At 36.7% G+C, this 103,635-nt stretch overlaps 2 protein-coding genes across 3 annotated transcripts; both read left to right on the forward strand.

Moving 5' to 3' along the window:
• The first annotated feature begins 6,678 nt into the window (after positions 1–6,678).
• On the forward strand, positions 6,679–26,677 carry SPI1 (Spi-1 proto-oncogene). Of its 2 annotated transcripts, XM_064657880.1 has the most exons (6): positions 6,679–7,027; positions 13,555–13,648; positions 20,957–21,144; positions 24,369–24,476; positions 24,987–25,143; positions 25,821–26,677. In XM_064657880.1, exons 1-6 carry the CDS (start codon positions 6,983–6,985, stop codon positions 26,135–26,137), a joined length of 909 nt encoding a protein of 302 aa, XP_064513950.1. In that variant the 5' UTR covers positions 6,679–6,982; the 3' UTR covers positions 26,138–26,677. The 2 variants fall into 2 exon arrangements, with proteins under 2 accessions (XP_064513950.1, XP_064513949.1); XM_064657879.1 differs by lacking the exon at positions 24,369–24,476.
• Positions 26,678–37,236: 10,559 nt separating this feature from the next.
• MYBPC3 (myosin binding protein C3) lies at positions 37,237–98,248 on the forward strand. The gene is made up of 34 exons (XM_064657881.1): positions 37,237–37,386; positions 44,360–44,626; positions 47,007–47,102; positions 47,334–47,420; positions 47,553–47,701; positions 48,652–48,769; positions 50,161–50,209; positions 53,836–53,892; positions 54,316–54,318; positions 58,644–58,667; positions 59,241–59,407; positions 60,243–60,375; positions 60,609–60,611; positions 61,020–61,144; positions 61,749–61,854; positions 65,830–65,996; positions 66,380–66,545; positions 67,490–67,596; positions 67,916–67,945; positions 68,110–68,246; positions 69,749–69,826; positions 71,070–71,229; positions 73,267–73,371; positions 76,495–76,683; positions 79,723–79,857; positions 81,055–81,222; positions 82,490–82,578; positions 87,525–87,720; positions 92,189–92,328; positions 93,093–93,252; positions 93,825–93,961; positions 96,465–96,651; positions 97,596–97,638; positions 98,133–98,248. The coding sequence occupies exons 1-33, from the start codon at positions 37,362–37,364 to the stop codon at positions 97,604–97,606; spliced, it is 3,771 nt and encodes a 1,256-aa protein (XP_064513951.1). The 5' UTR covers positions 37,237–37,361; the 3' UTR covers positions 97,607–97,638; positions 98,133–98,248.
• Positions 98,249–103,635: the final 5,387 nt, after the last annotated feature.

Below are 103,635 nucleotides of genomic sequence, written 5' to 3' on the forward strand. Positions count from 1 at the left end.
TTTTAAAGGATTTGTATATAGGTGAGGTCTGTGACTGAAGAGACAAAAAACCTGAGTAAACCCAGGGGCATAGGAGTGGAAATAAGGTGACTGCAGAAAAGCTGAAGCTCTGTTTATCAGTAGAGCACATTTTGTCAGCACCTTTACCTGTATTTGTCTGTGCTGTACATAACTGCATGTAGTATTCCCAGTATAACTGTGTCTCAGCCCCTTGTGTTATCAGTCACAGAGGGTCACAGTGGTTACTAACAGACTCCCCGCAACAGAAAAAGCCATCAGGAAAGTCTGTCCCCTTCTCAGCTGGCAGGAATCCTGCAATCTGGGGACAGTCAGCTGAGTTATAAATACTCAGTCATGGCTATGTTTTGGTGTCTACTCCTCTGTCTCCTACCATCTCCTACTCAGAAAAGAACCATTTCCCTTTTCTTAATGACCACTGAAATCATTTCGGGAATTTCCAGCACATGGTGTACAGATTCTGATTCACTTTAAACGCAGAAAATGTTTAACTCCTTCTGGTAATTATTGTGAATTGATCCAGCCCTACAAATGAAGGTATCCCAAGTTCCTCTTTCCCTTTTTCCCTTTCAGCCCTACACAAGTACTTGGCATTCAAATCATTCTTCTCCTCTGCACCCCACTGTCACTGCAGTCATGAGACCTTAGCTCTCCACATGGTTAATTTGTTCAGATTTGTGAGTCTCTTTTCCTAAAACAGGAAAATAATTTCATTTTTCGCATTTTCTGAGATACATATATACCTCTTAGATTATTCTTCTGTGACATTCTTTAAAATGCTACCACTAATTCAATATGGTCAAAACTAAACCTCTCAGTTTTCCTTCCCTTCTACCTCCTTCTTTTAGCAAAGTTATTCTTTTTATTCCCACTGTGACTTGGGTGTTGTCTCTGACACTATGCCAATCTAACTCAAGCAGACTTTATCAAGGATGTGCAGCTTCCTCTTGCAGGACACCTGTAAGAACAAAATTTTTCACTTTCCTTTTGTTGCTTAAACTTTTGCCCACCCATGACCTGAACAATGACAGTCCGGTGTTCCTGGCTTCAAACTCTCTTTTCTTCTTTCTCTTCTTTCTTCATTGTAAGTGGGATCAAATTGCTGTTCAAATGGTTTCTTGTGTATTTCTCCACTATATTCCTCTCAATTACCACATCAAAAACAACTTCTGAAATCCTTTTAAGTCCCTTCACACAACTGTTCCTCACTAGTCTTTGTTTCTTCAACGTCTAATATAATGATGTCATGTAGTTGTTTAATGTTTGATGTAATACTTCTGGCACAACAACAACAACAAAAAAGTTAAATAGAGTTCAGTACAATACCTACTGAACTGTAGGTACAGAAAATTTCTTGCACTAGAAAAAAAAGATTGCAAAACTAGAAGACCAATTGCGACAGTCGTTGGAACAACATGAGGGAGGAAACAAAATATCAGCCCATTGGTTATTAGCAGAACAACTTTGCAAAAAACACAATACCAAAAATATAGAGAAAAACAACTGCAGTCAAACACCTTCGATGGGCTTGCAGTCTTTACCTGGCTGATGTGGTGTTTGTCAAAGTAGTAAGCAAACTTTGCTTCTAAAGAAGGGTATAGCTTAAGGCCAAGCTAGTTATCTCTAAACTGTTAATTTTTTCTCTCACAAGATTAGTGAAAGATTTCAGATTTTTACAAAACCCTGCAGATTTCAAGGTACCTGAAAAAAATCCACAGACAAGAAAGCAAAAACGAAAACTGAATAATCTAACTGCATGTGACGGTGTGAAAATGGTCTGAGGTTACAAAAGGCTGAAATGTAATTCAAACACAATTTTTCTAATTAGTAATTACTTCCGTAAGAAAAAGTTTCTTAGTAGTATAGATACTATACTACTGAGTGTGTCATACACACCTGTCCCAGCCATAAACAAAAAGCTGTGACCTAAGGCTTGCATACATGCTTATACAGCCAAATGTCTATGTGAGGATGTACAAAGAGCACTGGCTTGTAATAGTTTAGTTACTTTATCTATGCATTCCGTTCCAGGAACAAAGCCCTTGTGAAAGTAGTGGCAGAGAGCAAGGAGCACAGTTTATGTAGCCCACCAGCTACCTAAACATGTTTATTTGTGATTAGTGTTTTTCTCTTTAGAATTCTGAGAGATTACTAAGAGAAATAATCCTAATAAAATGCAAGTCTGGAAAGTACTATTTACATTAGGAGAGAAAGAGTCCTTCCTAGATACAGCTGAACTTTCAAGAAAGATCTCCAAACTCCATAAAGCAAAGATATTTCTGACACAGGTTGACAAAGGTCATTACAGACTCCGGAAATGAATCCTCTCTAATGGTGGATGTAGAACAGCAATTTAGTTCAGATCACAAGACCACTTCTAAAATTAATTTCCTGATCCTCCTCACTTACTACCTTTTACATCACACAGATGTATTAGAATGCACAAACTAGATTCTTTTCAGATGAAACTGAAGATATGACTCAGGTCTGCAGATGCAAATGGGAATTTAGTCCATGGCATCAGACTAGGATCAGTCTGAAGCATTACCTTGTCAGAGAAAATACAGGGTGTATTTCCTCCATCAGCAACAAGTATTTTTCTCTACAAATATGCTCTTATTGAGCCATATCACAGATGCATCTTACCCTTATAGCCTAACTTTTACTATTAAAATATCTGACTGGGAGGCAGGGGGGAGGAAGACAGAACCTCTCTCGGACTGTAGGTTCTCTTTGAAGGGATGTTAGACAATAATGCTTGCATCTTACTGGTGCTACTGACTGTAGGTAGTATGTACACTGGGCATAGTCTTCAAGAGTAGATGGTATTAAAGCACTCTCCCATGTTAATTGCTTGAAATGTTACAAAGGTTTTGTTTTGAGAGATTGGATGACAATGAAAGAGCAGGAATATGCATATTGAAAATCTGTTGCCCGCAGAATGCAGAAGATCATCAAAAACTGACATAAAATCTTCCAGCTATTTGAAAATGCCTTAAAACCCAAACGAGTTTTCCCAAATACAATGAACAACAAAATGCAGTTGAGATGGAAACAGATCTTAAAACCGCAAAAAATTGCCAAAGGGAGATTTTCTTCTTTGCTGAATTCTGTTTTATGGAGAGCTTAAAAGGTACTAATCAAATGGAAAAATAAGTGCTTTTCACTTCTGTAAGTGATTGCATATCATACATTCTTAGAATATACATGAAGCTTTCTGAATTAATACTGATTCAAACTCCCAGCAGAATGATTTTCTCCCAGTGAAAATCATTATCTTCATTCTGATATGGATTTAGTCTAGTCTGTGCTTGAAAACCTTTGTTGATATAGAGAAGTTAGTTAAGACTGATATTTTAATGACATTTTATGACATTTCCCGCCAGCAAAAGTCCTTGTACAGATGCCGTTACATAAAACTCAGAAACTTATGAAAGCTGAACTGTCAAAGGCACTTTTTTGCAAGTAGGAATTGCATCAACTCTGGGAAGGGATACCCACATAGTGAGAAAAAGTCTTTGTTCAAATACTGCCAGGGCAATAAACCTGAATGTATCACAAGGGAACATCAGTGAGTGATAATCTAGCACAGTGGAAATGGGATCATATATTTCAGTGGAGTCTATATTCAGATTGTTAAGGATGCTGAGGTGCAGGTCCCCATGAGAAAAAGTGGCAACAAATTCTTTTCAGCCAGTAATTTGCAGCAGCCATTTTCTGGCTCCTGCCCTCTATGGATACATGCAACAAAGATATTTCAACTCATGTCTTCAACACAGTAGCAGTATATGTAACAAACAGTCATATACAGAGGGCTTTCTTCTAGAGCTCCAGACCCCAGAGGTTCCACACTCAGAGATCCATGTCGTCTGAATGGATATTCAATGTTAAAGGATGGTATACAAGACCCTCAAGCCATATTATGTCCAGATAAAAACAAGTTCGATGGAAAACATAGCTCTGAGAAGAACATGGAACATACAAGGGAATCCCTTGCTTAGAGGTCTTGTCTTACTGTTACAAGAAAACTTAGTAGCAGAATCTGTGTAAACACCTATTTCTGATTTAAAGACTTCAGAATGAGTGATGTCTGTGGTTTTAGTAGGGAGAAAAATTACCTTCTAAGCACCAAACAAGGTTTGAGGTAACGGGACCTCTCTGTGATGTGGCTGCTAGTTGAAACCCTTTTGCTTTGGTAGTTTGTGGTTAGAAATAGTGTGAAGAATAAATGGCTAGAGGTAGGGAAAGAAATGTTTCAAAAAGCTGCACACAGTGAGGTGATGCTTAGAGGGAAAATTTTAAAATGAATGTTAAATGTTTTCAGAAATAATCTTTCAGAAACTTAATCTTTCAACTCAGCATGTTTTTCTCTAGTTCTCCAAATTTCCATCATGGAGAAGCATCCCTACCTTACTTCAAAAGCCTTTTTGAATATCAAAATACATTCTGTGAGTAGTAGTTCACACCATATGCCTCTGGAAATCAGTTCTCTACTACACAACTTTTTTGTAACTTCATCTGTTTTCTGCATATAAGTAATCTAATAATGTAACTGCAAGAATCTGGGGTAATGGTATTGTCTCTAGTAGGCCTTACTTTAGGGGTGAGAAGATTCTGTGATTACGAACAAGAATAAGACACCAGTTATAGGAAATAGTGAGAAACTAATCTGTGTTGAATTTTAGCAAGATTGTTATTAGTGATATTCCTATAGAAATAAGATAGATTAAACAAGCATTTTATCTCACTTTTAGCATTTCCATTTATGGAGATACTCTCCTTCCTAAGAAGCTTATTCAACTGCTAGACTTTCTGCTGGTCCTGAAACTTTATGGCATATTATTTAGTTCTAATTCACCATACAGAGAATCAATTTCATTATTTATGTTGATAATCTTGGTGCACTTATGATTACCGTATGTTTAAACCTGGTTGATAATGTTACAATCTAGCATTCCCTGAGTGCAGTGAGGCTGGTGCAAAATATATATCCTTATTAGGTAATTTCCTGTGCTAAGAGACAGTGCAGAAATATCCTGCAGCCTATGAAATATAGTTGCATTCCACTTTAATAGAAGCCTCTCTGTGTAAAACACTACATTTTTAAATCTTTCAGAAGCTGCTTAAGCTATCTTTCAGAGTGTCATGAATCAGATAGCATATCTTCTTTATTCTGAATAGCCTTTTTAATAGACACACAATTTCCACAGTTGCTTTTATCGCCTATTATTCAACTACCCACTGTAAGATGTGTGTGTGCTATTGTTCACTCCTGTCTCCTCTGTTCGCACTGAGTTTTATCATCTGAGCTATACTTTACTTCTCTCCCTTCTCCCCAGAAGGTTTGCTCACTTCCAGGCTGGTATCCAGGGGGAGACTTGAGAATCATCTCAGAAAGAGAACTGGACTGTTAAACAGCTTGGTTAATTATAGGTTATAATCAAGAATTCATGATATGAATAAAATAAGAATGAAATGCTTATGTATCACTTCATGCTGATGAAATTCAGTTTGGGTCTTAAAGAGTTAATCATGTTCTTGATGTTATCCCATTGCTAATATGGTTTGCTTGTTGAGTTCCTGAGGCTGGGGAACGAGAGGAACTTGTGAGCCGCCTGGTTTTACCACTGTATAGGGGAGGAAGTCTGTAGTGGCTGAAATTCCCCCTCACACATAGACCCAGGTGAGTGGTGAGCAGGCTGCTTTCAAGAGCAGAACCTGTGGCACATGGGCATAGATTGAAGGGGAACAACCCAGACAATGAAACTTCACTTTTCCAAGACATTAGTAGCTAACTGCGAAGTAAGAAGGCATATTGCAGAATGAGAGTGTTCTCCCCTTGTAGACAAGTCCCATTCCCTATACCCTGCCCCCTGGCCACTGCCAGCACCTCTGTAAGAAAGTCATTTGTTCACAGCAGCCAAATGCAAGTAGAACGTTGGGATGAAGAGTGTGGAGAACATCATGTGAGAAGAGCTAACACAATATCTCTGCAAGAAATTTCTGTACCTGACTCTTTAGACAGAAGTCTATAAATTTCATTCTCTACTTGCTGTTGAAGGCACTCAGGACCTGAGAGAAGTCAAGTCATTGTGTGGGACATGTAATACTTTCTCCTTTTCCCTATTCACTTTCTCCTTGCAGGAGTTAGAATCCACAAGAAACAAATAAGAAGACAAAGTGTCTTTCACTGAACCAATTACTCTCTTGCAAAGTTTATGACAAAAGTCTCATGAGCATAATTTCAGTGTTTTGTATAAACCTAAGACTGTATATTCGAAACTGCATACTCTTTTTTTCCTACCTGCTAACTATTGCCACGTAATTTCAACACAGGACTATTATTAAAGCAAGTCTATGCCACTGCACTGGCCTCACAGAAGTTGTCAGGACTGTGTCTTTATGATATACCATTAAACCAGAGAACAGCACCATTGTTATGGTTCATCTACAGCTAGAAGCACATAGTCTTCCACAGAGTGCTGCACCCATATGCTTGTTTATTGGTAGCAGGCCTGGGCTCTGGGTATCTGATTATACAGTAGCACCTGCCCATGGCAGATCTGGCCGAGCACAGACTTCCTGCTGCAGCACCACAGCTCCATAAATGAGAGAGATTTATGCAAACTGGCTAAAGTGTGATGTCACAGCGCTCTGATAGACCCAGGGACTATCTTCCTTCTACAGACATTTGATAAAATCAGGAACTTCACATACGACTTGGAAAGAAGGTCACCTCAGAACCTATTAGGGTAAACTATGAAAACTTGTTAGGGTCCTTCTCCTATCCTGAGATCCAGCACTGCAAAGGGACTTTACAGAGTCCGAGGATCTCAGCGGATCTCACTTTTTTCTTTTTTTCTTTCTTCTTTCCTTTTTTTTTTTTTAATGTGATTTTTTTCAAGTCAGTTATGCTGGATGTTTGAAAACTGAATTAAGAAAAATACACTCAGAAGTTGGCTGAATGTTGCAAGCTTGCAAAATGGAAGGATTTCCCCTTATTCCCCCTGTGAGTATATTGGGTTTATTACTAATACGGATCATTGGGCTCAGTAGAAAAAGGCAAAATAAACCAGGTATTATTATTTGAGAATATTTGTGTTTTGGTCTGTATTTGTAGTGTCAGGAAGTTTGGCTTAGGTCAGTCTATAAAACTAGTGACAACATGGCAGTGAAAGGGAAATTAACATTTCCTCCCCAAACTTGTATCTGAATTTGATCTGCATTTGTTTTCACAGATTAAATGTATGGTATTTTTGTACAGCACAAATATAGCAAGCCAGTAAATCTCTTTTCTTCAGTGTTGCCTATGTGATATAAAGCCAAGTCTTTCTTCAGATTGTAGTTATTAATTATCTGGAGTCTCTGACATAGTTTATGTATTTAACTGTCTACCACCCTGTGAAAGAAGACCTGTTGAATGCTTATTTTGTGTATTGCGGATTTTAGAACTCTGTGCTCTTTGAAATGATGGCATTTTAGTTTCTAACTTCATCTTGTCTTGAATTGAATTCTCTTGAATTCACTTATCCTGAAAAAGTAATTTGCAGAGGAGAGGAAAAAAACACTCAGTCCTTATTTGGGAGTTTCAATGTTTTCTCTAAGGTATAAATTTTTCTGTGTGCTTATGAGACTGTTTTATCCTTTTCTTAACTCTGAAGCATTGTTGAACTGCTCTAGTTTATCTTATGGTGAGTTTAAAAATTATTATTTATGAAGAACATAATGTCACTAACCTGTTTTTCAGAAACAAACCTTAATGGGAAATCTCTAAGTAGAATGGATAAAAGAGGCCCTAACTAGATTTCATTAGGTTTGTAGAAGCTGAGGAGGTGCCAGATCAGGTGGTTTACTTGTCTTTTTATGTGGTAGATGACTTACAGCAATTGCTATACATGTGTCAGAGCACAGAAAGAGACAATGCAGTTTTTTTAAGAAAAACTTGTATCGAGTTTTCTGTTTGTCTTGTCCCGTTTAATGAAGGCTAAAGTCATATTTCCTTATCTTCCATCCAGAACAACAGTCCTTTGAATTCCTGTCATATTCGGTATTTATGCTGACTGAAAATATTTTTCTTTTTGTGGGAGACCCTTTATTCTCTCAGTTTACCATCAGTGTCTCTGATATTCTCTTAATTTATCATCAGTGTCCCTGAAATCCCCTATCTACCCAAAGGACAAAAAGACTTTAAAAATAATTTCTCTTAAGTACGTGGAGTTGCCCAATGGACCTACTGTAAGTGCATCAGAATAAAAATCTGAAAAGAAACGGAAAAAATGAAAAAGTACGCAGAGATTTCTCAGTGTGTTGCTTGTTGGGCTTAAAAAAAAAAAAAAAAGCAACATAAATCTTGTCCTCAACCACCCCAGAAATAAACATCTCCATAAAGAAAAAAAGAAAAAAAAAAAAAGTAATTTTATGTCCTTTCATTCACTCATAGACAATTTTTCTAGACTCTTTTTTTCAGTATTTAGTTCCAGGGCATATATTAAATAAATGGATTGAAAATCTAACACAGTTTCACTCCTATTCTAACCTGTGTTGCAATTAATATTCTGTCTGAACTCCTTTTGGATGAAAAATACAACAGGCAGTAAAAATACAACTACACCTTACAGAAGCACTTGATAGGGCAATTTAAGTTTTATTTTTGTGAATAAAATGTCCAAAAATTAATAATTCTGTTGTTTGTACTTTGAAAATTGCTTTAAGTGTGCTTTGGGCGCTGCCAGCTAGAGACCTACATGTCTGTGTCTCCTGGGGCTTTTTCAAAGGGGAGACATAGACCTGTTTCTAGGCAAGGGTTTCTGCTGCAATACTTCCCTCCTCCACCCCTCCCTGTTCAGTTGAGGGTGGGTCTGTAACTGCCTTCCTCTTGACTATGCTAGGAAACTCTTACCCTTCACTTGGAAAATGGTTTAGGTTCATTATTTAAGTGGTTTAGGAGTATTCTGTCTTCATCTGAAAATTAGGAATTTTGTATGGGAAGTTCTGCAAACTGGCTCCATGTCTTCCAATGCATGAAGAACTAAGTTGTGCTATGAGTTAAAAAATTATTAAGTCAAACACATTGAGGGTCCCAGTGATACATGAATCTCTAAGTAGCCACCTTTGGCTACTTAGCTGTAGTCACAGCTTTGAATTAAGTATTTTTGCATGAGAGCAAAAATGCCCCACAGAAGTACTCTGTTCCACATAACTGCATTGCCAACACGGTCCAGTGAGGCTGGCCCAATGAGTAATCATGCTAATATTTTTACTCATCTTCTCTAAAATAGTTATACTGTAATTTGTTTCCAAGAAAATACAGTCAATCTTGGCCTTAAAACTTGGCAGCACATCACTGGAAACTGTGTGAAGTATTTCTGAATCACGTGCCACTGAATAGTTATATCAAGGTAACAAAAAAAAGATCATCATTTAATGAATTTACAATTGCCTGGAATCATCTAAAAAAGTCTTGGTGAATAACAAGAATTTTTAGACTGCTATTAAGTTCAATATATCTCTCTTAACCAATGCCAACCATGCTTTCTCTGAGTAGTTTTGTGGCTTTTCCCTAGAGTTTCAGGCAAAGATGGAAGATGAAGGCCACTCTTCATTTGTGACAGTCTGTGACAATTATGAGTTCCTAACAAAGCTTTCTGTCACTCTTCTACATGAAAACAACTGATAGCTTGTCATCAGTTATATATTACATTGTAACATAAGCCATTCTTTGCTTTTTGTCATGGGAAACAAAACAGTTCAGTGTCATGGAAGTGCTATCAGTAAGATGATGAAATGAGTGTGTGGGTGGGGACTTCCAGAGAAAGATGGGGCAAGTGGGTAAAGATTGGTAAAAGAGGCAACAGCAGTACATGGAGAAACCTCTTCTCTCTAACTAGAGAAAGAGTTTTTCATGAAACTTAAAAAAAAAAAAGAACAACAACCTCCTTTTAAAAAAAAAAACAGAAACAATTAAAAACAGATTATTGGAAATAGCTTTTCTAATGAATAGGAGAAAAAAATCCCACCTTCCCACAGGATAATCAGAGAGAATACATTCTATACTATCTCCTTACCACTATCTGATTAAGTTTTTGATAAACAAATTTTTAAATATTTAATATACCTCTTCCCCTGTTAGTTACTGTACTTTTGAAGATCAGACACCAAGATGAAAAATAGTGTCATTACAAGTCATTTGTGTGGACAGATTGGTCCAGGTTGCATGACTTAACAAGGATATACACATGCATATTTTATCAAATGGATCACTGCACAGAAAACTAATTCAAGGACAAAAATTCCAAGAATCCATACTAAAGACATTTTAAGCCCCAAACTTTCAAAACAGAGCTTATAGTACCCCAATGCCCTATATAAAAGCAGACTCTTAGATGCTGAGTATCTGCAACTCACTTTGCAGCCAGCTGGATCTGTAAATATTAAGTGAATCACTGTTTTAAGAGTCTATTTAGCACACCTTCCTTTAGCTCTAATCATTGAATACACATCTGAACTTGTAAAGTAGCTTTTGAATGGTAAAATACTTCATTCTCAGCTCAGACTGTGAGACATTATTGCCTGTTAATGTATATTGGTCTGAAATGGGGGAGTTGGAAAATCTTTAGGAAGAGATAACAAAGGAAAAATATAATCAGGAAAAGTCAAATATTATTTCCTGTGTCTAAAATGTGTATTTGTTATCTACTTTTGGACTGATGCTTGGCCTTCTCACCAAGCTATACTTCTGTAAAGATGTGAGTGACAGATACTTTGATGTAGCTGTGGAAATTTTAACAAATTAAGCCTAGATTGACAGGAAACTGATCCCTTAGGAAATTTGTTTACTTTTGGCTAAATAATTATCAGAGTTACAAACTTGGATGCATTTAGGTATGATTTTTTTTTTAATAATTTCTGTCAGTTTCTAGTATTTTAGTTGAAAAGAAACAAGGATTTTTCTTTCAAACTATATACCTTTATATGGCTTTTTTAACCTCCATTTTTCCCAACTAATATCATATGCATTATCCATTTGGATGTTGAGGTCTCCCCTTTCATACAATATGAATGCTTTCCTTTGAGTTATAACAAATTTACCATTCTGAATATGAAGGCACAAGTTTATATGTTTTTCAGGTTGGTGTTACTTAACAGGAAGTATATATTTATAGAAAGGAAATAGGGGAGTGGGTGAGCTAATTTGCAACGATAATGAAAAGTAGAAATTCCATTCAGAACTTTATCCTAAAGAGAGCAAACTACAGTCTCATTACTTTTTCTTGTCAGAGATCAGAATACACCAAAGGTCGAAGGAATGGAGATGAGTAAATACATATAACCATAGAGAGAACACCAAGAAAATACGTAGAGAAAAGCCAGAGGCATCAGAGAGAATGCACATTGTACTGACTTCTTTGACTAGCCCTCTGAAATTTGGAAAACAGCTTAGCATTAAATTTCTGTGTAGATGAAGGGCAATTCTATCAGAATCACATAGATTTGGAAATGGAGACTGCGTCTACGTCCTCTGGAGACTAGAAATGAGAAGAGTCTCTTCACTGGTATTCCTGCTGTGAACACAATTAAATGACAGTTTGCCCCTTTTCCTTAGTCTTTCCTTTAGATTGTCTTTATGGTGGGTTGTCATCTTCTCAAGATTGCCCCAAAGCAATTATCCACCAACAACAACTATATTTGGAGCTGACAGCTAGGCAATGGATTTTCTCCTGAGTCTTTGAATATTCCATGGATCTGATTCCCACTTAGTGTGTATTTTCTGGAAGCCATGAACTTTTAGACAATCTTACCAGTGCATTTTAATTATACATTAGTACAGCACATGACTGCTACTAAGGATTAACCAAGGTCTAAAGTAAATCCTGAAAGTTTGGGGTTTTGTTTGTTTATTTTTTGTTTGATCTGGTTTTGGTTTTCTTGTTTTGGTTTTGGGTTTTTTGGGGGGGCTTGGTATGTGTTCTAATATCTTAATCCTCAGAAAAAGACAATCTTTAAATTCCAAAATTCCAACAGAAAGCACTGAAGGAGTTAACCAGAAGAATTAAAGAAAAAAGTCTTTTCCTTTCGCTAGCAGCTTATCTACTACCTCCATCTGGATTTTAATGGCAGCTGCTACCTTAGGTTTCGTGTTCTCGAGTAGTCTAGAGAAGGAAGAAAAGAGAAGCTTGCCTGCATTTCTGTCATGCTGTAACCATAGCATAAGCTTACAAAATGCAGATGTTCCAAAAATGAGACAGATTCATGGAGGGAGATAAAGGATTTGAGATATACAGATAGGTATATCAACATATAAACACAAAAAATATGTCCACCATGTAAGTTATCATGTTGTTTTAAATATTTGTCCTATAAAGTTATTTATGCTGAAGTCATTAATAGAATTAAAATGTTTCTATTAATACCTACTAGAAATAATTTCCTTTCAAAAGAAAAACCAAGAAGGTGTTTGAGTTCTCCTTTGCTGTTGACACCACAAGAATTTGTTAAGATTGGAAGAAAATATTGTAACAAACTTAACTGGACTAAAGTCTAACAAAACCCCATGGAGTACATTGTCCTTTTCTAACTCCTCACTCTGGAAAAAAACAAGAAGGAACATTAAGTGAAGCAATGAAACTGTGCAAAACTAATAATAAACAGATGACCTTTATTGCAACAACATAAGATCCTAATCAATATTCATACTGGAATACTAGGCCTGGGGAGAAAGAGAAGTGGGAAAGTAACCCTATATCACCTGTTCTAAGGAGATAGAGAGAACTTTAACTCTACAGTTAAGCATCCAATAGGTCACAACTCAGTATTTGCCCCACATTTGGAGTTTTTAAGCCTTCTCTGCACATATCTAAGAGCCCTGTGTAGTTGATTGGAACTAGCAAACATTTAGAGTTTATTTTGGACAAAAATCAAGAAAGAAAATGGTTTTATGCCCTCTGTCAATGTTATTACCTGCATACAAACTGCCACCATTTAGTCAGACCCTAGAAATAATCAGAATTATGTGTTTAGGCAAGTTTCAGCGTTCTCTTTTGTGTGTAATAATAATAATAATAATAATAATAATAATAATAATAAAAATAACTATAATGACAACAATAACAACAATATCAACTATGACAATTATAATGATAATAATAACAATTAAAAAAATAATATAATGTTTGCTACTACCAAAGAAAATATTTCCCTGCCATGCTGTGCCTGATGTCCACAAGGGCTCTAAACAGTATTCTCAGGAGGCCCAGGTGTGGGATATTAAGGACTTGTGTATTACCACAGGACAAGTTCTACTACACAAACTGGGTGTCTTTTCTACTGGGATTACTCTTTTTCCTTTTTTTTTGTTTTCAAACCAGTGTTGGGTGTCATGCATTTTATTGCTGCTGATTCAAAAATACCTTGAAATCTCCCCTTTCTTTCCCTAGGCAATATAAAATGGGTTGACATCACCCCTTCACTAACTATGTGAATAATTTGGAAGAGATTTGTGTAAACTTATGGTTCTAAAAATTCCTCTTCTTTTTACAGCCCTCTGAAGATATGGTACCCTATGAGTCAGACCTCTACCGACAGCCCCATGACTATTACCAGTATCTCAACAGCGACGGAGAGAGCCATGGTGGTAAGTCAAAAAATATCTCCTTGGAGCAGAAAGGCTCACAGAAAACAGATTTAGGACATCCAAGGAAAGAATAAATTTTTGCAGTGATCTATAATGTATAGACACATATTTTCAAATCAGAAACCAATGTTATTTTATTCCACTTAATGGTTCTGTTCCAACCCAGCAACTGCAACAGGGTTTCTCTGAAGCAGAATTTTAGAAAGCACTCTATGATACAAAGAGCTTCCAGGAAGATAGGATCTCATGATCTCTATCCTTCATTGTCTTTGCTGTATTTTTACTTTCCTCTGCAGATCAAAAGCACTCATCTTGTTTCACAAGTCTTTGAGGACATGGATTTGCAATACTGTATTTCTCTTCTTGTGTTCCCATTTCCAATTCCTATCTGACTTAGGTCCTAGATAAACTTTTTTTGCCTTTATTTTAATTAGATTTCTTTGGTATTTGGCCTTTTTTACTCCCTATATTTCTTTCTTTCTTTTTATGTCTTTTGCATGCTGCCACACCTAACTTTAACTTTCACTCTTCCTCCAGCACACCCAAGTACTTCCTCTCTCTAAATCTATGTAAAACTTCCTTATAGCTGTTTGTATGTAAACACAGCTCAGTATAAAAATGCTGTATAATTGTTTATTACTTCAATTTGTGTACGTGATTTCAAAGCTTTGGTGTCTATATTTTGGTGTTTTCTGGGCACTGCACTGGTCTCTAAATCAATGCAGAGGTGAAGTCTTGTTTTGTGAATTTTGCCTCCTGTGAAATACAATGGTCCAGCAACACCACCCTGGAAATACCTGAGTCAATATTGACTCAGGAAGGAAAAGCACCGTTCTACTGTATTACTTGTCGCAGTCCCTGCAAATCCTGGAGTTTCCCTGAAAGACTCCCACTGATAGAGCAACTAGACCCATTTCTGTTTAATTTAACACATTAACTACTCACAGCATAGCACTGTTTTGCCTGTGGCAGCAGAAGCTATTTTAAGGAGCAGTGAGTTACAGTAGAGGATTGTTCTGAGCATTTAGCTGAAAAAGATACCTACCTAAATTTGTTCTCTACATTGTATTCAAGAAATGTCAATGGCATTCTTAACACCTGGAGACAAAGAATTAATTCAGTTTTTATAAGTTATCTCATGGCATCTGTTAGTCACACTAATCAAACCCAGCAAATTCCGCATGGAAATTCAGGGTTTTTACATTATACCCTGTAGCTGTTTACACACTCATAAAATGAGGATAACATTGATTATCTCAAAAGGCAATTGTGACAATTAAACAATAAATATAAAAGATGCCTTGTAGGAAAAAGCTCTGGGAAATAACTTTTCTGTCATTACATCTAGACTACCTCGAGCAGAAACATCCCTTTATTTTTCATAATTTTATCATCCCATCTGGTTTACTTCCCATTTTTCTGTTGGAAGGCTGTTCCTAAGGTACATTTCTCAGATCATTAACATGTTTTTACTCATCCTAATGAACACAACAAAAACTGAGTAGTTACCTATATGGGTTATAGTCTAAGCAGTACCTAAACACCCACTTTGAACAGAAATTTGTCTGTTCCCAAAGTTGTGTGCATTTGTCCAAAAGACCCAAAAAAACCCTGTTTAATGTCTTAAACTCTGACAGTAAGTGGTTATGGAAGAGGCAACTTGAGCCCAGCCTGAGCATTTCAATCAAATTTTTATTTATGAAAGCTACCATGTTGTAGTTGGTTGTGTCTAAATATCTAATGTGCCCTATGCTGTCCTGCATTTCTCACAGTCCAAAAAAGCCATGAACAACCAAAGAATACAGATGAAGACTGAAAACCATGAACTAATGCATTATTCTTCTTTCTTATAAACACTGAAAAAGTGAACTTTGGCTTTCATTTTGTTTACATGACAGAAGTAGTGGATCTTGAGAAGCACCATGCAGAAGAGCAGGAAAGGGACGCCACAAAATACTTTCAGAAACATGTACTAAGCATTCAGAGCAATGAGGATAAAAGCACGGTGATTGAAAAATGGAAGGGAAAAGGAATAAATAAAGTGCTGCAGTGACAGCAGTGAAAGAGACAGAACCTGATCAGATGGGGGGGGAAAGTAGAAAAAAGAACTGAGTTGTGAGAGAGGAGTTCAATTTGGGGGACAATGAGATGACTGGCAATGCATAGAAAATAATTTTGCAGGTCACTCAGTAGCACTATGGACCTCAATGTAAAACTACCAGTTAATGTAAATAGATTATACTAGACAGAATAATACTTCTGATTAGGCTGACAACGGACTGCTAAAGAAATAGAAAGTTTTCCGTAAGCGTCAGACCACCTCTTTCTCGCTGCTAGCAAATTAATTTTGTGAAAGGGAGATGGCAACATCTTAATCTGTAGATCTGTGCTACTTGCATTACTGTCACTTTTCTCAAACACAATGCTGAAGACAACCCTTACTCCATATTTACATGAAGAGGCATAAAAAGCACAAAAACAGTGTGCCACTAATATAATACATAGGAAATCTTTGCCAGTAAGTGAACAGTAGATTCAAAAATGCACCATAATATGTTCATCACCACAGGTATTGTGTGCAATTATTTTCTATACTGCAGTTTAGCTATTTTTTAAATACTGTAATAAACAGAGACACAGTCATGCAGGACAGAAGCTACTTCAAGTGATCATGTATTAGTCCATCACCCAAGCCTGGGCTTGTAAGTCTGTAAATGTAACACAGCATATTTTGTAACACTAATGCAATCTTAGTAATTACAAAATTTCACTGCTGCTTTGTCTCTAAGTTATTACTAAACATTATTGGTTTAGGAAAAATCACTTTTTGTATGAAGCTGAATGCTGACCCTTGTTCCTTTTGTTTCTAGCCTCATGGAACTTACTAGATCCCGTGATCTGGGGTTTTATTTTTGTCCCACCTCCTGGAGTAATATGATCATTTAAGAATCTCAGCTTTGATTTTGTTAGGATCCTGGCTCATGCAGAAGTGGAGGAAAGCCCAAACATGCGAATCTTAGTCTTAAATGCCATATGAAAGAGAGAAAGAATTCCAAACTTCACTAAAAAATCCCCTTCCCTCAAAGCCATTCTCATGATTTGTTGGGGTCTGACTCATAAGTATTTGAACATTTGGAATTATTAAAATAATGAAGTTTGTAAAGTGGGAGTTAATGAGATCCTAATGTTGTTATAGATAAGACTGGTGCCCTGCTTAGAAGCACAGCATTTCTCCCAAGAATGATTCTGTTCAAGACATTAATCAAGACATTAATTTTCCAGTGCCCTTCAATATTTTTCTCATTTCCTCCATGGGGTTTTTCCTTGACTTGTTTTTTCAGACGTTGGAACATGTAAGCTATGCAATATGGGACTGTGCAAGAAACCCTCTCCTAGTTCATCATGTATTGGAAAATCTGTACCACCCAGGACAGAACCAGCCAGAAACACTAGCCCAGCCCTCACAAGTACAGCAGTTACATGCCAGCAGTTGTCTCCTCAAACAAGGCAGAGCGCTGTGCTGACAGAGCTGTTACATTTCCGGTTCAATAGCTGGCTCATGAATTTCTGCATGATTTTGCACTGCGTAATGCCAATTTAGCCTGTTGCTCCACTTTTATTATAAATACCTTCCTTAAGCTTATTTCAAAGTCTAACTGTTGGTTCTAACATTATTCAGCTATTACAAGAGCTAAGCAAATTACAGTGATCAGAAGATAATGGAGAAAGTTCAGTCATGTTTTCTCACTCATGAAGTGAGAATCTACCTCTATAGTGAATATTAACACAATGCCTTTAGGTCCACTAATGCTTCCCAGCAGGCTAACATCCTCTCTGTCATGGGAGGGAGCTCAGAATCTGTGACTGTCCTTCCTCTAACCTTTCACTACATGCAAGACCAAAACAAACATGATCTCCATGTCTCTACAAAAGAGAATTTTTTTCACATCCTCTTTCACTTCACACGAAATGTCTCATAATGACTCCATTGTGTAGCTATAGCTTGGCTTTTAATGACATTTTCCTTTACCCAAAGAATAGACACTTTCCATTTCTATAATTTTTCTCTCCTGTCTTTTTTCTTCCTTCCACCTTCATGTTTTAGAGAAAACAACAGAGTTGCTATGTGTTACTGATGTGACACTAACAAAAAACACAGAAGTAAATAGTTGCTGATAACTCGAATATCAGCAGACACAGATATTTAGATGATTTGTTTTTTATATTTTCATGTGCAATAACTTCACCACAGAGGGGCTTGTGAAGACAGATCTGGAATTTCTTTTTTAATGTTACTAAACCAATGTTATTTTTCCTAAGCATCACTGGGAAATTATAAACAATTTAGGAAGAAGTAAGGACCTTTCCTCCTGTCATAAGTTGAATATTTGGACAAAATTATGTTGAATTAATTTCTGACAGATTTATTTTGTAATGTAATATTATTATGTGATCACTTTAAGTCCTAAATGCAGTGTTAATAGTACTGTTATATTACTGTATTTTTACAGTAGCACCGAAATCCATCATAAAGAAATTTAGTAATGAATAGGGTAAATAGTAAATAGTGATTAATCTTAGTATGCATAAATAGTGTTCCATAGGTTAATTTATTTGCCAAGGGAAAAGTTTAAAAAGTTCTGGAGCAGCGGTAACCCTGTCATAGACTTCAAAAAACTAAGAGGTGTCTTACAGTATAGAAACACGACTGACAATAAAAGAATATTTTAGAAGAATCCAAAGTAGGCCACTTGGAGCATGCACAGATACTCATGGCTATGCATGTTGGAAATGGTCCGTGTTCTCTCTTGACCACTATAGTTGCTGCTGGTAAGAAATTCCACAGCTGAAGATCTACCATTGACAGCCCCAGAGACCTTTCCCTGGGCTTTGTCATCCTAACAATTATGCATTGATCTCATTCTCTGTTATAGATTATCAAAGACAAGGGGTCTTTGGGAATATACATTGCCATCTGACAGAGCACTTTCCACACAGTGAGCAGAGCCAGATCATTTTAAGGAAGAAGATTTTAGATTACTCCTGCAATGTATTCTCAACACTTTAGTGTGCAGAGTAACATGGTATATGGGGCCTAAGTGGTTGGCTCTACTTAGAGAAATCTGTTGCAATTTAACACAGAAAAAACGCAAGTTAGTGTGGCTCAATCTTCCAACTAAATGGAAAAATTGCACACTGAAAGTGCCCAAAGCTTCCTATCAAGACACAGCCTTAGACAGTCTATGGATTCAAACTCACACACTGACATTTCCTGGGTTGGTGCAGATGTGGATGTAAAAAATATCTGGGTTCTTTGCACCCATAAAACCCAATTTTTTTACCAGAGAAACCAAAATTTTTCTCTAGCACTACAACATGAAGAAGTGCTACCGTGTACTGTAATTACCGTGCGGCTATAAAATTCATACGCAGCGCACAGAAAGTGCCACACAAAAAACCAAAGAAATTACAAAGTAATGCAGCAGCTCCCTGAATGCTTTTGTAAGCACCTTTCTATCCGTTTCTTATGCAGTGAGGTGATTTATCCATGAATCAGAAAAGCAGGAAGGAAAAAAAATAATCCCTGGTGTCTTAAGTTATCTGATAGAGCCTTCAAGTAAATTTCTACTGGTCTGAGCATAAAGGCAGCTAAAAGAATGCACAACTTTTTAGGTACAACTATTTTTGATACAAGCATATCACTGAGTTCCCTCTAAAGGAAGCCACATTTTAGTTACTCTCCTGCATTTCAAATCCTCAATGAGATTAGACTTAACTGTTTGAAGCATAAGTGGGGAAGGATGAGGAGATAGAAGCTGAAAGAAAGAATGAAACTGGTATTTCAGAAAAAATATTCATAGCATATTAGTGTCCAGATAATATCATACACAATAACATCATATTCCAGAATGAGACAATTGTTACTCTATAAATTCAGTACAACAACACTTAGAGCACTGTGTTCAGTTCTGTTATCAGAAGGATGTCAGCAGCTGGGAGGGAGCTTGAAGAAGTGCACAAGTAAGATTAGAGTAGTGAATGTACTGATTTGTATTGAAAGACAGAGGCCTAAATACATGTAACTGGGTTAAGTGATAATTAGAAGGAGATTGCAAGGGTTCATGACAGTACGTGACCTGAAAACATGTGAAGGGTAGGACAGAAATTATTTATAATAATACAAGAGAAGAAAACTTGGAATAGTAAGGAATAAATTACAACTGCTATACTGAATACAATAAAGACATTTCAGCCAGGCATAAATGATGCAAGGAAAGTTAAACTATGGAAGGTTAGTTTCTACTTCAGTCAGAGCAGAGGACATGATGCTGACATTGATTTTAAAAACAGGTTGCACATAAATGTGCGCACAATTAAGTATGCAGCTATTGTCTGTAAGAGAGAAATAGAATTTACAGTGCTCCACATTTCTTCTAGAAGATTTTAAATTTTGAGCAGCAAGTATGAAATTCTAAAAAACTTAAAGGCTTATGTTGAAGTAAAAACCCCAGAATCCAAAACTGAAAATTATATGGAATTTAGTTTCAAAGGTAAATGAATCAGGAAACAGGATGGTGGTTAAGTACTTCTTTATGGTTTTGAAAAAAAAATCCAAATTGTCACAGGAATTTCAAACATTCTGAAGAGATAAAAATGGTCGAGAAAAAGTCTGGATCAGAATTTAGCCACACTGTAAACAATGTGCACCAGACTGCCACAAAAGTTTATCCTTTTATTTTCTAGTATTGCTACTTAAAAATGTGTGATATAACAACGTGATAACAGGAAATATCTAAAAAAGTGCCTTTTCTGCAGCATTCCTGAAATTTTGCTAGCATAGTAAAATAAAGACTGAAGATAACTGCAGAACAATCTTTAAATTTTTTTCACCTCCTCATTTCCATGCATTGAGGAAGAGTATAATAAGAATATGACAGTATATAAATCAGTAGAATTTGTTGCGTCAAGAATGAAAATGTCTTGAAACTTGTTATGGTCTTTTCTTGAGAAAGTTGCCAACATTAATGTCTTTTGCATCTTGTGCTAGATTATCGTTGAAATCCATCTCATCATCTAAGAGTATTGTCCTAATTAAAGTGGCCTAAGTATTACTTTCCAGCCACAGGAACTGATGAGACTAGGAAAAGAAACTTTTCAGGGGTCTATACAGATTGCCACTGGAGACAGGTCAACAGGGATGGTGTGGAGAGAGCAGAAAGGACAGCAACAGGAGAAAGAATCAATGAAATCCAGGTAAATGCCAAATTTCTTAATCTTGTAATGACAATCTATTTTTACTTTCTTTAGATCATTACTGGGAATACCATCCACACCACATGCACAGTGAGTTTGAGACCTTTGGAGACAACCACTTCACAGAACTGCAGAGTGTGCAGCCTCCTCAGCTACAGCAGCTGTACAGGCACATGGAGATTGAACAAATGCATGTCTTGGATTCTGCAATCCCAACCACACACATCGGACTCAACCATCAGGTATGGTTACCAGCACTTACTCAGAATTTTGGATGACAATTAATGCCAAGGAAAATAATGCATTAGGGGATGCATGCTCTTATATGAAAGAGATTGCTGAAATTAATTGCACAAATTCTTCCTGTACTTGATGTAAGACTCTTCATTCTTGGGACAAATGTGGTTTAAGTATTCTTTTTACCTAGATAATGAGAAGTCATGTTCCTCAAACTGTCTAAAAAGATAATTGCATTTTGTGGAGGTGTTTGGAATTTCAAATTTTTGTTTAATTTGGAATGAAAATCAACTGTTTTGTAATTCTGCAGACGAACTGGACCTGAGAAGCTTTGCATCATCCTATCAAGGGTAGCTATGACTTCCAAGAAGTATTCTGAGCCTTGAAGCAGTAGAAAAGTTTTAAATATTTCCAAGCAATCCTGACAGTTTTACATGACTTGTGTTAGAAACGCTAACAAAGACAAGTCACTAGTAATTTTACCGCAGGCTAAGGACCCACTTGTACTTCTGCATGGGAGTAAATAAGTCACAAGCCAAAACACACTGCCCTGTCTTTGCTCGGATTTTACTTGAAGCCAGTCATTTCCCTGTATGAAAAAGATACATCATTATGCAGTAAAGATAGTCACCAAAGCACCAATGAATTCTCACTAATGCTGAAATTATAAGGGGTTCCATCATACTGCAAAGATATTGTGGGTGTTGAGATCACATTTAACTCTTGATCCTACAAGAATGTGCCCAAAGGCATTTCTGGGAGCATTAGAAAGCTGAGTGATCTTGTGCTAAGGAGTTTCCAAGGCTGGCAAGGTACACACAATGTCCTAAATACAAGACAGAGTAGAACTGAAGTCAGAGAAAAAAGCATTTGCTGATTACAGTTCTGCATATAAAGGTACCGTTGCTGAAACTTCATGAGGCAAACCGCATGCATGGAGTTGTCATTTGGGGTTTCTTTGTTCAAAGCAAGCTGAAATTGTATATAAATACTGTATTAATCAAAAGGAAAGAAGAGAAAAATGGAGTGAGCAAGTTAACACTGTCCACAGGAAACTGGCTGCAAGCCTTGAAAAAATCAGGAATAAAATATAAGATGTAGATCAAGCAAAGAATTAGGAACAGAAAATTACAAATATAAAAAATGCTTCATGGAACAGCAGTCTGTGGAAAGCTTCGAGTCATTTCAGTTGCTCGCTGCAACTGTTAATACCTAATGACCAACCATTATCTCTGGCCCAAGGGCAAAGGATGAAAATGAGTCCCTTTATGAATGTCTTTGGAAGCACAACAGAAAAACAAGAGGGGGTGCTTCTGCTTATCTCAATTCATTCTACTCAGCTATCATCTTTCATTTCAGGATGAAAGGCAGGGAACTAATTTTGTTACAACTTTCGATAAAGAGCACTGTGGTCTCTCTCTGCCCCACCCCACACAAAGCTGCAGATGTTAGGAGGTAGAATTCACCATTACCCTCCTTTTCCTTACCAGCTGGAGGCCTTTGGCTTTTTACTTTAGATTTTTTCCTGCAGTAGCTCATGCAAATGGTACTTGGCATGCTCTGAGTTTTACCCTCCAATGTGTCTCAGTCACAGTCCCAGGCAAAGAAACAGAAGCAGGAAGCAAGTTTTAATCCTCCACTGAATTTGCCAGTTACTAACTAAACCCAAGTTTGTCATGCAATATCAGAGTTAGAGTTTGTAAATAAAGGAATAACATTCAAATATATTTCTTCAATTTTCTGTTGATATCACATTGTTTTGTGAAATCAAATTTGAGGCTTAAGCTGCTCTTGAACAAGATTTCTTTAAAAAGTTTTGTTAGCCTGACAACAGGGGTCTTTTCTTACAAGAAAAGAATATTAATTCTGGAGGCAGAATGAAAGAAAAAGTTGAAAAAATGTGAGAAGAACTTTAGAAAGAGGAAAACCTCACACAGGTGCCACAGCCCCTGAGACAACAACAGAATATGGAAAGTAACTAATAGTTTCTTAAGTTTTCTCTCTCCAGAATTGTATTAGTAACCTGGCTCTTTCTAACACACTGGCATGTCCTTTGTGACTCTGTGTAACATAACTGTGTGATACTGTATTGGCCTATGTTGAGTTTCAAGTGAAAAGTAAGTGTAAGCAAAAATACAACAGTCGAGAAAAGTGGGGACAGCATGGGAAAAGCTTACTTAACTCGCCAGGCAGGCCTCTGCAACTACCTTTGCCTGTGAGACACTGTGCCCCTCCCTCCTCCACTACACTCTCCCACCATCCCACTCCATTCCCAGAAGGGCAGTTTCCTTACTCCCACACCACCTCCCAGAGCATTCCAGGTTTCCACAATCTTTTTATCTTCAGGGGCACCAATGCCTGTTCTCCTCCCCTGTAAGACACTGTCCCACCTTCTCATTCCCCTTCCCCCATGGCACTCTCTCTGTTCCTTCCCACCCCTGAAACTGCAGCTTTTTTAACTGTAAAAAGCTAAAGGTGACTCTGTGGTGAGGGCTGAAGTTTTGCTCTTGGGGATCTGGCAGGAAGCTTACACACACTCTTGCCCAATCCTGCCCTTCCTGCCCAATCCGCTCCAGCCAATCTGCCGACTCATTAACCGCCAGCTGCTGCACCCCAAAACCAGCCCTTTGCACACGCCTTATTGGGACATTTTAAGCTGGTGCAAAACTCATCTGAAAAGCACCACTCAGCAAAGTCCAACATGGGGTGGGTGGTGTGACTCATGAACACCCACTCCCCACTTCAGTGCCTGAAGTCCCAGGGGAAGGGTGCCAGGTTCAAGACACCCTTTCTCGGTGAAGGAAAAGAAAAGCAGTTCAAAAGAAGCTCACCTTCAAGGACTATTATCTGTCCCATTTCATTAAAACTACATTCTATATGCTGCTGGGTTTGGGGGATGTTGGCTGGTTTTTTGCAATGAAGGAATTGGGTTCTTACTCCCTGCCCCTCAGACTGATCTGTTTCTCATTATTAAATAAGAAGCTGCCACAATTCGTGACAACTAGTTGTGATCCCTAGCAAACCAGACTGCAACTGAGAATTTACAGAGCTGAGGTATATTCCACACTACTCCTAACAACACCTCTATATAAGGGCAAGAGAATTTAACACAAAAAAACTTGCTTGCTAGATTTGCAGATGAGAAATCCCCATTAATAGGGAATTTTCAGATAGCCACTCAGGAAAACAGAATGAGCCAAGATGGTGTATCCTTTATCTTAGTGTTAAGGCTATTCCCCTCCTCATGGGGGAAATTCAAGACAGAAAGATGACAGACCTGTGTAACCCCATCTCCAGATTTGGATGCAGTCCTGTAGGGATTCAGTGCTGTCAGAAGGTGCTATGCCTGAGAAAGGAAGAGGACAACAGAGCTAAAGCCAGCCATACTAAGGCAGAACTGTTCAGCTCTTTCAAATTTAAAAGAATAGCTCCAGAAGGACTGTGTTAGAAAAAAGTTGTTCTCAAAAGCAATTTTACTCTGGGGATAAGCAACAGGGATCAGAAAGGCATTAGGTAGAATGCAAGCTGTGGGGATGTGTAGGGGAAGAGGGGCAATATTACTTGCAAGGATATAACATATGGGAAAGTTCTGACTTTAATAACCTTATTCCTCCTTCCCTCTTTTAAAAGTTCTTCGTGGTACATGTGTGTTGACTGTTATCTGAAAGTGTTTCTTAATTGGATGGTAGTTATTATAAATGTCAACAACTAAGTCACTCATTATTACACTAAACACTCATATACCTCTTATTTTCTCCCCCCTTTTCTCTGTAATTCTCCTCATTACATTTAATTCTGATGCTCAACTATCACTGTCTCCTCCCTCTGCTACTCTGTTCTCCAAAAGGTGTCCTATTTGCCCCGGATGTGCCTACAGTACTCCTCTCCACCTCAGCCCAGTTCTGATGAGGAGGACATGGAGAGACAGAGTCCCCCATTGGAGGTATCAGATGGGGAGAATGATGGTGTGGACCCTGGGCCCGGAATTATGCATGGAGAAACAGGTCAGTGAAAACAGAGGGACTTTGTCAAGCCACGTGGTAAGCAGCTGTTATATTACCTTGCTGATAATTAATAAAACTGTAGAACTGCTGTGCTGGTGTTCTATCCCACTGCCATAGGTTTCCTTTCCCTGAGTCCTTGCACCCTTCTGTCTTCCTAATCTTTTACAGCCATAACTGTGTTTATATCTCATTTCTTCATGTACTCCCACTGCCTCCTTCTGCTTTGCTTATTCAGGCTTCCTGAATGGAAAGGGCTTTTGCCATTTCTACTCCAAAATCCATTAAGAGATGGGAAAACCAAGGCAAGAAGATCAAGCAAGAACTGATTTAAAAAAATATTTAGCTCTCTTCGCTCAGTACCTGAGAGTCACATTCTGTATAACCTACCAAAAATAGATTTAGATCAGTGTCAAAATAGCAATGTTTTTCAATTAGCTTCTAATTAGAAAATTAATTTCAGAACAAGGGTATGGCCTTTGGAATTACTTATTCTTGCTTTTTCTTCTTGGTACATCAATCCACACTATGTCCTCACAGTGTTACACTGTTTATTGTTATAAATGCTGCAAACTGAAGAAGTTACAAGCTAGCTGAAACAGTTATATACTTTCTGCTGTTTCACCAGGAACTGTACACAAATCATAATGCTCCACTGGGTTTCTTTGACTCTCACACAGGCAGCAAGAAAAAGATACGTCTGTATCAGTTCCTTCTGGACCTCCTTCGCAGTGGGGACATGAAGGACAGCATCTGGTGGGTGGACAAGGAAAAAGGTACTTTCCAGTTCTCCTCCAAACACAAAGAAGCATTGGCACATCGCTGGGGCATCCAGAAAGGCAACCGCAAGAAAATGACCTACCAGAAGATGGCACGGGCTTTGAGAAACTATGGCAAGACAGGGGAGGTCAAGAAAGTTAAGAAGAAGTTGACCTACCAGTTTAGTGGAGAGGTGATGGGAAGGGGGGTCACTGATAGGAAGCATTATCCTCACTGAGGCCATGGGACCCTAAGCAAGAAAAATATTAAGACCTCCTGGCTGGACACCAGCGGAGGAGATGGACACATCTTTCTCTTTGCTTCCTGTGCCCCCTTCTCTGCCTTTAAACAGCCTTTACCATCAGATGTTTCTGGTACGAATTCCCTTCTTCAGCATCTGAGAATCCTAACCATGACAGAATTCTTTGCTTCCGTCCTCCAAGTTGGACAGAGTTGGGAAATTTAAACAATGTACAAATATATTATTGTCAGGAAAGATTTTTTTTTTTTTTTGATTGTATTGTAACTAAAAAATACAGCCGATGAAGTTTTGCCTCCAAAGGTGGTGCTGTGTCACCCACAGTGACACCGCGATAGCTTTCAGCTTTCAAACTAGCATTAATACAGGCTCTGCCGCAGCTCTCAAGGCTAGAGAGAAGTTTGCAGATCTTGGAATGATACTCGTTCTTTTAAATAGTAATAACATGTACATATTTAATAAAATTAGATATAATGAAGTTCTGGTATTTGCATAATAAATGATTACTTCACAAACAAATCTTGCTCATTCAATTATGCAGGTATAGGTCCTCTGTGATGTCTGAATAAAAGGCACGCAGGGTTATAGGGTCTTTTCCATCTGTTGCTACTTTTTAATTTACCTAGAAACACCGTCAGTGCTGCCAAACTCAGTAAAAAATATAATAGGTGAGATACATTACTGTGAAAAAGACTACAGTACTGAAGTAAATTTAAATATACATATATATATATATATATATATATATATATATATATATATGTCACTATTTTTTCCGGTGCAAACAAAACCCTGCCAGTTGAATCATTTCTATTCATGTATACCAAGAATAGCATTTATAGCTCCGTCTGGTCTAACATAAGAATTAGCCATATTCTCCTGTGGTTTCAGTTATTTTCCTGCTCCTGTTGCTTCTTCTGGCTTTCCTCCACAGTGATATCTTGATTTTAGCTTATGAAACTTTCTTAGAATTAAGTTGCATTTAATCATGTCTTTGCAGAATTTTAATACAAAAGTGTTTCAAGATTTTAACTGTGGATTTTAGTCCCTACAGTAAAACAACTGATAGTAATTAATAACAACTTCATTGTATAGATTACAGTCAAAATGCAAAATAAAAGATAACTCAATACCTGAGATACCATGGTAAATTTACCCAGTACATCTAAACATAGAAATGAAATTCAAGGTCAATCAAAGCTAAGAAAATTATCATTTTAAATTTTAACATTATTTAACATATCTCAATTGTTTTCAAGCACCCAGAAATCAGGAAAACACCACAACTCTTCCAAAATGTATGAGGTGAAATGAGGCAGATCTAGAATGAAGAGAAGGGTTTTGTTTAACAATATTGATATGCAGTACATCATGCCAAATACGACAATTTGGAAGTCATAACTAAGTAACCTAACTAATTAGCTTGAAATTTTTCAGAGCTTGCTCCTCACTGAAACCAAAAATCGTTGGCAGTGATGAGCTTTTTACAGACCTGAGTTCTCAAAACTATATCTAAACATAGTCAGTGTTATCTACACTAACAATCTCACTGTGGAAGTGAAAAGTCTGGTGACAGCATTGGGCTAAATGTCTCCTTGGAGCCAAACAGGAAGAAGTTCCTGCTTAAAAAACATCACAATGTGCTACTTCCCAGTTCATGAACATGATAAATATGTCAGTCAACAAAAAAATTAACTGAGAGTTAAAAGCAAGTAAGGGCTTCAGAACTTTCTCTATCCAAGACAAGAATGACAAATAGAAATTACCTTTCATACTTATAAAAAATCTTGCAATTCAACTTTTAATTACTGGAGGATCATGTATACTCTCCTAGTCAAATATTTTTCATTCATCTAGGGTTAAGATAAGTCAAATCTATGAAACAAATTAAGAAGATATTTTGTTTCTAAAATTCCACTGGAAAAATTTACCTCCTATAAACCACATCTGCATCCATATTGCAATTTTAGGATGGAAGCTGAAGACACTGAAGGCAGCTCTCAGAAGACTAGAACAACACTCAGCACTGACATAATATGGGTTTCTTCAATGCTGAACTAGAAACTCAGGACTTTTCTGCTTGGTATTGATGATTCTCCACCACTGACTTGGAATTAGAAAGAAATAAAAGACATTTGCACTCATCAGACTTGCAGATATTCAAGAAAACTAGAGTAATAATTCCTCTCTTCATAAAAATATCTTTATCACAAACATAGCTTGAAAAGCAGAACTGATCCTTCTCTGACGCTATAATTTGGAGGAGAAGGATCATTTCCTCTTGCAGGAAAACTGTGGTAACTGGAAAGAGTCAAATAGTGAGTTAATTGTGGAGATGCTTAGGACATCACAAAAGCAATTTCAAGCTTATCAAAAGCTTTCTAAGATCAATGACAACTACTTTTCCATTTTCTTAGTAAGTCTTGCATAAAAACCAATTAGATGCTGGATAAATAATACAAAATTAAAATAAGCATTCAGACAGAAACAACAAGAACTTTTAAATGAGCTATTTGAGCACTGTGTATTAATATAAAATGTTAATTTAGAGCATCTACTTGTACTTGAATTAAAGAGTTTGCATTTCATACTGCTTTTGACCACAAGTAATGTATAAATGGAAGAATCTGAGAAAAATATTTCGAGGGGCAGTATTATTTATAATTAAAACTTTTTAAAAATTCTATTAATATACTTTAACAAGCAGGTTTAAAATTTTTGTTATTTCCAAAGTTGGAAACTTTTTCTCTTCCTCTTGTCAATGCTCTGAAATACTGTTTCTAAAAATATTTACTCCCCATCTGTTTCTGGTTAGATTTTTCATCTGTGGCATAAAGAGTGAATAATCATGTGTTGCAGCTGTGAAGGAGACCAAATGATGATGCATTTCTGCCAAAGTACTGTTTGTATCCCATACAATCCAACTATTCCGGATGACAGGCTGTCTAATCAAGCTTAATTATCACCGTTCAGTTCCACATGCAAGCAGAAGTTCTTTGGCTGTTTTAGACAAAATACTGTAATTAATGTGACAAAATCACAGGTTCTGCAAAATTCCAGAGGAGCAAGCATTCCATTTTCTCTGAAGGTGGTACTGTACCAGACTGGCAGACACGCTGGAAAAAGGTCAGTCAGGTCATTATCTGGAGAGATCACCCATGCTTAGCGTAAGTTCATTGGAACATTTTGCAGCCCACTGCTGTTGGAGATCATCAATCCTCTTTCAAAGAAAGTATTCATACTACAGCTGGACATTCAACTTATATATGACCTTTGTAGCCTGCTTTAAAAACCACCTTTATTAGCTGCTGAGTGGTTTCTAATCAATTTTTGTGGAGAGATTCATCAGAGAACTATTGCTGACCTAAATCCAAAATGCTGATTGTAAAATATTTTAGAGTCCTTCCAGCGACACATCAGAGGTGTAGGTGGTAGAAAAATTGCACTTACTATATTGAGGGATAATCTGCTTGTAATAATTTACAGTGATAGCATATATTTTTTAATTCTACTCAGTCAAAGAGAGTTTTAGACATTTCTAGATCTGAGCAATTACACACCTACATCAGAGAGAAATGCAGCGAAAAGGTGCTATTATTTGTTTTTATCTGACAGCCTACATTTATCAAATTCTTCAAACTTCCTGAAAAATACATATGTACATCCCTAATATATCTACTGGGGTTTTTTTGTCTCCTGCTTCATGAAACTGTATCTCTATAACCCCATTTCAAAATCCATACACTGACAGAGTCTTATAATCTGTATTTGTCTTCACTTGTTATTACAACAGGGCTTACAGTCTGTATTTTGCAGGTTTCTTTTCCTCAGTAAACCTGCCTCAGTAATTTTTTTCTCTTTGTATCACTTGATTTCTTCATCTTTCTTCCATTTCTTTTTTTTTTTCTCCCTCATTTGAATCTCTGCACAAAAAAATTCACTTCATAATCATTGAGCTTAGTTCAAACTATAGTGCCAACTTCATAACTAGTAGATATATCACATGACAGTTCAATTCAGTCTATTTATACCATTTCTCTAAATTTTGCTTGTACTCTAACTGCTCATTGTAAATTCATAGCAGAAACTTTATTACTGGTGACAATAAAATAAGCATTTTTTCTTTGAGAATGTCCAGAAGAGTATTTTCTCAATGGAAATCCCACTCTTGTGTATTTAAAATGAAAAGAATATGATGGCACAGACTGTGGGTACCAATTCCAAAATTTGCATTTATTTCTAATTTATTTTTTGTGGAACTTGCTATCTCACTACATTTCCTTGTTCTAAGCAATACTCAAATCAGATTTACATAATTTTGCATACCCACATACCTAAAACACTGAAAATGTACACTTGTAATAAAAAAGCTACTGTAATGAACCTACTGATATACTACAGGCAAGTAGACAAAGAGCTTTGCTCTTAAAACCAACTGTAACAGTTACTAAAACTTCACCAAGCTTTACCTTTCCTCTTTAACAAATTTGCATGTTGCAATTCAGTTGGCTTAGTTGAGCCTGTGGTATTAAGGAGGTCTGTATATAACCGAAATTATCAGAGTCCTATTCCAAGAGCTGGAGAATGTGAATTTCTTCCAAAGAACATGAAAACATCACTAGGTTGCAGATATTCTTTCTCATTTTCTCACTTATAACTCATCTGTGTCTGCCTTAGCCCAATGCCTCTCATGAGATGCAGGATCACAGAGCAACCTAGGTTGGAAGGGACCTTTGGAGGTCACATCATCCAACCCCCTACCCAAAGCAGCCCAATTAGATCAGGTTTCTCAGGGCAACTTTCTCTATATTCTGTGTTTCTTTCCATTCTCTCCACTCATACAGCCACATCCTCCTTCTTCATGGCTTTAGTTCCCCACAGTGTTACTTTTTACTATTGGGGAGCCAAAGCAGTACGTGAGAATGAGCAGAGCAGTCTATGGACAGGAGGAGAATGAGGATGTGGTAGAGCAGATAAGGTTTAGCAGGAGGTGGTGGAGGAGAAAGAAGGGAGGGAGGAGGTGCTGGGGAGACCAAGGTTATGCAAAGGATTGGGGAAGCGGCTTTGTGGTAGGAAGGAATGCAGTTTCTGTGCTTTAAGGGCTCCCTCTGAGCTTCTGTTTTAACTTCCCAGCAGTAAGCAGTAGTGCTCTTGATATGAGAAGCCCTTTGACGACTAGTGCCTTTGTGCAGAATGCTTTGATTCCTCTGCCTTATGCAAAGTTAAGAATGTTTGGGTGCTGAGCTGGGCATTTGTGTATACAAATCAGTTTGGGGTTTTTTAGATTTAACTAGCTAATATTCTGAGGTTTGAGTGTCTGCTTTCAGAAACATAATTCTAGATGTCTTCTTTAGACATTCCCTCTTCCAGTTTTTTCCAACTCGCCAACACTGTACTTTCCCTTCATCAGCCAGTCCAAACTATCCATTCTGAGCATTTTGTTCAGCTTTTCTCTATATCTACACTCAGCCACCAGATACCTCCATATTTAGTAGATCCCAGACCCTTTATCCTCAATGTCCATTTTGAACTTTTGCCCAGCCAGTCTTATTTCTTCCTGTCAGGCCCACTTTTCTCACTTGTGCCTCTGCTCAGCTTTTCTTTATGCTAATGGTTCTCAGTTCCAATGCATTTGTTCAGCCATTTATAGTTTTCCCATCTCGGATCCTCTTACAGTTTCTGTCTTATCACCTACTGAGTCCTAAGTCTCTTCCCTCCCCGCTGTTTCTATCCCAGCTCTCCATCTAATATTCTTGTCCTTTGAGGATCTATTTCAAACCCTTTCCATAACGTCTAGCCTCAATTTTTCTCCTGCCAATCCATGCCCTTCAATCACATATATTCATTTCCTTGTCCCACTCAACTCGGGGTGATCCCTTCTCTCTCTGAAGGTCCAATTATTTGCCCCCCACAAGCTGCCCCTTCCTTTTTGATGTACCTGAGGGAGATGTTGTTTGGAGCACAGGACATATATGCCATTTGCTCTTAGTTCAAGCGTATGGATTCAGTCCAAGTCCCACAGTAGCCCAGAGATAAATGCATACAAAGGTCTGCTGATACATTCACTGGACCAGACTGACAGAATCAAAACTTCTTCAGATGATAAAATCTTGAAAGTTCTCACTGAGCATATGCAGACTGCAGGTTTTTTCTATAGTCTAGAATATGGAGCAACTAAGGTTGGTTATCATAAAGCCAGTTAAAAGCACACCCCTGAAATGAAAGAAAGTTGCTGTCAAATGCCCAGAAAGAACTCAAATATGGAGTGCAAAGGGTAGGGATACAAAATGGTTGTGTAGAGGAAAGTTCATACAAGCAGAATCAGCACTCAAATTTCTTAAGTCTTTGTGAACTCAAGTTCTGTCACTAAGGCCAAGTGCCTTTGCACTATACACACCAGAGTTCTGTGATTCAAAAGCTCAAAGGAAACAGTCTTAAGTGAGCTTTAGGCTGGATATCAGGAACAGTTTCTTCACCCAGACGTTGGTTGGTCACTGGAACAGGCTCCCCAGGGAAGTGGTCACAGCACTAAGCCTGTCAGAGTTCAAGAAAGGTTTGAACAACATTCTCAGGCCCATAGTGTGACTCCTGGGATTGTCCTGTGAAGGGCCAGGAGTTGAACTTAATGATCCTTGTGGATCTCTTCCAGCTCAGGATATTCTATTATTTTATGGTTCTACGAGCAGTTGAGTGAATGAGTCCTGCTGGGCCTGTGCTCTGCACTGAGCCACCTCAGGTGTCCCACCATTAACACCAGCAAATCTGCAGTTGCTAGAGCTCAGAGTTAATTATGCTGCCTTGTCCTCAGAAACTGTTGAATCATGGAGGAGATGGTATTTTCACAAAACAAAACCAAACAAAGAGACAGAGAGACAAATGAACAGAGATAGAAACAAGAAATTAAATGACATGACAGAAATTACCAGCCCAAAGTAGAAAAGCAATATATAGATTTTGTTCCTGGATAGTTACATTTGAACAAAGTTGCAACAACCTAAATACATAACCTTTTAATAGGAAATTGGATAGTCTTATTAGAAGGAGATGTTGTTAACTTTGGTCATAAATAATCCTTGGGTTTCTTTGCATAAGCCATGCTGCAACTATCCAAAATCACACAGCCTGTCACTGCAGGCCACCTATTACTGTCATTTTTTAACTTGACTTTGAATTACGTGATGAAAGCCACTGTCTGAAGAGCAGAAGAATAATTTCAGACTTGTAAGATAATTCTAACAAGCAAGGACATCCTTTTCCCTCTCCCTCATTATTTTAGCACAGGCCCAGAGACATGTATTACATGTTGCTTCACTGTTCATGAACACCAGTTTCATTTGAATAGAGGATGGAACTTAACATACTTTCTAAAAAATTATCTTGTGTTGCAGTGCATTTGTAAATAGTTATCAAAATCTACTACACATCTATTTTGGGACAGTGTAGCCATTGCAATTATGTATTTCATTTGCATAGCAGTTCAGTTATTTCAAGTTGTGAAATAAATAAATAAATATAGAAAATGCCAGAAAAAGTTTACTATTTCAACAATGCTGCCACCTGGTAACCTTAAGTGTAATAGCAGAGAAAACATTCTTTTTGCCCTACCTTGAACATGGAGATATATTTAAAATGTTACTTTAAATAACATTTAAAATCACAAAAGCTGCAAAGTTATTACTAAAGAGGATCATTTCCCTGCATCAGAGTAAATTATTCTGTAAATACACAACTGTATTTTTTGTCCAAAAAAATTGGAGGAACTGTAACAAAAGTATAGAAAAAAAACAACATTCAGACACTGAATGGCAGATTCTGTTCTCTGTTTTGCCGGGAGATGAGGATCAGCACAAGGAGCACAGGTACCAACTTAAAAGAATAAGCGTATAAATTTACTGTAGTGCAAAACAGCAAAGAATTTCAAAAGAAGCAAAGAATTATAGAAGGATAAGCTTAGTAATGCACCTATTAATTACTACTAAGAGTATCTATAGTGATTAAGAAAGATACATCACTAGTTACCCCTTTAATACATTACCGTGATCATCATCCAGACCCGCACATAAGTTGGGGAGTCCCTGATGACCACCAAGGGTCAGAGAACCACTCCCGGTAACTGGGAAATCCTACGCAGTGCTTCCACTCGTAGGTGAGGCTTCCATCTTCGCTGTGAAAAGGGCTCAGCATTTATATTGGTAAAAAAATAAATTTACATCACTATTTAGTGAAGAAAATATCTGGTTATCTTCTCTCCTTGGATTTCACCCAGAGCCTGACCAAGGCTCAGAGGAAAATCAAGGGAATCAGTTTGGACTATCTACTGTCAAACAAGACCAGCCATCTACTTCCATGGCCTTGACCAGTCTCTAAATGCCAAAAGATAGACATATTCATATCTCATTAATGAACAGATACAAATCTTCATTAATAAGCGAATACCCACATATCTTACTAGCAAGCTTACATTTTTACACAGGTGTAGTATTACATATTTTACTAAGGATTATACAGAATTTTGGCTAAATATAACATTAGGTTTGAAGGTTCATCTGGAGATTCAGGCCTCAGCACTTCTTCCAGAATAAGAGAATATTAAAATTAGAAGATGAAAAATTCAGAATCAACAGTAGAATTCCTATTTTTAATATCTGCATTTCGACAGTGGAATCACCACTATTGGAATTACACTATTGATTCCAAGGAGTTAATGTCATTATAGAGGGAAATGAATATTTAGGTGAATCAATAACATTGAGCATTCCAAGAAATTTGAAGAAATATTTAAGATGTACTTAAGCCAATATCTATTGGCATTAAGAATGAGTTCTCTGTTAGATACGCATTACTCTATGTTTAATTATTCCAAGAGTCCCAGTTTGTGCTTTGAAACACCTCCTGTTGGACACTCGCAGAGAACAAATAAAGGCTTGGCGTGTATGATAAATACTACAAGTCTGCATTTTAAAGAGTTTGTATATAAATATACTTTTAAACACTTAAAAATGAGTTTATTTCCACTTACACCATTTTATTTAACAGTAATAAAGGCCTATGGTGCTAACCGCAAAAAAACTTCAGAACTGAACATTGTTTTGAATACAAATCTAACATAACTTCTTGGCATACTGTGTACTTTGTCAAATCAAGAACTTCAGAAAGCACCATATAAGCTTTCAGTAAAATAATTATTTGCTAATGGGGGAGGGAGAAAGGATGAAGTAGTGCAACTAAATTTTCTAGGTAAAATGATTCCTGAGGAAGGTTACTGATCACAATTACAAGAGTTTCATGTTTTAAATACTGCGTGACTTCTAGTCACTAATTTTCTTTTTAAACATTATTTGTTTTAAAACAATATTTCTTTGTAAACATTATTGCTTTGTAAACACTATGTCAAGGACAACTAAGCTGAGAAAAAAGTGTGGTTCTGATCACAGTTCACCTCTGAATAATCTAAAGAGGTATTTATTTATTTCTCCATGATAGCTCTGCCTCCCGTGGCCTCTGTTTTCTAAGGCCGCATGCAGACAGCTTTCTTCCTAGAAGAGGTCTGTGTGCAGTTCCAGCACAGTGGTGTGTTGGCGATCAAGTTTGAAGAGAAGAGGGAGTTAATGGCATATCTATAATACAGAGAAACAATTAAGAAAGGAATAGCTATCTTCACTAGTCAAGTGACAGATTTTTTCACACTGTGAGACCCAAGCTCTTTAAACGGCTTCAAGACAAAACAAATAGCTGAAATTTTCCGACTCCCAGTAAAATGCCTCAGGCGCAGTATAGTAGGTCAAAAACATAACATGATAACTTGTACTCCACTAGAAACAGAGGCAACGGAAAATATACATAGGAGACATCCTGCCCATCTTCCTCATTCATCATAAAAAATTCCTCTAAGTGAAGGGGAGGAACTATTTGACCCAGAATCAGGAGAGGTGTCAGCAGTCATTCTCACATGTTCACATTTGTCCTATCAGCCTACCCAGAGAGTCAGACGTGAATGACAGACATAAAGCACGGTGACTGATGAGCTGCATGCACACTGGTCCATTCTGAGCTCCCTGTCAAAAGAAGAAATCCTTTAGATTGAGGTTTTTACAGGATAGTAAAACTGGAAAAAATGAATACCACAACCTTTTTTAGAAATTATTTTTTTCAATACTTGTGCTGGCTAAAATATGCTAAATATTTGGCCTACAGAATTTCTCTGGTAAAGCTTAAAACTCAAAATGGATATACCATCAACTCAATAAAAGAATGATTGTCCACAGTTACTATTTTGACATATGCTAAGTGTATGAATAAATAAAAAGCAATGACTGGAGCATGAAATGGCCATCCTAGAATAATTTTCTAGTGAGGTTTTCTCCCAGACCTTTTCTATATAATTAAGCAAAAATTAAAACTTCTAGAGGTGTGAAAGAGAACCCTGGAGCTATTTTTTAAATTATACTTAAAAGAAGAAATAAAAAATTCACTAGTTATCAAGAAATGTATGCTGTGGATCTAGTGGGTGGATGGGAAGGGCGGACTGAAACTATTTAAGTAGTGTCATGCTTTCTACTTGTGACTGCAAATGTCAGTAATGCATAAGTGTCTCTGCAAAAGAAAATTCTTTCCTGCAGGTTCACATTTAGTTCTACAAATATGGTCTCTGGTAGAAGAGGAGAAAAAGAGACAAGAAAAACACTCTCTGAGGGACTGTTCAGTTCTGACATAATTATAACAATAACAAAGATTTAAATAGGTAGCAAGAATGCAAGAAGATACACACTTAAGGTAAGAACTAGCATACAGAAGATTTAACTATGAGATCTAGTTTCCTGAATGTGCTATAAACACAGCAGTGTAGGAATTTCTAATGCAATACATGCCTGAAGCTAGAAAGTGTACTGTACGCATGTGCAACATCATATTGTGCTCTGGTTTATACCAACAGATCAGTGGTAGCCAGTCTTGGGTGGCTTGAGCTCTCTGGCTCCTGGAACTTGGCTATATTTATCCCAGCTGATGTAGCCTGTCAAGTGTGTTCTGCTGTTGATAAGGTGCTGTAGTTGACAACAGTGGGAGATCAAGGGGGAGGAGCAGGATGGAGGCTTCCATCAACTGTTTCTTTAGGGAGTTTCAAAAGCCCTGCAGTCACATTCCTGTTTAACTCAGACTCTGCTTTCTAGATACAACTGGGAGCTTCGTCAGAAACAAAGTGAAGATGCCAGAGCCTGTAAAGAAAACAGGTAAGAATCATAACTGACAGACAAAACCTAAGAATAGCTTGACAGAAAAAGTGTGAGTAGATTATGCATTCTAGAGAAATGAGATGCCACAGTGGAAAAGAAAATAGAAAGGAAAAAAATTGCATTTTTTACAATTATAAATATAAGAGATATTGAGTGATCTTGCAGAGAAATCAGAGACTGGTTTGTCAACCCTCAGCCACAAAATTTTCTCAAGAGACTTTGGATGAGGAAAAATTAGAGGTGAAATGTGTTTAGTTCTCAGTTTCTTTTAATTTCTCATTTCCTTTCCTAGTAACCTTTAGGACTCCAGAAAAAAAAAAAAAAAAAAGCTTGTAGTCTCTCTCTTGGACAGTTAAACAGTACAAGCCTCTCCTGCTTTTATTTTGGGGTTTATTGTTAGTGAAATCTCTGTGAAAATGAAAGCAAACAGTACCTGGTTGAGAGCTTATTCTTTCTCATTCTTCCAGCCAGTGACAATAGAGCTCTAGGAAAAAAGACAAGATTGTATCGTGAAGAATATATGCAATTTCTTTTCCCTCACCCTACTCCATCCTTTCCCCTTGAGCCAGAAGACAACTAGCCCTTCTCAGAAAGCCAAGGTCGTAGAGCCACAGAGAAAAATATCAAGAAAATATTTCAGATTTATGAATGTTGTAATTTAAAATCTACAAATAAGGAATCACTCAGATGCTGCCCACATAGAGGAGGCCTAAGATGGGGTGCAAGGTGCAATGAGTCTGGTTTTTTGAGAAGAACAAAGAGAGCCTGGGAAGCAAAGGTAGGGAGATTTTAGCTTCAGGACACCTGCAAAGGAAGATGGCTCAGGAACACTTTGTGTCCACAAGTAAGTTTGGGAAAAAAAGTTGCCAAAAGCTGAAGTTATGATCGATTGTAAAGTGTGCACATATTCAACACAGAGAGCAGGAGAAAACTGTACAAATTTGGGATTCTTCACTTTAGAGCTTTCACTTCGCTGATGCCAGTGCATACCCAGAATCACCACTACCTGAATGTACAGTACAAAGTGCAAATGTTCTTAATAATGTGCAGTTTCCAGAGTTAGTCAATATCAGCTGTAGAGACTTACTAATAAAGGTCTTTGTGCTTTGCAAAGGCCTGAGGAGGCATCAGTCTCCTCTTAGGTTGGTCAGTGAGAAAATCCCCTCTGGTCACCACAACGAAAGAAGAACTTAAGAAAAACCTTCATTTGACCAAAGTGTTTGTTATCAGCCACTGCCAGAGATAGCCCATCTCTGCCATTACAGACTACAAAGCACTAAAGCATGATTAACTCCAATAAGATTTTCTGTGTTCCCTCTGTATGATAATCCTGAAGCAACAGTGGTGTCACTAATTTCATTACAACTATAACACCATTTCATATTCATAAGGCTGCAATTTCTGGAAGCAGATGGAAGTAGATTTGTATATATAAAAAAAGAAATATATACTAGATCTTGAAATTGTAGACAAAACCTTGAAAATATAAGATGTAAAGGTTATGTAATTACCCCATAAATTAGACATTCATGTCATGTTCTGATTTGAAAGTCACACGATTTTTATTCTTTATTGAAATGAGTTTAATGGTTGTGAATGGAGGCAAAAAGAAATACAACAGAGTAGGCAAAATTTGACTGTGTGATCACCTAGGCACTGTGACTTCTAATTTCTAGTTGCTTAACTGCCTTTAAATTAACATTTTCATTCTCTGTGGTTGAGGGGCAATGTCTCTGTTGTGATGATGCCCACCTTCGCAGGCGAATGGTGAAGAGAAATTCTATTCCAGCTTATTTCTCCATAGAAATCTAACAGGTGTCTAACATCACTAGTCCTACACAGTTCTTAGGAACAAACCAGACCAAACACTGGGATTATCACAGCAGGGGGAGGAAAAGCTCTTGTTACCCACTCTGACCGAGACAGAACCAGTCACATGCCCTGTGACTTCTAGAGAGGATCTTCTCAGTCTCCCGGGAGACACTAATCCCTTTGTTTTTCTATTTCATGTTGTTTATATAGTTCAAGCCATTTCAAGATGAGATAATGTTGAGCACTATCTCAGGAGGGCCGAATAACCATTGGGCATTTCATACTTGGATAAATTATGATTCTTGCCTCTCACACACTGTGCAGTTAGAACACTGAAGAGCCCAAAGTCCCTAGTCTGTATTACCAAAATTTGGGCACTGGTGTATAGGCAAAGGAATATTCTGCACATCAGAGAGTGATCACAGATGTTCTGCCTGTATCTGGTTTTTTTGACAGACCTATTAACATTAAAAAAAAAAACCAAAACCAAAAAAAACACCAATTAATAAATCATTAAACTTAAAATGGTGGAATAGATTTTCCAACAGACCTTCTTTCACTTTAAACTGTCCAACTAAAATACTTCAGGATAAGGCACTGCCCTATTTATTTACAGAATGACAAAAGAACTGCCCTAGCATTCCAGAAAATCTGTACAATCCCCAAGAGCAACAGGATTTAGAAGACCTGTAAGAGTTTAATGTTAGACCAGTCAATCAAATTTGAAAAACTTCACTTTTTGCAGGATTCTGTTGCTGAAACTTTATGTTCTTCTCCTTTGATTTAAAGATTTCATGGTTAATTTTTGTTCAAAGGCTCACTTTTTGGAAAATTTTGTTCTTTTTTTTTGTAGTGAAAATTCAGAAAGGTTAAAAAAAGTCCCAACCATTTCCCTAACAATAATTTATGACATTAAGAGGAAACAGCTGACTTTTTAAGTACCAAATTTAGTAGATAAATGGGACTTAATGGGAAATGTGTGTATTACTATATCTGGAAAAGGAGAAGTCTGTATTACTCACCTTCTTTGAAAATCAGGCAACTTTTATTCACATATTTTGTAGGCTGAGGAGTCTAGATTTTGCAGTTCAGATTAGGAAATTTCATCAAGTATTTATAAATACCCTGGCTTGTAAGTACACAGAGGTTTTCATAATAATCAGTGTTGCATAATGAAAAGCAAACTGTAGAAATTTACTTTGAATACAAGATCATTCTTTTACATTTACAAGCACCTAGCACAGCAAAGTACTGCTCCATTATAATGAACTTCTATGCACCATAGGAATGTAGAAAACCCTAAATTCATATAGACCTATTTTCCTTTTTTGTAAGTTAAGATTCAAACCAAGCTGAACATTATTATCCCCAGTTTGCAGAAAGTATGATGTATGCATAGAGAGAGAGGTGACTGATTAGTGAAACTATTCCTTGCCTGTTGCTCATGTTGCAGGAATTTGCAATCTCAGCTGTTGAAGTAGGCAAGGAATGATAAGATTGAGTCGTTCAATAGCTTTTGGATCACAGAATGATTAAGCTTGTAATTGCAAGAAGCCACTTAGGTTCTGAGTGAGGAATGAGCAGCATCTTTATATAGTTCCTCAGAAAGGAATTTACAAGCTCCATTACTGAAGTCTGCTTATGCTCAGTTTGCCTTTTAACTCAATGGAACAGCAAACGGTATAGAAGGAAAACTAGATGCCAAGTGTAAGCAAAGATCAATTTTCAACATGAAGCCTTAACAAATTAAAGAATTCCAAAAGCTAATATTACTTAATATTAATTAAATATGTTGGCCAATACATATTTTACCACCAAACACACAAAAAGTGCAGTAAGATAACTCAGCTTTCGGGAGAAACCTGTGACTATTTTGTCTAACTTCACTCATCACAAATTTCTGCTCGAGTTTGTAGGATCTGCATTCAACCAGATACATTAGATTCTCCTCAAGCATTTATACCTTTAACAGTTTTTATTTCAGAAAGGCAGAAATATCATTTGAAAATCTTATCTAACACACATTCTGCTGAAGTTCTTATTTCCCTCTCCTCCCTCTAAGTATCACAAATAATGATTGATGAAGAACTGAAGTCAGAGACACCATTCTGAAAACGAGGATGACACAAAAAAAACCCCAAACGAACTAAAAACTACAACAACAAAACCCACAAAAGAATGACTGCCCTCTATCACTCTGTCTAGTTAAAAAGACTTGTGGAATCCACACTTCTTCCTTGCTTTCATTTCACATACTTCACACATATTTTGAAATTCCATTATTTTAGGCATAAATTTTCAGCTAATACTTGTGATTCTCAACAAGCCAAATTATTTAGATGATGTGGCTAGGAAATTAAAGTATTCCAGTTATTTAAACATTATTTTAATATACACCTTATCTCTGCTTTTTCTGACAATAATGAGATAATTGCTCTTCTAGCTTCTAAAATTAATTAGAAACAAAACAGCACTTACTAATTATTTGATGCAGTACAAAGACAACAGAAAACAGTCTCTACCTCAAAACACTTGCAAGATAAAAGCCCAGTAAATAGAAAGATAGTTCAACAAGAGTGTAAAGGAAATAATTATTAGTACAATAGACAGAAACCTGGGTAGTAGCTTAGCCATTTCTAGGTTTTTGCCTAGGAGAGTTTGAAAAAGATTTGAAGCAGAATAGAAAACAAGTTTGACAGTGGATGTTAGAAGGGGATTGCTTCAAAGCTGGTCAAAAAGTAAGGGAGAAAGTATGAACCTGTTAGTATGAAGATTTAATAAATGGCAGCCGCATGAAGGCAGAATAGTAGTTTTATGATTTCATTTAGGTGTAAATTAAAGAAAATTAGTTTTGGAACTTAAATTATTTCTAGTTTATTTTGGCCAAAAGCAAATATATTTTACATTTTTTCATCCTCTTGACCGAAAGACCTATTAATAGAATTTGAAAATGTTATCTGATCATGGACATTCAAATAGAGCTTTTTATTACTATCCAGTAAAAATGTAACTCACATAACATATATAGTTGTATGGCTGATGTGTATGTCTTCAGGTGTTACAAGACTTTTAGAGGATGCAAGTTCTGGTAGATGCAGCATTAGCCCTTGAAAAGTTTTGGCAAGATAACTGCAGACCACATGCAATCTGTTTCCTCTTCCTCCTGGGGTAAAAATTTGCTGGTTTACATTAGAAGTTATGTGAGTGTGTTTGCATTATGGAAGCTAGAAGTTATTAGGAAGGCCTGAGGTATAAGTGAAGTGTTGAAAAATAGGTTAGAACAAAGTGGCCCTAACCTCATTTTCTTTTATTAGCTTCACGTTCCTCTTCTCTCCCCACCTTAACTCCACACAGTAATTCCAATTCCTTCCCCACTAAATGTACACACACAGAGCATCTATCACTCTCCTTCCCTTCAATAATTCCTGTCTTCATCAGTACTGTTAACTCATGTGCATCTCTGCTCTCTCTCTAGAATTGCTGTAGTATGTTAGTACTAATGTCATTTTTTTCTCATTTGTGCAGGCTGGGTTAGACTAAATCAGGAACCAGAGAGCTAACAAAAATGGGTGGTAGAGGACACAGGCTACTTGGTCATCAGGTGTCCCAGCCCTGTGGCTCCTAAGTGCATGTTCAACTGGAGTCTGGATAAACATGTCACAGTGCCTGAGATCTGTCAGTGCCTGACGGGCACAAGAGCTGCAAGTCATTCCACAACATCACACAAGAGGTGTCACAGTCATTGGGTTTTTCACAGCCTGATGGTGGTGGTCATATAGAAGAGTGTTTAGAGTATGGGATAGGCATATGGAACTCAGAGGCATATATCTAATCTGGGTAGAAGCCAAACATTGAAGTGAGAGTGCCAAATGGGCAATGTGTTTCTGGTAAAAGCAGGCAGAAGTGCAGTTCTCAGGACAAACCAGTTTTGAATAGTGGTGGTTAGGAACTTTTTCATTTAAAATATTTTCATGTCATGTTCCTTTCATTTTTATAAAGCAGAATCAAAGGTCCAAAGCTAATTATAACCATTGTTGTGGCCTTTGGAAGGATTTTTGTTGCTGCCAGAGTAGGAGAGCTATAGAAAATTTGCACAGCAGTTACAGATAAAATTATACATGATGAAATTATTAATATTTTATAAAAGCACTGTTATATAAAAATAAAGATTGAGAAATATAACTAAATAAATAAATAAATCAAAGTAAAGAAATTAGTAAAATAAGTTACCTTACTAAAATTCTAATCTTGAGAAGGATTAGCATACTCATGGATCAAAATCATGACACATTGGTTGCTTTAAAATTTCCTGTCTGCTGTGCTACTTTGATTATATCAAAACCAAAACATCATTTGGTTTATGCTTGTTCACCCCATATATTAATAACTTCATTAATTCTTATAAGTGTTTCTTGACACACTGAGGAACTATTTTAATCCATCTTGTAAATAATTAGAAAACCAGTTGTTGTAGAGTGCCACATAGGTGAGTACTTCAACTTTTAATGCTGAAGTGAACTTTTGAATGCAAACAACAATTGATATTATTTTAGCTGGGACTAAATTACAGGGGTCATCATAGGAATGTGGATCCCTTTCCACTAAAGCCTTGATTAGTCAAAACAGAAGGACTAAAGATGAACCATTAATTTGTTGTGGTATAGTAGGACACATGTTCATACACAAACTACAGTGTTGTTGAGGAACAGATCCTGATCCTCTTTAAAAATTGTACTAAGTATGCATTAGGACAAAATTAATATTTCTATATAAAACTGCATGGCAAATTAATGTATAGAGCTCGATATATATGAGACTACATATCACACCTTCTTGTCACAGATCAAAACATTCACTTATGAAAAATCAGAGCTCATTATGGGGGGAAAGAAAGATAAAGACAGACCATGAGGTGAGTTATCTATCCATTCCACTTTATTTGATAACAATATCGAGAAGATATGGCATCTCAGTTAGAGACCAAACTCAGTAAACTCAAAGACAATTCCACAACTTCTCTGTGGAAAGTGTTGTAATTTATATCTTGCATGGGCAGATGGAAGAGAAAGGAGACAGCTGCTGCAGCCACAACAGCTGACTACACCAGATATGCCACAATTGCAAAACAGATTTTAGTGAGCCATCTCTCTTTTTTTAGTTTCTGCATTTACCAAGAAGCCAAAGACAACAGAGGTGACAGCCGGAAGCACAGCTGTGTTTGAAGCAGAGACAGAAAAATCTGGCATCAAGGTGAAATGGCAGCGAGCTGGCACAGAAATTACTGAGAGTGAGAAATATGTCATCAAGACAGAAGGAAACAAGCATTCACTGACAATCAATAATGTAGGAAAAGAAGATGATGTGACATATGCTGTAATAGCTGGAAGTTCCAAGGTCAAATTTGAACTCAAGGTCAAGGAACCAGGTACTGCATTTCCTAAGCAATTCTGATTTCATCAGTATTTCCAGTCCCACCTACAACTTTCATGAATGAGGTCCATGGAAATTAGCCTATCTTAACACTATAAGATTTCTCTACCAGCATTATGCCCAATTATTTGAAGCTATTAATTCATATTAAGCTGAGGAATACATTTGCTGTGGTTAAGACACCCATTTCCAGATGTCAGAAGTCCACACAATGGAGATCGCAAAAGAAATCTCAACGTTCATCTTTAGAATTCTCTGTCAAGCTTTTACACTTAACTGTTGAGAAGCAAAGCAAAGCTAATCTAACCTAACACGACCTAAACTAAGATGCCTGCATCTTAGACCTAGTGTTTTCTTTTAATTATTTAATTTAAAAATGAAATTGCAACAATTGACAAAAGATTTACAAGTTATCCTGTAATGTTTCTAGGAGCTCATGTTACCCAAAACTGTCTCAAAATCACCTCCTAACAAAAATACATATTTCAAGGTGGACTTAAATATGAAGAATAACCTTTATATTATTTGTATATCACCTGTCATTACTACCTCTGTATGCATTAAAGGACCAGTTAGAGGGGAAATTGAAAGAACTTGCCCAGGTTTTTCCTGGGAAAAAATATAGAGACATGAATTCCCTGGAATTTTCTCATGAAAAATGTCTGAAGACGCTTAGAATAGATGAAATGAATTTTGAAATATTTTTACCTTCCTGTTCCTCTTTTCCCCTCCAAAATCGTTCCCATTTACCAATTCTGTTATTTTAATTTTTGGTTTTTATTTTGGTGAAAAGCCTTAAACTTAGGTTGTTTATCACCTCCTCTCCTTTGCTATCACTGTTTAGTCTAGCAACATGAGGACACCTTGTGAGGTCTTCTGGTGAGCTGAAAAGACACTTGCGAATGTTTAACAGGACTCAAGATATCCTGTTCCAGATTAAAAGACAGTGCATGACAGGTTATGAATAAGGGGAAGTCCTAGTATGGATTAGGACAATTTGACAGCTGTCAGAGCATATAGAAGTGTGATCCTGCTGACTAGCTCATCCCGAAAGCAAACAGGTCCATATTGTACTAGTTATATCTTCATCATTGTCTTTCAGGTTAGTTCCAGGTGGAGCCTGCTATGGGCAGATAACCTGCAAATAATGGAGTTACTGAAGTTGGGAGTGCAGTCATTACCTAAAAGCAATACACCTCTGACAAGCACCCACTGGTGATGGAGATATCAGGATGTCAAATGAGAGATAATCTTCCTGCGTACATTATATATTAATGCCTCCAAACAAGCTTTTTTTAAATAACTACATTATTTACACTGTACTAGATGCTCCAAGTTCTGGGAGCATCTACACTACCCCAGTTAGAGTAACATTTAATTCTTTCCAGTAAAAATTTAGTTAAAATTTATTTGGATAAGGTCTAAAGGGATATATATCTTCTAACAATAAAAGTCTTGGTATTTGATACTTAACTATTAAAATAATAAAAATAAAATCACACTGTTTTCTTTTAAGACGCAAATAAAGACAGTAAAGGCATAAAGAGTAAAAGGCATACATTTTCTGAGAGCAGAGTTGATGTACCTTGATATGTTCACAGATACTGTCTTGTTTTTCAGATCTTACTAAGATGACATTGTTATAGAGTGACTGAATTACCCATTGTTATTTGGAAGAGGCTCCACTACCTAAGGGAAAAAATATCTTGCTGCAACTGATCTGTTTCAAGAAATTCTACCTCCCGCCATCTGTTCCAGTTGCTCACTCCTACTCCATTTTCATACAATTCTGTCTTCTCCATTGTGCAAAATTCATTTGCCTGAATTTTTCTGTGAGGTCATGGTTCAATTGTCAGGACACAAACTTCCGTAAGCCAGAAGAAATGACAGATGGATTTTTAAAATACTTTATCCATACCGATTACTAGCAGCGTCTGCAGCTTTTGCCAAGCAGCACACAGCAATAGCATTTGTAACATTGTATTCCAACAGTGTTGTAAGCAAAATCTCATGAATAGGCAAACTATTTACAAAAATAATAATTACATCATTTTGCATTACCTTTTCTGTTTAGACCATTAATGTTAGCATCAAATAATAGCATTATTCATCAGCTGTCAAGTTTCTACACATCAAGACTATGGAATTTAAAAATCCAGGCATCAGTTCTTTCCAAGTTCAGCAAAACAGCGAGCCTCATCATACAGCTTCAGTAGGCCCCTTCTGCTTCCAGCACATGCTTTAGGTTCTAGGAAACCACACCTAACTTCTCTGCATTTTCTAACATAAATCAAAAGCTGTTCTTTTGAAAAATTTTTTTCAGAAAGGAAGTAGACACATGACTTTCTCTAATCTTGGCTGACATTCATTTCCAGAAAAGAGTGAGACAGTCCCTCCTGCTGGAGATGCACCAGCCCCAACTGCCTCAGAATCACCTGCTCCACCAGTAGAGAGCAGCCAAAACACAGAAGGTAATAGAGAACTAATGCTGTCATCAAGTCTGTTTTATTAGCAGAAGGAAAGAAGTTGCAGAGGGACTCCTTAGAGTAAGTGAGGTAGAGACAGTAGATGAAGGCAGACCATAAAGAATAAGGAATCTCAGAGACAAAAGAAATATATTGAGATATTTTAAATTAATTAACTAATGCACTATATAGGCTGATGCAAAAAGTTCTAACTGGTAATTATGATGCTTATTTCAGTTGCATCTGCTGAGACTCAAGCAGAAGAACCTTTGGACCCCATTGGGCTCTTTGTGACACGACCACAGGATGCAGAAGTTACTGTTGGTAAGTACAAAATGTCAGTCAAGTGATATTTGTAAACTGCACCTGTTGTTTGACTATTAGGGTGACAGCAGAGATATAACAGATAAATTAAACACTATTCATAATCTTATTTTAACCTACTTCCCTTACGAGGTGGAAACATCACATTCATTGCCAAAGTAGCAGGTGAGAGCCTACTGAAGAAGCCATCAGTGAAATGGTTCAAAGGAAAGTGGATGGACCTGGGAAGCAAAGTGGGGAAACATCTCCAGCTACATGACAATTATGATCGAAATACCAAGGTACAACTGGCAGAATAGGGTTCTCAGTCTTCTGGGTGATAACCTTTAATTTGGGGAAAATAGAAGCTAATATAGGAATGTTTTGGTATTAAGGTATCTAAAGTGACACACAATGCTATACTAACACGTAGAAGTAAGTCTATGTTTTGACTACACAGACAAGAGACAAGCTCTACATACAGACTTTTGCGTACTCTTATCTATGGTGAAATGAGAAAATGTCTGGACAACTGTGAAGAAAGTTTTACACTATCTACTGCAGGACTCTTCTGTCTTCCTCTCAAGTAATAGATACCTGGTATTTTTAAGAGAAAACAATAAATCAGACAGATATTTAAGAACGGTCTATCTTGATCTTAGCAGGTCAAGCATTCCGTCATTAGTGTTGGAATTCATTTTATTCTTGTATTGTCTAAACTATTTTAAATAGCTAAGATCAATTTTTTACCACAAATGTGTTCAAAGACACACAAACAAGACTACAAGAGTCTGTACCTTGACTTCTCATCCTGTGTAGTATATGAAACACTACTACCCTCTCCTGGATGGAATTAAACAGCCTTGCTCACATTAGCCACTCCTTTTGCTGAATTTTGACATGTACTGTATACATTCTGGGTAGAAGTTGTAACTGTTTAATGAAAGCTTTACTCCTGTTTCCAACTAACATGCAATTAGTGTATGTGGTGACTGCACACACCAGTACACCAGCATAGTTTGCTATCCTCAGGGATACCTGTACTGATAGTACTCTTCAGCTGTTCCTGAATTTGGAACTATAGGCAATTTTTTATCACAGTAATGAGTTGGACACTCAGGACATTCTTAATTTTAAAAGGACACAAATGCATAGTTCATCCCTTGCCTATTTCTCTCCATGTATTCCCTTTCCCTCTGTTTCACCATTTCATTTTCTACTTTATGAATTCTATCATTGGTGTCTCTTCTAGGTGTACACCTTTGAACTGGAAATCATTGAAGCAAACATGACTTTTGCAGGAGGGTACAGATGTGAGGTGTCTACCAAGGACAAGTTTGATAGCTCTAGTTTCAACCTGACAGTCAATGGTAAGGTGAACTGACACCTATTTTTTTTCTTCCTGCCCCCTATTTTGTTTTTCTTCCTGCCCACCAACAATTCCCTCTGGTAGATAGCGGCTGCTAGACAAGCACAGATCTGAAGTATAGCTCTGAAGAGCTAAAGGTACACCTAGAGAGGCCCACAGATGAGGATTGGATGGGTTGGCAGAGATACAGGTCTTTAGAAATACCACTGAGTTGTCACCCAAGTCAGAACTGTGATGCTCTTAAAGAGGGCACACAGAATCAGCCTGCCTTTTCTCTGGCTTTATTCTGATTTCAGATCCATTCCTCCATTATATTTAATTCAACTAGAATTGAAGATATGGTCATTCTTACTTTGGCAAAAGTTCACTACTGAAAATGGATACTTGAGAAAAAAAAGGGAGGAGGAGGAGAAAAAAAGATTTAAACATGACACTATTGTCAAGTTCTTTTTCTTCTTTTCCTGATAAATTCAAGTGATGCAGAAGCACCTTGTGAGATAAAATTGCTTTAAGATTGGATGTCTCATTTTACATAATACATGGTGCCACCATATAGCCAACTGCTATATTAAAAGGTTATAAAAATTGAAAAAGAAATACATATTAACATCAGTTTGCCCCTAGTGTGGTAGAATTTAGGTAAAACAGGATAATCATTAATGGCCTGAAAGAGTTGAGTGTTTGGACCATTTTCTGTTTCAGGGATTCTGTTGAAGGGACTTCAATATTAACTTGTGTCCAGCTACCAGTGAACCTACTGCAAAGACAAAAGTTTGTTGAAGTTACTCATTCAACAATGTTAATTTTTGAAGTTTCACTAGCTGGCTGTTGGACTCATAAGACTTAGGAGCAGCAACTGAGAACAGTTCTTCTCCCAGTAGTAGTAGTACACCAATTCATACTGATAGAGTAATAAAGTTCTGTCTATGCAACATCCTCAGTGAATTCCCCGTACATCTCTACATATTTCCGAGAATTTATCTTTCTTTCAGAAGATAGGTTATAATTTATTATTAATAATAGTATTCAGCTAATATCCCATTATATTCTTATTAGGACTTAAATACCCTGTGAAGACGCTATTGAAACTAAAATTTAGCAGCATGAGAATTGGCAAACAAGAGATAAGACAGTTCATCAAGGTCTGGATTATGATGCAACATGAAACAGAAATAAGTTATACACAAAACACTGGATTTTGAAAGCTTGTTAGTGAAGGCTACGTGTTAAAAGATGATGTTTCGAGCTCTCAGTATGCAATTAATCACACTCTACAATATAAGAATTTAGAAAAAGAATTTCTGCAGGTGAAAAGCTGTAGAAATAGCACTATATTTTTGCATTATTTTGACTTGCTCTCCCACTGTTCTTCATCACTTTTTGTCACAACAGAAGCACCTGTAACTGGAGACTTGGATATTCGAGCTGCCTTCCGACGCACGTGAGTATGCACAGCAGAAACCTATGTAGATCAGATAATACATCCATGCAGATTTCAATAAAGCTATCTAAAGGCCAAGCTGTTGTACAAACAAGTACAAATATCTGAATGTCTACTAAGAAATATTTCTACTATTAAAATATTATAGAAATCCTAGAAATCACCTAAGAGATTTTGGACTTTGTACTAGCATAATAATCACGCTTGTCTTCAATTAGGGCAATTGTTGTTATCATTCTAACAAGAACTTCAGCACTTTTTTTCCAGACCTGTAAAGTACACTCCAAACATAGACCAATAGAGATGGAAAAGATTCTCTGTGTTGCCTAGTCTTGATTTTATCTGGCACGTATCTTAGTATAAACATTTTCTAAACAAGGAAGTGGAGTTTGAAGTGAGCTCTGTAAGGAGCAGATCTCTGAAAATATTCATGTAAGCATTTTGACTGTATTTGTTTTCTTGTTCTATACCTATATTAATTGAATGAAGACAATGGCATTGCAAGTGTCCATGTGAAAACTCAGTTATATGTAGTCTTAGATATTAAAACCTGCTATTGAAAAGGACATTCTCCCCCCATCTTTAATACCCTCTAAATTGGTGTATAGCTTAATGGAATAATGTTCCCTCCTATTAGTACAACTCACAAAATTGGTTAGGTATTTCTATTTCAGTTGACATTATTTTTCACTGTTGTGAATTTCTTCTCCCTTCGTGCAATTCAGTTTCCATTTTAGTTTTTATATATTTTTGCGAAATTACTAGATAAAGAATCTTCCTGCAGACATCTATTTCTTCATTATAGGGCACAAATCATCTGTGGCTACGCTCTGAGTATTTCTCTATTAGTGCCACTTTTATATAAGATTTTTTTTTAGCATTTATCCCAAAGAAATAAAAAAGGCTTGCAGAATTCATCTCCAGAGATCTATCTACAGGTAGCTGACCAGCCTTGCTGTGATGGCTGCTAAATAGAGGATGCTCAGTGCATAACTGCATTGTGTTATGTCACTGCAGTGAAAGCAGGCTTGTACAATTAAAATAATTTAGAATAAGTTCAAAGTGAGTGCAGTGTGAGCAGCCTCAGGCTGTTCAGATTGTCAGTTTCTTCTTTAAGAATGGAGCCAAATTTTGAACTGATCTGTTTAAATCTGAAGCTTTGTCTTTGATACCCTCACTCAGGAGCCTAGCAGGAGGGGGGAGACGGATGACTTCAGCCTTTCTCAGGTAGTCACTGTCTGTGTCAACTGAAAAATTTAAGTCTTACAATGAACTGTCTCTCTCTGCTTAGGAAAAGAAAAAAAAATCCACAAAACCAAACTGCAGCTTGAATTCCAAATAAATCATTGTTTATAATATGTAGTATTTATATGAGACTAATACATATGAGTAAGTAGTAATGTAAGATAAATAAAGATAAATAAAAAAGATAAAATATAAAAATACAAAAAGATTAAAACACAAAAAGATAGATAAAAAGAGATAAAAAGAAGAAAGACTAGTGTGATAGTTCAGTGAGAGGCAGATTCATCTACAGAAAACGCATGTGTTTGGCAAGTGGCATCTCCTCACCACTGTTACAAGAAAAAAAGTAACTTCAAATTATATGCATGTCTGCCCCCTCTATTGTACATGTTCTTCTCTCTACTGAGCACATTCTGACTAAAATTGCTGCTGCTCACAAAAATGTACCAACACACATGTATATGAAAATCTGTTGTTTCCTGGCACACTCCTTATCATATAGTATCATTAAAATTTTCACTTTATGCCTTTTGGTCCTAATGTCTTCTGCTATATCAAAAACAGGAACTCTGAGATTAAACTTAACTCTATGCATGTTAAAGCAATTATTAGGATCTTATTCTTCAGAAAAGCTAAACCTTGATTGTTGGGCCTTCCTGAAAATTTGATTTAATTACCACTTGTGAACAATAACATGATTAGTTATTCTCCCAGCTGTAGATTTTGATTTCCTGAATATTTGATTACAAGAAAACCTTTTCAAATTTGGGATTATACTAGTGATTTTTATATACATTTTATATACATTTTGCGTGCAAACATGGAAGATTTTCTGAAAGTAGGGAACAAAGTGGCCAAAAATACACTTTTCTCTTTGAGCCTTACACCCAGGAAATTACCTTTTCCAGTGCTATACTATCCTGCAAGTAATCACAGAAGTAAAAACAATACTTTCTTAATGAAAAGATGTCTTCTTACAACATATTCAAAATTACACAGATTTAAAATTGTTATTTAACCTTACATTCACAAGCAGCACAAGAAGTTTGGCACTTGTTTCTGTTCTATTTTTTTAACAGTACTGTTAAAATGCCCATCATTTATCTGTTGAGACTGATTTCTCACTCTTATTTGTTCCTGCAATATTGCTTTTTCCTGACATTCTGATCTATACTTCTACAGACAGACTGATTTTTATTGAAGCAACTAATACTGTATATCAATAAAGGCAGCATTATGAGCTACAACTGCCACCAGTACAACTGAAAAAAAAATTCTGCTTATGAAACAGTAATTAGATATAAAGTGTTGCTGCAGGAAGAATATAAATGCTGTGAGATGGCATCATCAGATTCTTGTACTCAAGAAAAGAGAGATGTTAAGAGGTAGATGAACATTAATAGTTGAGATAAAAAAATACATTTTGACTTTCTAAAACCTGTTTGAATGCAAAGAAAAATGCAAAAAAGACCTTTTTTTTTCCTAAGTGGAATAATCAACAGTCACAGAATCCAATACTTTTTGTAACTCCAAATACTTTTTATATCAAATCCCTGAAGTGATATTTTAGGAATTGAATCCAAAAAGTGATTGTAGTGACTTTATACTAAGATTTCAGTGTAGACCAGTGCTTCAAATGTTCAGAAGCACAGCTAAAATACATTTGATTCAGAACACCAAAAATAACACTGTGCCTTCCATCCCAGTTCATCATATGTAACGGGCAGAACTATACATCAAAAAGCTTCTGCTTGATGCTTCTTGTTCTCACAAGTCAATTCATCACAACGTTGCTTGTCATGATGCTTGTTGAACAACAGCATATTGAACCTCATCTCAGGATCACAGAATTCCTTCTTCAACTCTCCCAAGCACTAATGATGTGACACTTTTTTCAGTGTAATGAATTCTGGAATCACAAAGATCCTTAAGAAACAATTACAGCTGGGATAATACTAGGAGGGAAAAAGTGATTTTAGATTGCAAGAAGTTCCACAAAAAGCTTGATTAATGCTACCCTACATCGTAAAAAAAATATCTACGCTCTTGGAAACTAGAGGAAAGAGGAAAACTTCTGCAATACCTTTATGATAACAAATACATTCCAGATCAATACCATCATCAAATTAATACCCTATACAACTTTATGCACAATGGTGTAGAAAAAATACAAGTTCATTATATATATTTCTTATACCTATATGAAGACAAAGGTGGACATAGAGCCTAATTAAGTCACCTTCCATGTCAAGGCACATTCTAAGTCATATAAACACATCTACCACCCACCTGCAAAAAAATGTCATCTACATAATGTTATAGTCTCACAAGCTATTCCCATCTCCTTCTGAAACTATTTATGATTTTCTATTACTATACAGTGCCGAGGGACATGATGAGGGGGCGGAGTTTGATTTTAGTTCCCTACTGAAAAAAAGGTGAGTAAAAATCCATAGAGTAACCCATATCTATAAAGTAACCAGATTCTGCTGAACAACTCTGAAAACAATAATACTGGAATAGGTCAAAGTTTCATAAATTCAGAATCCCTGTCATTTTCCTAAAGCAGCTCTAAATGGAAAAAGAATCACAGATAATTATGGCAGCTTCCTGAAATACACAACATTTAATGCATTTCTGCTAGGTTTATACTGGAGAAAAAAAAAAAAAAACAAAGAGAAGAAATTGTCTTTCCCAAGACAGAAAAGGCCTGGTAATTACTCAGGTAGTTACGTGTTTCCAGCAGGTCTTTCATTAAATCAAAACAAAACAAAACCAAACACAACAATTTACAATATCTATCTATAATGCTGCCTTTTAAAGAATTTTCTGTCCCACCTTTTTACAATTCTTTCCATCAGAGAGTTGGGAGGACAAGACTTTTTATGAGATATCTAAATGTTACTATTACACTGTACAACTATATATTATATGTTATATATTACATGGCTGTTTATTGTATATATAAAATATATTCTATGTTGCATAAATATTATATAAATATTTTTCACTCTTCCATTCTCTCTTAATACTCTTAATTCTTATTTCTTGCTTTTACTTTCTTTTTTGAATTTTTTCTCCAATTCCCATCCTTCCTTGACATATCTGTTTTCATAACCTATCTACTCATGTTTTTCTCTTTTTACCAAACTCTTAATCTGGGTGTTTTGGATTCCACTGTTGCCAACAGAGAGTAAGATTTCTATTTCATTTTATTATAAATGCATGGGTCAGACTGAATATAAGAATCATTTAGTTTGAAATAATGCATGCATCTTTGTCTTCTTTACATACAAAGCATGACAAAAATTGCACAGTATGAAAGAAAATTATCAACTTCTAATTTTTGAGACAGAAACGTTTTTAAACAATTAGTAGAAATTAAGGGTGGGCCATTCAGTACAATCAATGTATTTCTCTGAATGTCCTTTGATCTTCACCATCGCTTTTTTTCATAAGCAGTTTTAAATTTTCCTTGACTTTCCAGATTTTCTCAATAATCCATTGCTTTAAATTCCTGTTGTCATAGTAATTAGAATCAGAAAAATCATTTCCATAATATTGTTGCTGGTGCCTGTCAAACAGGCAATGAAGTTTTGTTTGCTTCTTTCTGTTCACTGACCCTAGCCATTCACTCTATCTTTTCAGCACCTGAAGTGACTATAAACACCTGTCACTAGATTCGTGTTTTGCAAATCTCAACTTAGTTTAAGTTTTCACAGCTACTTGGTTGTTGTTGTGAATTTGTGTTCGGTTTCTTCTCAGGTATTGGTATCACTATTTATAAAAAGTGTTTTATCCTCACAAGCAGCGTAGGATCATGTAGAAATATGAAGGAGCTTGGTTACAGAGGCAATAAATACACAATAGTCTCGTGTTTCACTCAGGTTAACTCACCCAAATTTCAGTGGGACAAGCAAGGTCACAGAGGTATAAAAAGCCCTGTGCTATGCAATATGCAATGCACTCAACTATAGGCAAATTCTGGCTTTGCAGTAACACCACAACCAGAACACTTGAGGGGTTTGATAAGGACACTTATCAAACTTCCTATAACTGACATTGATACCAAAGTTCCTTGTTTCAGCATGACCCAAATTGTTGTACACACACTCTAATTTCTATAGAAAATGTTAACCAAAAAAGAATTGCTTGTTTTTAAAAAAAAAAAAAATTAAATAAAGGGATGCCAACATGAAGATATTTACATAATTTCATACAGAGTCTCTACCTGAAATGAGGTGCTGAGTACTACGAATGTCCCTTGTAGCACCTTTCCCTTTTGCTCTCATAGTTGGTTTTGAGCAGTGATCAAACTCTAAAAGGGAGTAAAAATCTCCAGTACTTACAGAAGTATTCAATTTGTGGATTTAAGCATTCATTATTTGTTAGACTAGAAATACGATTAATTAAAAGAGTCTCATCAATTTCCCTGCATTTTATCAGTGTTCTTGACATTTCTTGACTTACAAATCTCTGCTTAGCGAATTTAAGCATATAAATTCACTGTTTCTAGTTGTTTTCACGACCACTTCAGAAGTAATTTGTGGATCCTTCAGGCTTTGCACACCTCAAGTTGAAGACCACTCTTATATTAATGACAATAAATAGGTATAAAACCTCATCACAGAATGGAAGAATTTTTCATTAAAAGAGAATGGGAAAAGGTACCTCATGCTGAGGAACTCTCAAGAGCTATGTAGATTCAAATAGAATGAGGATTATTCATTTACCTAATTTACAAGTGTCCCTCAATCCAGAGGTAATGATCATTCCCACTACAATAAAGAGATTCATTTAATACTATATCTCCTATCACTGTAATTTAATTAACTGGTGTTGACATACAGATGTCATGGGCCAAGGAGAGGTCATTGGGAAGAAGGACGGAACAGCTGTCACAGAGCTATTAAATGGGATAGTGAGCAGAGACCTTGAAGGAGGTGACAGCTGACAGGGTCCAATCAGTTGATAGTAACAGGATAGGAAGGAACCATTTCTGGGATGTACAAAACTATTTTTAACCCCTCCACATATGTTTGAAACATATCAGCTGCATATTCCATTTACAGCAGGTTCACTAAGCTGCATCGTAATGCCCCCAAGTCCATAGTTAACCTATGAGGTGATCACTCTGAATAAGGATCACCAACATCAGGGAGAGTAACATAAGTGTGGGAGAAACTTCAGGAGTCCAAGAGCTCTATTACTTTTCGTACACTGCTTAGTTCCTGTAGGTATTGGAAGAGTACAGCCTCCTTGTGCAAACTCTGTGTCTTTATGGGATCAAAGAGAATGCAAAATAGTGAAAAGGTGTACTAGGATGGGGAAAACTTTGCTCAAAGACATTTTTTTCTTTTCTTTTTCAGAACTCAGTTAAACAGTATAGAAATTACAACCTGTAGCTTTTAGTACCATTTTACATACAACTCACAAGCCTTTTCCTGAAATCAGAAAATATTAGTATTTCCAAGGAAGACACTGTATTCTTTCTTATGTTCAAATTTCTTGTACTGTATACACCAAAACATTATTGCCAGAAAAAAAATGGGATGCAATGGAGTGATGCAAAAGCTAAAGTTAAAGTTAAGCAAGTCTTCTCAATAGTGAGAGATATTAGACTGTGGAATTTCTTCCAAACTGGAAGATTTTTCTCACTATGTACTTGAAAATAACTCACACAAAACATTTTTTGAAAACTCCATGAATACTCCTGCCTGTAAATTTTCAGATAAATAGGGGATATGTACAGACAAGCCTACAAATATGCAGATAGACTGAGAGACCACCAATATTTATATAGTATCTTAGGGAAGATAACATTTGAATCTGTTAAGTCTTTATTATTTTCTATGATTTTATACTTCAAGATACACTTTCTCCACAGAATTTTAATTTTACTGGCACAAATAATTAAACACATATCTGAAATATTATATGCCCTTAGTTTTATGTATTATATATATATTTTAACTTACATGTATTTAGAAATATTTTAAAGTCACTCATTGATATGACCAGGGCAATTAACCCAAGAACTGCCTATGTTAAAGAAAATCTTGGTCTATGTGGCAAATCGGTTTAATTTACCTACCTTCTGCTAGGCAAAACTACAAATAATTTGTAGCTGCCTCAAACTAAATTATAAGTGTATGGAGAAAAGGAATCCTGATTAAATTTGTGGGTGATACTGATGTACTGTTATGGCAAAGCAAATACCCAGCACGCTTATCACAAGCACTCCAAACTTCAGCTACTCCTATCAATTCAGTGAGTGATAAAGAGGATTTAATGCTTAGTGAGTGCTACATCACTTCAAAGATATAAGATATTGCATACCATATTTCAGCTCAAACTCACTGAGCTGAAATCCACTTCTCTTGCTTCCTTTCTGTTCAAGAGCAACAAGGGTGCTGGAAATCCCAAGCCTGGACTGCAGTACTTTAATAAACATAGCGCTCTCGTTACAAGCCAACCTTTTTCAGGAAATAAAAGGACTACCAGAAATGTTTGGTTTTACCTCCTGTCTGGACTGACCATAGTAGTACTGTTAAGAAGCAATATTTCTCATAGACTAATTGGACTGTTCTTTTCCTGAAAAAAATGGAAATACACCCAATAACATTCCACTTTTCTCTGCATTACCTGTTGCATAATTTGTCTCCTTGGTGAAGTTTACCACTGAATATGGCTTCATTATAAGGCTGTGTTCTGCTGGACTGGAATCTGTTTGATCCTGGTTATATCAGAAAATACAGCCATGGGAAGTTCCTTTTCCTTAAGAAATTTTTAACAAGCTGTTATTTTTTCCATCATTTCTCTGTTTACCAAAAGGCAAACTATGACAGGCAAAAACTCCATGACTGGATTTGTTTCCCTGGAAGGCAATCAGTCATAATTAGGAAAAAACAGAAGTGCCTATTGCACTTACAATATAAATCTTACAGTGGAACCATACAAAGTTTGGGAGTGAGTTTGGTGTCAATACGGATCAGCATTTTCCTTAGGCCTATTTCATAGCATTTGCATGAACTCCTTCATCTCCCTGCTACCGAAGCACAGGCATGTTCTGCTAAGGGTGAAGATAACATTCATGGCTCTTTTATATTAACACATGATGCCCTCTTTCTTGCCCACGGGGATGCTGCGTGTTTTTCCAAACGGTTCTCTGCATCATTCTGGAGTACAGCAGCTTCTTGCGCTCCGTAAATAGGTAAGGTTATGCCAATTTCTTTTTCTATTTACAATCTTTTAAATAAAAAATACAATAGCAGAAAAAGAATGCCTTTCCCAAAGCCAGATAACCAAATTTTTCCTTGGTGTTACTAAACCAAACTTTAATTCTTCCAGAATCACTAGTTCTTTGGTTAAACTACAAAATAAGTAGTCCATCGTAAATACTGTTGCCACTACTTACCAGTCTTTTTAAGTTTTATAGTTTACTATATCCAACAACTGTCTTTACAACAAGTGATAAATGTTTTAATAATCTGTGATTCTTTCTAGTGGGTTTAAAGGGAAGTTAAAATTTATTAGTTTTGGTTGTTAGAAATAAACACTTCAGGACAGCAATTGAATTTTAATCACTGTATATATAAACATAAGTAAAACTAATCACCAATTTTATTTCATTATTTTAGGTAATAATATAGTAAAAAGTTAGATTGCTATTTTTTTTTTAAGAAGAAGAAATGGCTTCATCAAGCCAATATGTAGCTGCCAAGCCTAGAGTTGTTTTTAAATACTCTTAATAGTGGTACTCAGAGACACTAATCCTTTTCTGCAGAGGTGAAGCAAAATCTGAATCACAGTCTGATGTTGATGTCTGGGACATCCTGAGGAAAGCTCCTCCTACTGAATATGAGAAAATAGCTTTTCAGTATGGTATCACAGATTTGCGTGGGATGCTGAAGCGCCTCAAACGCATAAAGAAGGAAGAGAAAAAAAGCACAGGTTGGTGAGATGCATTTATTCTAAATATAGAGTTCATGTCTTCCTTTTTGGGAGTTTTCCAAATGTTAACATCAGCTGGACAGCAGCCAGATACAAGAGCATGAGAAATAGGAGTTTCCTGTTCCAGTTGTCACACAGTCTTCATATGAAATGCTGATTACCAAAGATTGAAGCTAAGCCCAAAGTTCTGAGGTACCTTGTTCTGAAACTCTGTATGTGAAACTGTATGTGATCATCTCACTAGTTTCTTCAGCTTGGCCCCTTATATTTCCCTGAACATAAAACAACAACATCCACTACTTGCTTCCACCCACCAAAACTGATCGGTATGTCAGGTATCAGTGATAAATACAAAGAATTTAATTTTCATTGGTATGATTTATCTGGAGTTCTTGAGCCTTTTCTAGTCCTGTGAAGTATTGATTGCCTTTTTGTAATTAATTAGTTTTAAAAGTCTGAAACAGAGAGGGTAAACTGCCATTCATCAGTACTGAGATCAAGTATCATTTTCCTACGTGGGCAGACGTAGCCGCAACTCTATTTAGGATGTGTTGAAGTACATATTCACATCTCATTTGGAATATTCTACTCTGCTTATTTTAGTTTATAACACATGCTCTTCATCCTGTGTTAAGGGAAAAAACAGAAAACAGCACAGGATGAAGAACAGACAAAAATGGTAAAAATTCAAACAGTGATGCAGAAAGTAGGGAAGGTTTAAGATGATGGTAAACAACAGGAAAAGGAATAAAGATTTATTTTATGACACAGAATGAGAAAGCAATTTAAGTATAAAAGTTATTAAGATGCTTTTTTTAATCATTCTTCATCATAGCATTCCTCAAGAAACTGGATCCAGCTTACCAAGTAGACAAAGGGCAAAAGATTAAATTAATGGTAGAAGTTGCCAATCCAGATGCTGATGTGAAATGGCTGAAGAATGGACAAGAAATCCAAGTGAGCGGCAGGTAAATTAGAAATACAAGAAATTGAAAAAGGAATGAGCTACATCTTGGACAAAGTGGAAAAACTAGTTTTTCTTAGAAAGAAAGGAATAAAATAGGGAGAAATAGGAGCTGAGAAAGAATCTATATGGTGCTATGGCTCAGAGGCAGTTTACTGTTCTCATGACTTTTTCTTTTTCTTCCCTCTGCTCTATTTATCTGCATGTGGAACTGGATGCTTACATCTACATACTTAGCAAGTAAGTACTGAGATTATATTCTGATTTTTATGTGTATATCCAGAGTTCAAAAGTATTTTCTCATGATATGGGATATACTTCAGTGTAACTTGTTTGCAAAAGCAATTTCCAATTATTTTTGCTGAAGTTATTTTTAATGGCAGTCAGGCTAGGTCTTAGGAGACCATTCAGCATCGTTCAAAGGAGTTTGTATTTCTCACACCTGTATTCTCCAAAATTTCCTATGCTAGTTGGTCAAACACCACTGATGCCCACTGCACCAGGACAAGGATATAAGGGCTCAAGTCCTAAAGCACCTTGCCACTGACGTCAGAAAAATAGTAGGAATCTTTTTCTTTGCCAGGCAGGAGAAGATATTGACCCAAGAGGGTTTTTTTTCTGATAATTACATTTATATTCTCTTTTCAGATATATTTTTGAGGCTGTTGGAAATAAGAGAATACTGACCATAAACCATTGTTCTCTGGCCGACGATGCAGCGTATGAATGTGTGGTAGGGGACGAGAAGAGTTTCACAGAACTATTTGTAAAAGGTGAGCAACGGAAGGAAAAGAAAAGAGATCTCCCCTAACATTTAGCATTGAACTACTGTCACCTTCTCTAGTCTCAGATTAATCTCGTAGGAAAGGAAATTCTCAAACATTAAAAAAAAATCAACAAATTCTGAGATTTATTGAAGTAGATATTTTTCTCACATTTAAATGAAGGAAAATTTTCCCTGTAAAAGCACAATGACAATTACCATTAACTCTCATTTGGAAAGTGATTTACATCTTCTCAACAATAGTGCTAGAAACTTATTTCAAATATTTGATTCTGCTCAAGATAAGCATGCACCTCAAGTTCTACAAGCCGATCAAATGTACAGAAAACTAATACCTCCAATTTATAATTTCAGAATATATATAAAAACTGATTAATCCTATGTTTTTATTCTGACTCATGAAGCAAAAACCAGAAGGTCATTTGAAAATTCTGATAATGTTATCTGGCATAGTATATTTTTAAGTTCCAACACAGAGAGCATCACCATGTATTTGGCTAGGGGCTCTTCCTGTGGAGTACAGAGTGGTGAAATCTACCTCTGGTCTCCAGCCTTTCAGAATACTGTTTTAATAAAATCGTTTTTGTTTCCAGAACCTCCAATCTTGATCACTCACCCACTGGAGGACCAGATGGTGATGGTTGGAGAGAGAGTGGAGTTTGAGTGTGAAGTGTCTGAGGAAGGAGCTACTGTGAAATGGTAAGGGAGTAGAAGAAAAAAAACCCCAAAACAACATGAAACCTTATCCCTCCATGGGACATTCCAAGATCAGTGTTTGTGGACTAGACTTGCAGAACAAAAAGGGAGAAGGCATCCTACACAATTATTTTAAGGAAAAGAGGACAAGATTGGTCCTCCTCTGATATGTCAAACATTGAGAAGGAACTGAGAGGCAAAAATATGACACAAAAACCAAATTAGGTATAGGTATTTTATAGTGTCTCTATAATTTCTTGTTCAGTGTTTACACTTCAGTAATGTCTATTGCCCAGACCAAGCAGATCTGTGTTGTGATGAGTTTGCCGTACTTTGTGGAATCTTCTGGTCTTCTCCACTGCAATGAGGTGTTTGGGTTTTTTAAGTATTTTTTCTTAGATAAAAAGTTAGTGTCTCTTGAGACAGAGAGGGAACGTATCTGTTGTGGCAGTCCTGCAAAGCCAATCATTATGCATACGCAGTGAGATGGATTAAGATGACAAGCATTTAGACCACGGAGTGCATTTTTTCTTGGGCATTCCAACTGAGCAGAAGCTGGAAGGTTTATGCTGCTTGGGCAGGCATGGCAAGCAGGGCTCACATGCCATGCCTTATGCACACTGTTCTCACTTCATTTCTCTACCAGACGGAATTCTCTTGTGCTTGTTAACAGCTTCAGGCACATGGTTATCAAGCGTTCTCACAATGCCCATTACATTCCTGGAAAGTGCCAACTAGTGATCTGCTCTCCAAAAGGAAGGAACTGAGAATTTAAATAGATCCCAAGAGCTAGTACAGCGTATGCACTGCACTATTAAAGCCTCATGCTCAGGCACCCACATGCTATTGTTCAGGAACTGCTTCCACATGCCTGGTCACAAGAGATGGGGACAGCCAGATCAGTTCCTCTCAGAGCACAGTGCAGCTGCCACACTTTGATCCTATGCCTTTGAACAACTCCCATACATCTTGCAGAGCTGATATCTGTGGGATAGGTATTTGGTGTGACATGGGCAAAGCACCAGCTGTCTCAGCCTGAAACACAGCAAGTGGTCAGAAAAACTCATCAAATCATGGCAACAGAAAACTGAGAAGTTAGATATTTACACTGTATTTTACTGGTGTTATTATGTGAGACTCAGTCAATGCTTTTTGGCAACAAAAGGGAGTATTTTATACAGCAAAGTATCCATGGAAAAAAAGAAGGACAGTGTGGAGATAAGAGTTCCAATTTTATGGCACCTTAGGGAAATGCTCAATAGCTTAAGCCAAGTAACAGGCACTAACTCAGAGCACCTGTTAGAGCTCTTGCACCCTTTAAACCCAGAATACGAAATCACAAGCACATGAACAAAGGCAATTATGTGATTTGCACAAGACAGAAATAAGGGGTAGGCATGGCCATCAGACTAGGGCTTGGAGAATTTCTTATGTGGATCTCTTCATAGTAATCAGGAAAGAATGCTCTCTTGATCACCCAGAAAGGTTTCATATTATTACATCTCTTATGAGGTATGATGGAACAGTATTTCCTAAACTTCAGATGGTCTTGGAAATTATGTAATTCCTGAAGAAAAAGATGTAATAAAATACATAGTTTTGACCTGATTTTTCTATCTCTGAATGCTGGATATATATCATCTTATCATCTTCTCAGCTACAAACCTTAGTGATGCATATTTATAACAATAAATCTGAGTGTCCCAATTATCACATACTACCTCCATCAGTGATACTTCAGAAGACATTAACCAATTAATCCTTAGAATCCAAAGAGGAGATAGGAAAGCATTTCCAGACAAAGAGGTATTGAGTTGTAGAGTTGAGAACAGATATCTGATCTTGCAGATGCTTAGGATTTGGATAGATTAAACCATGCCTGATCTACCTATTATTGCACTTGTTCTGCTTCAAATGTGAGGCTGGACCAGATTGCCTATGGTGGTCTTTAAACCAACACTTCTATGATTCTATATAATCCTCCATTTATAATTTAATATAAACAGATTCTTATGCTTCCTTGCTCCAGTTGCCAAAGGAAGGCCTGTAGTATTACCTTAAAGTGATAATATTACACTTAAGGTAATATCTGCTTTTCACTACAGCAGTGTATTTATTTTAAGCCAAGTGATATCTGGGAGTTCTTTTCTGAGATTTTACAGTTTTATCACTCCTCTATTGGTCACTACACACCTCTGCAAACACTCTACTCATATGCAGCATCAGCAATGTCCTGGTCGTTAGTAAAACAAACAGAAGGTAAATATACTATTCCCTTCCCAAGGATTTAAGACACTAATCATTACAAACAGTCTATTTTCATTATTTAGAGAATATTTCAATAGAACTCTTTCTTACTAAAGGCTGAATAGAACATTCAGATGTCTTTCATGAGCCACATATCAAAATAGACCCCCAAGAAATAAATTTAAAAGTTCATCTCTAGAACACTAGCCACGGTGCACATGCCTGGTTTTGCCACAGCAGCATATTGAACTCTGAGATCACAGTCCATTCTCAGCAGTTCAGCAAAGGTTTATACATTGCATTGTAGCACTTGTTTCAGAAGTATCCTGCATGAATCACAATATGAGCCTTAGGAGAGCATGTCAAATGCAGCTTCAGGCTCTTATCTGAAGAGGAACGAAGAGAAACTATTATCCTGCATTTCAAGTGGTTGTTAAAGGCATCCTCTGTTTCCTGCCTTACTAGTGCTGTTCCGTGACCTGGGAGACCAGTCTTTTACTAAAGCAACCATAAATTCCAATAAGTTGTGTTATAATGAACAGTTAGGAGAGAGTAACCTGTAGGTATTTTGAAATGCAGTTGCAGCAGGTACATCTAAGTCACAAGTTGTAGTATTCTTGTCTCTGCCTAAAGTTTTGATCACGTGATTTACTTTAGCAGACTAACAGAGGTAGAAGATTTTCTTGCATACATCTACCTAGAAATTAGAGTTATAGTGTTTTAATGAGTCCCCAAGTAGCATTTCAATTTCCTATACTGTAAGCTCATTTGTTAGGCTGAATAGTCACTGGTAAAAAACAAAGGAAATGACACAAGATAGAAGGAGCATTCTTCCTTTATTAAAAGCATACATCTTTTCTGTTTATTTTTCCATGTGACTAAGTTTCAAAGAGAAAACCTTTTTCATTTACAAACTGCAGCAATATTCAAGCAACATCATAGAAATATATTCAGATAATAATGAAAATTATACAATTCTATGAAATTAGTAAGCTGAAGGAATTACAAGTTATTTTCTTGTAGCCTGTTTATGTTATTTAGGATTAGGAACAGGAAACCCTTGAAACATCTTATGTATTTTTGTATGACCTTGACTAAACAGCATGAATATTCCCTGTGCATTTCCCTTCATGAGGATTGGAAATTACAATAATTAAATTTCCTCCTGGGCTGGATGGTGAAGCTTAATTTAGTAAAGCCTTATAAAATATACTGTGGCATCTTTGAATGGAAAGAACAACAAAATTCAAAATACACATTCATTTGAATCCATCTTAAAATTTTCTACTTTTACTGATGCCCACAAACCATGAATTTATAAAAATTATAATTCACATCAGGAAAATTAAGACTTTTAGGTAATTTCCCCAGCAAGACCCATTTACCTTATGGCAGCTTTTAAGATAGTAAAGTCCCTGCTGGTGAAGTGTGTCTTCATCCCTGTATCTTCTAAAGCATTTAACATACTTTCATGTTTATCTATAGGATATAAATAGTAACAATCAAGCAATACATTGTGATGAACTCTCTTGAACCAGAAGTCAAATTCCTAGTGAAAACTGATGGTCAAGCTAGAGTCATTCTGGTTCCAATAGACTCTTTTTTTGCTAACTTGAAATGCTACAAAGATTGGTTTTACCTTGTGTCTTCCAATCTCTAGTAACGTTGAGCTGACTCTTACTCTCCTCTTCAAACCATAGAAAAATGACTCAGCACTATTTGGCATTGCAGGGAAAAGGATGGAATTGAACTGACACGAGAAGAAACATTCAAATACCGATTCAAGAAAGACGGAAAAAAACAGTATCTCATTATTAATGAGTCAACCAAGGAGGATAGTGGACACTACACCGTGAAGACCAATGGTGGGGTATCAGTCGCTGAACTAATTGTGCAAGGTAGGCACCGGGAATATCATAGAACCAGAGAAGCTTAAAATCTAAAACGGGCAAAAGGTAACCTTCTCCAGGATAGTGCATAGAGATAGCATAATCCTCCTGCCAGGGAAAAAGAAGACGTAATAAGGGGCATAGGGTTTGAGGCATAAAGGCCTCAAGGAGAACTCAGACTTCTGTGCCGGACGTAACAGATACTCTGATAATAACAGGTGCTAAGCTATGTGTCCTGTTAAAGCCTTGCATGCTGGGTATTTCCCTTCACATTTCCCCCTTCCACAAACAGCTTGCTCAGCCCTTGCCTTTTCGGCTCGGTAAATCCACACTATCTACTTTTGCGCTATTCTGACTTTTTATGCGTGTATCGATTATTCTCACAATATCAGAGAAAAAGCTGGAAGTTTATCAGAGCATTGCGGACCTGACAGTGAAGGCACGTGACCAGGCAGTCTTCAAGTGTGAAGTTTCTGATGAAAACGTGAAAGGAATCTGGTTGAAAAATGGAAAGGAGGTGGTCCCAGATGAAAGGATAAAGATCTCCCATATTGGCAGGTTAGTCTCGTTTCAGAAATCAGGTACAGGCTTAGGTATTGCATTGCAATCCATAGGAGCTATTATCTCAGGGGATAGGAATATAAAATGAGACTTTGTCCTGGCTTCAGATAAAAGGAAAAAAGTTTCATATGCAACCAACATTTAGTGACAGACTTGCTTTGGCATGTGTGCTGTAGCCTTTCTGAGTTAGTGTGTTTTACATGTATGGCATCAGTGGCATATCAGCAGAAGTAAATCTTAGTTTGCATTAGGTTTTCATGGTTTTTTGGTATTTGAACAATCCAGAAAACACATGGTTAATAATTTTAAAACTAGCAGTAGTGTTTAGCAGGCAGATTAAGATAGTGCATGTGTGTAAGCCCTACAGAAAAACTAGTGTTTATATTAGCATATACAGTTGTGCAATTCTGTGCTCAACTTTCCTACCAGTCTGATTACTACTGGAAATGGAGACCAAGAAGATTCAGAAGATACACAAGCATTAAATGCTAGGTGAAATCTTCCTTGGTACTCCTTTCTGTATTCTATTTTGAAATTAAAATAATACAGGGATGGAGCACCACTTTTTAGTTTGTTTATTCAGAGTTTATTGTTGTCATGATCTGATCAAATGAAACCAGTCAGCAGTGGTACAACTGCCCTTGTAATAGTAAAGGACTGGACTAAAGCAGGGAAACTGCTTCCTCTCTTCAGACTCATCTATGCATCTACCTTGGCAAGAAAAATCCATTTATATACAACATGCTGATATGGATTTGCTTTAATACTGAAAGCAGAGCAGTCTACAACCCTAGTGGCTGTTGACTTGATGTCAGGGCAAAGGAAGAAGAAATAATAATGTCTGTGAAAATCCTATAGCTTCCACCTTATCTCTTGACATAGCCCTGTTTCTCCTGGAGAGGTAAGGTAAGGGAATGGAATACATTTGTTCATGTTTCCAGAATCCATAAACTAACTATTGAGGATGTAACACCAGAGGATGAAGCTGATTATTCCTTTATTCCTCAAGGATTTGCTTACAACCTTTCTGCCAAGCTTCAGTTTTTGGGTAAGTTATCTTACAACATGTAATGGGAATTCTGGAGGGATAAAATGAGGACATCAATTATTTTTATACCAGGAAAGAGTATGCAAATCTCTTTCCTGATACCTCAATATAGGCACATTGCTTTTCCTTGTTATTTTGTGTTATCATTATCACATTGTTTTACAGAGCCTGTTTTCCAGTTTATTGCACAAATCTGCTGATGAATATGCCTTATGAGGTTTTAATCAGTTTTAAAATTACTTTCTGGGTGCAAATGCTATGTAAATTCTGTTTTCTGATTTATTTCTCCTCACTCCTCCCCTCTTTTTCTTTCCCCCAGAGGTCAAGATAGATTTTGTACCAAGAGAAGGTAAGAACAGCAGCCATTAATTGTATGCAAGTAAGAATGTCTTCAATAGCAAAAATAAGCAGTATTTTTATTATTAATTTAATATATTAATATTCTGGGGTGTAATATTTCATATGGAATACTCAAACTGCATTTAAAATTTATTTTCTCTGCCTTTGCTACAGAACCCCCCAAAATCCACCTTGACTGTCTGGGCCAATCCCCTGACACTATCGTCGTAGTGGCTGGGAACAAACTGAGGTTGGATGTTCCCGTATCAGGAGATCCAACACCCACTGTAATCTGGCAGAAAGTAAACAAGGTAAGGTGTAACTTCACACCATGTCTGAGGCAAGGAAATCACAACAGGAAATTCATTTTTCTTTCTCAAATCTTACTTTGATTTACAATTCTTATTTACAAGTATTTTCATCTTCCTTCCAATTTTATTTTTTTAAACCTCAAGAAAAAAATTAAATATCTGCACTGCAGCTTTTTGAGATTTAGCTGGTTTTGTGATTCATCCTGAACTGTTCTTTTTCTGAACTGTTCCTTGTTTTTTCAGACCAAAAAAAGGGTCTGATTATATATGACTAGACGTATGTCCCATGCAGACAGTAGGATACCACATACATTTATTCTCTTCTTACTTCAGAGAAAAATAAATAAATGATGAGTCACCCCCATCACCTTCACCTGATAGAATAGATATGTTCTGGAGATGGCAGCTTCTTTTTTTAATCTTTCTCAAGAATCCTACAGTCTGTGAAGAGAATGTCATCTTAGCAGACTATTAGCATAAAACTGAATTTGGTATAATGAAAAGAGAGGACACTTGTTATTTACCTTATCAAAGAAAGTACAAAACATTAGAGAAAGAATTTAGAAGCTAGACTCAAAACATTGAGTGAGCATCCTTTCTGTCTATCTCAGAATACCCCTGCTCCTCACCATCTGTGGGCTCTTGAGCTATAACTAGTACAAACCAGAAATACTTTATATAATATTCTATAGCATCATTATACTTCCATAGGCGTACATATAGAGAAAATAATATTGCCAATTATGTTAATTCTCCCAATCTTATTTCTTCATGATTGTACCACATTCTTTGTTCAGGTTAGCATATTTAATAACATTTAGGACTTTTTTTTCTGCAATGCAGAATTAGTATGGAAACAAACAAAAAAAGCCAAGGAACTGACTCTTCTATATAGAAGTTTCTGTAATAAAATGATGATTGGGTATCAGACAACTCCTATCCAGCCTAATTTCTAAAGCGTGAGGTCTCAACATAGGAGTAAAAGCAGTCAGTCTTGATTGAAGGATGTGTAGCATATACTTATTAATGAAATTCTAAACAAACAGTAGCACAGCTTCAGAAGATGTGTTACAGAGCTGACTGTACTTATGAGTGTTAAAACATTTACATCAAATTACTATACCAATTTTACAGAGAGGAGTAACCCTTTATTTGTGTAGTTACCCAAGACGAGTAATGAGTACCAGAGGACACAGATTCACAACCATTTACAACTCTACTGAAGGAATGTCATGCATCTTTCTTTGTAAAGCTGTAGATTTGGGTTTGATGACTTACACTTTCCTTCACTGCATTCTGATACAACTTTATCTGTTTCTGCTTTTTACTTTTGTATTGGTAGATTTCCTACCCAGGTCTGCTTGCTGCCTCACTTTTCATTTTTCTCACACCTCCAGATTCAATCCCCCTAATAAACCTATGGACTCTTCTCTGTCTGCAGAAACAGCTTTACCATTCTGCTCAGACTTAGCTGACTTTCTGTGATTTCTTTGCTTATCTAGAAAAGTGACCTAGTTCGAATCAATGATGATTCCATGACTCCCTCGGAAAACGGCAGTGATTTAAATACTGATCATAAGGTAAGTTCCTTATTATTTATGCAGATGCGCAAACGTGTTTAGTGTTTTCCAGATAAAAAGCCATATTCAAAAGGAAACAAAATTAAGGTCAGTAGATATTAAAACTGGTGAATCAAATAGCATATCAGACCCAACATCCTGCCTCAAAATGGTAATGCTAAAGACTTGACTGGACACATGAGATTTGATGAGTAATTTTAGAGTAAGGAGCTGACTAAGGAAATCTTTCTAATCGTCGTCACATGATGGCTGCATTACAAGGAATCAAAGCAGTAATTTGAAAACTATTTAAAATTTATTTGTGAGTGTTTATCTTTTTTTCTTCCCACTAATCTGTAAGCTTCAATAATAGCTAGGATAAAAATAACTAGGACAAAAGCTTACAGGACACATGGAAAGATGACAATGTCAAGACAGTCGACTATAATGCAGTGATAGAGGACTCACTTTTCAACAACTTTCATTGTTGTGCTAAGTAACTTCTCTTTTGATGGAGTCAAAAATATTTTACATTTATTATACAGCAATAAACCATTCTCAGGGTTAGGATTCTGCTGTACTAGTCAATATTTGGACACATATTCTTTCTAATGGTTCCTGTTATAAGACTAAAAATACACAGGCACATTAAGAAGAAAGGAGCATGTTACATATCTACAACAAAATTGTGATCATTATGTTTAGACTTTAGCAAGAAGTAGAAAGTTTCCCCATATGCCATTATTGAGTGGCAGAAATCACACTGATGCCATTAACAGTTACAAGAAACATGGTAATTTTTTTAGAGAGAAATTGGTCAAATCAATATTATCTGGTGCCAAATATAGATACTGTTGATCAGGAATGTTTGCTCAACCATTTGAATTTTTTTAAAAAACTTTCTTTAATTTACGTGGTACCCAATTGTTATCTATGAAACTCTAGTTTCTAGTGATGCTAGCAACTATCCCCAGTAGGAATTTGTGGAAGTACTTAATAACTTCTTTGAAACATAACTGGGTTTGTGGGAATCTTAACAACCCACAGACTTTCAGAACCAATTTTATTAATGTTATTTATGTGAGCCAACCAGTCTATATTTCTCTCTTCTACATGCAAATAGAACTTGAAAAGCATTATAGCTTGTCAATAATTTTTATAATATTCAATGATTTGTAGATTTTCACCAGCTTACATACAGAGTCATCAGGCTGTCCCAGAAAAAACTTAAAATGATTTTATCTGTTACTTTCACTGCCCACAGCTTCTGTTTGAATCTGAAGGCAGAGTTCGTGTGGAGATACATGAAGACCATTGTGTCTTCATCATTGAAGGAGCAGAAAAGGAAGATGAGGGAGTATACAGAGTTATACTTAAGAATCCAGTGGGAGAAGATAAGGCTGATATCACAGTCAAAGTTATTGGTAAGTGAAGGAAAGAAGCAAACAGAGCATGAAAGCATCTTCAATTCATTGAAACTCATCCTTCTCTAAAACTGAGACAAGTTCTGACCTTAGGTTTAGAAAAACTGAAAAAGATCGTAAAGAAAGGAACATTATCAGTCATAACTCTGGTAGAAGTATTTTTTCAGAGGTAGTTACCTTCTGTGTGAAAAGTTAAGAGAGCAACTCCCAATAGTAATCCATGTATTTCCTGTTTCAGGTGATCTTATCATTTTATGGATGACATTCTGTTCTAAAGTACATGCTTCATGCTTGTCTGAGATAAGAAAAACTTCTAGTCATTTTGTTGTGCTTTATGTTTTTAAGCAAAGATTACTCCATTCTATAAGCAGTAAACGGTTAATGGAATAAAGAAACATAACAGATTGACAGACACTTCAATAAGTCACAGAAGAGCTGGGAGGAATATGATTTTGAGTCAGTTATTTCTAAAAATTTTTCATAATATTTAATTCGCTGATACCCTGGCACACATAACAAAAGGCTGGGTTATATGCACATTAGAAATGATAAAAGAAAATTACCTGCACCTACAGTATTAAAATTTAGAATTGCTTGGTGAATACTAAGTCTCCTTCATTATTTTATTAATACTAAGTCAGGATATTTACTATGAATATCTCCAAAGTGACAAAATATGTGAGACATGCAGTCATTGTATTTTATAGCGTTTATTCTAGAGAAAATAAGAAACCCTGGAGCAAGGCTCATCTTACAGAGCAGAATTACCTCATTACCTTATATTTTTGCAAAAAGTTTATTATTTCTGGGAAGAAAAAGGGAGCTGAATAATCACTGGTATTTAAAGGAAGCATGAAAGAGCAGGATTTGCTTTAGACTAAGTTGATACATTCTCAGTTGTACCTACTGTTGCTATCTGGCAATGCTGTATCGCAGAATCATGGAATCAATTAGGTTGGAAAAGACCTCGAGTTCAACCTATGATCATAAAGTCCAACCTATCACCCAACACCACCTTGTCAACTAGATCATGGCACTACGTGCCACATCCAGTCTTTCCTTAAATACCTCTAGGAATGGTGACTCCGCCACCTCCCTGGTCAGCCCATTCCAAAATCTAATCACCCTTTCTGTGAAGAATTTCTTCTGATTGTCGACCCTAAACCTCCCTTGGAGCAGCCTTAGACTATGTCCTCTTGTCCTGTCACTGGTTGCCTAGGAGAAGAGACTGATCCTCATCTGGCTACAACCTCCTTTCAGGTAGTTGTAGAGAGTGATGAGGTCTCCCTTGAGCCTCTTTTCTCCAGGCTGAACACCCCCAGATCCCTCAGCTGCTCCTCATAGGACTTGGGTTCCAGACCCTTCACCAGCTTCGTTCCCCTTCTCTGGACCCACTCCAGCACCTCAGTGTCCGTCCTGAGTTGAGGGGCCCAGAACTGGACAGAAGATTCAAGGTGCAGCCTCACCAGTGCTGAGTACAGGGGAAGAATCACTTCCCTAGTCCTGTTGGCCACACTATTCCTGATACAGGCCAGGATGCCATTGGCCTTCTTGGCTACCTGGGCACACCACTAGCTCAAGTTCAGCTGCTGTCAGTCAGCAGCTACAGGTCCTTTTACACTTGTCCACTTTCCAAACACTATTCCCCTGAGCCTGTAATGCTAGATGGGGTTCTGGTGGCCAAAATGTAGGAGTCGGCACTTGGTCTTGTTGAACCTCATACTGCTGTCGGTCTCAGCCCATCAATCCAGCCTGTCCTGGCCTCTCTGCAGGGCCTTCCTACCCTCCAGCAGATCGACACCCCTCCCAACTTGGTGTCGTCCGCAAATTTGCTAATGATAGATTCAATCCCCTCATTCGGATCATCATTAAGGATATTAAACAGGACTGGGCCCAACTCTGACTCCTGGGGGACACCACTAGTGACTGGATCAATGCTATACAGGAAAAAATAAGTGTTAAAGAAAAATATTTAATTTACTTGTATAAAGAAATTGAAACAATAACAACTCTCGTTCATTCTCATACTTTCTTCAGATGTTCCTGACCCTCCAGAAGCTCCCACAATCAGCAACATTGGAGAAGATTACTGTACTGTGCAGTGGCAACCCCCTAAGTATGATGGTGGGCAACCAGTACTTGGTAAGGAGTCCTAAAATATAAAGTCCCCTGCAGCTTTGCCTATACTTTTTGCTGTTCCTTTAAAGTGGCACAGAAGGATTCTCTATGTTTACTCACTCTAGGAAGGCTGACCCTCAGACACTAACTACTCTGATGTGTCTAACCTTCAAACCAGTCTAGGTTCTGGCTCTTCAATTTTGAGGAGACAGTGCCCCCTACCTGTGCTGTTTGAATCAGAGAAGTATTTCAGCGAATAAGTTACCACAGAAAAAGAAGATGATATCAAAAATAGTTAAAGCTAAACATTCTCATTCAAGACAGAAATCTTACGCCAGTATACAGGCCTTTGTACTTACCTATCAAATATCAAACAGATCTCTGGCCACCTCAGTCATCAGCTCCAGACATCCGCAATCTCAAAGCATGTAATACATGTTTTTTAGTGGAAAACTACTCCATAATTCTATTTCATACAAAATAATGCATCATTAAACACTTTTTGATCATTTTAAGGACCTTAAAATCTGTACTAAAAACTAGAGTGCAAAGTTATCATGCAATGCAGGAAATGAGCAGGCACAATAAAGAATATTACTATTTTAAGTTCTGCTCAGAGCATGGAGAGTTTTAGATAAAACTCTCTGTGATCCTCAGAAGAAAAATAAAATAATGTAGGGTCCTGAACAATTTTAGGGGAAAAAAATCCTGTGTAGTCCATATCTAGCAATTTGTTTAATAAAGATGTCTGAGTTTCTTTAAAAAAAATACACTGAAAGCTCTATGGACTTCCATGGAGATGTCAGGGCTAGAAATGCTCTAAAATTCTTTTAATCTCCTGCATATTATCCGGAAGAGAGGAGTTTGTATTTGCTTTTGGATGTTTGTGCTTCATTAATTTCCACAAGATCAGTCTCATTTAATTCAACAGAATTTATCTGTGCAGGAATAAACAAGGTATTGCCGGGCCAGTCCAGTCCATTGTGGTTTCATCTGTTCTGAGCAGAAGCAAGCAAGAAGTTAGCAATTTAAACTATTGTGTGCAAAGATACATACCAATAGCTGTCCCATTACCACAGCCAACTCCACCTCACTGACTATGCAAAGCCCATGATTTTGTTTTGTAGAGTTTTCAGAGCACATATTTTAGAAAGTTCTTTGTTTCATTTTCACTGTCAAAGGAATGATTTTGTTATTGTTCCACTAATGACCCTTTGCACTACCTGAGGGAGTTTCTTCAGTCAGTACAGGACTGCACTACTAATAGAGCTACAATAAAACCCCTGCAGCAGGGGGGAGAGGAAAACCCAAGATGCAGCACTGTCCATTCAAACATAGCTTTAAAGGCAAGTTAAAAAGGCAAGGGGAAAAAAGGCATATGCATTCTTATCTGTCTTCATATTGATACAGATGGCATTGTAGGCAGAACAGACATAAAAAAGAAATTCACACCCCATCTTCACCTTTCGTGGGGTTTTGTGTGATTTTCGTATTACTAAAACAGTATTTTTATCTCTCACATATTCTGTGCATTTGGGGAAATAATCTGCTTTACCAAGTGTCAGCAATACTACCAGTGTTGTCATTTTACCTCCTTTCTGCCTTTTTTTTTTTAAATTGCAGTTCTGGTATGCTACAGTGAAGAAATGTCTCCATTGTGACAGGAAACTGTTTATCTAAAATGGTAGAAAAACAGAGACTGAGTTGATGAAACTTCTCTCAGTCTCATAGACCCTGGTGAAGAGACAAAAAAACCAGGAACATATCAAAGGAACTACAAGTTCTTTGCTTACAGCTTTTAACTCTGTTTAAAAGCTACAGAAAACAAGCATGCCAGGAGTAACTTTATGCATTAGAAGCGATAATACAACCTGTCAGCTTAAAGGTACTTCCACCACTCATTTCCCAAAACATTATGTAGACTCCCATGCTCTTCTTGTACTTCAACACAGACAGAAAAGGCTGCTGATGCATGGTGTCTGTGCCTACAGCATGTCAGCATATGTGCCACCTCCCTTCAGACACCCTAAGTGTGAATCATACTTCTCAGGTATACCAAAAGGACATTTGCAAGGTTGATAGCCATGACATTGGTGAGCAGTATGGATTGAATCACTCCCCTACACAGCTCAATTCATAAGTCCTTGCTTTAGACTTCTTATACTGTGGTAGCTGATTGCAATTACAGACATCTGTACAGATCTCTGCAGTCCATGAGTAGAAACAGACATATACAATAAACATGTGTGAATGGCATGTGTAAATGACTATTCAGAGTATGCTCTGATTATTCATTCTGTAGTTAAAAGATGAAGAGCTTTCAAAGCAAAGCTTGTTTAAAAGAAGCCTACATGGGTCACATCCAGTCATGTTATCTGCAACACAGAGAAGCAGCAGAAATTTAATATAGCTAGATGGAAAGAAACAGTTGATCAGTCCTTTGTAGCAGGTCAACTGGAAAATATCTTCCAACGTGATATACAACCATCCTCCATATTAAGCATCAGGAATCACAGATTCCATTGTCAGTTTTGGAAAATGAGAAGTTTATCTTTTAAACCCATAATCGGGCCTTAGTCATTCTGAAAAACAGCGTGGTAGTGTGGGAAAGGCTGTGGATGTTGAGTGTGTGAGTCAGATGTACTAAGACCTGGATTCCGGGCATACAGACTAAGCTGTCCTACAGATTTGTTCTGCAGTGCAGCCATCTCTCTTGGTTCTCTGCTATCATACAGGTTCACTTTCCTTCCCAAGGAAATCAGAGCAAGAAAAATGGTGAGTGGCCATGTCTCACTCCACTGTAGGGCTGAAGGAAGCTGGGATCTGCACAGTCTGGGAAGCATTCTGCACTCTGCAATTCCACCATCTAGCAATGAACACAAAGATCTAGCATCAGTTGTTAGATAAAACATTAAAAAAAAAGGAATTGTCAGACTGTTATTCTAACTAATCTTTTGTTTGGAATTTGTGCTGTTAGTCAAGATTAGTGAATTGCAGAAGAATACAAGAAAAAAAATTAACTTTTAACTCTATACTTCATCTTAAAATTTTCCAGGCAATTTCTCATTCTCTTATAAGGATTTTCTTTTTTCCTGCATGAGATAACAATTTGCAGTTCTTTTACACAATAACATCTATCCTTTCCAGGCTATATTTTAGAAAGAAAGAAGAAGAAGAGCTATCGATGGATGAGACTGAACTTTGACCTTTTAAAGGAGCTAACCTATGAAGCCAAGCGAATGATTGAAGGAGTAGTTTATGAGATGCGGATTTATGCTGTGAATTCTATTGGCATGTCCCGGCCAAGCCCTGCCTCAAAACCCTTCATGCCAATTGGTGAGTTTTGCAACTCCAGGTTATTTCTAGGACAAAACCAAGACAGGATAATTTTCACCTCTTCTCTTCAACTGCTCTTATAGCTAAAAAGAATGTGTTAGGAAAGAGGCTATCAACCACCTCTATATTCTATATTTAATCAACCTTTTCCTTTGTAATCTTCCTCTTCTCTGTCTCTCATTCCTCTTACTGAAGAGCACAGAGGTTCCAGTTTCATGAAATTGCTGATGAATTTTTAGTTGTTATAATTAGAAGTGTGACGGTCAAGCTGGATCTGGAAAGGAGGAGAACTAATTGACAGAAATTTCCCTGTCCCTCTCAGCTTCTCTTGTTCCTAGGTAGCCTCATCTCCTCGGGTGGTAACATTGACGGAGAGATAGACAACAGGTTAGCAAAATCATACAGTGCTTTCGGAAAACTCCATAAAAGAGTTCGGTGAAACAAACACTTGAAGAAAAGTACAAAGATCAGCGTTTACAGAGCCATAGTGTTGTCGACTCTCTTATATGGTTCCGAATCATGGGTCATCTACCGCCACCACCTGCGACTCCTAGAATGCTTCCATCAACACTGCCTCCGTACAATTCTAAACATCCACTGGTCAGATTATGTGACTAACACGTCTGTTCTAGAACAAGCAGCAATCACAAGTATTGAGGCCATGTTGCTGAGAACACAGCTGCGTTGGGCAGGGCACGTCTCAAGGATGAAGGACCACCACCTCCCTAAGACCGTGCTCTGTGGTGAACTTGCCACTGGCTGCCGCATGAGAGGAGCCCTGAAGAAAAGATACAAGGACTCCCTGAAACAACATCTCAGCCTTGGCCATATTGATCAACATAACTGGTCTACTCTGGCCTCCAATCCGGAGACCTGGAGACACACCATCTATAACGCTGCTGATGCTTTCGAGAAAGCACGCAGGGTCACCCTCGAGGAGAAAAGGCAACGCAGAAAGAATTGTGCCTTGCAGAATATACCACCCAAGGAGTCTTTCTGCTGTGCCTTTTGCAACCGGATGTGCCCAAAAAGGCCATCTCGTATTGGCCTTTTTAGCCACCAGTGCGCTTGTAACAAACGGGGGTAAAGCCCTTCCCAAATCTCCATTCGCAAAGCCTAGCCATGATTCTATATTTAATCAACCTTTTCCTTTGTAATCTTCCTCTTCTCTGTCTCTCATTCCTCTTACTGAAGAGCACAGAGGTTCCAGTTTCATGAAATTGCTGATGAATTTTTAGTTGTTATAATTAGAAGTGTGACGGTCAAGCTGGATCTGGAAAGGAGGAGAACTAATTGACAGAAATTTCCCTGTCCCTCTCAGCTTCTCTCGTTCTCTTATGGGTGCAAATATCACAGTATCCCACCCCGTACTCCCTTAATCCCAGCCCTCTCCACAGCTAAAAGGATAGCTGATTAAGAAAATATTTGAGGAATGATTTTCTATAAATAATTCTTCCCAACACAGCAGTGCAGTGTCTCCTGCAGTCTCTGAGCAAGAAGCAAACTAAAGGAGTCCTCAGGAAACCCGCTTGCTAAGAGCTTTAGGGAGAAGACCCACAAAAACACAAATAGCAGGAGATTAAAATGACTAGAGTTGCTAAATCTACAAATATCAGTGAAGGGGGACAGCCTGCTGAAGGAGATAATGTAAAAGCAGATGATGCAGTGAAGGAGTCAGAAGGAAAGGCTGAACAGCAAGAAGGGTCTCATAATTCTGGATTTCAGACACACAACGGCTGGTCTGCAACAAAAGAGGTCAAACAAGAACCATCAAGTGGAGCTACTGGAAAAAAAGGTCCAAAGTTTTCATGGGATAGGCAGAATTTTACTTGCTTAAGGATAAAGTTCACACTTACTGCTTCAGAGAAGAGGTTTGGGGTTTTGATCGTGTACTGTGTGGTTGTGTATGCTCCCAACTGCATTTGCCTCCTGTGTGCTGTCCTTGCTACCATGTGAATATGAAAATTTTTGACACAGTTACAAAAATGAAACTGGGTGGCATTTTTGGAGATTGGTTTTTTAGTGGGTTTTCTTTTTTTTTTTTACGATAACTTTGGGAAATAAGATCAATTTCAATCAGTTTCACAATCTATAAACCTTCATATAACTTACTTTGTAAAATCTATTATGCATATTCAAAAGAAATTCAGTTTATGCCAAATATACCTTTCTTTAACATGATTGCTCTTATGCCATGTATACTAAGTTTTATGGTCCTGAAATCTGAATGTTATTTTGAAAAAATTATCTTTCTGTTTGCTTTTTGGAATCAATTATTTCACAGCAGCAATTGTGTGTATTTTGGATTTTCAAGTTAGGGCTTTTCAAGTTAGGGCTTTCCTTGATTGTTTTTTCAATCAGTAGAAAATAGTCATGCTGAAGACGACTGAGTTTAGCTAGTGGTCTTTCTGAACTATGGCTTTATAAAGAACAACAATACACCCATTCTGAAGAGATATGAAAAAGCTATATCTAAATCAAATTAAAATTCTTCAGCCCCAAAATATTTTTCTCAAGTGTGTATCTGCTGCAAATGCACAAATCAGAACTAGTGTTTCTGTAAACATGTAATTGTAACTTTTTGTCATTTTCTCCACTGTTAAGGAAAATGAGTAAAGTCAAATTTAGCACTGATGAATTTGGCCCTCTGACTATGAATTGTCCAGTTACAGTCAGGGTGTAAGTACAGAATACAAATTGTATGTAATTTTATTTCTAAACTTTTCTGCAGACTTCTGATGACAATTTGACTCCCTTCTACAAGTCTTTTTTCAGTGGCTTTTCTCATAAGGGAGCATCTGTGAATAGGAACTACTATCTTAACCTCTTGTTCCCCTTCCTATTATAGGAATCCCATGCTGTGCTTCTATTAAATGAAGTATTAGGCATTACACTTTACAACTGAGCTTCAGCTAGATTTATTTTATTAAAACAGACAGTGGTATATAAATCAGCTGTTAATCACTCTATGTATAGCCCTTCAATTCTCATAGTTATATTGCTATTTCTCAGAATCTACTTCTACATATTTCCTTACAGCTCCTCCAAGTGAACCAACCCACTTTACAGTGGAAGATGTTTCTGACAGCACTGTTGCCTTGAAGTGGAGACCTCCTGAGCGGATTGGAGCTGGAGGATTAGATGGTTATATTGTGGAATACTGCAAAGATGGATGTAAGTAAGATAGGTACAAGGTAGCAGCAACTGAACATTTTAAAAATACTGCAATTGCAATAATTTCACTGCAATATACCAGTAACCTAACCATTTATTCCAGTATGATTAAATCTGAACTCAAATCTATGTCTAACATCCTTGACAACCATCACCGTACTTATTACAGTGCGACTGTAAAACCTTGAAAATCACATCAACCATAATGTCATCTTCACAATCATCATAAACTTTAAAACAGCTAAGTAAAACAAAACTATCTTGTTGTTCTATAGTCACTATTGCACTTTTGTATCATTCATGAATTGCATATTCCTTAAAACCAATACAATAACATGACTGTGATAACATCAGCCAAACTTTAAAGTAACTGTTACCTTGCCTCACTTAATACTTGTGCTGATAATAGAGTGTAACAGCACCATATGTACAATACTCAATGTACCATGACACTACAACATATTTATGTCATAAAAGTCAAACAACAAATTTATAATCACTTTAATAATGAAATTTTCCCTGACACCAGGTTTCATTGCCATATAATCTAAGCTAGGGGGTTTACAGAGTATAAATTATCCAGAAATATTTTATAGTCTTTAATGAGATATCATTATGGAATTACCAGAATCTCTATGTCATTGTCATAGAAGAATGATTTTTCAGTCATATTTCTGTGCATTAGAGTAACTAAGGAAGCACTAAGAATTCTCTTCTACAGTGTCAGTTGAGAAGTAAATAATAAATTCCAACAGTTACGTGTTCTATTATTGTTTTCAGCATATGTGGCTTTCATCAATCCGTTTGGACAGCCACAGGAGATATATTTATTCCAAGAAAAAAATTAAATTAAGGCTGCACTTTCTTGCTAAAACTACTTCCAAAATTCTCCCTCCTCCTTTGTAATGAAAATAAATGTCAAGAAGTCCCACAGCTCTACGCTCATAAAACAGAATGCCAAAGGAACTACCAAAAGATGATTCAGTCATCCTTAACTATTTTGAATAACAAAATGTAGAAATTCCTTAACTCCATGTGTATACACATCTACTCGATCCAGAATTCTTTTTCCAACTTATTTTATTCCCTTTGACGTGTGGTGTTGTAATTTAAATTCATTTTACCCTAACACAAATTTATTTTCAATTGCAAACAAGGCATCAGTATTGTTACAACATGCAAATACTGTACTTGCAGCTACAGAATGGATTCCCGCGCTTCCTGGCCTAACTGAGCGCACATCTGCGTTGATTAAAGACCTGGTGACGGGGGACAAACTTTATTTCCGTATAAAGGCCATAAACTTGGCTGGTGAGAGTGGAGCAGCAATAATAAAAGAGCCCGTTACTGTTCAAGAGATCCTGCGTGAGTATCTATACTGAATAAATCTTATTCATTTATTTCCTCTGGTTAAAATTCTGCCTTCATCTAAGAATAACACCCAAACAGTTCTTTCACTTTGACTGGGTGCCAAACATCTGACTCTGAGAACATCACTATAATGCACAGGTCTTATCTTTCTAAACAAAGCTTTTAAAATAAAATCCTTCTTCTTACTTTCAAAATACTCACATTTTGCCTCTTGCAATGGCACTGTCACCGTTGAAGAAACACACTTTTTAATATTTAGCTCTCTGCTTGAAAAGCTGCTATATTACTGCAAAATTACTTGCAAAATGCAAGCGATCTATTTACTTCATTGTCCTAAATTATTAATTAACACCCTGTGTATCACCCAACAGCAGTAGATTATAATTCATTTGACTGGAGTCCAAAAGACATCAAGAGCTGCTAATAGTGGATTCCTCAAGCTTGGCTCACACAAAGTGTCTGTCAGAGTTTCACTAACAGTAAAATGAGCCAGTGTAAATGAAATGAAGTTGTAATGCATCTCAATACCAAATGGTCATGAAGACAGACACTCCAGCTCTATCTTAAGAAATTCTTTCTGTAAATGACAGGGAAACGAGTAAGTATCACATGGAGAACGTAGAAAGCTTTCCAGTGAGGCAGAGGAAAGCAGAGACTAGATGAAAAAAAATACAGTAAAGTACTTCTTTTCTTAGTGAAAAAAGTAAGCTACAATGAGACTCCACTATCTTAAAGAAAGAACTGTAACTGAACGACTGTAGAAAGATAAAGGAAATCCATCAGTTGCTCTGCTTTACCTATCTCCAAAAGGCAATTTACAAGGAGCTGCAGTATCACTACAGCAATAGATAAATCATAATTTATAACCACTCTTTTACTCCAATAAACCCTTTGTCCCATCCTTTCTACTGAACTGAAAAAGTTCTCCAAAGAAACAAAGTCCATATAGAAGGCTCATATCCAACAGAAGTCACCCGAATTTGGTATTTCAGATGCGATGCAGTTTCACAAATCCAGCTGTCACTGAAACATGTTCAGTTGTAAATATACAACTGAGACTTGATACTAAATTTTTATCCAGACAAATACATTTGAAACTACTTTGAGAAGGAGCTACTCCCTAAAAGTATGAACAGTGTTCCCACAATTTTCTTTGCATTCAGTTATCCAAGTCTCTTCAGTGTTTTGCATTATTTGTGCTATAAGTAATGTTGCAATTTATCAAGAGCTTTGTATTTAATGTATTAATGCTTAACTTCAGAGCGTCCCAAATTCTGGCTGCCACGGCATCTCAGACAGACTCTGGTGAAGAAAGTGGGTGAGACAATCAATATTGTGATCCCTTTTCAGGTATGTATCAGCTTCTATTTTGTCATGGTTATTTATCATTACTTACCAAAAGTAGTTTCCCTTACGCAAGTTCCCATTGCTTCACTGCTTAAGCAGTATTACATAAGTACAGCTGATGATTCAGGAAACCCTCTCAAACATTTGGGGAGGGGTAGGGAATCACTCTTTTTTCAGTCATAATTTTTTTACAGTCAGAGTTTCTTCCTTAATCCCTCCTTTTGGGGAAGAAGAAAAAGTAAGTGGAGTAAGTAAGTGCAAGCCCATTCTTGCTTATTGACCACAGGATGCATCTCACAGAGAAGTATACAAAAATATATGAATTCAACTACTCTTCTGGGACCAAGGTACATGATGCTACTAGGTAACTTCTTTGCCAAAAGCGTGTATGTTAATTTCTGAAAGGTTTACTACAAAAATTGGAGTTTGCACATAAACAGAAGATCACAGTTGGCCCTACGTAGTCTGTGTGTATACAAAGAACAGCTTGGGCATTATTTTACATGAGCTGAAGGTGTAAAAAATACAGCATGATGAGGATTATCCAGGATGCATGTATGTAACTACACATGTCACTACGGCATGAACAAAATTGCTGAAATGCACACAAAGACTGACCTAACCAATTACCCTGTCTTGGCAACTACCTGACTATTCAAAAAACACCACATGCATTTTTTCAGATGCAAGATTCTAATAATTAATACAGTCAAAGAATTGGTGTGTGTAAAGAAAAGGTTTTCTCAGTGAAACATAGCAAATGAAATTGTATGTTACAGATTCTTGCTCTGACAGAGATACCCTCAGTAATATATCATTTAATCAAGTCCTCATTTAAAATTTCAAGACACTAAAATTTCTCTACTGTTCAGGGCTGACATTTATGAAAATAATTGAAGAGCTTTGAAATTCTTATATAAAAGACACTGGAGATACACAAAACATTTTTTCAGCGAGGGAGACATATATGCACACATCACCTATATTCTTTTGTTTGAGCAGTACCAACACGTAAAAAATCTCTTAGAAAAAAATCAATGTTAACTTGAATGTATATGTCTTTTTGCCCTGTGGTTACTGGGTTACAGGAAGTTACTTTTTCACAAAGATATATCTAATCAGTACACAATTGCAAATTCATATATGAAGTAACTGTCTTGAATTGCATACTTGCATTATTTGAGTGTAATCACAAGCTTTTTTTTTTCCACATTTATCTCCAAAATTGCTAAAATGGCTCTCTTACTGGGGTCTAGCCAAATGCAAAATTCAATATTTGTACATCTGCTACTTCTGAGTAATGTAATCCTTAAAAAAATCCCTAAATTAAATAAACATATGTTTGCTGCTTTGATGTCCACCTTGAAGAAAAAATGCATAAATTTATCAAGCTGTCCCATAAGCAGAGGAACTGATAAAGTTTAGCATTTGAGAGATTTGTGTTTTATGTCTCCTTGTGCTGGTTTTGGTCCAGGTAGAGTTAATTTTCTTCATAGTAGCTAGTATGGGGCTGCATTTTGCATTTGTGCTGGAAACAGCATTGATAATTAAGGGGTGTTTTAGTTATTGCTGAGAGCAGTGCATACAGTGTCAAGGCCTTTTCTGCTTCCCACAAGACTCTGCCAGCAAGTGGGGTGCTTAGTTGCTGTCTGGAGCTAAAAAAACGACACCTCCATATCACCACCTTCCCAGCACACTAAGCCACCTCCTCTGCTTAGAGTACCCTCACTGTAATATTCCCAGAGATTTGCCAGTTCTTTGCCCTACTTCCCTAGGCAGTCCTAACTGATATGTCCTCAGCTCCCTGGCCAGAGAAAGCACATGTAGCAACTAATCCAGAGGTTCCTTAATCCTGTCTGATCATTCAGCTATTGCCAAACAAAATGGATATTAAGATCACACCTTCCCTGAATTTTCCTAAGTGGGGACACTAACTGGTGTTTTGGTATTTCACCCTGCCAGTTTTTCACAGAAGTGTACTAAGCTGAGAGATTTCTAGTCCTCTGTCAAATTGGCCGAATTGAACCAAGCTGATTCAAAAGTTATTTGAGTAGCTGACTGAAAAATCATGTGCTGGTATAAACTCTAGTCTCCTAAAAGATAAGGCTAACAGAAAATGTTAAGATCTACCCAGCAACACCAGATTTTAATCTGAAAAAAAAAAGCTAGAGGACTTTAATTCAAGAGGTAATTTTTGAGAGTTTTCACTTTGTCTTAGTGTTGAATTGCAGCTTTCGCAGTACTAAGAATTGTGGCTATAGCTATTTAGAACATGTAAAACTGATGATCTTTCAAAAAAAAAGCAAATAAAAAAAACCCTTACCCTTTACATTTTAAAAAAATTTAAGTCACTGACCATTTCTATTGCAGAAAAAGACTTCAAGTAGATACAATTATCTATTATCTAATGAAATTGGAAGTCAGTGTCTTCTACTATTTACAGTTTCTGCACAACCGTACCAGCGACCTCTGTGGTCACTACCGTGAAATTTTGTGTCAAGGTATCCTGGGCTTAATGCTACTTGCAAATTTATTCAAATCTTTAGATCAAAACATAGAGAAGAGAAAGGGCAACATTCTAACTGAGCATTTTTCTGTTGAGTGCAGTAAGCAGGTGGGACATTCTGCTGAAAGGAAAGGAATCAACACACTCTTCCTTCAAAATTAGCTACATGAGCCCATGATTGAAGGGATATTATGTGCTACTAGTAGATAAAATTCACAATATTACTGAGCAGCCCTCTTACCCATCATATATGTGGGAATCAACATCTAAGTGTGTTTAGATTCATTCTTCCCTGGCTGTGAACTCCCTAAAGTTTCTCTGGTGTGCTATTTAGCCACTCTGTCACTCACTGTTCTCTCTCAGATTATCTATTACACATTGCAGAAATCCAATCCTCTGACATATGTATTAGGAACATGCTTTCTATCTGTTTGTGCTTTTCACAGTCTATAAATATAAGAGTATATGAAAACCAACACTTTGAACGCTTGCAATCTTTCACTGGCACTCATAGCATATCAAAAAAGGAGGTGTGACTGAATATATCTGATCAACCACACTAGAACACCAGCAGTAACAATCTTGTAATCAGCTTGAAAACCTGCCAAGTATTTGTCTTGACAAATTAGAAATTTAAATAAAATGCCCTTATAAATATACCATTTTAAGGAGACTATTTTTATCTTGAAAGCATTTCCCTAGCCAAATTTTTCAAGCAGAATCCTCATATAATTTTAAAATATACACATATAGAGACAATTCTTGTCAAGTTCACCAATAATAAGACACAGATATGGAAAATAAAACACAGAACAATTCAAACCCTTTTACTTGTTCAAGAATTTCCACTAGATCTTCTAGGTGAAGAAGAGAAGCCATTTCTTCCTCCAGTAGGTTTTAATAGCTGTAATAGGTTTTTGTAAGGGTTCTATGAAATGAGACCAGGGTAAAAGTCCACTGAAATTGGACAAAATTTTTTTGTATCTATTATTTCAGAGCTACAGGCCTGAGGTGCTTCTATGTTCCTTGGCAGAAAGCTGTAAGAAAATTATTTACCAAATAGGTGAAATGGAAGATCCAAAAGCATTGCTCATTCAAGGTTTATTATCAGCCCTGATGTAAATTACAATATATCTGATGAGTTAGATACCAGAGAAAAGAACATCTACGAACGAATAGCAATTTCTAGGAGTTTTAGAAGTTCTTTAACTCTAATTTTGAACAGATCTTGGCCTGAATCTTATAAAAGATGGAGTGGGTTTTTCAGCACCACTGAAAAAGAAATTATACAGCACAGACTTTCTGAATAAATACCAGAGAAACCTGAAATAAAGGTATAGCAATGCACAAAGATTCATTATTGGTGCCTTTAGGCACCAATCTAGGCATCTTAATCTCCCTTTGTAGGCTAAAGAAAGAGATACAGTCTTTCAGAGTATGTTCCAGACACCCAGTGGATTGAGGAGCCTTCTGGAGCTGCTTTCTCTGCTCTTTACTGAAGGCAGTGTCCTAACTTCAGTGCCTTAGGCTTCAGATCCAGGGCAGCCTAAGCAGAGCTCACTGCTGTCTTGGAAGGTCTCACTTTCCCTCCCCACCCATTTGAACTGCTCCAGGCCTGTGCTGCACTGTGTCACCATGGTAATCTGGAGAAACTTAAAAAACTCCACTAATTTATTTTTTGTTAGATTGATTATTAATACACATAATAAATACGATATGGTCATTTCCTGTTTTCTTGGGATTCTTGCTTTGGAGCTGTGCTGTGGAAGTGGCACTCCAACAACTAAGAAGAACTAAATATTATCTACCATTTTTCCTGGAAACAGCTGAGTGACAGTGATGCAAGCTAATGATATCTCACTGATTCCACAGTGCCATCTTCCATGGCTGTAGCAACACCGACTGCTTAGGTTGACAGTCACCAAAAAAACTTTGCAATGCAGAAAGAATTGTACAGTAAGTTTCACATACCGAGATTTCAAGTTGATAATAATTTTTCAAAATATCTTAAAAATGCCTGGGGACAGAGAATTAAATGTTTTAAGAAAGGGAGGAGAAAGGGGGCAAAGCTAATAAACTCAGATCTATACGAGTGCTGCTTAATACCAATCAGAACAAGCCACATCACCTGTTGGCTTCATTGATGCCTGGGAAAGAGTACTAGATGAGCACAAGTATATTGTTTCTGGATTTATTCTCAATATAATTTCAGACTCTAACTAAATGGCACCCTCCTAGCATGGTGCCACTAAATCACACAGATGAGAGCAAATATTCGTCTGCAAGAAAACAGAAATTGTAAAGTATTTAGAGAGTTTAATATCTCAACTCTGCATATTACATTAGGCTTTCTAGATTTATAGATCACTAACAAAAAAATGTAAATTTATTACAGCCCCTCCCCCCCCCCAAAAAAAAAAAACCAACTTTTTTTTCTCTTTAGGGTAAACCAAGGCCCAAAATCACTTGGCTGAAAGATGGTCAAACCCTAGACTCCAAAGATGTGGGAATTCGGAACAGCAACACGGACACAATCCTCTTCATCAGAAAGGCAGAGCTTCATCACTCAGGAGCATATGAAGTTACTCTTCAGATAGAAAACATGACTGATAAAGTTGTAATAACAATACAAATCATAGGTAAGAACCTGACAACATCAGAACTAAGCAGATCATTCAAAACAAAATAGTGGCCAGACTGAGGCAAGCCAAAGATCCAATTGCCACAGAATCCCTTCTCTCTTAGTGGTTGATTGCAGATGACTAGGACAAAGCTCAGAGCAGGGCTAGCATGTCACTTTATTTTCCTACGATGTTTTCCCAGCTTGAAATTATCTGAGTCCTAGAGACTTTCAGAGAATGAGGGATTTTCTGTGTGTTCCATAGTTTTCCAGGGATTTCTTTTCTTGCATGATTTCATCCAGTTTTAACCAGGTCTAGTTTGAGAATCCAAACATCCTTTGGCAGGAAATTTTAGCTTAAGTGCATGTATTTATTTGTTTTGATGTCCATACAGTTTTGTATCAGAAAAAAACATGAATAATCATTCACCTTTTCCATTTGTAGCCTTCAGTCACACACTCCTCAGTTAACTTTCTCAAGTTTTAGACTCTTCATTTGATTATTTTCAAACAGACACCTTTCCATATCTTTGATCATCCTTATCAATCTTCTTTCTACCATGTTGAGAGGGATAGAAAGAATTAGAGACTTCTGGTGTTCTTAGGAATATCATATTGTCCTTTAGGAAGGAAATACAAATCTTGGACTGGATGTACTCTTATTTGTTTTTTTTTTATTAGACAAGGACAGTGAAGATAAAATCATTGCAATAATATACCTCTACTGTTCCAAAAATTAGAAATTACAAGGCACAGTCTTGTAATGCCTTACTCTGTTAAAAGTGTCTAGTTAGCCTGAGGCTTATTCTCTATTATACAATTTCCAGTCTCTTTTCTAGTGTCATTTCAAAGGAATGCATTGTCAAAGTTTCTATATCTTCCCTTGGGATTTTGTGAGATATATTCTGAGATCTTGCCTACTCAGATTTCATTAGTGTTCAGCCAGAGTTCTTCTATTTCTCCTCATTACCACTTCATATAATATTCTTGATAACTATTTTTATTTCTCTTTCCCCACACTTTCACACTGTCATCCCAAATTTCCTCCAATGTATCAATACATTTTTAGAATGTGTATTTGGCACAAAAAGAGTATTTAAACATAACCTGTCATATTTTGGAATTAAAGATGCTGACTGTGCTCTGCTTAAAGTTCTATAAATTAATGTTGGCAGAATGGGTATGCAATGGTGCCAACAGCAAACAAGAAAGGCATAACAAATTGGAGCAACTATGTCTTAATACCAGCAGATGCTTCTGCTCAAGAGGATGGCTGCAGTTTGGCATGAGCAAAATAAGTAAACAGCAGCTAAAACAAAATAATCCCAAGGTTGCCCAGAGAAGCTGTGGATGCCCCATCCATGGAAGAGTTCAAGGCCAGGCTGGATGGAGCTCTGAGCAACCTGGTCTACTGGAATGTGCCCCTGTCCATGAAAAGGGGCTTGGAACTAGATGATCTTTAAGGTCCCTTTCAACCCAAATCATTCTATGATTCTGTGACTCAGCTAAAGGGGAGTAGTGCACTCTATACACCAAAATACCTTTCTAAAACTGGTTAGTGAGTCTTGATTCTAGCCACTGCTCTTAGAGCATGGTATCAAGTATCTTGCACCCGTTGTTTGATACTGTAGAGAGTCACAAAAACACATCTGTGTACCATTGTGAAAGAGTTATTTCAAATAGAAAATGAATGGCCAAAAAAAAAGCAACTAATTTTATCACACAGATTAATACATGTCAGAGCTGGAGGACAGGCATGAAACTTTTTAATTCTTGAACAGCTTACTCAGCTGAAAGGGGATAAGTGTATTTCATGTGATTCATGACCAAGAAGAGAAAGGGCTTGTAACATTTGCAGATACTTCTACAGTCAAGGCATCTACTCTGATTCTTGATTTTGTTATTCTGTCATCAGAACTACCTCTTTTCAATTCTGTCAACTGCAATGTTTGCTCTCCAGATTTTATATTCTTTTGGCAGGACAGAATATGGGTGATTCAGGCACTCTTTCTCTACTACAAGTGATGCTTTAGATACACTAAGTAGAATGGCATGCTGAAAAGTCAACCCAGTTTTCAGAGATACAACAAGTCAATCAGTAATCTTCTGAGCTGTCTTTTGATCAGCTAACTTCTCTTGGCAAATGTCTACTTGATGAAGAAGTAATGTTTGTGGCTTCAGCCTCTATCTTTTCTTGGAATAAGGCAAGCAGCTCTGCTGCTATGATGAGTCACATATCAGTTCCAAAGAAGAGGAAACACTTCTGTTACTGCCATCACTTTTCCCTGTTGCCAAAACAGTTGCTGCCATTTACTCTAGAGACCTACAAAATATGCACTTTTACTATGAGAATCCAGTATATTTTAAATACTTTTAGAAAGCTCTTAGATAATGAAAATATCTCCAATCTCTGGAGAACATGGTTTCCTCAGCTTTTTTCCCCTTCTACACAAATCAATAAATTTTGTCTTCCATTATGTCTTCTATTGACTAAAGCAAACTTCAGTGCAATTTTTTTAAATGGAATTAATAGTTTTTCTCATTATGTATTATTTGAAAATATAAATTATAATTTATTTTTGAAAGATAATTCACAATTTATGTCTTCTTCCCATTCTATAAATTTTATTAGTTTGCAAAACTCCTAAGTTGAGTTTGTGCTGAGGGTAACACAGAATACTTCCTCAGAATACAAATCCCACTTTAACACAGTGTCGTATAGAGGAAAATAATTTGGTGCAGAAGCATCACTAGGTTTAACTTTTCCCATCCTCTGTTCACAAGCTAGAGATGAACTGTTTAGTACTGAAAAAGGAATATTCTACAAAGGAATTTTGAATAGATATTCTTGCTGATTTCATTATCCCATCAACCCACAAAGATCAAGAATATAAAAATCCATTTAGCAAATTTATGTCTCTATTTTTTTTAAGATTGTCCTTCATAAATGTGCACAAAGGTATGTAGTATGAAAAATTCTTCTCTTCAAATCAGAATAGATTAATTGATTTCTGTGTAATGAATACACACATCTAAAAACACAACTAAATTTTTTTCTCTTAAATTGTGATTCAAGGTAACAACATTTCCACATCTCCATAAGCAATGTTCATTTGTCAACACATTGCCATTCCCTACTTCAGAAACAGGGAAAAAAATGAAAGAAGGTTTACCTGTTTGGTAGCTGTTGAGACACAGAAGATGCTAGGTTTTTCTCTCAAATGTTAGTGTCAAATAGGAAGAAAGAGGATGATGAATGGAAGGAGAGCGATGCATTCCATATTCCTTATCACACTTCATGCAGTGTTCTAGTTGCTGCCACTTTGAAGCAGGACAGAAGGGGCCAAACCTAATTATAAAGCAGTCTTCAATTCCAAAGTATGACAGTGAAAAGAGAATTAACACATTATGCTTTGACATAAAAAGTCATAGTTCCCCTAATAACGAAGGCTGATTTATTACTGGTTTGCATATCCTTTTTAAGGAATTAAATTATAAGCAATCTAAAATTACATTCCTTTGTGCTTTGCTCATCTCAAATTATTAAGATGAGACTACATCCATCAGATTCTTACATTTCCCTAATTTTTCCAGCTTAGCTACAGAAAGGGGAGACAGTTTCCATTCAACTATCTAGAATTATCTTGAACTATTTTTCACTCAGTCACAAGACCAACTACCCAGTCCTCCCCAACAGGCCCTGTAACTGTGTGCAACAAACCAACATATCAAAAAGGTGAATCAGTGCCTTCAAATTAAAACAGACAGGAATATTATTTAATAAATCTAATTTAAATGTTCCAGTATTAGACTAAACAATATCAAAATAAATATGAATTATCATTAAAAAGGAGAAAAGAAAATAATGATAATTTCATATTATATATTTTTCTATATGTTTCCAGGTATCTTAAAATGGACATAGAGGTCTGTATCTCTTTGAGAATTTGTTCTTTTTCTAGTTATTACAGAGAAATGTCACCTAGTGGGCAAGCTAACAAGAACTGAACCAACAGGAAAAAGTAAGGTATATTCCCAAATGGGAAATACTCCCAAACCTCAGCTGGAAGGCATTTGTACCCCATTGCCATGGTTGTTATATCAATGTAGCTAAATGGCTGAGAAATTGCATAGAGGTAACAAAGTAAGTAATAAAATTACAGTTTAAAGAGTTAATCACATCCATCCATCAACACAAACTTTTATAACATCTTAAAGAAGAGTTTGTCTGGTTTCTATGTTACTAATTCTAATATGTTGTCTATTTCTCAGTAGCTTTCAGGCCTCTCAGAAGACCATTAAGAGGGTATTTGAAAATTTCCCAACTTTCTTGTTTACAGTTTCAACTTCAAATAAATGAAGTGTGTTGCTATGGAACGTTATAGATTGCTATCAAGTTCTATTTTTTTTCCCTGCATGGAAGGAAATGACAAAAGTCTTGGATTCTGAACTAAAAGCTAAGGGGTTTTTTCATGTCTCCTCCGCAGACAAGCCTGGTCCTCCTCAGAATGTAAAGCTTGTAGATGTTTGGGGATTTAATGCAGCCCTGGAGTGGACACCTCCCCAAGATGATGGCAATGCACAGATCTTGGGCTATACGGTCCAGAAAGCTGACAAAAAGACAATGGTAAGAACTTGCTCTCAGTCTATGACTTTGTATGGAATTTAAACTACTGCCTGCTCTGGAAACATACAGACTTGAGGGAAATTACTGAATTCATGACCTTCACTTCTGTGTCTGAGGTATCCTATGGCATATCAGAGGCAGCTAAACGCTGAAAAATAGAATTAAAAACTCCCAAAGGTGAAGTATAGAACTGCATAAAATGCTCAGTAGAAAATGTAAGAGAGACCAAGGGTGTGTCATCTCTGGTCATGAGTGCACAGATAGCTCTGCTTAGAAGGTGGAATTACATTCTTTATTTGGAATTACATTTTTCATAAATACAGGAAAAAAATGAAGTGGGGGGAGGAAGAGTTAGACTTGAACTCAGATGCTGGGTATAGTAGGTATATACTGGGAGAGGTATGCATGTCAGTCAGACTGGAAAACATCTTTCCCACAGAAGTCCTCATCAAGTAATCACATTCTGAGTACCCATCTTGTACCAGAATCCCCAGATATGAGTAAGGCTAAAATGTAGAGAGTTGTGGGATTTTCTTTCTGTAAATGCAAGTATTCATACGTCTATCATACCCACCAGAATATAAAAGTAAGAAAATAGATCAGCTAATCTTCACAAGAAGCAACATAATATTCATTTCACAGGTTAGTGTTAATTACCTGTCTACCTGTCTTTTTGTTGTAGTAAAAAGGATCTCTCCATACTAAAACTAGCACCATGTCTGACCTCTCATAACATCTTTCTAAACAGTATAGTCTTGTTACAGGAATGGTATACTGTTTTTGATCACTATCGTCGCACAAACTGTATAGTGTCAGACCTGATTATGGGAAATGAGTATTTTTTTCGAATCTTCAGTGAAAATTTGTGTGGATTGAGTGAAACTGCTGCAACCACCAAAAATCCTGCCCATATCCAAAAAACAGGTAACATATTCTTCAAAGCAAAGATCACAAAAGCCACTAAGTACCAGAAGTAATACACTGGCAAATGAAAAATACAATCTTGATAAATGCACCACTAAAGATACTTTCATTACTTAGTAACTAGCACTTATAAAGAATTTTAGCATCAAGAACCATTATCTAGGCAGACCTCCTTTACTAATACAAATATTTGCTAAAAATATTTAATCACAGTCTTCCTAAACTATATCATTTTAAGAAAATAATACAACTATAATACAACTGGGGGATTATATTTGTATTCTGGGGTTAAAAGTTTAAGATATCTGTGAAGACTTTCCCTGCAGACATATGGCCATTGTACTTTTACCAGAATAAAAAAACCCACAATTGTCAAGACCTTTTACTTTAACTAACACATGAAACATGAGATATGTTTTAGAGTGAAGTGTATTTAAAGATTTGTTATATCACAAATGCCAAAAACTTTGAAGCTTCTCTAAATCATACAGGCAAAATAAGTGACAGATAGACTGTATATGTCAGCAGAATTGAAAACATGGTTCTTACTATTTTGTTTCTTTGTATTGCAGGCACCACTTATAAGCCACCTAGTTACAAAGAACATGACTTCTCCGAACCTCCTAAATTCACTCATCCTTTAGTAAACCGTTCTGTGATTGCAGGATACAACACCACACTCAGCTGTGCTGTAAGAGGAATCCCCAAGGTACAGATCACAACTGTCATTTTTATTGTTGCATCAACCCAAGATGCTGCCTTAGAATCCACATCAGTTCAGTGTGGCTGGAATGTAACATGGCTGTATTAATTAAAAATAGAATCACCCAGTCATCTCCCACCTCCGTCATAGTTGATGACGGAACACTTGCAAGGTGCAAGTGTTTGGGTGGTTGTGCCCCCAGTGGGGCAATACAGTAAAGGAGACAGAGGGAAGAACAGTCACCACTTGTGGTAACACCACGCCATTGAAAATGTACATTTGTGCATAAAACCTACTCACTGAAGAAGGTAAACAACAATAAAATGTATCTTCTCACAATCTATCCTTTGTTCTCTTCAGACTTTCAAGAAAACAGCAGCTAATGTAATATACTGCTCCTTTAACCTAAATGATATATATAGGAACAGCAGTTTTTCTGTTACATTGATACATTCACATAAGTTTTACAGAGTCTGAGTTATTTTGCAAAATTAACTAGAATAAGGCCTTCTCTCGTGTGAAGTTTTTTTGAAGGGGTTTTGCTGGTTTGGTTTTTTAAACTCACAGGAATATAAGTCTCTTCAAAGAATACGAAAAGATGTACTATTTTGTTAGTCAGGAACAAGCTGTAAAAACTGTATCAGCCAAGAGCTAAAATTAGGTTTCTCAAAAAAGGGAAATGGGCTTCTTTGTCTGCAGGGAAGGAATTTACCATATTATGACATAATCTTGTCAGAAATTTAAATTAGCACCATCACAAAAAATGCAAAACTCTTCTTCCTTCACCTTCTGCCTGCTTATTCCCAGCTCCTTTCAATTCCTCATGCCTGCACAAGGATCTGATTGCTACACAGCAAAACATGTACCACAATTGCTCAGAGTCCAAATTTACTCAAAAAAAAAGAAAAAAGTCTTTATGCAATCATTTTCTGCAGTTCTTTTGATGAAGAAGGCGCTCCAGACAAAACTCAAATAAAAAAGGAAGCACATCCATGTAAATAGTTGCAAAAGAACACAAACGTTATAGAAGAAACACCAGCAACTGCAGGCAAAATCCATCCTCCAGTAGCTGCCTCAGCTTAGAAATGACAGTATTACTGATGAAATTCCCACTTGGTTAACCGACATTTTTGTGCATCTCCATCTACTTCATTCAGTTTCCATGGTTTTAAGAAGATTCTTAAAAACCATCCTTAATTTTACAGCTGTTAAATACAGTAGTTGCAGGCTTTGGAATGCAAGCATGCTAGCTCATCCTTACACATTAGCCCGAGGGATCCAAATAGTTCTCAACCTTCAGCACACTTAATAGTCTTAAAGCAGCTTTTCCAAATAGATTTCTGTACTTGCATTGCCCAAAATAACCTTAACAAAATGTGCTTCTACCTACTACAGTACTCTGAAAAAGGTCTTTCTCACAGAGAGTAGCTTATGTTGATGGAGCTTTCCAATTCTGAATAACTATAGATTCTCAAGCACACCTCAGGTATGATCTGTATGGCATGGAAAAGTTACCACTTCAAGCAGAGACAATACTCATGCCCTGCTAGTAGTGAAGTACAATAAACGACATATAACCAGAAAGATAAAGAGGCTATAGAAAAAGAAGGAAAAAATATTAAGGCAGGAAAAATTCCAGCTGATATCTTTCAAGAGAAGTAAGTATGGCAACTGGGATGCACTGGATTGATATACCACAGGTGAAAGACAAAAGTAATTCAGTAGATTTGAAGGCACTGTATAAAACAGTGCAGTAGTTTTAGTTCTTATGGATGAAGAAACAGAAGACGTTAATTTTCAAAGAAAAATGGGTAAATACAAAGCCTTGTTTTCTACTCTTTAATGACTGTTTCTTCACTATATGTATTGATGAGCTTGAAATAAACAAAAGCAGTTTGTTTTCTATTGGACTTCCATTTTCAAAATTTCATTTATAGAAATTAAAGTCACAGTTTCAGGTACTGGAAACAAAACATAAAGACTTGAACTGATACAGAACTAACCACTTTATTCCTCAGCTGAAGCTTTATTTTGAAATTTCTGAAATTTCTAAAGATATGCTAAAGGCTTTAGAAAATCCTTTTTCAGGCCAAACTTTGGCATCTCAATTTGGCCACTTAACATATGTGGAACTTTGTGACACTTCTGTAACATACTTGTAGCATTCAAATATATTTTAACAAGCACAACTAAATAACCCCTGAATGAATGGATTAATTTGTAGCCAGTTTGTAGGGCTGGGGTTTTTTTAAGACTGCAATAAAATAGGATACAGACCTACATTTTCTACATGCTATTTGACAGTTAAAGGAAATATTGAACTTCAGAATTACTGGTTTCACAAGTTTGTACTGAATGAGTTGTTCCTTGAAAAAATTGTTAACACTGTTGTGTTAATAGCCCTCATAATGCTATTTAGCCTTTGATGGCTAAATTAAAGCTGCAAGATCTGGTGTAAATATTCCAATTCCTACCTTCTATTTTAAAATTCTTCTTCTATGTTCTTCAGCCAAAGATATCCTGGTACAAAAACAAAATGGATCTCTCTGGGGATGCCAAATACCGCATGTTCAGTAAGCAGGGTGTGTTGACCCTGGAGATCCGGAAACCCACTCCATTTGACGGTGGCATTTACACCTGTAAAGCTGTTAATGAGTGTGGTGAAGCTGAAATAGAGTGCAGACTGGATGTCAGAGGTAATCAGGTGAATCTTATGAATAACATTAATACTGTAATGATGATAGAGTAATGGGTAGCTAAAAGAAAATAAAATCATAGTTTTTCTTTATCTAACCCTGACTTCTTGGGTGGTATATAAAAAAGTTTGTTAATTACTTGCACCAGCAAGATTGTTTTTTTCATTCTAAAGGGTTTTGATAGAATTAGGTTGATTGGTAGGTAATACAAGCCTGAAGATGGGCAATTATTACACTTCTGACTTAATATTTATAGAGAAGATACTTAGCACTGCAACGGAGGTCTATCTACAAACTATCATTGAAGATAGTTTTATTATCCTTTGTGCCTACTCAGTAACTGAAAGTTTTAAATTAACTCATTAGCAATTAAACTTACGTAAAAGGTAGTGCATGTTACATCATAAACATTTTTTAAATATTTATTTTTTTTGTCAAAAGAATCAGGAACGAAAGTCACATGTTTATAACACAGTAAGAAATATTGACTAAATATTTTTGGTAAGGCTACCAGTAATGTATCTATTTGTCAATATAAATGTATATAGCACCAGTTTAAATGCTCAGTGAAAGCGACCCACACAGCAGTGATTGATGCAAATTCATCTTCAGCACATCAAGCCTGAAGGTGTTTCTATACAGCACAGAGTTGAATATTTGACTCAGCGCTAAGTCTGGAATGTGTATGCAGTTCACCTTGCAGTGCTGGGAGCCAAAATTCTCAAGTATTTCGGTTCAGTACTACAAATTACAGTGTAGACATGGCTCAAACCTTAATATTATCATAATCTGAAGCTTGATTTAGGAACATTAAATCTTCTTAGAATTATCAGATAAAAGCAACTACTATAAAGCTTTCATATTTCACTTTCAGCACCAAGTCTCAATTTAAAATTAGCATCCTTTAATGTCTGATAATATCTTAATTTTTTTTCATTCTCCAGCACCTCAGTAAAACTCTGAATTGCAATTCATCTGCAAGTCAAGGTAAGAATCAAAATAATTCAGCTGGATAAAGGAGCAATGGCTGTTTGGTTAGATATATGATTAAATAGTTGTTAGATATTCATGGTAGAGACTTTACAGAATGTTTATAATGTTGGTGGGAGGATATATGCTTGTTTCAACTTCTATTTGTTTTTTCAATAATCGTACTAAGGTCACACTCCTGCAAGGTAATTTATTTCATTTATTTTAAAGTGGGTCTCCACCTTTAAAATGCTGTGCCAGTGTAGAAATATATAAAAATAACAGAATACTTTGTTGCCATTTTGTCTTAACTGACTACAAGCACTTCCTCTAAGAGTCAGTTATTTATTAAAATAAGGCTAACTAATATCAATAATCTAAACAAAAAAAGCATAGTTAAAATACATCTAGAACTGTAATGTACACTTTACACTTTAAAAACATGAAATAGCTATGATAGCAATCAGGTAATGTATTTGTCAATAAATCTTTCTCCCCATTCTCTGTCTCAGCATTAGAATGGAACTTGAAAAGAAGAAAACTGAAGAAATTAATGAAGGATAATTTCAGTTCATTTAGGAGTCTTGTTCATCTTCAAAGTCATTTAATATACGTGAATTAGGTGGCAGCAGTGTCTTCTAATGTTTTGCTTACCCAGCATACTTTCAGACCCTATTTCCTTTTTTCATACATCTGTTTTAGTTACATTGCCATTGTCTCCACATGAAGTAATTGAGAGAAACCAAGATAGAACTTTCCTCCCCTTACATAGGTAAAAAAAAGCCTGCTATATTACAATTACGTAAAAATAACCCCCTGTCCTTTTCTAATGTCTGAAACAAATGTAAATTCCCCAGTTCTACAGTTCACTCCATTTTCTCTTTGAAGAACTCTGATATTCTTCATAAGAAACAAGTGGCTCAGAATAATGAAACAGTAAGAAACTAATTGTAATATTTAATCACCTTTCATTATACTCATGTCTGTGCAATAGATTGTAACTTTCATTCCTACTACTTTTACTGTCCGTGAGTGCTTGAAACATCCACTGCTGTGCTCTTGAGCAGATCTTTGCAGAACTGTGTCCAAAACACACCATTTGGGAACCTCTGGCTATAGCTATTGTTCTGCTTTATATAGAAAATAATTTTTTTGATAATTACTCACTACTTGTTTTCTAGCTTTTAAAAAAGACACCAGCATAGAATTCCAGTTATTAGATGTTTTTGCAACCAATCACAGACATCATACTTATCTACAGAGATAATTTTGCACATCAGATGAAACAGTGAAAGCTCTAGTGAGAAAAATTATCTGCACACAAATAAAAAATTTTAAAGCAAAATCTTGTGATGAAAGCAATAAACTTACTGTTATCAAATCTTACTGAAGGTTTTTGAAAGTCTATGAGTGGTATGTATGCATTTTTGCAGATGATTCTGTCTAATTAAATGACACAATAGCATTTCTAGCTTTTCATCTACTAGTCTGAATAGTATTTGGGATGGAGGTTTTTTCAGATCTGTGGTAGTTGATAGTTTCTGGCTGGAGAGTACTTTTTAATGATCACAAGACAAGAGATGGTGGGAAGATGATATTAATCAAAGAAGCATTGCCTTTGAAAAAATCAACACAAAGGAACTGAGGTAATACTACTTCCCTGCCAACATGCCACATGAGATGGGAAAGCATGTCTGACACAGCATGTTAGTTGTATTAAACAAGCAAATAAGTCTTCCTAATAAAAGCATGAGATGTGGATTTTGATTATTTCATTATGATATCAGAACAAAAAAGGATACCCTCTGAAACCAACATCAACTTATTCCAGATCTACACTTGTCTGTTGCACGTTGTTCTTATTAAACAGTTAAATAAAATTAAAAAAGGAAAATATGCAACCAGGTTTATGCTGTTTTGTACTTTCATTTTCTGAGCAACACTATCGATTAAAAAGTAGGGCACATGCCACACATAAAAGACAGAGATAATCCATATTCTAAAGAACCTACGACCAGAATGCAGTGGACCGAGAGGATCATCCCAGCATCTGTTGGACAATGCATACTGTAAAGCAGAGACTGAATGGCAAGAGTTAGAACCTAATTCCACAGGGCCTTCTAAGATAATGCTTCTACATGAAAAACACAAATTAGTTTTTACTTCCAAAACTTTCAATGACAATGAATCGAATGCAAATCCATGAAGTCACAAAAAAAGAAGTGCACTCTAGTTAGGTTTCTAGAAGTTCTTCTTAAAAATGTGAATTCTGAATTCAAAAAGCCAACCATTCCTCACACACTGAAAAGAGGATTAGGGGGAAAGGACACCTGCAAGGTCTGAACTTCTTGTAATTAGTTCTAGAAGGGTCTTCAGAAAATGGTAGGTGTTTATTGATGTTTCGCAAGCATATAGTATTGTCTTTTACCTGCTCCATGCCTGATACTGATCCTGAAAGTATAGTCACTAATTGTCCACTAATCCCATGTTGGTAATACATAAATAATTAAATAAATAATTTTTCTCCCAATTTGATTAAAACCACATAAACTGACCAGCTTCTCCCAAACCTAGATGGCTGAGAACAATAAAGTATCTCACAATTTTCCTTCCATCACACTTGAAAGACTACTTGATGAAAGATGGTTTTCACTATCTTTTCCTGTGTGAAATCTCCTGTGATGCAAAAATCAGATGGCCTTATCTCTAACCGTGTAGTTGTTAACTACTGTTACAAGTGTGCAAGGTAAGATCAATAGCAAAAGAAAAAAAATAAATAGGCCATAAGGTTTAAAAATTTCTATCTACCAGCATTCTCTTTCAGTGTATTAAGTGTCTTTCACTGACAGTAACCACTTTCAAAAACAATGGTCCTACTGAAATCTTTCCTGTAGTTTTCCCTAAGACAAAAAACCTGTTGCTCAAGTAAAAGATCCTTACATGTGAAAACTATATGTTACTTAGACAAACATAACCTCTCCAGGCCGATTATTTCTATCTAGTTGGATGTGAAATTGACTTCAATTCCTGATGCTACCACAATTTCCATTTAAATCCTACCAATTCAGGCTGCTGGCTGCCTGTTCAGTGTACATGCCTCTCCTTCAAACTAGTAACAATGTACCAGGACTGGAGATTTTAAATGTTTGAATTAACACACATAAGACTTATCTGAAGCATGGGGTGTTGCAGAGCATTACTACACAGTATCATGCAGCATAGAAATAGTCAAGCTAGCCCAGTGCTTCACTTGAGCTAAGATACCACTTCCAAGAAACATCAACTAAGAAATATTAAGACAACAAATAACACTTCCAGTACTCCTACTAGCTCAGTTCTCTCAGGGTGGTGTTGCCTGCCAAATAAACCCCCAGCTGACACTTTAGCCTAAGACAGCACACGTTTCACACCACAGCATCAATTCTTTTGTTTCATTCTGTTTTACAGCACTGTTGTGTAAATATCATAAGTAAACAATATGTACTTGCCCCTGGCAATGGGAAGCTTCACATAATACTTTTTATAAAGCCACCAGACGGAATTAAACTGTCAAATGGAAGCAAACCTTATCTAAACACTTCATTTCCTTTATTTACTTGAGATTGCCTTAGTGCTCAAATCCTGACCACTATTCTCTGAGCAAATAACAACAGCAAAATGAGTTAATGGTTGACCATTACTTCTTAAAATAACAATGAAAAAGGCCAAAGAGCAGCATTGTGCTGCAGCTCCAGCACCCCTCTTCAGTGCTAGAAACTCTCCCACCCACTCATCAGCTCTCCATCTGAGAGATTATTGCTCAGGGCTGTAAAGCCTGAAGAAAATCTCTTCAAACTGTGGTGTGACTATAACAGATTACGGTAAAGATGCTGGGTTTCCTCCTTTTCCTCTTTCAGGTTTAATTCAGTGGGCTTGTACAGAAGCTGTCAAAGGCTGTGTGAGAGTTAACTAATGGATCCCCACGAAAATAATTAATTTTACCTATTGGCAGATGAGAAGTGAATCAGTTGAAGCTAAAGAACTAAATAACATAATGTCCATTCTGAAGTCATGACAGTGACTCTGTTTGCCATAGCTTCTCAGGTTGCAGCCTATTTTGTATTCTGCTATCATAGATACGTATTAGCTTAAAACTAGCAGGCATATCTGTGGTAACAGCTGCAGAATAAACATACTTGTTGTTTCCCTCCTGAGCATTAGTTTTCTGATCCGTTAATAAAAATGCCAGAAGTATTTCATTTCCAAGTCACTGTAAATCCAGGTGCTATGCTCTAGCACTAGAGCTGTTCTTGCAGAAGGGAGGCCAACTACTACATATATTTTTATAATATCCATAACGCAGGTGGATATGTGTGTGACCAAGAAAAGGTAACGTGTGTAATAAGAAGCTATGTTTCCATAAATGTATGTTGTTGCCAATTAGGTACTGATGTATTTTATTTAGCTATTCAAGATATGGTTAACTACTACTATCAATACGTGTTGTAACTGAGGGCACAGTAGCGCAGTTATGTAGATAGAAATATTGTAAAATGGAAAAGTCCTAAATTTTCACACATTCACATATTTGCTAATAAACCATTGCTTGGAAGAGCACTCTAACGTTAGGCAGAAATCAGTGTAAAACAGAGAAAACTACTTGCATTCGGTATCATGTTTAGAAAAGCTTTACCTTTCTTAGTAGCTTGCAAACTCCAAACCTTGTCTTTTACGGATTGTTTCAATTTATATGATCACTTCAGTTAATGCATGATCTGATTTTAGCATAAGCTGATGATATAGATGATGACCTAGATGATGAAAAGTTATTTATGTTGCTTTATCACAGAATTTCTTTGAAATAAAATCATTGTATGTATTTAGGAGATAGGTTTGTCACTAACACATCATCCTGTGTAGGTTTAGAACTACAAGCCATTCAGTCTCCTTACAAATGAATTTTATAAGAACAGTCTGCTGAGATTAAAAATAGCCCCACTGATACCTTTCAAGTGCTTCCCAACCACAGAACTCTATTTTAGGGAAACAAAAGCTGTCATTGTGATATCCTTTACTTGTCTTTGGGCAGGGTCCCCAAAGCACTCTGCATAAGCAACACATCTTAGACAGCTTGAACTGGTGAAAGTTTAAAAGAAACAGATAAGAACAGCTTCATTTATTAGGTCTAGATATGGAAAAAAGTCAAGCATCTGCTTTCTGTGCCAGACAGAAATGTTGACAATAAGCAGCCCCAAAAACACAGATAACTGTCATAGCTATGAACACATTTCAGATCTATTGTGTGTTAGGATGGCTTAACCAAAGACAAATATCAGTGGATATGAAAATATTAAATAAGTGGTAAGTATGCCCCCTTTTTCTTCTTCACCATGGATAATAGGCTGAACATGATTTTGTATTCATTATAGCTTATTTAGCAAATATGAAGAGTATCATACACAGTTTTTGTTTTGCTTGAAGGTATAAATTGTGGGACCCAAATACATGAATCCAGATGGTGCATAAATGCAGTCTGACCTTCAGTAAGGTTGCATTTGCTTGGTATCTGTCATAATGCCCCAGTAATCCAGATCTATTCCAGGAAATTAGGATCACAAAAAGACTACCTACTAATATAACTCTCAAATAAAGTTATTTACTGATGGTTTTCATATACCAAACCAAGGAAAAAGGGCCAAAAAATCCAAGCTTTTCTTCTGCTTTATAGGCTAGTTCTTTGCATATGTTGACTTAAAAAAACTCCCAGTACATTTTGATCATAAGAAAGTCCTCAAAAATTTCTACCTGAAAACTGGAGTTGTTCTTCCTCACTGGTATAAGAGGGGATAACAGTACTGTGTATTTACAAAGCATGATATTTCCTTTCATGATTTTTCTTGTTTCCTACAGTACTGGAAAGCTTTAACAATTTATAAAATTTGTTAGGTTACAAGTCTGTTTTAGACAAATTTCTTTCTTTTTAATATCAGATTAAATGGTCGAGCCATTTCTAACAAGGAGTGTTGGGAAGAGCTG

This window comes from Pseudopipra pipra, chromosome 6 (genome assembly GCF_036250125.1).
Source record: "Pseudopipra pipra isolate bDixPip1 chromosome 6, bDixPip1.hap1, whole genome shotgun sequence".
Taxonomy (NCBI): Eukaryota; Metazoa; Chordata; class Aves; order Passeriformes; family Pipridae; genus Pseudopipra; species Pseudopipra pipra.

Coding starts and splice junctions, on each gene's coding strand:
- MYBPC3 (XM_064657881.1), top strand. CDS start 37,362: ATGCCAGAGCCTGTAAAGAAAACAG. Junction 69,827..71,069: donor ATTTAAATACTGATCATAAG/GTAAGTTCCTTA, acceptor CACTGCCCACAG/CTTCTGTTTGAATCTGAAGG. Junction 71,230..73,266: donor TATCACAGTCAAAGTTATTG/GTAAGTGAAGGA, acceptor TACTTTCTTCAG/ATGTTCCTGACCCTCCAGAA.
- SPI1 (XM_064657880.1), top strand. CDS start 6,983: ATGTTGCAAGCTTGCAAAATGGAAGGATTTCCCCTTATTCCCCCT. Junction 13,649..20,956: donor CGACGGAGAGAGCCATGGTG/GTAAGTCAAAAA, acceptor TACTTTCTTTAG/ATCATTACTGGGAATACCAT. Junction 25,144..25,820: donor AATTATGCATGGAGAAACAG/GTCAGTGAAAAC, acceptor ACTCTCACACAG/GCAGCAAGAAAAAGATACGT.